The 144,179-nt window shown below is 35.7% G+C and overlaps 10 protein-coding genes across 17 annotated transcripts in view; 4 read left to right on the forward strand and 6 right to left on the reverse strand.

Moving 5' to 3' along the window:
* Positions 1 to 348: 348 nt before the first annotated feature.
* Positions 349 to 10,072, reverse strand: LOC306844090 (E3 ubiquitin-protein ligase rnf8-like). Of its 5 annotated transcripts, none has more exons than XM_079375989.1 (8): positions 9,831 to 10,072; positions 9,251 to 9,379; positions 6,409 to 7,098; positions 4,910 to 4,972; positions 4,738 to 4,827; positions 4,254 to 4,361; positions 3,116 to 3,320; positions 349 to 1,044 (listed from the first exon to the last, which is right to left on the reverse strand). In XM_079375989.1, exons 1-8 carry the CDS (start codon positions 9,957 to 9,959, stop codon positions 863 to 865), a joined length of 1,596 nt encoding a protein of 531 aa, XP_079232115.1. In that variant the 5' UTR covers positions 9,960 to 10,072; the 3' UTR covers positions 349 to 862. The 5 variants fall into 5 exon arrangements, with proteins under 5 accessions (XP_079232115.1, XP_079232116.1, XP_079232117.1 ...); XM_079375990.1 differs by having other exon boundaries at positions 9,716 to 10,065; XM_079375991.1 differs by having other exon boundaries at positions 376 to 1,044; positions 3,109 to 3,320; positions 9,831 to 10,069.
* A 1,036-nt stretch (positions 10,073 to 11,108) lies between these two features.
* Positions 11,109 to 14,742, reverse strand: LOC306844091 (alpha-1,6-mannosyl-glycoprotein 2-beta-N-acetylglucosaminyltransferase-like). The gene has a single exon (XM_079375994.1). It carries the CDS (start codon positions 14,414 to 14,416, stop codon positions 13,175 to 13,177), a length of 1,242 nt encoding a protein of 413 aa, XP_079232120.1. The 5' UTR covers positions 14,417 to 14,742; the 3' UTR covers positions 11,109 to 13,174.
* Positions 14,743 to 32,621: 17,879 nt separating this feature from the next.
* On the forward strand, positions 32,622 to 34,922 carry LOC306843641 (thrombomodulin-like). Its single transcript, XM_079375230.1, has one exon. The coding sequence runs from the start codon at positions 32,790 to 32,792 to the stop codon at positions 34,323 to 34,325; it is 1,536 nt and encodes a 511-aa protein (XP_079231356.1). The 5' UTR covers positions 32,622 to 32,789; the 3' UTR covers positions 34,326 to 34,922.
* Positions 34,923 to 38,951: 4,029 nt separating this feature from the next.
* On the forward strand, positions 38,952 to 42,519 carry LOC306844087 (toll-like receptor 5). Its single transcript, XM_079375979.1, has 2 exons — positions 38,952 to 39,017; positions 39,720 to 42,519. Exon 2 carries the CDS (start codon positions 39,730 to 39,732, stop codon positions 42,367 to 42,369), a length of 2,640 nt encoding a protein of 879 aa, XP_079232105.1. The 5' UTR covers positions 38,952 to 39,017; positions 39,720 to 39,729; the 3' UTR covers positions 42,370 to 42,519.
* A 246-nt stretch (positions 42,520 to 42,765) lies between these two features.
* On the reverse strand, positions 42,766 to 110,469 carry LOC306844086 (protein dispatched homolog 1-like). 2 transcript variants are annotated; one of them, XM_079375977.1, is made up of 8 exons: positions 110,344 to 110,469; positions 63,053 to 63,553; positions 51,265 to 51,294; positions 49,788 to 49,911; positions 49,551 to 49,678; positions 48,508 to 48,605; positions 47,460 to 47,557; positions 42,766 to 47,355 (listed from the first exon to the last, which is right to left on the reverse strand). In XM_079375977.1, exons 2-8 carry the CDS (start codon positions 63,517 to 63,519, stop codon positions 43,789 to 43,791), a joined length of 4,512 nt encoding a protein of 1,503 aa, XP_079232103.1. In that variant the 5' UTR covers positions 63,520 to 63,553; positions 110,344 to 110,469; the 3' UTR covers positions 42,766 to 43,788. The 2 variants fall into 2 exon arrangements, with proteins under 2 accessions (XP_079232103.1, XP_079232104.1); XM_079375978.1 differs by lacking the exon at positions 110,344 to 110,469 and adding an exon at positions 67,047 to 67,475.
* On the forward strand, positions 91,768 to 94,697 carry LOC306843873 (uncharacterized protein). The gene is made up of 5 exons (XM_079375571.1): positions 91,768 to 91,831; positions 92,791 to 92,844; positions 93,094 to 93,173; positions 93,279 to 93,371; positions 93,481 to 94,697. The coding sequence occupies exons 2-5, from the start codon at positions 92,817 to 92,819 to the stop codon at positions 93,796 to 93,798; spliced, it is 519 nt and encodes a 172-aa protein (XP_079231697.1). The 5' UTR covers positions 91,768 to 91,831; positions 92,791 to 92,816; the 3' UTR covers positions 93,799 to 94,697.
* A 4,383-nt stretch (positions 110,470 to 114,852) lies between the features above and the next one.
* Positions 114,853 to 117,295, reverse strand: LOC306844276 (uncharacterized protein). The gene is made up of 2 exons (XM_079376277.1): positions 117,152 to 117,295; positions 114,853 to 115,465 (listed from the first exon to the last, which is right to left on the reverse strand). The coding sequence occupies exons 1-2, from the start codon at positions 117,291 to 117,293 to the stop codon at positions 114,993 to 114,995; spliced, it is 615 nt and encodes a 204-aa protein (XP_079232403.1). The 5' UTR covers positions 117,294 to 117,295; the 3' UTR covers positions 114,853 to 114,992.
* Positions 117,296 to 121,020: 3,725 nt separating this feature from the next.
* LOC306844277 (BRO1 domain-containing protein BROX-like) lies at positions 121,021 to 130,528 on the reverse strand. Of its 2 annotated transcripts, none has more exons than XM_079376278.1 (13): positions 130,441 to 130,528; positions 129,742 to 129,855; positions 128,499 to 128,605; positions 128,285 to 128,381; positions 127,431 to 127,526; positions 126,724 to 126,796; positions 126,401 to 126,506; positions 125,932 to 126,021; positions 125,067 to 125,152; positions 124,758 to 124,839; positions 124,152 to 124,302; positions 122,448 to 122,607; positions 121,021 to 121,227 (listed from the first exon to the last, which is right to left on the reverse strand). In XM_079376278.1, the coding sequence occupies exons 2-13, from the start codon at positions 129,840 to 129,842 to the stop codon at positions 121,141 to 121,143; spliced, it is 1,236 nt and encodes a 411-aa protein (XP_079232404.1). In that variant the 5' UTR covers positions 129,843 to 129,855; positions 130,441 to 130,528; the 3' UTR covers positions 121,021 to 121,140. The 2 variants fall into 2 exon arrangements, with proteins under 2 accessions (XP_079232404.1, XP_079232405.1); XM_079376279.1 differs by having other exon boundaries at positions 127,391 to 127,526; positions 130,441 to 130,525.
* A 1,648-nt stretch (positions 130,529 to 132,176) lies between these two features.
* LOC306843735 (axin interactor, dorsalization-associated protein) lies at positions 132,177 to 138,505 on the forward strand. The gene is made up of 10 exons (XM_079375379.1): positions 132,177 to 132,461; positions 132,958 to 133,024; positions 133,173 to 133,226; positions 133,381 to 133,435; positions 133,634 to 133,697; positions 134,179 to 134,282; positions 135,710 to 135,832; positions 135,918 to 136,040; positions 136,811 to 136,928; positions 137,004 to 138,505. The coding sequence occupies exons 1-10, from the start codon at positions 132,352 to 132,354 to the stop codon at positions 137,098 to 137,100; spliced, it is 915 nt and encodes a 304-aa protein (XP_079231505.1). The 5' UTR covers positions 132,177 to 132,351; the 3' UTR covers positions 137,101 to 138,505.
* A 239-nt stretch (positions 138,506 to 138,744) lies between these two features.
* The window catches only part of LOC306844092 (transport and Golgi organization protein 1 homolog), a 28,155-nt gene continuing 22,720 nt past the window's right edge, over positions 138,745 to 144,179 (reverse strand). For both annotated transcript variants that reach the window (XM_079375996.1, XM_079375995.1), the window contains 2 exons: positions 142,493 to 142,715; positions 138,745 to 140,797 (listed from right to left, as the gene is read on the reverse strand). In XM_079375996.1, coding sequence (XP_079232122.1) covers positions 140,544 to 140,797; positions 142,493 to 142,715 — 477 coding nt within the window. In that variant the 3' untranslated portion in view covers positions 138,745 to 140,543. The remainder of the gene's footprint in view (positions 140,798 to 142,492; positions 142,716 to 144,179) is intronic.

Consider the following 144,179-nt stretch of genomic DNA (forward strand, 5'->3'; position numbering starts at 1 on the left):
GCCTATTCACTTGTGTCTTGCCTTAAAGCAGTGGTTTTTAAACCTGTCCTACAAGCACCCCTGCCCTGCACATTTTGTATGTCTCCCTTATCAGACACACCTGATTCAGGTCTTGCAGTCTCTACTAACGAGCTGATGAGATGAATCAGGTGTGTCTGATAAGGGAGACATACAAAATGTGCAGGGCAGGGGTGCTTGTAGGACAGGTTTGAAAACCACTGCCTTAAAGCATGCAGGAATTATAAAAATGTACAGAAACAATCTGGAGATTAAATGCAACCAGTTATCTTCATACTGTTGCATTTCAAAATAAAAGTAAAGGTAAAAAACAAACAAAAGTCCAGATTATGATTCAAGAGAGATATACAGGCCCATACTGATCAACATTTAATAACACACTGCTGCCCTCTTGTGTCAGATACTGGAAATGACCAATTATTCCTATTACAATCAACAATCAATACAGCATCAGTGATTATAATGGGAGTGACAGTTGTGTCACATTTGCTTTCAGTGTCTGTTTCACATAAGCTTTTTCATATTTTCTGAGCTGATTTTGGGAGAAAATCTGTGGGATTTAAAGGAGATCAAATGTGCTACATTCTTATTGGTAGATGAAAGCATTTTCAAATTGGCTACAAAAACGTCTTTCTGTGCAGTTCTGCATATGCAAATGTGAAGTTCTGTACAAATTTAATTAAAACATCCAAATGGCTGAGTGCAAAATAATTATAAAGTTTATTTTAACAAGAAAAGCCCATACAAGTCATACAGTGAGCTACAAACATAAAAATGGCATGGCTAAACGTAACCAAACAAATGAGCTGTGCTTGTTCTTCATATGTGCATGTCTGAGTGTTTCTCAAAGATAATCGTCCTCATCGGTCCAGGACGAGTCGTCATCGATGGGATAGTGAACCAGAGAGTCGTTAGACTCGGAGGAGTCCAGGAACACAGAACTGTCGCTCTGAAAGAACGTGTCGCTGCTGCTGTCGCTGTCGTCATTTATTACCACGACTGCTGGAGAGACGCTCACTTTCTGACCTGAGAACAGTTTAGATTGTGTTTCAGACAGGACTTTATACTGTTAAAGCACCATTTGTACATTGAGGACTTGTTTTTAACCACACACCTGATCCAGTTTGAGAGGCACAGCTGTTGGTTATATGGTTGATTTAAAGCAAGACACTACAGGCAAAAACTTTTTATGCACTGCTCAATTTTGACAATTTGGCCTATTTGGCATTTCATAGCATGCCGTTTCCTATTAGTGTAAAAAATTGGAGAAATGTAGCATTGCATCAGTGTCTCAGCAATGGATGCTCTGCAGTGAATGGGTGCCGTCAGAATGAGAGTCCGAACAGCTGATAAAAACATCACAGTAATCCACACCACTCCAGTCCATCAGTTAACATCTGGAGAAGACAAAAGCTGCGTGTTTGAAAGAAACAAATCCATCATTAAGGTGCTTTTAACTTCAAACAGTAGCTTCCAGCCAAAATACGAGTCCATAATCCATAATAACACTTCTTCCAGTGGAGTGGTCTGGTCTGAATCAGGAGAGAAACCTGCACAGATCAAGTACCGTTTACAAGCCAAAACAGCTCTCAACAAATATGTGGCTGGATTTTGATGAGAGACAACAGGAGATAGATTTTTTTTTAAACTGGAGGAAGCGTTATTTTGGATTATGGGCTCATATTTTGGCTGGAAGCAATAGTTTGAAGTAAAAAAAAAAATCCTTAATGATGGATTTGTTACTTAGAGATAGCTTTTTACTTGACAAGACATTAACTGATGGACTGGAGTGGTGTGGATTATTGTGGTGTTTTTATCAGCTGTTTGGACTCTCATTCTGACGGCACCCATTCACTGCAGAGCATCCATTGCTGAGACACTGATGCAATGATGCATTTCTCCAAATCTGATGAAGAAACACTCATCTGCATTTTGGACGCCCTGAGGGCGGAGTACATTTTAGGGGTGGCTCGATACCACTTTTCAGAACCGATCCCGATCCGATACCAAAAATTCTAAGTATCTGCTGATACCGATATTGATCCGATACCTGGTCAGTTTTTTTTTTAAATAGTGTTGAATTGACCTAATCATGACTTTTTTTGTTACACACAATGTTACACTAAATATAGACAACTTTATTGTAAAGAAAAGCAACAAATTAATGCATATATAATTATAATCTATGACAAAATCACTATTATAAACTAGGTTAGTGGATAATTCAGTAGCAAAAGTTACTCTAGAAAAGTGGACAATTTTAAAAAATCTAAAATTAGTGGAGAAAAAAACATTATTTAGTGGGGAACAAATAAAAGTGAATAAGTGTAGGACTAAATCTAAAATGATAATGTAAAATGATATACATTGCTCTTTGTATTGTTGTAAAATACATTCATGAAAAACAAGTAATACATTTATATATAAATATATATACTGTAAAATTAGCACTCTGCATAGAAAGGTCCAAAGCACAAAGTGAAGAGATATTAATGCGTAGTGTATTTAGTGATAGTTTGAGCCTTTTCTTTTAACAGTTTTAAATTTCAGTTACTGTGCTTGTGATCTAACAGACACCAACATGATTTTGAAAGCAGCATGAAGATAAAGTCCTTTAATGCAAAACCATTTATCTTCATTTACAGATCAAGTGTAATATTAGGAACATTAGTAACCGAACGCGGCACGCAGTTTGAATGCTGAATTTAGGATGACAGACAGCTGAGAGAAGAGTTTACGTGAACTTGACTTAAATATTCATCTGTACCTCACATTAAACTATATAACGGCTTCAGAACACTTGAAATATAGTGCACGAAAACGCTATGGTGTTTTATAATGTTTTTGTGGAGCTTAACAATAACACAATATCGCACAATATCGGATTTGGATCGGTCTCGTCTGACCGATACCCTGATCCGGCAGAAAATGCCAGTATCGGAGCGATACCGATAGTGAATATCAGATCGGAGAACCCCTAGTAAAATTAGAACAAATATTAATTTTTGGGTGAAGTATTCCTTTAATGCTGAAAAATCCATAACTTTTCAAAGACTCACATCAGACGGTAGACGCGGTGATGTCACGCACCTCTCACCTTTCCGCTCATTGATCAGCACCAGGCGTCTCTCTCTCATGTCGGCGCTCAGGTTCTCCACCATGCGGTCGATGCAGTTGTCCAGGACCAGAGAGCGCGTCTGAGACGTGATGGTCTGCCAGCACATGGGACACTTGTCCTTGCGATTACGCCACTCTCGGATACAGTGCTGACAGAAGCTGTGGGCGCAGTTCAGCGTCACGGCCTGAGGGGTCACAGAGGTCAAAGGTCGAGAGGAATAAGCAGCCGTTTCCTTTGTACAGTCACTTACCATGCACGCAAAACTGGAAAAGGATTGCAAAACTCTAAAATTGAGGGTTTATCTATTTTTGTGGTATAATTTCACACAAATCCATTCTGAAATGGCATATTAAACCAAAACAAACTGTGATTGGTCACTTTACATCACAATAAGTTGCTAAATAAACCAGCAAAATCTGACCATGCAAGATGGCAAAGACTGGCGTAATGATGCTGAAAATTCAGCTTTACAAAACAGAAATTACATTTTACAGTATATTACAACCATAAATGTTTTAAATTGTAATAATATTTCACAATATTACAGTTTTAACTACATTTTTATTCAAATAAATGCAGCCTTGGTGAGCATAAAGGACTTCTTTCCAAAAAATATCTTAAACTTTTGAAAGGTAGTAGTATTTGGACATTTAATACCACAGTTAAAACTGCCACTTGTTTTGATATTTCGTTATATAATGCATTTATTTTAAGGAAACTCTGCATGAGGACATTCTTCCATTCATAAAATGAAGTTTGTTAGGTTTAAAAAAAATGAAACTATTGCTCAAAATAAATAAAAAAACTAAACATTCTTTCTGATGTTCAGTTTGTGAAAAAGTTCATTTGCTAATGTAATTAACTACACTGCAATAGATATAAAACTACATTTGATATCTATTTCAATTAAACGCAAACATATTTCAGTGTACCTTTCGGGGGCCTTTGCATACTTCCATTGGAGTTTTTGCACAAAACACTACGTCAACCTACACTCTGTATTTGAAACTAGCAAACTTTCACAGATAAGAACATTTTGATCTTTTAAAAAGTCAGTGTTCTTTCCCTATCATTCCTACATACGATCACATGACCTTTCACATGTGTGTTTTTTTACCTCAATGAAGAGCTCAGAACAAATGCTGCATTGCAGTTCACTCTCTAGCACTTCAGTCATCTGTGTGACCACTTCTTCTTTCTGAGCTTTGGCCTTTTCTTTCTCTTCCTGTGGGAGAAGGTTACAAATTATCGCACAGAATGGGTTATTTTTTATTATTTTTAGGCATTGTGTTATTACACTTCCACAAAATGAATCTGGTGACCCATGAAGAGTTTGATGCACAACTCATAGTCTATGAAAACATTTATGTTTATGACGGTATAAACGTTTGAAGCCTGACAGACCACGTTTCGCTTTCATTATACAGGAAAGAACAGCTAGGAAATTCAACAGAAATTCACCTCTTGGATTTCACAGAAAAACAATACCTTTTCATGTTTTGGCAAAACCTATAAACTTCTAATCTCTTTCATTTAGTGCTTGTTTATCCACATTTATTTGACTATATATTTGTTTTCATGCTTAACTTTTCCATAACTACCTTTGTAACTTCCAGCTCCTTATCTTTGGCTTGAAGAACTTCCTTGAATCCTTCTCGAGCGTGTTTGAGCTCCTCAATAACTTTCCGCTGCTGGCAAAGCAAAAGAAAACATTATGCAATACTTGTGCATAAGCTCATAAAATATTGAAGACGTGCAGTTTATTTCTCTTACCTCTTTCAACGCCTCCTCAAGTTGTTTTTTCAAGCCTTCCTCATTCAGTTGTGCTTTTTCAGTCTTGGGAAAACAACATTTGTGTAAACACAAAAAATGTTATAGCTTTATATTATGACCCGCAGCCTCTTCTTATGCCAGAAATAAGTTCTAAAATGATGTTCCATTTATTAATAGATCATCCGAAATTAACCAGAAAATGATTGGAGAGAACCAAAATAAATGTATTTAGATGAAGCAGAAGCTTTTGAATCTTTTAGAAAATCAAGCGAAGTTTGCAGCAGATCACACAACTTTGATAAGCAAGGCATTTCAGCTACAGCTTATGCTTTATTAATTCATCTAAATGTGTGATGAGATGACATGAGATGATTGTGCACTCTTAATGGGAAAGAGCAACATGAACTAGATATTCTGAAAAAAATATTAAATATTAATATAGTAAATTCTAGATCTGAAATTCATGTGGTGTATGGGGTTTAGATTTTGTATTGTTTATATACTGTAATATTTATTAATATTTTGAATTAGCTTTTATTTTTATATATTTGGTTTCATTTTCATTTTAGTTTTAATAATTTTGTTGTGCTTATAATTTAGTATTTTATTTTAATTACTATTTAGCTTTAATTTATATTAGCATTTTAATCATTTTAGTACATCAATTTAAACTAATTCCAGCTAAAGGTTTTTCATTTAAATGATCTTTTTTAACTTTTCAAATAATATTTTCAAATTTCAAATAACACAAATATTATTTGATGATCATGGACTCCAAATGGGAAAGAGCAATGTGATCTAGATATATTCTTATAAATAAATTAAAAAAAAAAAGTAAATATCTTCATCCAAATCTCACTGTGTTGAAGCTCTAGATGAAGTTATAATGGCATTTCAATTTAGTATTATTTATAGTAATATATTTACAGCATTATTATTTTATTATTGTTACGGCCCACATACACAAAGCAAAACACATGAAAACAACGATGCCAAGGATCGTAACAATTATTTTCAAATTATTATTTTAATCCTTTTTATTTTTTTATATTTCTATATAAATATAGAATTATATTTTATAGAATTTTTATATGCTTTCATTAATTTTTAGAACTTAACATTTTTATTTTTGATTCAGTTGCCAAGGCAACATTTCTAATTCTCATTATTCTATAATAATCATCTAATATTACATACGTTTTTCCATCTAATATTCATATTTTATTTCATCTTAATTGCAAATAATGAAAATGATTTTGATGATAACACTGGCCATCACTGCACTTTAGAATTGAAATGTGGTATGGAAGTATGCAATTTTGGCTACAGACATAGTATTCATAAAACAACAGCTGAACATCTTCTGGAGAGATTGGAAGTGTGCAAATGATGGATATGGACCGTTTACTACACGATGAAGCCATGGGAGAGGATTTGTGAACAAATGCAGCCGTTCACTACAAACCCACCACAAAAAACATGACTCATTGGCCGCTCACCTCCAGGCGCCGCTCCTCCTCACAGAAGGATTTCTCCAGGGTTTCCATGCGTCTGAGCGCCTGCTCCTGCTGCGACCTCAGCTGACCCCTCAGCAGCTCCAGCTGCGCCTGCAGATCCTGCATCTCCCGCTCTCGCTCCGGCGTCTGGTGCTGCTGCCGCTCCAGCTCCGCCGCGCGCTTCTGTGTGTGGCCCACACGGCCCTTCAGGACCATCAGGGTTCGGTTGTAGCGGTGTACGCTTGCCAGCTGCTGACTTCTGTCACTGCTGCCGCTCGAGCTGCTTCCTGCTTTATCGCCGCTTCTGTCCTCCTCCAGGGGTTTAATGAAGAACTGCTCCGTTTCCCGGCGCTGGCCGGACGGACAGGGCTGCGCACGTGACTTATCCGGGCCGGAGCTGCGGTACAGCTTGGATTTGGAGTGCTGTGTGGGACATGGCTCCGACTCATCTGCATCCAACTTACGCTTTGAGTTTTTCAGTTTTTGGCCTATGGAAGCAGCGTCGGATTCTTTGCTAGGATTCCCAGATAGGAAGGATTTGACTTCACTGAAATTCTTCTGGACGAGGATGTAGTCGAACTCCACGGGATTGCCGTCGAGAGGCACGCCGAGCCGCACAGAGTCACCCTGCTTGAGTAAAAAGGGGTTTCCAGCTGGTATCCGGCTCCCGTTTATCCACACGCCATTCAGACTCTGGGTATAAAGACAGGAAAAACAAGTTAGACACATTTAAATAAAATACAATGTACAAAACACTGTTCTATATTTACATGGCAGTTATTTTAATAGTATTTGTATATTAATATTTTTAATTATTGTGAAGTTTCATTTTTGTTTTCCAATTTAATCTTAGTAATAACGGGTTTGTCAGTTTTGTAATTTTATATATATATATATATATATATATATATATATATATATATATATATATATATATATATATATATATATATATATAGAGAGAGAGAGAGAGAAAATATATATTAGTGCTGTCAAACGATTAATCGCATACAGAATAAAAGTTTTTGTTTGCATAGTATGTATGTGTTCTGTGTATATTATTTATATATATATATATATATATATATAAATAAATAAACACACACACAGTATATGTTTTGAAAATATTTACATGTCAATTTATATTTCTATATTTTATATTATTAAAAAATTTCCAAAGTTGTTAATGAGTTTTGTCATTTTTATTTCTATATTTTTTATATTTCTGTATATTAATCAATATTTTGAATTTGCTATATATTTTTTTTCAGAAAAAAAAAAAAATCTAATTATGGAATTAATTGATTTTGTACGTTTGGCCACTGACAAAGAAATGACCAGTCTGTAATTTTAATGGGAGGTTTATTTGAACAGTGAGAGACAGAATAACAACAGAAATATCCAGAAAACCACATTTCAAAAAAGTTATAAATTGATTTGCATTTTAATGAGTCAAAGAATTATTTGACCCCTTCGCAAAACATGACTTAGTACTTGGTGGCAAATCCCTTGTTGGCAATCACAGAGGTCAGACGTTTCTTGTAGTTGGCCACCAGGTCTGCACACATCTCAGGAGGGGTTTTGTCCCACTCCTCTTAATCCTCTCCAAGTCATTAAGATTTCGAGGCTGACGTTTGGCAACTCAAACCTTCAGCTCCCTCCACAGATCTTCTATGGGATTAAGGTTTGGAGACTGGCTAGGCCACTCCAGGACCTTAATGTGCTTCTTCTTGAGCCACTCCTTTGTTGCCTTGGCCGTGTGTTTTGGGTCATTGTCATGCTGGAATACCCATCCAAGACCCATTTTCAATGCCCTGGCCCTCACGGTACATGGCCTCGTCCATCGTCCCTTTGATGCGGTGCACTTGTCCTGTGCCCTTAGCAGAAAAACACCCCCAAATCATAATGTTTCCACCTCCATGTTTGACGGTGGGGATGGTGTTCTTGGGGTCATAGGCAGCATTCCTCCTCCGAGTTGAGTTGATGCCAAAGAGATGGATTTCTCATTTCTCATCTGACCACAACACTCTCACCCAGTTCTCCTCTGAATCACTGGCAAGCTTCAGACGGGCTGTACATGTGCTTTCTTGAGCAGGGGGACCTTGCGGGCGCTGCAGGATTTCAGTCCTTCACGGCATAGTGTGTTACCAATTGTTTTCTTGGTGACTATGGTCCCAGCTACCTTGAGATCATTGACAAGATCCTCCCGTGTAGTTCTGGGCTGATTCCTCACCGTTCTCATGATCATTGAAACTCCACGAGGTGAGATCTTGCATGGAGCCCCAGTCTGAGGGAGATTGACAGTTACTTTGTGTTTCTTCCATTTGTGAATAATCGCACCAACTCTTGTCACCTTCTCACCAAGCTGCTCGGCGATGGTCTTGTAGTCCATTCCAGCCTTGTGTAGGTCTACAATCTTGTCCCTGACATCCCTGGACAGCTCTTTGGTCTTGGCCATGCTGGAGAGTCTGGAATCTGATTGATTGATTGCTTCTGTGGACAGGTGTGTTTTATACAGGTAACAAACTGAGACCCTCTTTAAGAGAGTGCTCCTAATCTCAGATCCGTACCTGTATAAAACACACCTGGGAGCCAGAAATCTTTATTTGACTCATTAAAATGCAAATCAACTTATGACTTTGTTTGAAATGCCTTTTTCTGGATTTTTGTTGTTATTCTGTCTCTCACTGTTCAAATAAACCTACCATTAAAATTATAAACTGATCATTTCTTTGTCTGTGGGCAAACGTACAAAATCAGCAGGCGATCAAATAATTTTCCCCCCACTGTATATAGATAGAAAGACTGAGGGACAGCTTAATAGACCAACAGACAGATACTACACCTTATTATCCGTCACCATCCACTCTCCATCATCATTTTTCTTGAACAAACAATGAATTCTGGATATCATCAGTGGACAGCTGGTCGACAGAATCTGATGGGTCACATTTAGACCACGACCAACAGAAACCTGAATAAAAAGAGACAGAAGAGCAATAAGCAATCATATATTTAGATCATGAAATCAATCAAATAAAAACATATACATATTTGAAGCCATTAACCAATGGCAAACACCTTTGTTTCTTATATTGTAGTCCCCAAATTAATTCAGTATTAGTTCAAATGCACATAGCTGACACATAGAATCTGGCATATTTACATTTACATTACAATTTTAAAATACTAATAAAAAGAAAAATACAACTCAGAAAAGCAATGATAATAAGAATATAGTGTTGCTTTGACTCCATCATTAATGCAGGCCAATGTTGTTTTGATTTGGAATAAATCCGTCTCAACTTACAGTTAAACAACCCCACATAACACTTAATTCTGCCTCAGAAAGCTGCATGTCAAACTGAGTGTCTGAATATAATAAACACATATAAATAGATGAGGTTTCTTCAGCAAACATGCACCTCTGAGCCCTCGAACAGATGCAGCCAGTCACGGTCCTTCCCCACACGCTGTAAACACCAGATTTTGTCTTTTTCAGAGCCCTCTTCCTCGGTGTTTAAGGAAGGAGGCTCTTCAGTCTTTTCCATCATTCCTGCGCCATTAATTAGTGTGAAGTTATATTATTTTTATTGTGTGTTGTCCGCCATGAAGCCGCGCAAGAACACAGCGCTTCCACTCTACGCTCCTGCGCGCGTCACGTGGCGCCCAGCGGAGTCTCTGATTGGCTGCTGGGGTTTCGGGATTGAAGATAATTGGCTGAGCGCACTATTGAAGGCTGTGATTGACAGTTGGCTTCTCCGCCAGAGGGCAGTTGGAGGCTCAGAGAACCGAATTTTTCGTTGAGCGGCATGCAAAGACGCTTTTTGTCTTCATAAAAACATTTGAAAGCTAAAAACAGCATGTTTTAAAAGTTGTACATTTTACAGGTTAGTATCTGCCTTAGAAGCGTAAACGAGGGCAGCAATTTCAATCAAATTAACTTTAAAAACCCTCATCGAATTAAGCAGAAACGCCTGTGATTGCGTCATCCTGATCAACGCTGAGAAAAGTAACACGTGTCACGTGTCAGCATTCTTTAAAGTAATTAACTTAATAATAACAATAGCTATTTAATTTAAAATATTCAATAAAAACAAACTTTTTAGACCTAACGTTATCTGACGATTCAGCTAAATAATTTTTAATAACTGCTTCATGCTTTTTGTGTTTTGCTGTATTTACTTTGTGTCTTAATTAGCATTTCATACGTACCAAAAAAATATATCACAAGTGGTTTAGTAGCCTATTTTTAGCGACCCCTAGTGACGATATTTTTACTACATTTTCAATATAATCCTTAAAATGTTACTTTTGATCTTCACATCCTACCATCATTTCCTTACGGTTATGATCTTGATGCAAATATAAAGTAAAATTCTTCCTTTCAAAATAAGCGTGGCTCTTTAAACCTCTCTGAAAGTAAACAAAAGAAGGTTATCTTATCTGAACAGAGCTTACAGAGCCTGCTTATTATGAAATAAACTATAAATCTTTCAACTCAAATGAAAAAATCATGGATTTGAATCACTTTAAAGAATAGAAAGACACCAGATGAGTATACGCTACTCACATAAAACTTCTGACAAGTCTGATAAAATTCATATAAATGATTTTTCCTGCACCGCCAGTCTCTAAACACAAGTCAGGCACATAATTGTAGATGTTTATACCTTATTAAAAAGAGACACAAACACAGAATATGATATTATTCACGCAATATATTATATACAAACTGACAGACACTCAGAAATCCATCAAACGCAGTACCCCTTATTCAGAAATTGATGAAATCAGAATTACACAGATGTGATTCAGTATATACACTCCTGAAAATGCCGACATGATCAGCGCATCTTTGGCTGAAAGCTTAAAGAACAAATATGAAAATGGCTTTTAGAGCTAGCATTAATTTTGGAAAACAAACATGTTTCATTCTCTTACCCGTATAAAAGAAAACAATCACTAGAGCAGAGCAATCTCTCACACATACAGTTTTCACACAGAACACAATAAAAGAAAGCATTTCAGATCCATTTCCACAAGAACATTTGGCAACTCTTTTGAGCATGTCAGCTTTTCCTCCCTAAAGCTATAACGGAAATCACTGAAAGGAAACACGCAGAGAAGGTCAGCTGGAAAAAAAAATCTTCTAAATTCTCCAAACCAAGCACAAAGGTGAGTTTCTTTGGCTTCATGTCAAGGCTGTAATGATAACATTTCACAACGTATATAATTCTTCCATCCCAGGAACGTTTATGCTGCTGTGACCCCAAACTCCTAAGTGTCTCAGTTGGGAAAATTGCGTCTGGAGCCGAACCTGTTTAACTGATCAAATTAACAGAGTAAGTTGCATACAAAATACTGTGCAGTCATTCCAGTCTTCCACATGCATTTACGCAAGACATTAAACACAATGTTAGGCAACAAGCTACATGCCAAAAAAAGAAATGATCAAATGATTGTCTGTGAAGAAACCCGGATTGGAAAAGCACAAATGCAAATAGCCATATGCAAATATAAGAATGTTTACAAGGCACATTACACACATCTAAATACACCACCAAAATATGTCCCTATGTTAAAAAACAACAACAACCCAAAAGAAACGTCAGTAACGGAAGACAGAAGGAATGTTACATTCAAACTATTGTCATTTACACCAATTATCTGGATGTTTTTTGCTGGAAGGTTTATGATTTATGAAATTCTTTTACAAAAAAAAAAAGAAAGATAATTGTTAAAATGCATGTTTTTGCACCTTGAACAATTTCCCCATGTTCAAGTGATATTCAAATTATGTAAATCTGCTAACATTCAGGTCACATTTCACCACAAAATCAAATAAGATTTTTTTTTTTACATATATTATTGTGATGTATGCATAAAAATTAAGCCAGTTTTAATCAAGACCATTAACATGTTTAGTGCTGTGACATTTTTAACACAATTAAGCACATTACAAATTCTCAGCATCATAATGCCAAGAGTCAGTGATACTTCATTTAAACTGAAATTAATTAATTTATCATGGTATTATCACTCAAAAAAATTGGTGTAGAAACTATTTTCACTCATAAATTGCTTTTAAATTTCACAATTACAAAGAAACTGCATAGTGAATTAAACGTGAAATTTTGAAGTAGAAAGACTAGTATTTTCTTGTAAAATGTACTCTAATAATATTTGTTTTATTAAAACTTTTTTTTTTTAACAGTGTACTGGCTTTAATGTATGCTCATTTAAACTATATTATAGTCAGTTTTTACTATAAAATGCATTGCAAAAATTTTTTTCTCAAGTTGTAACTGGAGTTAGTTTTACAAGAAAACACTATTTCTGTCTCATCTCAAAATTTCACACTTAATTTTTGATTCTTTGTTATTATTTGTGAAATTTACAAGCAATCTCCAGCGTGAAAACTGTACAGCAAGTTTCCCTCTGAAATTTCTAGTAAATTTCACAAATAATTACTAAGAAATTCCAACTGACACTAAAGTATTTTCTTGCAACAAAAATATTTATATTTTCTATTTTTTGTTTCAATGTTGTAATTATTACAACAAACACAAGGGGAAAATTTCAGAAACATTACACTATAATGAGAATATTTAGTTTTTTTCGTGAGATTCATCCACATTTTGCACAACATACACACCATTATAGCTCACACTTTCCTATTTTTGGTGAAAGCAAAACCTTTAACCTGCATCATTTAACCCTGATATTCTGAATGGCACTTAAACGGTCATAAGTGAAAGCGTCCAGCTCAGAGTCGAGCTGCGTAGTTGATGCACAGCGTGTGGTCGCGAACGTCCCCCCATCCTCCGTTCTTCATGTGAGGCTGATGCTCCACCGGCCCGTGGTCCGTCAAGGTCAAAGTGGGAGGGAAAAGAGCCGTTTGTGCTTCTTTAAGCGCCTCATCCACCCTCTCCAGAGACTTTTCCGGCCGGCAATCCTCCTTCTGATGCAGGCCGCAATCTCCCGTGTGAAGAACCCGACTTCCAAGAGCCACCAAAGCCTTGAGAGGTTTGGAGATGCACGTACCAGACAAGTTCTGCAGGGTCCAGTCCCAGTTATAATCATCATAGGTGCAGAATGCATTATTGCATCCCATCAGTTTGTAGTAGAGCTCTCTGGAGATGCCCATTCCTATGTTATGCTTGGTGGACAGCCATCCTGCCGTCTCGGTTTTGCTGGAAAGGTCGTGGAAGCCTGATAAACTGTTATGGTTGCCTACGACGAGGACGTCGCAATCCCCGCATTTGCTTTTCTTGAGCTCGGTCATGGATTTGAAGTATTCATGGAAATCTGGGAGAAGGTAGTTGTCTTCCTCGATGAAGACGACATATCCGTTGTATCCCCGAAGAACCCTCACTCGCTCGAACACGAAATGCAGCTTCCACCACCAATGGTGTTTGGTTTGGGTGATGGATGCTTCCCTGTAGTGTCCGTACGAATCCGGGTGCTCTGCATTCAAACAGCCCTTTTTTATGGCATCCTCCTTCGATATGTCTCTCGGACAATCTTTAGGATCCTGTCCTGGGAATTCGTTGGGATACAGCTGCATGCTGTAGGGGAAATAGATCTGGAGGACCTTGCAAAAGGCGATTCCTTTGACCATATCGGAAATTTCCTCCGAGAAATAGTCGTGGCTGAATATCACAAGCGTGTTTTGTATTCCAGTGACTTTTTCCAAGGACTGTATGAGCATTTTGAGGTACGCCGGACGATTGTGGACTTGCACGATGACAACCACCTCAGGATCCAATGGAAACTTGTCTCCATTCTGAATGAACTGCCTGTAGTTGCTGTCATAGACAGACTTCCTCATATTCTCAATGGTCCCGTACTCAAATTTAACCATTATAGCAGTCTGTGAGATCTCTTTTTCAGTCACCTCCACGCTTGTTTCATCTTTAGTCCATCGTATGGTGTAAAACAACATTATAAACACAATTAAAATAACGAGGAACGCAATAAAGTTCTTCTTCAACAACCGGAATCTCATTTTCACAGCTAAAGCACATAGAAATCAAAAGCTCTGGATCATATGCTGCTGTTATGCGTCTGTTGTAGACATAATCCGGGCATTTTCCCAGCGAGCGTTCAGGTGAAACACAGACATAGTGTCAAGAGAAGTTCATGAGTGAGTTTTGTCCTCTGAAAGCGTGGAATAAACATGCGACGCGTAAAGCTGCGCGTGAGATGATGATGATGATGAAGATGATGATATTTTGTCGCAAGTGTAGTTGTTTGTAAAGCAACAGCTACTCACCCTGATAAAGTGTCATGTGCAGCAAAGTTGGAAGCAGGAAGAGAAAGTGCTGTAAGAATGAGGAGGTCTTTACTGCTGACGTGTTCTTACAGTCGACAGGAACTCACGAGCACGCTCCTCCTCACTCCGACAACACACTACTACACTTACGACACTAATATCTGCTAAAATATAATGCACTCATAAATAAATATACATTTTTGTCGTTATATTATACTATTTAGGCCCTACTCATAAATAAATATACCATTTTATTATACTAACATTTAGATAAAAAAATAATAATATAATTAAATGCAAAGTGTTTTAGAATTCGATTTTTTATATTATAATTTATATATACTACGCACACGACGTACATTATTTATTTATTAATTATGTCATGTTAATATACATGTAGCTATATGTGTGTGTGTGTGTGTGTATGCATACATATAGCCTACTTATATACACACACACACACACACACTTGTTTCGCTATCCTTGTGGGGACTTCCATAGGCGTAATGGTTTTCTACTGTACAGACCGTATATTCTATCGCCCTACACCAACCCTACACCTAAACGTAGCCCTCACAGGAGACTTTTTGCATTTTTAGATTTTCAAAAAACTTAATTCTGTGTGATTTATAAGCTTGTTTACTATTATTGTTATTTAGGTCCCCACCGTGACACAAGTCCCCATGAGTCTGTGTGTATTCAGGTTTAAGTCCCCACCGGAATATAAAAACACACACACACACATATATATAAATACATAACATATGTTTTAAGTTATTATTTTTAATAAATAATGTCAGTAATATCTGCTCAAATATAATGCACTCATAAATAAATATACATTTTATTATGCTATCATTTAGATTAAATACAATAATATAATTAAATGCAGTGTTTTACAATGTTTATATTATATTTATGTATATTAAATATATATATTTATGAATTATGTTAATATATATATATATGTGTGTGTGTGTGTGTGTGTGTGTGTGTGTGTACTAGGGGTGGCACGGTACACAGATGTCACGGTTCGGTACGTACCTCGGTTCGGGGGTCACGGTTCGATACAATTTCGGTACAACAGGGAAAAAAAGACATCTACTTTGCTCAGTTTCTTTTATTTTGATGTGAAAATGCTAAATATTATTACATGTTATATATATAAAATCTGTTTTGTTTTCATTGTGAGTGTACACAAATAAAAGCAGACCTTTAACTACAAGCAACAGCACAAATAAAAATACAATAGAGTAAAGATACAAATAAAATAATCAGTGATTTTCAGGGTTTTTTTTAGGTACAGAAATTGAAGTATGATTAAAGTAATTAAAGGTAAAACAGCATTGCATATTTGACTGTATAAATTAAAGATTACTCTTTATTAAAGTTACAAAAGCGATTCAATCAAGAGCAGTGAGTGATTTCTTTGTTGTTGCTGTTTATTTAATATTAACTGTCACTTTAAGAGAAAGCACTGATACTGTACGCCCAGCCGGCTATGTCTGCTATAGGATACTTACCAAGACGGGCATTTTGACAGAATTTTGTGTGAATTTATCCATTAAAACACAATACTTCAGAGAGAGCTTCATATTTGCGCGCGTTCTGAGGCGCAGGTTTGTGCGCTTCTGATGAGCGCACGCACAAATCTTCTCACTGCGCGCGCGAGCTCGCGTCCTCTGGCTCTTAAATATTTGAGCTGGCAAAGCTTACATGACTTTAGTCTAAACACCGATATCAACGTGTGCTGTTCAGGTCTCACCTGTGCGCGCGCTATCAGCACCCGGGTGATGACGGAATAAATGCTCATATTCCAGCATACGGCACTCGCATTGAACAAGAGTGAATGATTTGTCCACTTATTTATTTTTTTTTTCTTTCTCATCGCTGTTGTTATAATGTACTGGGAAGCCAGAATGCGCATCCATTAACAGAAACATACATTAGCCGAACCCTATTTGTTTTACGTGTTATTTATAACAAACCACATGCGTTGTCGGAATTCAGTTGAACCGCGGTCCTAGCGCGTGCCGAACCGTGTGTGGAGAACCGTGCGGTTCGGTTTTTTTCCGCGAACCGTGCCACCCCTAGTGTGTACATATACATATATACACATACACACACACACACACATATATATATATATATATATTTATATATAGCCTATATATATATATATATATATATATATATATATATATATATATATATATATATTCAATTAATATATTAATATCATTGAATAGAATATGTGTGTGTGAGTAAAACATTGTGAATTATATATATATATTAATAATCATAGAATTAATTAATATAATGTTTTATTTGTATTCATATATTTTCTATATAATATTACATCATATTATGATATTCATATATATATGACATTATATATATATATATATATATATATATATATTTATTTATATATATATATATAATATTATTTTATAAAAATGTATTAGGAATATTAAACAGTATGAATTATGAATACTATGTATAATTGTTGAATGTATAATTGAAATAACTATAAGTGCCATAAGTGCATATGTACAACATACAAAATTCATAAAAAAGTGTAGAGAAATGTTTAAGTTTACAGTTCAAGACAATTTAATATCACTGAAAAAAATGATTCATTGAATTTACTCAATTTTTTAAGGTAAGTGGTGGCAATCCATTTATTTTAGCTACATTTAAATAAAATGAATTAAATAAAATATTTAGGTTACTAACTTTCAGAAAAATGTGTTTATTTAAATGTAGCTACAATAAATTGATTGCAACCACTTACCTTAAAAAAATGTAGTATCATTTTTTCAGTGTAGTTTAATAAATGGAAATATATAGATATAAATACAAATTTGACTTCAGTATCATAATCTTCAACATCAAAGCTATTCAAGTAGTTTTTGTATGAATTTTATATTAAATGTGTTTTAAAATTCAATTCAAAAACTGAACAGAAATATTCAGAAAAACCTTTCGAACAATAATGTCTGGATAAATGACACATAAATTAGGCCTACTGGACAAATACATGTGATATGTGTGTGTTTATAGGACTCTGTGGGATGTTCTGCCACCTTTACATGACAAAAGAGATAAAAACAGAGACACAAAACAAGGAAAAACCTGTTAAGCATTTACTGAAGTCTCATGTGAAACCAGCTTTGCAGCTCTTTTGTTGATTATTCAGGTGACCTCTAGATGGCAAAAGAAGAGCATCAAATGATATGTTAAACCCACCAGAGCTCCTTGTAACCCTATAGCTTTACTCGACTTAAATGACTCTGGGTGTTACGTGTGAGTTAATCAGAAAAAGGCCAACAGGTCTGATAAACACCAATCAGAAAAATAGCATTCAGTGATAACAGTTAAATACAGGATGCAGTTGAATGATGGGCCAAGCCTGTATATTTTACTTAGAGATTAATTTCACAGCTACTAAGCAAAATGTTTGATTAAAATCTTAAAGACGTCCATTTAAAACTCTGACTGATTCCTCCTATTGACAAAGCACTCAAAAAAAGCACAGTAAAAAAACAAAACTTCATGCTTCAAATCAATAAACAGCTTTGTTGATCCAAAATTCAAACTTTTCTTTTAGTTACTTTTGCCACATTTGTTGGGTGCCACTATTAATGCAGGAATTACACACTTCATCGATTCATGATTACTGCATGCATGTGCTTGACTGTTACAGCGTTTGTTTTGGACGAGAAAAATCAATTCAGATGCATTGCGTAAGGAACTTAATACTTGCAAAGGTCCACTCAAAGTTCAGTGTAACTAATAGGATAATTTATGTGAAATGGTTTCACCCATTAAACCAATAAACTGAGGTCTTATTGAGGTTTTCTTAATTATCATGTGGAACATGTGTTCTTAAAAACACCCATTATCAGTTTAATTTAATAAGCCAGGATTTGCATGGCCTTAAAACAAAGGTCATGCTTTAATGATGTAACAGGCCTCAGTTTAATTTGGTTGTGAGGGTTTAACGCAGATCAACAGGTCATGTGATGATAATGGAGCCGTCTGGGACAGGAACACACATTGTTTTTTCCAACAGCGAAAGCAAATTCTTCTTTCAGCTGTGATTTTATTCATTATAAGGGAACTCTGAGATGCGGTCTTTAGCGATGTCTTCAGTAGTTCTTCTTTTAAGTAGTTTAGAAAAGGTCAGAATGGCATTAAAACCTTTCAGAGTTGTACAAAAGAGGAAATTTTGTTAATTCTGTAGTCATTTTCTGCTTGCTTGCTTTCTGAGGGAACAAGCTGAACTAATCAATTGTAAAGCATGTTGCGCAATAAAGCCACATGCACATTTCATGAGGTTTTTCTTTGCTATTTGTGATTGAATATTGTGCATCTTTCTGCTAAACTATGTCCGCTTGGGTAAGTGGTTGTGCATTTATGTGGGTTTTAATTGAATCCTTAATACTTATTTGATCACTGACGAGTGCTGAAATCCACACTGAGCCACTGTAATTTTAAAAAGATGGATTTATGTTGGTTGGATTGTGTATGAGGCCTAATATCCAAATGCATGTCCTGCCAAAGTTCCTTTTTACTACTGCAGTCTTCCCACGGCATGTTTATGTGAATTAAATAACTCTTAAAAAAACTGCAGTGCAAGTCTTCACCTAAATGATTTGTTTTTCTCAAACTGAGTGCTATCTTATCTTAGTGCTCACCTTTTACTTACATATTGATTAACATTCTGTTTACAGGAATGAGACACAATGGTCTTGACGGCTCCAAAACTGATAATATACAAAAAGTCTTTCCAAAACAGGTCTTTGGAGGGTCTTTTACATGCCATTTCTCTCAGGCACTATAGAGCAATGAAGTTAATATGAGGTAATCTTGATTGGCCCTAAAGGTGAGTAAACTTTAAGCACTTTTAATTTTTTTTTAGTGAACCATATACCTTTAACATTTCATCCCATTGCCGCTGTCTGCATTTTATAAAAGCATGCAAGATTATATGAGATGCACGTCTAAAAAATCATGCAAACAAACTTTTGGCTGGACATTTTCAGAGCATGTCAGACAGACAGGATATTGTTCACAGGTCTGTGGGTGAACTTGATTAAAAACATCACCATACAAATACTATAAAGAATTCATTTGCCTCGTCGCAATCACATTTTTTTCACATTCATTGCTCGTTTAGAGCTTTAAAATGTTTTACAGCCAGCATTTTGAATATACTTTTCTAACTTTTTCCAGTTTCTCATTCAAATGCACAAAAATAAGGGAAAACTATAAAAGATGCCAGCACAAAAAGTGCCAAATATTAGTCATTCAAATAATTTATTGCAATTGTGTCCTCTTTTGAGAAGCCAAGAGCATTTATAGACAACTCTGCCATTAATCTCATGGATTCAGAGTGATGTGTTTAGAGTTTATTGTTACTAATCATCAAAAACAAAAGCAATAATGGAAAAAAAAGCAGTGCAACCTTGACATGTCCAGACTCAAAATTAGATATTCGGCTCATGCCGTGTGACTGGACATGTGCATGCATTTATTAATGTTTAAGGTTTTGCAATAGCAGTGTTTGTGAGGGTTTTCTTGGAGCACAATAATCTCAGTGTCTTGCCACGAGAGGCCAAACATCTGTTCTCAATCACAGCCCAGAAACATCGGTATGCATCCGCGAGGAGAGCTGTGGGATGTGAACACAAAAGGAAGCACGGTTAAATCAGTGTGCATTCCCCAGGGTTGGGACATAACGTGATGAAGCATGAGTGACAGTGGATGACCGATGTCCATTTGATTATGTAACAGGCCTATTACGTATCGGCGTGACATGCTCAAAGCCACAATAACGACAGCAGCGACTAACATCCGAGAGCGTCAGAGTTTGGGTGGAGAATCACACTTGGTTGCCATGTTACTACAAAAACAAAAATAATTAAAAAAAATAATATGAGGATGACGATGTCTCCACAATTTAGGAAATCACCTTACACAAGTGAAATCATTTCGTTACCTCATTTGACATCAAAACAAAAAAGGAAATTAGTTTCCATTACGGGCTAGCTGTTTACTACACTGATCTATTTTAAAGTAGCTATGCCAAAGTCAATTCACTGAAAACAACAAGTATTTTCAGCAATTAAATCATAAAACAATTATGAAACAATTGAAGCAGTTAAAAGTGAGCAAACAAGAAAACCTATCTATAAAATATTAGGCCTACAGTATTCTGAAATATTATAAAATTACAACACAAAATAGCTTTGTCCCAAACCGACATTTATGAAAACATTTACAATAGGTCTCATTTGTTAACATAAGTTTGCAATATCTTTAAAATGCAAAAAATCACATTATTTCTTATTTACGTCATGCAGGGGTTCCTAAACTTGCTTTCACCTTAAATTTGGCCTGTGCGTGGTTCTCTGATCTTGGTTAGCCTAATTTTCACATGAAATGCAGGTAAACAAATACAATATTTGATATTTTTTAATAAGTGATTTATTTATTTTTTAGTTAGGCTATTTTAAAATGATTTATTTTAAATTCACATTTTTATGATTTAATTATTAGCGTTTCATCAAAATCACAACCCCCCAGCACCTTCATTAACCCTAGCGTGGGAAACCTTCAAGTAATGTAATGATTAATGCAGTTCATGTTGTGAAAAACAATAAAAGAATATATTTTCTTTGTAGTTTTTTCTATCAATATGGTACAATATTATCCTATCTAAATCAATGTGATGAGTAAGGTCACAAGTCTAGATACAAAATTATTCAGATTATAAAATATGTAATACATTACTAACTACAAATTTTTCTCATATAATTGTGAAACAGTAACGATTTGAAAGTAATCTATCCAGCATAATGAATAAATGTATAGAATTTACATGCATATATAAATTTGATATTTTTTGCATTAACAATCTAACAAGCAATATCATTCTTGTAGTATTTATTAATCTTTGCCAATATTAGTTATTTATATTAACAGTGAATTAACTAACGTAAACAGATACAATGTTTTTTTTAAATGTATTAGTAAACATTGAAATGATCTTTAACAATGAATAACACTTCTACAGCATTCATTCATCTTAGTTAATGGTAACTAATGTTGTTAACTAATGTCAATAAATTAATCCTTATTGTAAAGTGCTTACAGTTTTCTTGTTCACACATGATTTTTTTTCTTTTTCTAATTCAAGAAAGTTTTGATCTGTGAGAGAAAACAAGACTGTGCAACTAGACTGAGATCAAGCACAACTTCTATTCTAAAGAACTGCATGTGCAAAAAATATTTTCTTCTGTCATTTTATGTTCAAATTAATCAGTAGTCGGGTCTGTCTGGCATCTCCTTGACTCTCTCAGCCCATAAGAACACGCTGTGTTTATATCTGAACACTGAGAACATCATGTGATTGAACTTGGCTTGAGTGAAAAGCGTTGCATGCGGTGGCTGCTGCTCTTCCATCTCGGGTCTGGGTCAGCTGGGAGTGTTCGGTGGTCTTTGACAGATTGAAACCGATGGGAGGAAATGACTAGGGCATGCTCTTCATACCTCGCAGTACATGTCAGTGTGTGGCCGGCCTTCTGGATGAGTTTCTGTAATACATTACAAACATATTAAAGCTATTGAAGAAATACTGACTACCATTTAACTCTTTCATGCAATGTAATTGTCATTTTTAACCTTAAATATTAACATTTAGCACATAACCAGTCCCACATCTCTTGTGAAAACAATTTTTTTTGGGTGTGTGAATATGTAATCTGTAATGGAAGAACCATAAGCCATGAATCACATTGTACATTCCAATAATTTCAGCAACCCGGGGCTTTGGAGGCCCATCAGCCTCTAACTTTACTCGTTTCTGAGGATTCATGTGTAGCTGCTGTAAACTTTCTTCTTTAAAGTAATCAACGGTTTAATGACATTAATACTTTTATTCTGCAAGGACGCATTAAATCGATCAAAAGTCACATTAAAGTCATTTATAACAAAAGATTTCAATTTCAAATAAATGCTGTTCTTTTGAACTTTCTATTCATCAAAAATAACAATTCCACAAAAATATTGGGCAGCACAACTGTTCTCAACATTGATAATCAGAAATGTTTCTTGAGTAAATCAGTATATTAGAATGATTTCTGAAGATCATGTGACGCTGAAGACTGGAGTAATGATGCTGAAAATACAGCTGCAGATCACAGGAATAAATGACATTTTACCCTGGACCACAAAACCAGTTATAAGGGCCAATTTTCATTAATGTATGGTTTGTTAGGATACGACAATATTTGGTTGAGATACAATAATTTGAAAATCTGAGGATGCAAAAAAATTAAAATGCACACTACTAATCAAAAATTAAGTTTTGATACATTTATGGTAGAAAATTTACAAAATATCTTCATGGAGCATGATCTTTACTTAATGGTCTAATTATTTTTGGCATAAAAGAAAAATAAATAATTTTGACCCATACAATGTATTGTATTGGTTTTGTGGTCAAGGTTCACATATATTCACATAGAAAACTATTTGAATTGAATTTCACAATATTACTGTTTTTGTACTGTATTTTTGACCAAAATAATGCAGCTATAGTGAGTCCAAAGTAATTTCAAGGTATACATTTCATAAACTGAATCATGTTCTCCCTAGAATCAAACCCATGTTTTTGCATTGATTTTTCCAGTTGAGCTACAGGAAAAAAGGACAACAAATCCTCATAAATCCTGGACAAACCATCTTCAACTCAAGATAAAGACTAACAGATGGTTTCCTCAAACTATTCATGTTTTCTTTGGAAAAGCCCTCCTGTCTCAAGAGCAGATGGTCCCATTTCAAATCCAGATGAGTGATCATGAGTGTCATCAGACATGACGACATTGAGTTTCTCTGATTTACTGGTGAAGTGTGTGAGTTCATTAGCGTCACTAAACAGAACTGTATAACCAGCCGTTCACACCAAAAACCGGAAATACCGATACCGATAACTGCTGTATATTAGCGTCCACAGCAATGAATGAAAAGGTTCTATATATTAGAAGCGCACACTACATTTTGTTGTCTACCGTTTAACGGCTGGTTAACTCTGATTGGCTGTCAATATTTTTATCGTTCATCGGCAGGATTTTGTAAAGTCTCATTCCTATCAAGGATGGTAATGATATCGGTTAAGATATCGATTTAAAAATCGTTAAAAAGACTAGCAGTGTCCACACCACAGCTTTAAGGTAATATGTTGACTCAATGTAGTTTCTATGCCAATGAACACAGAGACCTCAATACTTGGCACAAAACCAATCCTGCTGATTACAACCATCCTCAACATGCAAGCTCGGGCTTTAGAAATGTGACCCTGGACCACAAAACCAGTCTTAAGTATGAATTTTTAAAAATTGAGATTTATACACCTGAAAGCTGAATAAATAAGCTTTGATGTATGGTTTGTTATGATGGACAATATTTGGCTGAGATGCAACTATTTGAAAATCTGGAATCTGAGGGTGCAGAAAAATCTAAATATTGAGAAAATCACCTTTAAAGTTGTTCAAATGAAGTTCTTAGCAATGCATATTACTAATCAAAAATGAAGTTTTGATATATTTACGGTAAGAAATTTACAAAATATCTTCATGGAACATGATATCTACTTAATTTCCTAATGATTTTTGGCATAAAAGAAAATGTATAATTTTGACCCATACAGTGTATTTTTGGCTATTGCTACAAATATACCCCAGCGACTTAAGACTGCTTTTGTGCTCCAGGGTCACATTTGCATTTGAGCATGTTTTAACAATCTGCTCTGTTTAAACTACATCTGATTCTGAAACATAACATTCATGATGTTGAGGTTTATTACAACAAATAATTATTTAAAAAATCAATTCATGCAGAATTTAAGTTTAAATTACACAATATTTAACTGATGCAATGATAAATAATGTTTGAATGTTTAAAATCAGTAGAACTTTTAACGTTTAAGTTAGGAGTTTGTTCAGTCCTACAGCATAAGCACAATCTCATGAGTGTCTTATTCAACTACAAAAAAAATATTATAGGGTGGAACTTCATTTTATCCATCAGGAATTAATCAGATAATAAAAATGGTTTCTAAATGACATCACTTATTTTAGGAATCAATGAACTGTTCAACTAAGTTGCCAATATTAATACACATTTTATGCCATTGATACTACCTTCAGCACTATTTTGTTATTTGTAAAACTTCAACTATATGTTAAACATTTACTCTGTGCCCTAACTTGTGCATCTCCCATTAGTAAATGTTAAAATCTTTACAGCGTTTTGCATCTCCAAATTACTGGAACTGCACTAAAGTACTTAAGTTTTATTTTTCAACAATGATCAAGTCTTTAAGGGTTGCTTTTATTTTATTAGATGAATTAGTTTCTTAAATGTTCAGCATTTATTTCAGATTGCAGCATTATAAAGAGTCAAACAAAACCTCCATCTGTTTTTCTTTTATTGCGTTCCACTTTCCAGATTGATCTGCAGATGAAGTGAAATACTCCAAACATGCAATAAATGCAATATATATCTCTTACAGAAACATGTTTATACCTAAACCTAAATTATAACTTGGAAATATGTCACTAATGATACATACATATTTAAAAAATGAATTTCAGTGATTTGGTCTTTCTGTGCTACCTGTAAGAAATGTAGGCAAACATTTAAACCAAAATCACTGAGAAGTTCAAAATCCCTTATTAAATGTGAACGCAAAACAAATAATCCCAGAGCATCAGTGCTTTTGTGTTAACATTGTGTTTAACTCCCATCAGCACCCTGTCACCAGCTTCCATGAATACATCCATGTTTTTTACAGCACCGTTGAGAAATGATGTCTAATATGAAAAGATTTTCAGTGCTGTTTCTCAGAGGAGACATCATTATAAACAATGGCTTGGCCAAATGGAGCATGCAAATGCTATACAGCTATTTAAAACCATCAAAACTAGTTCTTAAATCATCATTAGATCAGAAAACATGAACTTCCGTTGGGCAAGAGTCATTTCCTAACCTCAAGTACAACAACTAAAGAGCAAGGAGAGCCATTGTCACTTTTCAAGAGCTTTAAAAGTCTAAGTGCCTCAATTTTCCAATGGCAACAAGAAACAGGAAAACCCTGCTTGAGAACGTATAGTTCTATTGTACATGTTCAGAATAGCGAACACGTCTATAGGGAAAGCATTGTCAGAATGAGAGTCTGATAAAAACATCACCATAATCACCACACCACTCCAGTCCATCAGTTAATGTCTTGAGAAGCAAAAAGAAACAAATCCATCATTAAAACTTGTGGATTATTGTGATGTTTTTATCAGCTGTTTAGACTCTCATTCTGACGGCACCCATTCACTGCAGAGCATCCATTGCTGCATTTGCACCCACATGGAAAGAACCTATATGTTGATATATATATAGGCAAAATTGAGGTGCATATATGTGCATATAAAGGCCATATAGGTCTCCTGTATTGCTTCTTTATATCCACATATAAGCCCTATTTGTACATGTAAATGTAAATTTCAACATTTTGGGCTTTTATTTATGTTGTCTAGCAGCTATGGATTTTAATAATTTTACTAATATATAGGTAAACATATAGGTGCATATATGCACACATATATATATACATGCATATATGTACCTATATTATAGGAAAACGGCCAATTTTATATACGTCACATATATTAAAAACATATATCAAAACCTATATTAAAACATATATGTTTATATAGGTTATTTCCGTGTGGGAAAATGCTACATTTCTCAATTTTTATATTTGGATGAACTTCCTTTAAGCAGGGTTTTTAAATTTAAACATGAAACTATATTTTGCATTTTATTTGGGATTCTTATTGAAAAGTAAGGCGGTGACAGGAAGAATACAGGCAGATGGGATCAGAGATTACCAGAGCTTGATTTGAACTTGGTTGTTTAAACAAAACATCACCATATCAGAGCACATTCACGAGCCATCAGACTGCAAATCCGACTGCTTTTTTTTAATACTTAAAATATATATTTTGTCCCAATCACAATGTCCATTCTTGCACATTTGGCTCTTGCCAAGATAAAATTATGTCATAATTTAATCACTGGCACGTTGTTCAAAACCTGTATGAGTTTCTTTTACTTCTGCAGACAAACAAAATAAATAAATTAAATATATATATATTTTTTTAATTTGTCCATACAATAGTTTGCACATATAAACATAACATAAAAGAAAAACACAAACAAACTGGAAAACAAATCAGATTTGCGTCGCTTGTAGGCTAAAATCACTGACTTTTTTTTTTTTTTTGGTCTTACTTGAAGTTTCATATTGATCTGGAAAGCACCGATCCTGGAATCGTGACCTCTGCTTCCAGAATAAAACTGGATGTTCTCACCATTCAATGAACTACAGGCAGAAATATTTGTTTCAGATTATCATTCGTCCCAAGACTGTTTTCCATCAGTCATATTAAATTATGTCAAGCTGCAAAAGTCAGTGCTGTGAAACAGGAAATGGTAGAAAAGGTTATAAATTCTGACTTGGAATGAGTTATGGGAACTTGACCTATAATTAATAATTTCTCTTTTCATTTTTGAAACTGGTGGATTATACATTTTGTTTTACTGTTTAAGAAGCCCAAAAAATTGTGGATTCGAATTTGCAAATATAAATATGTTTAATGCCATATAGGTATATATCTACAAATGAAATGTGTGTAGGCTGCATGTATTCAAAAAGTAACAACAGTGAAATTTAAATTAATGTTTAATATAACAGTGCATGACCTTTGATCAGTGTTGTTATTGTTGTAACTAAATCTATTTAAAGAACTTCTAATAACAAAAAAAAAGAAAAAAAAAAAGTGTAATCAATTTATAATTAACTAGCTATTAAAAATAGTTTTATAAATATGTTATTAAAATTTGGTTTTAGAAAAAATAATGCTTAAAATAAAATATAAATACTGAATGAAAATCCTAAACATAAAAATGTTATCTTGGTAACTAACTAAAAGTATTAAAACAGGAAATAAAAATAATTTAAAGATATCTAAAAATGTGAAAACGAATAAAAACGACACACAAAATTAAAATGAAAACTGAAAAAATAAAAACTAACTCAAATATGAATAAACAATGTTGCTGGAATTCGTTATAGCAACTTTAAATTTGTTGAGATAACTTAAATATCCAACTTAAACTAAAGTTAACTAAACTACATTTTTTGATCATGTTAAGTTGAAACAATATTATTAGTTATTCTAATGTTGAATTTTAAGTTAAGTAATCGCAGCCATCCTTTTTTACAGTGTATATACTAAAATAACACTGTTTGATTGCCGAGAAATGGTGTGGCTAGATGAGTAACACCCTGCACACAGACACAATTGAACAGACCATCAAAACTATTAAATGTTCATTGTGTTTTATAGTGATTCCAGCTCTCGTGTGGCTGTCAGCGGTGAGGTCAGTGTGTGTTACTCACTGTGCAGCTGCACAACTACAGCAGCGCTGCTGCAAGACAGACAGTTACTCACTGCAGACCAGCTTCACTACACACTCATCCACTACTGTTCACTCCGACGTTATTATAGCAAGACTTTCACCACAGTATGGTTGCGAAACACATCAGAAAGTTCACTGTCTGATGCATTTCTAGTAGTCACTTTATCATATTAGAATGACTAATGAGGCTTATGTCCTTTATGCTTCAAAAAATAGACATGATCTTTCAAAAAGTCTCCTTTTGAATTCCAAGAGAGAAGGAAAGTCATACGGAAAGAACATGACGACATGATCATCTTTGAGTGAACTATCCGTTTAAGAGGGTCAAATGAGGCTGAAATGGAAAAATGCCAATCAATTCTGTTTGATTTACAGTAGTTGTTGAATCGGATTATTAGCATTTGGTCATCAAAAATGACCAAAGAGTTTCAGTAATTTTCCTATTTAAAGCTCGACTCTTCTGTAGTTACATCGTGTACTAAGATCGATGGAAAATTAAAAGTTGTGATTTTCTAGGCCAATATGGCTAGGAACTATACTCTCATTCTGGCGTAATAATCAAGGAACTTTGCTGCCGTACCATGGGTGCAGCAGGCGCAGTGATATTACGCAGCGCCTGAAAGTAGCCCCAGCTATATCATAACTAGCTACCCAGCAGGGGACTACTTTAGTCATTTTTGAGCGAGATGGTAATGACCTAATCTGATTCAATGATCTAAGCTAGAAGTGCTACCGCCAGACCCGGAGATCGGCTGAATGGATTCAAAAACGGTAAAACTCAACTGTTTAACTCTAGGGGAGTTGTAAAATGTGGTAAGAAGTGGAGTGTTCCTTTAAAGGTCCTTCATGGAACCATTGATGCCAATAAATAAAGCCCTTTTTTTAAAAAAATAAAAAAGAGTGCAAGCAACCACTCAAAACACTTACTTTCAAGCTGTCATTGGGACAGTACCTTTGAAAAATTTACACTTTTGCACCTTATTTACCCCTGAAGAGTGCATATTAGTACCATAAAAATACATATAGCACCTAAATATTACATTTTAGTACCTTTTAAAAAAGGTGCCATCCAAGTGACAACTTTTGTACCTTTTATTCTGAAAGTGACAGCATACTGCATACTGTAGGAAAACACACTTTCGTCAGAAAATGTAAAACTATAGAAATTCTTGTATGTTTCTGACCATCTTCTCACTCCCTTCTGCAGGTTTATATCACCTTATAAATTAAATTTAGCAATCACTGCAAGATACAGACTGTAAGAAGAAAGTGACGGCATATTAGTTACCAAACTAATTCAGAGTGCATTCAGAGTGATTTACGCAGCTCTAACTGTCTTCATTGTGTAGGATGCTTGTTTTTACCACATAGTTTTACCTCACAGACCTAATACAGCAGAACAAAAAGTTACAGAGAAATAGTTTGGAGCCAAACAGTCCGTCCAACACATAAAAACCCTGCTTCAACACATTACTGTGACTTTTCACCTCATCATGCCTCTCACATGATTGAATTTTCACGCTTGTGCAATTAATTTACTCACTGTTCATCTTCTCTGCTGTCCACCAATGATGGCACTAACAATAACAAGGATCAGAGTAATTTCTTGTACCAGTTTTGAGCACAAATGTCTTCCTTTAAAGCATTGCAAAGTAAATAAAAGCTAGAAATACAAACAGAAACAGGTTTTAATAAACAGTAACATTTCAAGCATCCATCTCTTCATAACTCTATCATTACACAAATATTGTATAGTCATTAAGTAAATGTAGTTTTTTTTTTTCTTTATAGTAGGAGTTTGATGACAATTAAACATTTTCTTTAATTTGTCCTCCATTCTTTAAAAAAACAAAACAAATCTTCAATTATGATTATATTAGATGGTTTTCTCTCTTTTTATTCTTTTTTACTGTATTTAATTTAGAAAATATTTGAATTTAAAATGTTAAATTCTGCCATGTGATTGGCTGATTGCTAATCAGCCAATCACATGGCAGCAACTCAATGCATTTAGGCATCTAGATGTGGTGAAGACGACTTGCTGAAGTTCAAACCGAGCATCAGAATGGGGAAGAAAGGGGATTTAAGTGACTTTGAACGTGGAATGGTTGTTGGTGCCAGACGGGCTGGTCTGAGTATTTCAAAAAAACTGCTGATCTACTGGGATTTTCATGCACAACCATCTCTAGGGTTTACAGAGAATGGTCCAAAAAAGACAAAATATCCAGTGAGCAGCAGTTGTGTGGACAAAAATGCCTTGTTGATGTCAGAGGAGAATGGTCAGACTGGTTAGAGATGATAGAAAGGCAACAGTAACTCAAATAACCACTTGTTACAACCAAGGTATGCGTTATTGTTTTCATGTTCTTTACGCCATATTTGGCGTAAAGAACATGAAAGTATGGATCCATCCTCCCTTGTCTCAACGGTTCAGGCTGGTGGTGGTGGTGTCATGGTGTAGGGGATATTTTCTTGGCACACTTTGGGCCCCTTAGTACCAATTGAGAATCATCTGGCTACTTCCAGCAGGATAATGCACCATGTCACAAAGCTCAAATCATCTCAGACTGGTTTCTTGAACATGACAATGAGTTCACTTTACTCAAATGGCCTCCACAGTCACCAGATCTCAATCCAATAGAGCAGCTTTGGGATGTGGTGGAATGGGAGATTCGCATCATGGATGTGCAGCCGACAAATCTGCAGCAACTGTGTGATGCTATCATGTCAATATGGACCAAAATGTATATATACAGTATATGTATGTATTGTATGTGTGTGTGTGTGTATATATATATATTATTGTGATTATATGAAAAAACTGAAATGACTGATTTCACAGTTTTTGTCCTATCTTGATAGTGTGACCACTAGACACAAGCCTACAACACTTTTGATAGTAAAGGGATCATTTTTGTGATAATTAAAATATAACCTGTGAAGCTAAAATTAACATTATCAAATAATTGTCATATATTGTTTCATCCGCATGTTGTATAATAGATTCCTGGAGCCCTTCAACTGCTTCTTTCAAGGTGCAAAATGTTTCACTACTGCATGAAAAGAAAAGAAGAATATTCTTCCATTCTTTCTGAGGATATGACTGGAAATAAAGCAACAAAGCAAGCTATGACAATACCTGAGCAGGAAGGATTTGACTGCACCCTACTTGAGGATTAATATTACTTACTAATGCACGTTTGGGAACCATTTCTAAATTAGATGAGATGATTACATTTTGATGATGTGAGTGGTGCATTAATGCGCATAACTCACTGATTAAAAATAGAAAAGACGGAATGACGATCTCTGGCAATTCTCTCCGATTTCCTGCCATGAGAAGGTCGCCAAAATAAGAACAGGAGCATCTCGTGAAAATCACTGAATTGGGAAATCAAATGGTTAACAGTCACACAAAATACAGAAATGTCTTTAATCAAAATCATAGTTATTGCATGGAATTTAATAATGAGGCTCCAGAGCCTCTTTGTTTTGCCATAACGCCCATTTTCTGCCTGATTTACACTGTGTTTTTATTCTTTGTCACTAATAAAACAATCCCAGTCTTCTTAAGATTTCCTTTCATGGACTGCTCTGGAGGGGAAAATGCAGGCTGACATCTATGAAAACTTCCTATGTGCGTGTTTTTTCTTTGACTAATCCAGAGGTTTTTACTCTAAGTCATCATGCACATACCTACAAACCTTCAGCATTATCAAAATCTAAAACGCCTTTTGTTGAGGGCACCCCTATCCACCCATGCTTCACTGAAGTCATGGAAACAGTGATATTGGAGAACAATTAAACAGCCCTGAATTAAGCGGCCGTTTCCACCCTTTGCCCACTTGGAAAAAGGTGAAAAGAGTCTAAATCTATACAGGTGTACTGAATTCATCATGCTGGTGTTTTCCTTATACTGTTACATCCACGCTCAATACAAACCCCAAATTACACAACTGTAATGACGACTCTTATATTACAAAACATGCAAGTAAATCAAATTGTACTTCAAAAAAACACAAACAAAAAACACACTGTTAGCATTATTACAGTTAAATGAAATGGCCCCAAAAAGTATTTGGATGCCAAAGTCAGCCTTTATTAGCCTAATTCCACGTATTACTTGCCATTTCTTTGTATCATTTGTGAAATTTGGCAATTTTGAGTGAAAATTGTTTCACCACCTTTTATTAAATAGGCCTACTTAAAAAAAATAAATGGGGAAAATGTATTTGATCTATCTATCTATCTATCTATTTTAGGTGGTGTATAGCTTTACCAAAACATAGTTACGCGAAAAGGTGACATCTATTCTGGGTAACTAACTTAGAAATTAAATCCTCTAGATGAATATCGTGTGTCCAAACCCATGCGCCCAGCGAGCACAGGAAGAGAGAGAGAGAGAGAGAGGGATCTCTGCCAGATAACACGAACTTCCTTTCATTTTTGGAGACATGGATGTCATTATAAATGCTGCACGGCACACCTCGAACTCATTAACGTTCAGGCTGGTCACTTCTCCATAACTTGAAGACCGTTACATAACGCTCCAGCAGAGATGAGAGACATCATAGGAATGGCGCTGGCGCTCGTTGTTCTGGGGGTTCGAGGGGACAGTGACGGCTATTGTGTGGATGGAAAATGCTTCGTCGTCCACGTAGACAGTGCGAGTTTTGACGCTGCCCAGCTCTTCTGTGAAGCAAAAGGAGGACATCTGATGACCGTACCCACCGAAAAAGCAGCAGATGTTCTCGGTGGGTTGTTAAACGGCGCTTCTGGAGACTTTTGGCTTGGGCTGAAATACGCCGGCGATCAGTGTTCAAACTCAAATTATGGGTTAAAGGGATACAGATGGGTCACTGGAGACAACAAAACCCAATACGTCAACTGGAAAAGCGACTTGAGGGTTTGTTCTCCACTATGTGTTTCGGTATCACAAAAAGTTCTTAAATGGACCGAAAGACCATGCAATGACAGAATCGAGGGTTATTTGTGCGAATACGACAACCACGGTTACTGTCCGCCACTTAGCACCGATGCACCAGTCTCATATCAAACTATTTTCGGATTTACAGCAAAGGAAGAACTCAAAGAAATTCCTCAATACACCAACGGGACATTGCTGCAGCTGAGAACGAGACACATTTGCGTCGAAGGCGAGTGGCTTAAAGCACCTTGGAAATGTGATGATTTTGGTGGTGGATGCGATTATAAGTGCGATCAGAAAGGGCAAAGCTATGCCTGCAGCTGTCAGCCTGGATTCGAACTCGACAACAACGGAGTCACTTGCAACAAACAGGACAATGACTCTTGCGCTAAATGTGAACACGAATGCACGCGAGTCGGCGATGCATTCAAGTGCTCGTGCCGCACGGGATATCAATTAGGTGCAGATGGCAAGTCTTGCAAAGAATGTAAACCCGGCTTTCACATTGAAGATGGTGTTTGCGTTGATGACAATGAATGCGAGTCTGCACCGTGCGAGCACGACTGCATCAACACTGAAGGTGGCTATCGCTGTCAATGCTTTGAGGGGTTTATTCAGTTGATGGAGGACATGGACAAATGTAAAATGCACTGCGAGAAAAACAAATGCCCAGCTGAATGTGACCCCAACAACAACGCCCAGTGCAACTGCCCCGATGGTTTCCTACTTGAAGATCAGTTTTGCCTTGACATAGATGAATGCGACAGCGATTACTGTGACCAAGCATGTGAAAATACACCTGGTGGATATAAATGTTCTTGCGATGAAGGATACGTGCTTAAAGACAGCACCGAATGTATTAGAGAAGACTTTGAGGGTTCAGGCAGCTCGACGCCTTTTGATATTTTTACTCCTACGAGCAGATCTCCAACCGACAAGCCAGTGTCCATCTCAGCTGGCAGTCTTTTGGGAATAATGGTTTGCATTGTTGTTTGTATTCTTTTACTGGTCTGCCTCGCTCACTGCATAATGAGACGGCTTAGTAAAATGCACCATTACGATGTGGATAAAGGCCACGATGAAATCTTCGATTTTCAACAGGTGATCATTGAAAAACACTGTGCACAACAGACATTGCCAAGCAGATATATAAAGAGAGACACTTAGAGTCGGACGCCACACATATATTTGATTTAGTATGTAAACATAAATATATTAGGCATAGACAATGTCAGGAAAAATGATCTTGCACAAGTTTGAAGTCATGAATGTCAGTATTGCTGAATGTTGTTTTTTGAAGAGAATAAATGTTATATTTTAATATAACGTGTAGCAAATTTCATTTACAGTAACCTATCTGGGTTCGTCCTCTCTCTTTCTTTCTACAATCTGTGTCCAAATATGAAGATAGACTGGAAAATAGACAGTGCAACATTAATGAACATGATTTCTAAATGTTTTATTTATGTCATTGCCTTCCTACAGAAGTTTCTGCTGGTCTTCTGAGTAATGTTGGTAAATGACCCCCTCTAGTGGGCAGTAAGGAACTAGTTCAAGTGCCTTTATGTTAGTTGCTTCACACTCATACATTGCTCAAGTTAAATAAATATGTTGTTTTATCTTCAAGAGTGGCAAGAGTGAAGTCATTGCAGTTGGTATATCAGTTAACTAATCCTTCATCATTCCTGTTTTGCACAACTGTATACAATTTCTACGCTGTTTATATCTTTGTAAATAGGCTAAATAAACGATTAAAAGATTCTGAAACTGATCTAAGATTGATAAAATATTGCTACTAAACTTCCGACTTTATTCAATAAACTGAAATGGTTGTAGTTTTCCAGAGTTGCAGCCTTGAACCTGAAGAACTCCTTGCCGGAAAATGAATCGAGTCAGAAAGTTATTTCCTATTTCAGAAATGTTGGGAAACACAAATGAAATGAAGAGAGAGAGGACGGACAGTTGTTTATTTGACGCTGTATTAATATTCCGTTATTGAAACTCTCTCATTATTTCATGGATTAGCCTAGTGAACAAACCAGGTGAGACGCTAAATTATTGCTCTGTTATTATTCATGACTTCCAGTACATCTTTCAGATTGCTGCATGTATCCGATCTTTTCACGTCTCTGTGTTGCAGTAAATGCTTTTTCTTTTAAGTCAGTGAACTTTGAACTAGTTAACCAAACAATGAGTAAGATATAGGCTACTCAGTTCATTAACGTCTCAAAAAACGAAACCATTTTAATACTAAAATGCATGTGTTTTTTCCACAGAGCTCTCAGAATGGAATATATATTTATCGTTTTTGTATTGTGCATCAACACCGAAGTTGTGAAGTGCACGGTGTGTTCAGTTAATGGCTATGCCGTCTTCTGCATAGATAGAGGTCTTCATCATGTGCCAGAGCTGCCCACGCATGTCAATTATGTGGATCTGAGTTTAAACAGCATTGCTGAACTCAACGAAACATCTTTTTCTCATCTCGAAGATTTCCAAGTCCTTAAAGTGGAGCAACAAACCAGGTCTTGAGATCAGAAACAACACATTTAGAAGACTCTCCAAACTAATATTACTTAAACTAGACTACAACCGCTTCCTGCAAATACAAACAGGGGCTTTTAACGGATTATCCAACCTTGAGATTCTCACTCTCACTCAGCGCAGTTTAGATGGTTCTGTTTTGTCTGGTGATGTCCTTAAACCTCTGGTGTCTCTAGAGATGCTTGTCTTACGAGATAACAACATTCACAGAATCCAGCCGGCATCGTTCTTTTTAAGTATGAGGAGATTCCACGTTCTGGATCTCTCTTACAACAAAGTGAAGAGCATCTGTGAAGAAGACCTCCTCAGCTTTCAGGGTAAACATTTCACGCTTCTGACCCTTGCCTCTGTGACACTGCAAGACATGAATCTCTTTAGCACCCTCAGCTACCTCAGCCTGATAAAAAACCAGTTCCGTTGTGATTGCAACCTAAGGGATTTCCAAACATGGCTTAATCAAACCAATGTAATCTTTTCTCACTCCATTGAGGATGTGACATGTGCCAGTCCTGAGGACCAGTACATGGTTTCGGTCGTGAGATCCAGCATACAATGTGAGGATGAAGAGGATGAGAGGAGCGTTGAAAAACTGAGGCTTGTTCTTTTTATTGTCTGTTCTGCACTGATCATATCTCTCACTGCCAGCGCCATCATTTATGTCCATCGACGGGGCTACATCTTCAAGCTTTACAAAAAACTTATTGATAAACTTGTGGATGGAAAGCAACAGGAGCCCGATCCTGATCGATTCTTGTACGACGTGTATCTATGTTTCAGTTATATTAAGTGGGTAGAAAGAGCGCTGTTGAAGAGACTTGACTCTCAGTTCTCAGAGCAGAATACACTCCGCTGCTGCTTTGAGGAGCGAGACTTCATACCCGGGGAGGACCATCTTACCAACATGCAAAATGCTATCCAGAACAGTCAAAAAACCCTTTGTGTGGTGTCTGAACGTTTCCTGAAGGATGGTTGGTGCTTAGAAACCTTCAGTCTGGCACAAAAAAGGATGCAAGGGGAAGTTAAAGACATTCTGTTGGTGCTGGTTGTAGGGAACATACAGGTTACTAAAGTACGAACAACTGAGATCCTACATTGAGAACAGAACATACCTTCTGTGGCCCGACGACAGCCAGGACTTAGATTGGTTTTATGACCAACTTCTGCATAAAATAAAAAAAGACACCAAGGTTAAGCAAACCGAACAAACAATGGATGACGCAACAAACGTCCATACAAGCACAGCTGTATAATTGTGGTATGTGTGTTGATTATATATTTTGTACGATTTTTATTATTATTACATAAGATGCTTGTTATCATTACCAAATAATGCATAATGCAGATATAGATTAGGTACCATTTTCTCATGATTTCTGTTTATTAATATATAATTTATAATATTATAAAATAAAAATATTTGTTTGTGAACCTACTGATAATTTAAGTAAATGCCTGAAAACGTAATCTATAAATGTCACAACCTAAAAATGTTAACTGGGGCAAAAAAAGACTACACTGATATTCAAATTTATTTCTAAATACAAGCAAAAGGGCAAAAACAAGGAAGCCACTATAGTGAAAACACTGATGCAATATGACCTCATGCTTTTGGGTAATAACTGTTTGCACATTGTTAATGAAATTTGCAAAGAATTGTCAGAATTTATTAATTCTGTTTTTTATTTCTTGACCTGCGTGTACTCTGAACAGTTTGGAAATAGTAGCAATCACATGCCTGATTAAGTAAATATTAAATTGAAATCTTACCTTGTCAGTGAACTAATTCCACAGTCTTAATTGAGAAACTGATCATATTATAATCATGGTTGATCTCTCAATGCCATCTGGCATAATTTCCTGTTATGATCCCTTCATTTTAATAAGGCACACTGGAAAAAGAAAAGACAACACTGCAAAGGTAATATTAACATTGTGATTTATGTACAGAAAGCAATCTTTCAGTGACACCTTGAGCAAACATAGCTGACCAAAGTATAGCCTTCAAATTTCCCTTTGAAAGAAATGAGGATTAAACCATTTTGAAGTTGAGAGCTAAGGTCAGAAATGGAGACATTTGCTGTTAAATGCATGACACTTGTCTTAGTACCCAGATGTTCTGCTGGTAATCTTAACAGTATCAGTGTGTGATTTTCATATATATATATATATATATATATATATATATATATATATATATATATATATATATATATATATATATATATATATATAGATCCACCACCATAAAGTGTAGGTTAATTGCCATCTACGACTAATTGTATATTGTATTTATTGCACACAATCTGATGGCCTCATTTAACAGCAGGTTCTTCTTTATAGAAACATGTAGGAAGTTGCTTAAAATATCCTCAGATTGAGAAGTCAGGTTGATTATGCAATCAAAAATACTTTTTTTTTTTTTGTTGTTGGCTTTGATAGTTACTTTCTGGCCTAACTCTCTTCTTACTCCATGCGTTGCATGATTAAATAACAAAACATGGGAAAGAGAGCAGGAAAACAAACACACAATATCTAAAAACTAGGCTAATTTATAGCTTTCAGAGAAGACAAAATATATAGTTCTTTTTGAACGCAGTCTTGCTATAAATTCTTACCCTTGAATGGATTAGCTTTGCAGGCATCTTCTCTCCAGATTCAGTCGGTCATTAAACAAAAAACAATGTTATGTTTCAGGGTCGACAATTCAGGGTTTTTAATATCTAAAAAGTACATACTCGAGCGCTTAAAAATAAATAAATCGTCATGTGAATAGGAGTCCTCAGAGTGACCGTTAATTTTTGAATTATAAGCGCCCGCGCTTTTTTTGTGAGTATGAGCCGACTTAGCAGCCAATCATTGTCGACTTGATTCTTAACCATGTTCATCTAAATTAAATTATTTGCTGAACTTAACTATTTTTCCTCTAGTTATCGTCAGAATACAGGAAGATGGGTTAAGTATGATAAAATATCCAATATGACTGCAATTGATTTTATAGATATAATTGTTCCTTTAATGAATTAAAGTTATATAATAACACGGGCTGCCTCTATAGTATACATACAGCAACTTATACAAGTTGAGCTCGGTGCAGAGAGGAGCAGACTACTGCACTTTAGAACCACAAAGAAAAGGCAGCGGGAGATTGTTCAATACTCACACTTACCGGAAAATGAGTCACTGGGTCAGAAAGTTATTTCCTATTTCAGAAAGGTTGAGAAACGCACATGAAACGAAGAAGGGGGAGAGAACAGAGGAAGAACTCCACATTATCGCCGCTGAACAGGGTAACACTATGGATTAATGACCGAAGAGGTAAGACGCTAAACTATAGATCGGTTATTTTTAGTATTAATGAACTTTGCAGTAGATAGCTTTCACATGTATCAGATCATTGATAGTAAAATCTCGTAAGAATGTAATGAATTTCACATTAAAAACTTATTTTTTCCCCCTAAAGTCACTGGATTTTGAACTATAAGCAAACAATTAAGATAAACGTGTGATATAGAAGTAGCTGTAGGCTACATACATACAGTAGTCAACATGTGAAGTGGATCAAAAAAGTTAATCAAAGTTGTCCTAAGACAAGAACGTATTTTGGTTTTAGGACAACTTTGATGAAAGGACTTGATCCATTTCAAATGTTGACTACTGTATGTATGCATGTAGGCTATGTATGTATGTATATGTGTATATATATATATATATATATATATATATATATATAGTTCTGTGGTTTTAGTCTTAACTATATTATGCTTGGATTGCATTTCATAACTATGACCTACTTTTTTGGTGTCCACAATTGCAAACCTAAATTGCACATTTTAAAGGAATACTTTACCCAAGAAAGAACATTTTGCCATCATATACTCACCCTTGTGTTTCTGACTTTCTTCTACTGCATGGAGTAGGCTAAAAAAGGAACATATTTGAGTAACTGATAACATAATTGTCTTTTATGGGTGAACTATTTTAACATTCGTTTGCATAACATGTTTTTTTTTTCTACAGTGATATCAGAATGGCAGCAAGACAAACATTATCTCTGATCCTCCTTGGATTATGCATGGGCACTCAAATTGTGAAATGCACCTCGGTGTGTTCAATTGATGGCTCTGTTGTCCTTTGCACAGATAAAGGCCTTCAAGAGGTGCCAGAGCTGCCCACGCATGTAAATAACGTGGATCTGAGTAACAACAGCATTGCTGAACTCCATGAAACATCATTTATCCATCTGGAAGGTCTACAAGTCCTCATACTGATGCGCCAAACACCGGGGCTTGTGATCAGAAACAATACATTCAGAAGACTCTCTAATTTAACGTCACTTAAGCTAGACTACAACCACCTGCTGGAAATGGATACTGGAGCGTTTAACGGATTATCCAACCTTAAAAATCTCACTCTCACTCAGTGCAGTTTAGATGATTCTATTTTGACCAGTGACGTCCTCAAACCTCTAGTGTCTCTAGAGATGCTTGTCGTACGTGAAAACAACATTCAAAGAATCCAACCGGCATCGTTCTTTTTAAGTATGAGGAGATTCCATGTGCTGGATCTCTCTTACAACAAAGTGAAGAGCATCTGTGAAGAAGACCTCCTCAGCTTTCAGGGTAAACATTTCACGCTTCTGACCCTTGCCTCTGTGACACTGCAAGACATGAATGAGTACTGGTTAGGATGGGACAAGTGCGGAAACCCATTTAAGAACATGACCATAACTGTATTGGACCTATCTGGAAACGGCTTTAATGTTAACAATGCAAAGCGATTTTTTAATGCAATCACTGGTGCCAAAATCCAAAGTCTAATTTTCAGTAACATTTGCAGCCTGGGCAAATCATCTGGTAATAATTCAAAAGATCCAAACAAATTCACATTCAAGGGTCTTGAGGCGAGTGGTATTAAAACTTTTGATCTGTCCAATTCAAGTATTTTTTCTCTGTCATATTCAGTATTTAGTTATTTGCCAGATCTAGAACAAATGACATTAGCACAAAGTCAGATCAACAAGATTGAAAGCAATGCATTTTTGGGGATGACAAATTTACGGAAGCTAAACCTGTCTGTAAACTTCCTGGGTAATATTAATTCAGAAACTTTTAAAAATCTAGAGAAACTTGAGGTGCTTGATTTGTCATATAATCATATATGGATACTTGGATTTGAGTCATTTCAAGGACTTCCAAATCTACTCATCCTAAATTTAACAGGAAATTCTATCCTTCATGCACACAGATTTGCAACCCTGCCAAGCCTAGAAAAACTCTACTTGGGTGACAACAAAATTATATATGCGTCCAATTTACTCAACATTGCCACGAACCTCAAAACCCTTTACCTGCAGTTTAACAAAATATTTTCCATGTCAGAGCTCTACACGGTACTAGAGAAATTTCCTCAAATCGAGGAAATTATTTTTCGAGGTAACGAACTTGTTGATTGCCCTGAAGACAAACATAAAGTGCTTTCGCAAAAAATACAAATCCTTGATCTTGCAATTGCAGGTTTGGAAGTTGTCTGGCTAGAAGGAAAATGTTTAAATGTATTTAATGACCTTCACCAGTTGGAAGTGCTTTATCTGAGTTACAACAGACTGCAGTCGCTTCCCAAAGATGTTTTCAAAGACCTCACCTCTTTGGTCTTTTTGGATTTGTCCTTCAATTCTTTGAAGTACCTTCCTAATGGTATTTTCCCTAAAAGTCTACAATATCTTAATCTAGAATATAACTCAATTTATTCAGTAGATCCAAATCTCTTTAACACCCTCAGCTACCTCAGCCTGCTGGGCAATGATTTTCATTGTGATTGCAACCTAAGGGATTTCCAAACATGGCTAAATCAAACTAACGTAACCCTTTTTCACCCCATTGAGGATGTGACATGTGCCAGTCCTGAGGATCAGTACATGGTTTCGGTCGTGAGATCCAGCATACAATGTGAGGATGAAGAGGATGAGAGGAGCGTTGAAAAACTGAGGCTTGTGCTTTTCATTTTCTGTTCTGCACTGATCACATTATTCACTACCTGTATCATCATTTACATCTGTCAACGGGGCTACATCTTCAAGCTTTACAAAAAACTTGTTGATAAACTTGTGGATGGAAAGCAACAGGAGCCCGATCCTGATCGATTCTTGTACGACGTGTATCTATGTTTCAGTTCCAGTGATATTAAGTGGGTAGAAAGAGCGCTGTTGAAGAGACTCGACTCTCAGTTCTCAGAGCAGAATACACTCCGCTGCTGCTTTGAGGAGCGAGACTTCATACCCGGGGAGGACCATCTTACCAACATGCAAAATGCTATCCAGAACAGTCAAAAAACCCTTTGTGTGGTGTCTGAACGTTTCCTGAAGGATGGTTGGTGCTTAGAAACCTTCAACCTGGCTCAGTGCAGGATGCTCGTGGAACTTAAAGACATTCTGTTGGTGCTGGTTGTAGGGAACATACCGCAGTACAGGTTACTAAAGTACGAACAACTGAAATCCTACATTGAGAACAGAAGGTACCTTATGTGGCCTGATGACAGCCAGGACTTGGAGTGGTTTTATGACCAACTTCTGCATAAAATAAGAAAAAACACCAAGGTTAAACAAACAAATGACAAGGAGGTCAAAAACAATCCTGAAGCAGCACATGTTCATGCAGACACAGCAGTGTAACTGAAGAACTTCATATGGACATACCTTTCTTTGCTCTTGGCGAGGTTCTCATCCATCCTACTGTGTTTGACCTGCTTTCTTTTGGACAATAATGAAGTGTATTAAGCTTGACACCATACTGAACTGTATAGATATAAAAGTTTATTTTGTATAATCCAAAATGTTCAGTAGCATGAACTTCTTGGTCAGTTGGTGTAAACGTCAGTGGAACTGTGACATTACAGATACATCTATAATTAGATGAATAGATTACACCGTAATTGCTTTAAATAATGTTTTACATATGTAAATAGTACACCTTTCATTTTTATTTTCATATTGTTTCAGGATTTGGCACATTAAGTTGAATAAATCATATTGTGTGTTACAATTCACATGTGTCCAAATATCTGTGGGACAATACTTGGTTTTTAAATAAAATGTGACTTTTAAAGATAATGTACTAAACTTATTGCTGTTTTGCATTGTTATTTGAATAAACCTTGGCATACAGCAGATGGTTACTGCTAAAAAGGACAAATCAGAGGACAAATGTTGGATACAATACATAATTTTTACAACTGGTACCAGTTCTTTGAAATTCACCAAATTTTGTGTTATATATTTAAATTATGATTAATATCATCATCATTATTACACCAGATAGCAGCCTTTATTGGTACACCCAATATTACCAAATAACAGAAAATTTGTAAAAATGTGTGATTATCTTTCTATTAAAAAACAACATAACAGATCCGAATTTCTCAGATGAGAGATTTGCCGTACATGTCAAGGACACGTGACACTTAGAAGACTTAATTCTGCATGTAGTATATTTGACAAAAACAATTTTCTTTTGTGTGAAGTCACATAAACCGACTCAATCTCCCTGAAGTCCTGAGGCTAATGTAAATGTTTGCACACTGCAGGAGGAAGTGGTTTTATCTGAGAAACTGGAAAAAAAGCAGACGACTTTAAAACAAAGCCCAATGAGTCTTTCAATTCACCATCACAGAAACTATTTAAGTTTGCATGTGAAGTATTAAAAACTTTATAAGCAAAACATTACAATCAGCATCAATGAAAAAGTGCATTATTCAAATACATACACAACACATAAAATATACAAATTCATATGAAATGTGCAGGAAAATAATTCTGATTATGTTTTTCTGTTCCCATGAAAAAGTGATGGCCTGTGGCCAGACATTAAAAAATAATCTAAAACAGATGTCACACGAATAATACAAGCCATTGGGTCAAAATAGTGTCCTCTTAAATCAGACAAAAGTTTTCCTTGACGTCATGTCACAATTCCCATGCACATAATGTCAAGAAACTCTTTCCTGTCAGGAAACAACCCAGTTGCTTTTCTGTGCTAAATCTTAATATGGCAATACATTCTGATATCTCGATCTAATGCTCTAATTTTGAATGTTAGCATAAACTCTCAGATGAGGCTTTTGAATGAATGGCAATAGTAGGCACGCTGGTTTTTGGCTTGTGAAACTCTACAGAATTGCACTTCGCTTTTACAGTCTTTTTAAAACAGTTAAATTTTTTGGGAGATACAGGCTCTGCCCTTTCATTATTGTCTTTGTTACTCAGATTGCATTTGACACTTTCTTCCGGTACCACTGGAATTGCTTCGTGAAGCTCACGACTGTCCTGCAGAAAAACACAAGTGCCATTTGCTTTTGTTTTTATATGGTTCCGTGGTATCTTTTGAGGGGTCTGGGAATTTAATGATAGGTCCCCTGTCTTCTGTGTATCGTGATTAACAGTACAGACTCGAGTTGTGTCAGGCAAAGTGCAGTGCTGAACATCTGGAAACTGAATGTGAGCTGAAAAGTTCTGGCTCTCTGGTAGAGGTGAATTGGGGCCACATGCATTTTTGTGAGACTCGTCATGCACTGCAGTATCGGACAACAGTGCCTGATGCAAAAGGTGCACTGCTTGCATGCCGTAGCCCCCGGGGAAACATCTGTGAGGGGTTGGCCTTGATGTTTGGCTCTGTGAGCAGTGTTGGAAGTGGCCACAGTTTATGAAGCAGCCAGTGGGAGTGTGCGTTGTGTCTCGTGAGGACTGAAGGTTCTGACCCACAGGTAAGTGATTGGCCTGTTTAGCAGGGCATCGGTTGCTGCAAGGATGGTAAGGAGTCCTTTGTCGCTCCCTCATATACTGATGCATGGAGTTTTCACAGGTGCACCTCGTACTGTACGCGTATTGATGAAGATGTGAATGTTCAGTTCCTGGTAAGCCATGTTCAATCTCAGGACTGGGTTCTCCTGGGTCGGTGCAGCTTTTCAAGGTTGAATGATGAGAAGTGACGCCATTATGCAACGGCGTGCATGCTCCCTGTTCCTCATCAGAAGCCTTTTCCTCATTCCTGACATTCAATGCCAAGGGCTCAAGCTCATAGTGTTCGTGTCGACCCTCATTTCTTGCGTTATCTGTCTGGTACTTGCTTGTGTAGCAAGCACCAAGTTTACCTTGACTCAGATTAGATTGGTTTTCAGATGTGCTCTCTGAAAAATCATAGCACTGGAGTTTCTTTGGCAAAGGAATCTGTCCACAGGTGCCCTGAGGTCCCAAACAACGACACATGCATTGAAAGAAAAATGTAGCAAATGCCCAACTAATGCACATGATTAGCATTAAAAACGTGCCGAGTTGAGTGTAGGCCAAAACTGTGGATGGCATCATCATCGCACCGGCTACAAAGGTTGTGAGTGCTGCCATCGCTATAGCTGAGCCCATTCTGCTCAAGGAAAATACAACCTTCCCTTCCCTGTCCGGTTCTGGTGCAAGGCGGTACGCCACTCCATAATGGACAGCAAAGTCCACAGAGAGGCCTACAGCAACTGAGATGGTCACTGATTCAAGCACATTTAGTTCCCAACCCAAGAGCACCAGCGACCCAACTGTGACAAATATGGTTCCGGCAATGGATATGATGGCATAGAAGCTGATGATGATATTCCAGGTGGTCAGAAGCATAACACTGAAGGCCACTACCACCGACAGTGCCATAGCGATAAGAGTCCCATCTGATAAGCTGTCTTGCAGGTCGTAGAAATCCAGGTTGCTTACAAACCATCCGTAGCTCAGTCCTTCAGGAGCATCCGTCAGCTCCTCCTGAATCCAAACATCGACTTCTCTATAGAACTGATGCATCTTCTCGTATGCCAGAGTGAAATGGTAGGTACTCTGAAATTCGAGCACAATTGCTCGTATTGTGTCATTGATGTCAAACCTTGGCCCTGGAGTCTTGCTGTCAAGGTGGTAGATGGTGCTTCGGTCAAGCTCCATAATAGCCCGTTTGATGCACAGCTCAAAGACGTCTTGCCGGTAAGGGAATGTGGATTGACTACAACAGGGATAGACGGACGCTTCTTCACAGTCTTGGTTTTCCATCCATTGCTTGAAAGTCTCCATGAAGCAGCTGGTGAAGTCTTGCTCCTCAGACTGGAACACGAAGCTCTGGTTCCTAAGCTTCTGGCAGAAGTTGAGAATCCATACCTGACTTGCAGGACTTGCAATGTTGAAGGTTGTGTCGAGTGTTAGTTTACCTTTGTTTTTGGGGTTCAGCGGATCTCCACTGTCAACTGGAGTAACTCCCCAAATGATGGTTATTGGCATGTGGAGGTCTTCCCCATGGTTCACCCGTTCGAACATGAAGAGTTTTTTGTATTCAGCATCGTAGCGTTCAAAGGGATGGGAAGAGCGGAAAACCTGAAACTCAGACAACTCCAGAGAGGGCAATTTCATTTTGGGATTCACGCAAACAACGTAGGCACCACCCACTGTAATTGCCAGGAACCACAAGAGCCACAAGTAGCGCAACTTGATTACGATGCAAGGCAAAACTTTCTCAAAGAATATCCGAGAGGCCTCTGAGATGCTAAAAAGACACTTGTTGACCATCTGGCACAGGCTTGTCCAGAACGGCGTAGCACCCTGCGTCTGGTGGTGTTGTGACCGAGAACATGTAAAGAGGTTGACCAGGTACCGTTCATGTAGGACCACCACAGCTGGCAACCAGGTGACCATCAGTATGTAGTTAACCAGGATAGCAGTACCAGCATATACACCAAAGCATCGGATGGCAGTGATGTTGCTCACATAGTTGGCATAGAATGCAGCAGCTGTGGTGAAGCTGGTGACAAACATTGAAAGCGCCGCGTGCTGAAGCGTCACGCTTACTATTTCAGAAAGTTCAGAATTGGGTTTGTCAAACTTTGTGTAGTTCCAGACATCGCAGAGCACAAAGGCATCGTCGGCGCCAATTCCAACAAGTATGATGAGCGCGGTGAGGTTCATAAAGGGGAAAAAATCAAAGTTGAAGACCACACGGTAGAGGAAGTACGAGACGATGAGCGAACTGATAATGGCAAACATGGTCATAAGGGTGATGAACATTGATCTCGTGTAGATGCACATGACTACCAGCACGATCACAATTGCTATTGCGGGATACATGGTATCGGTTAGAAGGTAGTCCTGAAATAAGTTGTGTTTTATTCCAAATTCTATTCCTGTGATGGTCGTGATCCCATCGGAGGAGTTCCAGTTCTCAAAGTTGTCCAAGTAAATGTTCATCATTGTTTCACCTTTCTCCGTCGGGGAGAAGAGCATGCTGTATTTGAGGTTAGGTGGAAGGTAGTCCATGTTCTTCGGATTCAGAAAGTCTTTGTCCACCAAAAAGTGAAAAATCTGATATACGGCGTTGTATTTTGTACATTTCCGTGGCACATTACCACACTTGAGGTCCTTCTTACGGGTCGTCATATCCCAACACTCAGGACCAAGAGTGCCATTGTGGTAATACTTTGCACAGGAGCGCAGGATTTTTAGGGTGTGGGAAACATCTTGCTCCGTGATCTTTTGGCAGGAGGACTTGTTAGTAAGGACGGCTATGTAGTTCCCAAGTGTCCAGCTGGGACAGCATGAAGCAGCAGTGGTGCGCTGACACAGATCCAAGTACTGGGGATGGGAGCGAACCTAAAGGACCAGACATGAAAAACAGCAGTAAAACACCCATTTCCAACATCCCATTATGCATCTGCAAATGGTATAATCAATATTTGCATTGCAATTATACATACCCGTGTATTGTCAAAATTGCACATGGATTTTATTGCCTGTATATTCCACAAGTTCTTTCCCTCTGCAGATGCAAATACGATTCGGGAATAGCTGTCACCTGTGGAAAGACAACGTTTGGTGGTTAAACACTCACAGAAAAAAAAGGAACAAAATCTGTCACTTGGGCGGTAACTTTTCAAAAGGAAAAAATATGATACTTTAAGTTACTAATATGTACACTTTAGTTACTAAAATATGTACCTTTATAACGTACTTGTATGCACCCTTTAGGGGTAAATAAGGTACAAATGTATATCCCTTCTGAAAGGGTACTGCTCCACTCCAGTCAAAGCTTTTGTACCTTTTTTTCCCTGAGAGTGAACCAAAATCCAGCAGCCTTTCTCCATGAGCCACTAGGTGGCAGATTTGATTCATGTCAACTCGTCTCACTCGAGAGGATGTAGTACTAGGTATTTAACATTTGTGCTTAATTTTGTCAGCATACTATTGACTCCAGAAGTAATACATTTGTTACAGTACACAAAATAAATTTTTAGCAGTTAATTAGGTTAATGTTAAATATAAACAAACAGATAGAAATAGTCAAATAGTCCTAGAAATTAAGTGCATAACATGCATAAAACACAGTAAACTATATATATATATATATATATATATATATATATATATATATATATATATATATATATATATATATATATATATATATATATAGAGAGAGAGAGCGAGAGAGAGAGAGAGAGAGAGAGCGAGAGAGAGAGCGAGAGGTAAATCTTGGTTCATATTCATTTACATATACAGTTTTTACCATTAAAAGTTGTATAGATTAAGATTAACATTATAAACAACCAGCAATAGTTTATAAATCTGCATAAACCAAGCTTAATAAATACTCTAAAAAAAAAAATTTTTTTGTTTTTTTTTTTTGTTTGGACACACCAAATTCAGCTTTGCCATCACAGGAATAAATTACATAATAAAATAAAATAGAAAACAATTCTTTTAAACTGACTGTTTTTACAGTATTTTTCAGAATACAGAACTCACCTGGTACATCACAGAAGAAACTGTCTTTACTAAAATCCCACTCAGCTTGTCTTTTCTTTCGATCATTACGATCCTTGGACCACCTGTCATCTTGGTGACTGAAACACAGGAGAGTATTTACAAACTAAATCAATGTATTTAACCGCTCTGCATGAAAAAAAATAGTTAAAACAAATATATATATGTATAAAATAAAATATGCTATCTGATCTGACTGTGGTCTATATACAATTGCTCTTTATGTTGAAAGTTTTTCAGATAAAGCCTCAAATCCATGTCACCCAAAACCACATCTGATTCTTGTCGGATTTAGACAGCTTTAATGAAACAAAAAACCTCACTAATTATTCATTCCAGAGCACACTGCGTTATACAATTTCAGCCTCCTCACATTGTTGCCATTAGAGATCCGCGATTGAAATGACCGTTATCATTATCACTGACAGAGGGCAGTACTACTGCTGACAGCACATCCTGTTCCACAGACAGGAAGTCTCTTTAATCAGAGGGAAGACGCCTATGCACATGCTAAGACGAAGTCGTGCCTTACAGATGCTCATTCTCTCTCGGACTGATTCTGTCATGATCCGTAATCCAGTTCACAATGATCCGGATCAGAGTCATGATACAGCCAACACAGATCGCATTACCAAGCACTGCTGTTCAGGAGCAAAAGAAATGCATATAAAGTGGCCCCAAAAAGAATCTGATTGTCATTGCATTCAATAACCAACATTTTAAGACAGTATATTGACTTTATAATGCACATATAAAAGCAAAAAGCTAAAAATGCAATGTAATAAAAGCCTAGTTTCTCATGAGCTGTCCATTTAGCAATGTGCATTTAAAGATGCATATTTGCAAATAAAATATAAATAGGTCATGTTCCCTACTGCAAAACCAAAATCCCACAGACGCACCAATTTGGACCAATCCTGGCCTGACTCCTAATCCTCGCTTGGCTCACGTCACTCATCTAGTGTTGTTCTGGATGAATACGAACAGGAAAATATGGTTATCAGATAAGAAGTGGACTCTGTTACCTTTTGGCCTGCTCATCTGCGTATTTGAAGGGGTAGTTGGCCAGCGTTGCCTTGTAGCCTGTGTTTTTCACCATGTTGTTCCATGTTACAAGGCGCTGGCCTATTGCAGTGCCTCTCGGTTCAAATCCCTAATAAGAGAAATTACAACAAATCTTCACTCAAATTGCACATAAAATCAACATGAAAGTCTGAAAATGTCAATATCCTATAAAGACCAAAAAAGATCCTTGTGCGCACCTGCAGTGGATTTGAGAAGTTAGGCAGGTCAGGCACGAGGATACCGACCAGCGCACAAACCACGATGAGAACGGTACACACCCCCAACACCACCACCGGCCAATCAGCAATGAGCTCCGCATAACTGCAATTGAGGGAGATTCATAGATCATATGCATATAATATATATATATATATATATATATATATATATATATATATATATATATATATATATATATATATATATATATATATATATATATATATATATATATATATATATATATATATATATATATATATATATATATAAATAAAATAAAACTGTATCCTACATACTGTCCAGCCTCTGTTATACAAGCGCAAATCATGAAAACAACATTGTACATACATTATATTTATAATTTTGTTTTTACATTTTAATTTATTTAAAAAATCTTAATTTAAAATTGACATTTTTTTTTAAACAAATTATAATTTAAAACATTTTTATTAGTTAAACCTCTTCCATTAATTGAAATTGTAATGTAATATATTGTAATACTGCAATATAATCAAAAAGATTTACTGATATTGTAAGTATTTCTTTAGAATAATAAAAAAATAGAATTTTATATTTGTATTGTATAATGCTTACATTTGAACAAGAAAAATTAACATTTTTGAAAAATATTTTACTCTCGATTTATATATATATATATATATATATATATATATATATATATATATATATATATATATATATATATATATATAGATAGATAGATAGATAGAGAGAGTAAAATATTTTTCAAAAATGTTAATTTTTCTTGTTCAAATGTAAGCATTATAAATCAAATCAATTATAAAAAGTAAATCAATTATATTGCAGTATTACAATATATTACATTACAATTTCTATTAATGGAAAAGGATTAACTAAAAATTAAGACTAAAATATCTTTTTTTAAATGTGAAATTGTTGTGAGCATTATATACAATAAAAAATATAAAATTCTATTTTTATATATTTTTTTAATTTGATTTACATTTTTACTTTATGCAATTATTACTTTTAAAAAAATTATATTGCAATATTACAGTATATTATATTACAATTTCAATTAATGGAAGAGGTTTAACTAATAAAAATTGTAAAAAAAAAATTGAATTTGTTTAAAAAAAAAAGTCATTTTTAAATAAATTAAAATGTAAAAAAAAATTATAAATATAATGTATGTACAATGCTGTTTTCATGATTTGCGCTTGTATAACAGAGACTGGACAGTATGTAGTATACAGTTTTATTTTATATATATATATATATAAATAAATAAATAAAGAGAGAGAGATTACAAGTTTAATGAAAAACAAAATCAACACTAAAAATTTGTTTTTTTATTTACATTATTTTAAATGACAGAAAGATAAAAATAAAAAAAATAACTAACTAAAATGTAATTAAAAATATTATATTATAATAATAAAAAATAAAATAAAATAAAATAAACCCTACCTTTTAGGAAACCGGAAAGGCCTTGGAGGGCTGAAAGATAAAAGTACCATAAATCAGGATTAGATTTAAGTGCCAAACAGTGGATTAAAACTACCTGTGTGGAGAGACGTTTTTTCATGAAAGTGTATTTTTAACCACACGCCGTAAGTAGTCTAGAGCTCTCCGTTCAAACACACATTCCTGTGGGGAAATCACAGCTGTCTCCACGTTTCTTCTTGCTGCTTTTCCAAATCAAAACCATCATGGATATTCATATTAGAGGCTCTGCTTTAACACATCAAAACAGCATCACCATGCGCCCAATGCTCAGCTGTTCACAATCAGCCGCCTTCATGCATTTGTGTAATATAAAGACGCATTAATGGCCTGTGCATGCAGGTGCATTGAGAGAATAGCACAAACGGTGCAAGATGCTAAATACTCTAAAAATAAGCAACAGTAATAATGATGCCACCACTAATAACAAAGCAGCAGTCCTTGAAGAACCACAACGACAACAACCAATATTGCTCTCTTCGAGGATGAGAGCAGTAGGGTCACAGGGCCAAGAGGTGGCTGTAATTTTCTTCCTCGTTGTCTTAAAAGGGAATCCATGGAATGCTATAATTAGTGGTTGCTATGGCACTGAGAGGCACAGATGAACAAAAGCCACTGGCAAGAATTTTTCACCACAGGGCGACTTCTAGAGAGGCTATAAATCCCTTTGAAAGTTCAACGGACACGTTAATACAACAACCAGATGTTGCAAGCACACAGGCTTTAAGCATCTGCATATTCGGCTCAAGGTGAGTCCCATTAGGCTTTAAAAACAGAGAGGTGCACGTCCTTCTCCGTGCAATCAGAGAAAAGTACATGCAGACAGCCGATAATCAAATAACCAAACCCAAAAGTAAATAACGAGGAGCAGATTTCCTCCGCTTCCTGTGCAAACGCAGCAAGGACAGGGGGGAAAAAACCAATGCAATGATTTATAAAGTGTGCTATCAGCGAACGCTCCATGTTTGGGCCACAGACTGTGGAATTCAGGGGCGTGAATGAGAGATGGTCCAAAATGGAATAACATTTATGAGATATCACGATGGATTATTCCACTGGAGTGCAACAGTTCTTCAACACTATTTGGGAGTTTCCCCCTGTGTGATTTGGAGATTATTATTTCATATTTGGATGTGTGCAACGTTTGTTCTCTGGTTAGCCTGAAAAGAAAGAAATTAGTTCAGTATTTTAGTGTACACTCTTACAAATCAAGGTTTCTTGTTGGCATTGATGGCTCTATGAAGAACCTTTAGCATCCATGGAATCTTTACATTCCACAAAATGTTATTTATAATGGAAAAAAAGATCTTTAGATTATTAAAATGTTCTTCGCAGTAAGAGAAAATGTTTCTGAAAGGTTTTCTGGGGAACCAAAAGAAGTTTTTTTCTCTTGCATCACTGCAAAAACTATGGAAGCCTGTTTCCACTACAGAATTAAGAAATAATAAAGGTAATTGCCACTTTTTCCTCACAATTCAGACTATTTTTTTCCCTCAGAACGGAGTTTATTTCTCGTGAGATAAGAAGTTGCAATTACCTTTATTTTATGTAAACGGAACTGAGAGATGTGAACTTTAGAAGATGATTGTGAGATATAAGTTCTTTCAATTCAAGAAAAAAAGTCATAATTGTAAGCTGAAATCGTGATAAAATAAACTTGCAACTGTGAGAAAAAAGTCAGAAATGTGAGATTTAAAGTCGCAATTAAAAACAATTGTGAGATGTAAACACTGAATTCTCAGGAAAAAAATGTCAGAATTGTGAGATATAAACTCAAAATTGCGAAAAAGTAATAATTTGAAGTTCTGACTTTTTTACCTTTTTTATTTAATATAAATGGAATTTATATTTATATCTCTCAGAACTCTCAATTCTGTGAAAAAAGGCAGAATTGTGATATATAAACTCTCAATTACCTTTTTATTTTATATAAACAGAACAGAGATGTAAATCCAAAGTCAGAATTGCAAGACAAACTTACAATACTGTGATGTATAAACTAATAGAAAGAATTGTTTGATTACTTTATATAAACGATTGTGAGATATAAACTCAGAATTCTAAGAGCATATTTGGTTCAGTCCCTTTACTGTTAAATTGTTTTTGGTATGCTTCAATCTTCTCAAGTCATGTTTTTAGAATAGTGCATCCAAAATAACAGCAATTCTAAAACACCAGTCATGTCAATGCCATATTCTGCATGGCTCATTTTGTAGAAAAATGTTATTGTTGTTAGAACAAACAAATGTTTATGGATGAAGAGGTTAATTAATAAAGACAATACAAGGAAGAGAGGTCAAACAACAGTGTGGTGACGGGGTGAAACGGTAGTTGAAGGGCAGAGGTCAAAGAGGGAGCAGCAAAAAAAGCATGGCTTAAAATAGAAAACAACAAAAAACATCAGTCTAATACATTCACAACTGATTAAACTGTGTGTGATAATCAACTGCCTGACTTTCTCAGCTGTTTCAGAGAAAGCCAAGAAAAAAATTACTGTGAAATATTTAGATACGTACTGAATATAAATCAAAGATTAAATGCAATTGATCAAAAGTGACAGTAAAGACATTTATAATGCTACAAAAGATTTCAGTTTCAATTAAATGCTGCTCTTTTGAACTTTCAATTAATCAAAGTATTAATCAAAGTAAAATAAAATGCATCAGTTTCCACAAAAATACGAAGCAGCACACTTTTCAACATTGATAATAATCAGAAATGATTACAAATCAGCATATTAGAATGATTTCTGAAGATCATACACATATATATATATATATATATATATATAAATTCAGATAAGACAGAAATTACTTATTGGACCAAAAAAAAAAAAACAGTACACAGAATCTCTTGGATTACAATTTGCAACTAGATGGATGTACTGTTACGTCCTCTAAAGTCAAAAATCATGTTTCCCATGTTACAAAAACAGCATTCTTCCATCTTAGAAACATTGCCAAGCTTCGAAACACGCTACCTGTCTCTGATGCAGAAAAGCTAGTTCATGCATTCATGACCTCTAGACTGGACTATTGTAATGCACTGCTAGCTGGTTGTCCTGCATCTTCAATAAACAAGCTACAGATAGTCCAAAATGCAGCGGCTAGAGTTATTACCAGGTCAAGAAAATATGATCATATTACCCCAATCTTGCAGTCTCTGCACTGGCTACCTATTCAGTTCCGTATCATTTACAAAATATTATTACTTGCCTATAAGGCCCTAAATGGTTTAGCTCCTGCGTACCTAACTTGTCTTCTACCACGCTATAATCCAACCCGCTCCCTAAGGTCGCAAAACTCTGGACTTTTGGTAGTACCTAGGATAGCAAAGTCCACTAAAGGAGGTAGAGCTTTTTCACATTTGGCTCCCAAACTCTGGAATAGCCTTCCTGATAACATTCGGGAAGCCAAGCTCTTTAGCCAAGCATTCACATAATGCATCTTATAATCTTGTACTGCAGTTATATCTGATCAAATGTACATTATTATTATTCTTTAGCTTGGGTTGAACAAATCATTTTTGCTAAAATGGAACAGCAGCTACGCTAATTATGTCTCTATTTGCTTCTCTGTTTCTGTCACAGGATTAACATCCCGTGGTAACTAGGAATTACAGAAGCTTCAGTCTGGATCCAACCCTTAAATGATCTGAGATGACCGAACACCTGAGAAAAGATAATGCCAACCCCTCAGAGGACCTCAGAGGATGCCAATGCTCAGACAACATACAGAATTACCAAATTTTGCCATAAGTTAAATATATTAAGGTTCTGCAATATATAAATATATTGTGGAAACTTAATTTCCTGTAGAGCTGCTTTGCAACGATTTGTATCGTAAAAATCGCTATACAAATAAACTTGAACTTGAACTTGCGAATGACGTGTACACGTGCATCTGCTCAGAAACGGAGAATGCTGAATCTGCGAATGCTGCGAGGTCTAGAGGTCGACTCCTCATATCTCCGCATTCTTTCCTTTGACATACGTGGATATATGGACTCCAGACAGGGAGGCTGGATTTCAACACTGTGGCCAACAGTTACAAGCTGTCCAAGAAACATCTTCATTATATATTGGCCTCCTACTGCAAGTATTCGACAGCTTAAACTACAAACTATAGAATGCAGAACTCAACACGCTTTGATTAATGTGATGCATTGTGATTCCAGTGAGAGGTCGGAGGCCTTTCACCTGATCTCTCAGCACTTATATTTAACTTAAAGTGGCCAAAACATACGTGCTATGGCATAAATGACCAAATTAAGCACCAAAATCAAGTGCAAAGTGCTAATGCAAAAGGATATTTTGTGAAGCTTGTTAAGGCAAGAATCCCTCTTACTATTCCTCAAACGTTCTGATACACAACTGCACTCACAATTCTCATTGCCGGAGATCAGTACTTATTGTACATTCAAATATGAATATATAAATATGAATCATAACAAATGTATTAATTGTGATGCCAGTTTTGAATCCTATTAATGGGTTTTGAGGAAGAAAATTGGAAAAAAGAAATGGCCAAGATCATGGGTTAGATTCCTTGGGAATGTACTCTATGAACCAATTAAAAAATAAATGTACACTCTAAATGCAATGCAAGTCATTTTGGATAAAAGTGTCTGTCACGTGATGTGCTCATGAATCTAGTCGCACTTGACTAGAGCTCCGTATGAGTTCGCTTCTCACATGTCAGTTGTTCAGTCGCTATGCTCTAAACTGGATTTTCTTACAGGGGAGATGAGAGAACAAAAGAAAGTTGTTGCCGATCACGATAGGCGAGTAGCCGTGCTCGAGCAACAGGTTGTGGACTTACAGGATCACAATAGGCGCAGCGATCTGTGTCTGGTCGGATTGCCTGAAGGTTCTGAAAAGGACGATCCTCTGGGCTTTTTGAAAAGATCTCTACCGATGTGGCTCCTGTCTCTGGCGGGCAAAGAGTTTGAAGTGGATCGAGCGCATCGCATGTACACAAGGCTCTCCTCAGATCGTGCTAAACCACAGGTTTTCATCTTTAAGCTGCTGCGGTACACGGACAGGGAGCTCATTCTGCAGGCCGCCAGACTTCATGCCCTAGTGAAAACTTCAGACAGAGCAACGCTGTCTTTCTTTCCAGATTTTTCTCCGGTCACCGCAAAAAGAAAAAGTGCATTTGCGCCAATTAGGAAGGAAATGAGAGGCATCCAGAATTTTCTCCTTTATCCTGTAACGCTGAAGGTCATTCTCAATCAAGGTGAACCTAAAATGCTACACTCCCCAGAAGAAGCAAGAGTTTTTCTCAGATTCCTTTCATCCACCAACTCTCAGTGAGCTTCAGCTGGACATTTGCGGTCTAATCGGAGAAGAGATGCTCTAAATGGTTAGGTGACTGTGTCTTTCACTGTTCACTTTAATGCTCACTTCTTAATTCATAGTTACTAGAAGCTTTCATTGTGCACAGTATTTGTTTTACTGATTATGATGTTATTTTATGTTTCTAGTTGTATTCCTTCTCTCTCCCTCTTTTTATTTATTTATATATTTGTTTATTAATTTGTTATTAATTTATTTTTTATTTTTAAATAGACATTCTACCTAGTCAGTATGTGACTATGGGCCAATGTTGGTGCTACAGTAATGTGCAGGTTTTTGTTGACGCCACAGACCATATTAAGGGGTGCTGGCAGATCAAGGTTTGTTCTTGGTTTGATCTGCCATAGTTCATGGGAATGTATTTATATATTTTTTGAATAGTGATGGGAAGGGTGGGGGGTGGTTTAATGGTAGACTCAACTGGTTTTATTTTCAAACTTGTATTTTGTCTTATTATGCAGTAATTATGTTCGATACCTATATGACTGACCTTAATATTCTGAGTTGTAATAATAATGGCCTAAATGGCCCTCACAAACATACAGGTTTTCTGGATTTTTTGCAAAGAAGAAAGATTGATATAGTGTTAGTTCAAGAATCCCATTTGAAAGAGGAGGATATACACAGGTGTAATTAATAAGTTTTATGAAGTGGTATCTCACTCATCTTCAGATACTAAAACCAAGGGTGTCCTAATATTGGTGCGGAAGACTTTAAATATGACTATTTTAGACAAAGGTTGTGATACAGACGGTAGAATAACACATAAAAACAATAGTGTTTGACTCCACAACATTTTTTCATGAATGACTTTTGGGACTTCACCTTGTCCATCCAACAAAGATGTTTACTGTTAGCTGCTCTCATAGCAGCAAAAAACTGCTAGTCAACCGTTGGAGTCCTCCTCACACAATGGACGGACGAACCTGGACTGTGTTTGTTGGACATTGTCTCGATGGAACTCTCAACTTCTCGTGTGCATGGATCTAGTGTGGAAACTATAAGTTTCTGTCATTCAGCGTTTGATGACATCATCTTTTCTGGAATCCATGTGAAAATTATCTTACTGTGGGTTGGGGGGGGGGGGGTCTGAATTTGCGCACACTTTTTTGTTTGTTAGTGTTGTTTCAAGAAGAATATTTAATAAAAAGTTAACAAAACAGATTTGTTTGGATTACACAAGTCACTGTATGTTTCGATTCACTAAAAATAATCTTTCTAAAAAATAAGATTCATTATAAAAGTTCATATGACTTAAAGACTCCCCCAAATTAACAGGGTAAAAAATTTTATATATTTAAAAATTTAATTTTGCATTTCTCTTTACATATAATATTTAAAAACATCTGCAAATTATATGAACAAAACCTTCAGAGAAAAGAAGGGATAAAACTGTAAAAAAAAAAAATATTTTTTTTTTTAATGAGAAAACAGCTTTTAAAAATACATTAAAATCTAGAGGTGCAAATAGATAAAGTGCAATAAAATAATGTATTTTGGAAGTTCATTCCACTAGTCTGAAACACTTTGAGAAATGCCAAATAGCCCATAATTCTCAAGAAAAAACAACATTTCTGCCTGTAGTGTCTTAGATTACCAAACCAACTTAGCCAGAAATGGATAATACAAAGAGCAAGTGAAAACATTTTGCTCAGTAATAAATACTACTACATTACAGTTAAAACCCCATTCATTCATCTGTCTCGACTAAAAGAGGATCACATGAACGAAACCATGCACGAGTCAAATTACCAGCAGAAATCCCTGGCACATTACCACTGAAGTCTCAAGAATCATTTCATTCAACTCAAGAGTGTGTGAACAGCAACAGAGCTCGGCTTTGATATCAAGCATGTCTAGACATGGGCCAAACTCATTTAGCGAGCAGCACACCGCAGGCACAGCTCTTTGTTTGTGTACAACATCCAGATGCAGCCTTTTACAATCCTGTGAAATATCTCTTTTACCAAAGCTTGACCGAGAATTCAAAGCTTGGGATTGATTCTCTCACTAAACTGAGGATCTGTTTTAAACTAGAAGTTCATGACCCCAGACAGTATTTCCCATGAGTCTCAGCAACACAATGCTGAAAAAACAACAAGCTCTACCTTCAGAGGAGGGTGTGCGATTCGAGAGGTGGAGGTAGAAAGAAGGTTTTGAGTGTGAATGAGACTGGAAAACAGAACCAGGAAGAGAGGAAATGAAAGGAGAAGTCATGAAATGAGCAGAGACAGGTAAGAGCCGAGACTCTGAGAGATGCCAAGACAGATAGACATCACTGGAGCTAAGAGCTGCATGTTTAATCAACATAAAACTGAAATCATCGTATGGTTTAGAACAATTATCAACTGGCAAAGGCTGCGATTTAATTAGAGAAAAAGATGCTCTGTGTGTCACCGAGTGAAGCGCTGCACTGTGTTTATTTACACGCGAGCAGCTCATGCTTCAGCTCTACACAAACTCTTCTGCTCAGAGTTTGGATCATACATGTATTTGAAAATGCAATGCGCACCAACCATCTTCCCAAACTTGTAATGAGGAGAGCGCAGAAATCTGTTGTCAATAAGAGACGTTTTAAGGGCTCCCTGTGGTTTTCTGCCAAAATAGAGGCTTGATGTTTTAACGTTTGAAACTTAAGACAGCCATAAATATTAGTATTGCAATTTTACATTTTGTACTGTAAAATAAAATATTATATGAAATATTACAATAGTAAAATGTCTTATGTTGTTTATATTTGTATTTAGTAGTAGAAGTAATATAATATCAATCATTATAATAAATAGTAATAATATACTATATTTTTCTTTCAAATATTTATTTTGCAGCAAAATATTAAGTAATATTTCTTATGTCGTTTAATATTTATATTTAGTAGTAATAAAAATACACTACTAACAATAAATTGTTGTTCTAATATTTTCTCAAAAATGTTTATTTTCAGTAAAAAAATTGCAATAGTATTATTTCTTATGTTGTTCAATACTTACATTTAATAGCAGTAAAAATGTATATTTCTAATTATTATATTTTACTTAAAAATTTTCCTTTTACAGTGAAAAATTACAACAGTATTTTCTTATGCTGTTTAATATTTGTATTCATATTTAGTAGTTATAAACTACAAATAATAAGTTATTAAATTTCTCTTGTTTATTTTACAGTGAAAACATACACTAGTATTATTTAATATTTGCATTTACAATTAACAATAACATTTATATTATTAATTATTTCATTTAAACATTTTAACAAATATCAAGTCAAGTCAAATTCCTTGTGTGTAAACATACTTGTAATAAACCTCTTTCTGACTTCTGAAAACAGTGTTTTAAAGAGGAGCTTCCAGTGCAGAAGACAGTCCAGACATACTGCAAACATACAGAGGTGTGATATGACAAGTCGACAAAAAACAAATGCTTTCTTTTCCACTAATGATTCTGTAAATGTCACATACATGATACTGATATGAGGACCCTGCTGTGATGGTCCCTGATAAAACATTTTTGAATAAAGCCACAATTTATTAGAAGCCGACTAAAAACCTTCAAGTGCAATCGCTGCAAGGACCGTCTCTTTGATGGGGATCATAATAAGTGCACCTGTAGCGCTCGCATCAAAAACAAGACGGTCCCAGATCGACTTAATACATTCCAGCTGTTCCCTCACCCTTCTACAGGCTTCAATCTGTTTAGTAAACGAGAATAAGCGAGCTAGACATCGGCCTAATTTGAGGTTATGACTGGGTCCTGCTTGCTCGGCGTCTTTGATCGTGGTTTATGGGATCAGGTGGGCTTTGATCGTCACTGGGCATCCAGGGTATACAGGAAGAGACTCGGGATGCGTCAACATGCAAACCTCTTATTCATGCTATTCTGACCTCGCATTACATGCAAAACAACATCCCAAAAATTCAAATGTGCTGTTAATTTACTCCAAATTTTATCCAAAATATAGGCAACTTTTTTCCTGAGTAGAACAGTAAAGAAGAGTTTTAGCTGAAACTGTGGTCTTTGGAGATTCATAACATGCATGTCAATGGCTACCAGTTTTTGAGAATAAATGAAAGCATATCACGCAAAACAAAATGAATGGCTCCTGACGATATATTGAGGTCTTGTGAAGCGAAACGATCCACCTGTGCAAGAAACTGAACATTATTTACAACATTATTAACTGGTTCTTTCGGACAGTTCGTTTCAACAAACTGGTTCGGTTTACTAGTTCATTTACATAATCATGCAATGATGTCACTATTCGTAATTATATTATTAAAGCACCCAATAATGATGTGAAAGATGTATGTTTTACTTGTCTAATGCATATAAAGTGAATAAACTAGCCGTCCTCAGCTAATTTGTTTTTACATAAACACTGTAAGGCATAACCTTTTATTTTGTCCTTCATTCGCCACAAACGGTTTCAGTCAGTTTAGTGATTTGGTGAACTTGTTCATATAGTTCACCAAAAAGAATCGGTTCAAAAGAACGATTCATTTGTGAACCAGACACTGCTCCGTTTGCCTGAGGCTCTGGATTACAGGTGATGTAAATGATGTTCAGTTTCTTTCACAGACGGATCGTTTCACTTCATAAGATCTCAATATATATACATTTTATTATATAAAAGATGCTGATTTGCAGAGCAGAAGAACTCATATGGTTCCTCTTCATCTCTGACTTTATCTAAAGTAACCTGCCTCATCAGTAGAAGTCCAGATCAATACAGCTGTCTGACACATCAACAAGTTTCTTAAAATATTTCTATTTATGAAAACAATTTTTTATTGTTTTAGTTAACAATAATAACATACAAGACCTAAAACCTGTCAAATTAAATTGTTTAATATAATTGTTCTATTTAGCTTTGATTTATTTTCATTTCAGTTTTAGGTATTTTAGTATTTATTTTTTAGTTGGCAAGGTAATATTTGAAGTTCATTTGCAAAAACAGATAACTTTGTTTTTAAAAATCATGTTTTTTCATTGTGCATTCAATTAATCTCAATCAAACTGCCGTTGGGTTATTTATAAAAAAATACAGTAACTAACAATAAAATACAATAAAAACATGATAACAGAGACATAAGAGTTATCCGTTTTTGCAAATAAACTTTGATTTCTAATTGCAATTTTTAAATTAGAAAATAATAATTGTAAACATTTAGCAAGGCTGCATTAAATAGATCAAAAGTGACAGTAATGACATTTATAATGCTACAAAAGATTTCGATTGCAAATAAATGCTGTTCTTTTGAACTTTCTATTCAAAGAATCCTGGAAAAAAAGGTTTCCACACACATTCAGCAGTACAACGGATTACAGCATTGATCATCAGAAATGTTTGTTGAGCAGTAAATCAGTATATTAAAATGATTTCTGAAGATCATGTGACACTGAAGACTGCAGTAATGATGCTGAAAATACAGCTTTGATCACAGAAATAAATTACAGTTTAATATATATTCACATAGAAAACAGCTATTTTAAATCGTAATAATATTTCTCAAATTTTACCATAGTTTTGATCAAATAAATACAGCCTTGATGAGCATATGAGACTTGTAAACCAAATCTTGCCAACCCCAAATTTTGCACAGTAGTATTCACGTAATAACAAAAAAAAAATATATTTGAGTAAATGTTTACATCGTTTTTTTATATCAAATGTTGCCTGGAGTGCTTTCTTCGTTCTTCACTATTTTGCAAAGGAATATAGAGATGAATTATGCTTGAACTGTAGCAATGACATATTTTGTCCGTGGATACATTGTGACGTTATGAGTGTTGCCGTAGAAACAAATAATTGTCTGAGAGTATGAACACCAACAAACAATACTTAGAACCAAAAATAATTCAGACACCAGATATAATTTTTTTTACTAGTGGATGCAGGACACTATAATTCATTTATGTAAGTGAGGAAAAATAAAGTGAACCGTGACACATTATACCCAAAAATTCTTCATACAGTGGACTACCAGTAAAACTGATAAAAATTTGGGAGCAAAAATTATTCAGACACTTTGACCTGATCATGTTTTTTCTTTAATTGCTAATGCAACCTTTTTACTCCACAGACTGAACAAAATGAAGCATTGCTTGGTAATTGGTGGACCTAAAGTGGTATTATCTAATTGTGTACTCAAATTTAACAGCTGACAGCTATTCAGCTGAATTCATTACATCCCTTTCTATCAAAGTTATCTGACACAGAATTCCGAATTTGTTCTGACACATTTTAACACGGAGTTCTTATTATACTTTATTAACATTTTCTAAACTATAGCAAATAAACTGTGATGACGTGAGAAATGTTGAAGGTGTCTGAATAAATTTTGGTTTGACTGTAATCTAGTTTTTATGCAACAACACGCAGTGGAGAACAGACTCTCACCTCAGTGTGGCCATGTTGGGCTGGTTCTGGAGATGCTCAGGCCAGTGATGCTGCATGCAGGAACGGTGCACGCCTTGAACGCAGCACGAGCCCATGTGAAGCGCTGCGGTCGACATGGCGCTCTGGAAGAGAGCACAATCCTGCTGGTTCCCGTTGCAGCAGACGGGCTGCCGGGGAGAGCAGTAAACGCAGCAGGCTGGCGGCAGAGCGTTGGGCAGAAGCACAGCCAGCCTCTGAGAGTCTGTGACATGTGACGAGGAAGAGGACAAGGAAGAGGAGCCTGGTGAAGATGGACACACAGTTCCGTTGGGTTTGAGTCTGCCATTCTGACCAGAGCGCATCGGCTGGGTCTGTTCGTTGGGCTGCGTGAACGCAGACGCTCTCTGCTCGTCCTCCGGCTCTTGCATGGCGTTTGCGGAAGTTGAGGATCCGCCACTGCTGGTGGTGATGCCCTCGCTCAGGGCCATGATCCTTCCTGGATCAGCTGATCAGGACCTTAATCTGCAAATAAACACACAGTCATGGTCACTCATGCACAGAGACCAACTCAAGCTATTTCCGATCACAGTTCCGATGATAAGCCATATTTGAGGTCAATGAATGATAGGCGAGTGTTTGGATGTCCAACGGTTAGTCGACTATCAGGGGGCAGCCCTAGTGGAAACCTGTGTTATTTTGTTAATATTAGACATTATTAGGGGCCATTCACACAGAATGCATTTTTGCATCTAAAAACATGAGACGCAGAATGCCTTCAGTTGCCATGCCAACTTGCTACTGTAAACAAAAGCATGCAATGATTGCCCCGCCTCCGTGGTCTTCTGATTGGTCCACTGTTTTGGAGCCGACAGAGTGCGAAACACACACACAGTGTGTAAACGATTTTATTAGATTTATAGATTTTAACAACATTTAAATTTTAGTGACAGTTTTAGTAATTTTGCTGTGCTTTTCCCATTTTTATTAATTTTTTAGTGATTTTATTACGGTTACTTATTTTAATATCAAGTTTAAGTAAATGAAAAAGAAAAAAAAATTGACAATTAGCTGAAATAAAATAATATTTTCAATGAACAAGTTTATTTTATTCAAGTAACAGAATTTCTGGTTTTAGATTTAGTTGATGAAAATAGAAGAAATGTGACAATTCAGGTTTTGATTCCAATTTAAAAAAAGATTCCGTCATTAACTCATCAACATTTCGTTTTAATTAAAATTCTAAATTAATTCAAACCAATGACTCATGAGTTGAAGACTGATTCATTAAAAAGAACTGACTTGATGATAAGAGTCATTTGTTCACAAATCTTTTTTAACAGCCTTGATTCGGAAAGCATTTTTCTCATTTATTTTCTCCATTGATTTTTTTTTTTTAAACCATGAACTCAAAGAAGAACCACAACTTGACAAAATTTGATTTAAAGCAAAAAAAGTAATAGGAAATCAGAAATTACACTAAATAATTATAGTATTGTTATTTTAAACTTTTTTTTAAAGGGCAAAAAACATTTCCCACATTAGATGTGGCTCCTCCAGGAGCATTTATTAAATGTTTGTATGCTACTGCTACAAATAATTTTCTCTATGGAGAAAATAAATGGGATTCTTAGTTTCAGGACAAGTTCAAGAACTGCTATCGTACCTGAACCTCAGGGAAATCATTTGGTTGCAGTATTTAAAAAAAAAAAAAAACACTTCAGACTGAGGACCGGTTCTCGATTACTAAGCCTACAGCATAATTTCAGGAAGAATGGCTTTGTGAACAAAGCAAATTTCAAAGGCGCTGTCTGATTGAAAAGAACAGGTTCAAACACATTGGACAGACAGCAGAGGAGTCGACGTTTCATGGTATGCTTGAATTTCAGCCCCTATGGCCAGGAAATTATTGCAGAGGAATGACATGGGCCGCCTCTGCGATATTAAATGTTTCATTGCATGTTTTAAAGAGCATGCCATGCATATCACAGTAAAATAAGATCCAACCGTATTACTCAGGTAAATGCATGCTTGTAATACTGGAAGTTTGCCCAGAAACACACAGACTGACACCATGGTCAGCTCTTTCTGTCGAGTAAATCACCCATGTTCTTACGTGACAGGTGGAGACCTGCACGGGTCACATGGAAAACGAAGATAGTCTCCAACCCCAGACGAGCATCCAAAATAAGTGCCCGGGATCATGAAAGATCTCATTTGATACAGAGGTGAGCAGGTTTCCCCTCTGACTGTCCTGTAAACACAGCGTCCAAAATACCTTCTTGCACCAACAAATCCGGTTGTGTTCGCAGTTGAACCGCATCCATTTAAAAAGCAGGCAGATAGAGAGAGCTTTCTGAAAGGAGAAACCCAAGGGAGGGAAAACATGTGCAGCGCTATGAATGCTCAGTGTAATGTTGGACGTCTCGTGCATCCGTTCTGAACGCTGTGCACTGGAGGAAGATCATGACAAGAACTGTAAACAATTAGAAATAGCCTTCAAGAAATAAATACACATTCTGTTGGGGAGATGAATAAATTAATGCATTGGTCTTTGAAAAGCGCTGATTATTTCTCAAAACGTTCTCTAAATAAATACAGTGTCCTCTAAGTATTTGGACACTTCAGTCACTTATGCATGACTGTGCATTAGATAATAACATATCAAATGAAGTGTCTGTCTCTGCGTGTTTTAATTGACTTCAGCATGTTTGAAGTCACTGCCTGGTGTTTTAGTGGATGTATGAAGTCGGTTCTCCTCAAGTTCACCTAGCAGAGGAACCACAGGTGCAATTCATCATTTTAACTATCAACATTTTCACACTCATGTTTCACAGTACGGTTTAGCTTCTTTTTCAACCCTAGATGTGTTATTTTATCATTTCAAACCATATAAAATTGTCAAATATTTTGCTTAAAGTGTGCTTGTGCTATTATTCCTCAAAATATTTTTTTGTTAATATTTTGTAATCTAATGCAAAAAAAAATAATACATTTAAATAAAATAAAATAAATAAATTCATTCTTTAACTAAAACTAAATGACTGTGATTCATGGAACATCCCAATAGAAATTAAAAGAAAAAATACAGTAATGCAGATAGATAGATAGATAGATAGATAGATAGATAGATAGATAGATAGATAGATAGATAGATAGATAGATAGATAGATAGATAGAACGACGGACAGACAGACGGACAGATAGATAGATAGACAGATAGACAGATAGATAGACGGATAGATGGACAGACAGATGGACGGACAGATGGACGGACAGATGGACGGACAGATGGACGGACGGACAGACAGATAGATGGATAGATGGATAGATGCATAAATGGACGGATAGATGGACGGACGGATGGACGGACAGATGGAAAGACGGATGGACGGATAGATGGAAAGACGGATGGACGGACGGAAGGAAAGACGGATGGACAGACAGATGGAAAGACAGATGGACGGACAGATGGACAGACAGACAGACAGAAGGACAGACAGCCAGACAGACAGACAGACAGACAGACAGACAGACAGACAGACAGACAGATAGATAGATAGATAGATAGATAGATAGATAGATAGACAGACAGACAGATAGATAGACAGACAGACAGACAGACAGATAGAAGGACAGACAGACAGAAAGATAGACAGACAGATAGATAGACGGACAGACAGACAGACAGGCAGATAGACGGACAGAAGGACAGACAGACAGACAGACAGATAGAAGGACAGACAGACAGAAAGATAGACAGACAGATAGATAGACGGACAGACAGACAGACAGGCAGATAGACGGACAGAAGGACAGACAGACAGACAGATAGATAGACGGACAGACAGACAGACAGACAGACAGATAGACAGACAGAAGGACAGACAGACAGATAGAAGGACAGACAGACAGAAAGATAGACAGACAGATAGATAGACGGACAGACAGACAGACAGGCAGATAGACGGACAGACAGACAGACAGACAGAAAATCATAAACAAAAGACAAACTTACAGAGTTTAGGACAGATCCCAGGTTGCCATTACATGATCCCAAGACACAAAACTGATTTAAACGAGTCTTTTGGTGAGTCAGGTTCAGATGTAAAGTTAATCATATATTATGTTCAGATGTCTTCATCAGTCGCATTATTATTTCAGTCTAACCTGACAGTCTCTACAAACCGCGTTATTTACTTCTCCTGGACTCGACCAGCTTTTGCTCCACAAACATCCAAACAAACTCCAGAAACAAACTCAAAGTCTGCTATAAAAGTGCAGTTCCGTATCCGGAGACAGAATAATATTCCTCGATCACAATAAAACTCTGTAATCCTTTCGAAAGGAGCGAGTTATGTCGCGCATTTGTTGAGAACAACGGAGCGCGTTCAAACAGTCCATCAACAAACACTACAGCGCTTCACCGCAAGCGACGTCAGCGGTCCGTCGACCAATCAGAGCGCTCTCATTATAATACCCGGAGCTGCATTGATTTACAGTTTTTCTCGATTGGTTTGGCTCATTTCTTGAAACCGAGATGACATTCTCAAAACCATAAGGTCATTTGGCCAAACAGTCTTACAGTTCTGCTCAACATTATAGCTCACTAGCAAAATCAAATATCTTTCCCCAAACTCTTCTTCCATGCTTCAAAAGCAGATTCCTTTCCCATATAAAAGGTCAGTACAGTCAAAATAGCACAGATCCTTCTCAATTGCCTTGGCACATGTGCATTCATTTAGTGCTTTTGTCAAAATAACCTGGATGGTTTAGCACAACACCATGGATCCCCTGCAAAAGCTCATCTCTCTCCCAAAACAGTTTATCCATGTGTCAAAACTAAATATCATTCTCATATAAATAGTCAATGCCCCCAAAATGCATTATACCTTTGGCATTGTTTAAGCACTGCAAGTCAAAATGCTTAGACGTTTTGTCACTGAGGCACAGGTCTAGCAACAGAATACCACTATGAATAAAACTAAAAGATTTTACAGTAAAATCAGCCTCCAATAAACCACTCATACTCAAGGAAACTGTAAACATTTTTATTCGTACAAAGAAATGTTAACATTAGAGAACATACTGTGAAAAGAAAACATATACAGGATTCTGTAAATGTGAACAGTTATAAACACAAACAAAAAACAAAAAAAAACTCTAGCCTTCCATACTGTAAATAAAGTTTCAGAACTATAGTACAGTAATATTTTCAGTGGTCGCCATTGTCACCCTCTCTTTCCTGGCCACCATCCTCATCCTCCTGGCCATCGACGCGCTGCTCTCTGTTAGGCCATAAATTCTCATCCACATCGCAACGGATATTTTCTCTTGCGATGCAGCGAGGGAAGAAACGGCGTGAATGTCTCAACCATCCCCTACATTGATCCCCTGTGATGTCCTCACATGCAGCATCCATTGCATGCAGCAGGGCCCTCTGGTCTTGAGCCTGATGCTCATACACCCTCCACCTCCAAGCTGAAAAAAACTCCTCAATTGGATTTAGGAAAGGAGAGTAAGGTGGGAGAAACTCCATTAGCATCCGGGGATGGGTGGTGAACCAGGTTCTGATGCGTGGGCCACGGTGGAAGTTCACATTATCCCACACAATGACATAATGTGGTAGCTGAGGTCCTTCTTCACCTCTCTCATTTTCCGGGATCAGATCAGTATAAAGGTGGTCCAAAAAATTTAGGAGCTTTTGTGTATTGTAGGGCCCTAAACTGGGAATGTGTGTGGCCACACCTCTTTCTGATATAGCGGCACACATTGTTATATTTGCTCCTCGCTGGCCTGGGACATCCACAGTGGCTCGGTGGCCAATGATGTTACGGCCACGCCTTCGACCTTTGGCCAGGTTGAAGCCAGCTTCATCAACGAACACTAGGATGTGAGGGGTTTCGTTGCCTTCTAATGCCATTATTCTCTACAATAGAATAAAAATAAATCTAATCAGTCAAGTAGAGACAGATACTGCAGGGAGGATCTAAAGTACTGTAAAAAGAGGGAGTGAAAAACTGAAGACAATTTCTAGGCAAAATGCTCTAGTCACACAAAGCTGGATTCTGAAGGTAAAAAGGATAAAGCAAAACAAAAAAAAGTGGTAACCATGTCTTACTGTAATAGTGTTACAATGATAGACAACCAGTAGTTGACTTACATGCACATACTGGTACCGCAGCTCTTTCACTCTGTCAGAGTTTCTCTCAAATGGTACCCTGTAAATCTGTTTCATGGTCATCTGATGTTTCTTCAATACCCGGTCTATTGTGGAGATGCTGATAGAGTTTATATTTTGGAACATTACATTGTCTAGAAGGATTGCATTACGAATCTGTCTCAGTGTGATGGCATTATTTGCAATGACCATGTTGCATATTTCTCGTTCTTGTTGTTCATTTAGAAGTTTTCTTCTGCCACCCACTTGAGGCTGTCGTCCAATCCTAGACATACAAGTCAAAGGTCAACACTGTAAATTTGTTACAAAATGAGTTACCAATGTAATTGTACTGCTGTTTTATGGTACTAAAAGTGTGATGCACTGCACAGTGACTGGAATACTATTCACAGTATTTTCTCCATTTTTTTTTCTTTGTCATTTTTATAGTATCATATAACATCACATGAAGATATTACAGTACTCTAGGCCTACACACACACCAACACTGAATAGTTCAATAGAATAGTTCTGTACCTGTTTTCCCTGCGAAAGGTTTGGATGATGGAGGAGACTGTAGACCGAGGCACATTAGGCTGCACTCGGCGACCTGCCTCTGCCATTGTGAGGCGATGGTTTATAACGTGGTCAATAAGGGTGGCCCGGATTTCATCTGGGACATCATGGTGCCTCCGTGCTCCTCGGCCTCTTCCCCCTATTCCTCCACGCATTCTCACTCCTCCTCTTCCTCTTCTTCTTCCTCGAGCAGGAAGTTGCTGTTGTACTTGGCGAGGTGCTTCCATGTTCACACTGCAAATGAAACTGGCCCCGGGCCAAGCTCTGTCTATATACTTTTGGCAGCAGTCATAATCATAGACAACACCTGTCAGGTAACTAAACAAACTGTTTGATTAGTCATCTGAGATGTGGGAAACTGCTCCTTCGTTAGTTCTAATTTGACCTGATTGATTGTCAAGTACTGTCATAAATTTATCAAATGTTCCAAGAAATTCTTTCATGGTATTATATCTTTGACTAATTTTGACAGTTGAACAGACAATTGTGCATATGATGACTTACACAATGAAACCATGCTGATATGTTTTGGAGAGAGTAACCATTTCACTGAAAAATCAACTAATCAGTTTAGATCAGCAAGATCTATTTATTTGGAAAATGTGCTAAATGTGGGCTCATTGTGCTAACTGTAGCTACTTGTACATAATCATTTGAAAAAAAGCACAGAGTCACTTGAGACATGTACTAAAGCATTTGCAATTTGATAAAACCAATGAAAAATGACATTCTGTTGTGAACAATTGCAAGGTGGTTTGGAGATTTGTCCATGTTATTTTGAGAATGTCATCTCGGTTTCAAGAAATGAGCCAAACCAATCGAGAAAAACTGTAATGTAGCGTCTGCGCACGCAGCAGAGATGAAGCCTTAAATGTAAACATATGAAGCAAAATCTAGCGGATCTGCTATATGCATCAATTTCAACCATTGCGTTTGGTTTTAACTCAGGTTTCACCAGTGTATGAGATTATACTGATAGCAAGTCATAATGCTGCTTACAAATGATTTCACATTATGATAAATCATTTGGATTTGTTCCAGACATAACTTGAGAAAAAGCAAGATGTTCTTCTTGTACAAATTTATTATATGGAGTTTGTGATTAGACTAGAAGTGTGATTTCTAGAGTAGTTTTACATTTAAAAAAAAATTACGTAATTGAGTAGTTAAAACTGATGTTTCCAACACAAGAGTTAATGTTCACAAAAGATGAATAGCCTATGATTTCATATTTTACATTTAAATTTTTACTTTTACATTAAATAATGTTAATATCAATTATTCAATATCATACATTTTATGATGGGTGAAAGGATGGATGGAACAGAAGACGGACGGATGGATGGATGGACGAATGGACGGATGGATGGATGGACGTAACAGAAGACGGATGGATGGAAGTAACAGAAAACGGATGGATGTAAGTAACAGAAGACGGATGGATGGATGGAAGTAACAGAAGACGGATGGATGGATGGATGGAAGTAACAGAAGACGGATGGATGGATGGAAGTAACAGAAGATGGACGGACGGACAGACGGATGGATGGTGGAACAAAAGAATGGATGGATGGACCAAAAAAATGGATGGATGGATGGATGGAAGTAACAGAAGACAGATGGATGGTTGGATGGAAGTAACAGAAGACGGATGGATGGATGGATGGAAGTAACAGAAGATGGACGGACGGACAGACGGATGGATGGTGGAACAAAAGAATGGATGGATGGACCAAAAAAATGGATGGATGGATGGATGGATGGAGGAACAAAATAATGGATGGATGGATGGCATGAAAGACGGATGGATGGATGTAACAGAACATGGATAGATGGGTGGAAGGATGGAACGAAAAACAGACACATGGATGGATGATGGATGGATGGAACAAAAAAATGGATAAATGGATGGATGGATGGATGGATGGATGGATGGATGGATGGATGGATGGATGATGGAATGAAAGACGGATGGATGGACGGTGGAACAAAAAAATGGATGGATGGATGGAACGAAGGACAGATGGATGGATGGATGGAGGAACAAAATGGATGGATGGAATGAAAGACGGATGGATGGCTGGATGTAACAGAGCATGGATAAATGGGTGGATGGATGGATGGATGGATGGATGGATGGATGGATGGATGGATGGAACGAAAGACAGACTGACAGATGGATGGATGGATGCATGGATGGATGATTGGATGGGTGGATGGATGTAACAGAACATGGATGGATGGGTGGAAGGATGGAACGAAAAACAGACACATGGATGGATGATGGATGGATGGAACAAAAAAATGGATAAATGGATGGATGGATGGATGATGGAATGAAAGACGGATGGATGGACGGTGGAACAAAAAAATGGATGGATGGATGGAACGAAGGACAGATGGATGGATGGATGGAGGAACAAAATGGATGGATGGAATGAAAGACGGATGGATGGCTGGATGTAACAGAGCATGGATAAATGGGTGGATGGATGGATGGATGGATGGAACGAAAGACAGACTGACAGATGGATGGATGGATGCATGGATGGATGATTGGATGGGTGGATGGATGGATGATGGATGGAACGAAGGACAGATGGATGGATGGATGGAGGAACAAAATAATGGATGGATGGAATGAAAGACGGATGGATGGCTGGATGTAACAGAACATGGATAGATGGGAGGATGGATGATGGATGGAACGAAAGACAGACTGACAGATGGATGATTGGATGGGTGGATGGAACGAAGGACGGACGGACGGACAGACGGAGGAACAAAATAATGGATGGATAGATGGATGGATGGAATGAAAGACAGATGGATGGATGGATGGAACGAAGGATGGACGGACAGACGAACAAAATAATGGATGGATAGATGGATGGATGGATGGATGGATGGAATGAAAGACAGATGGATGGATGGAACAAAAGACGGATGGATGGATGGAACAAAAAATGGATGGATGGATGGAAGGAATGAAAGACAAATGAATGGATGGAATGAAGGACGGACGGATAGAATGAAAGACTAATATATAGACTGATATATAGGTATACAGAACGATGGATGGATGGAATGAAAGACAAATGGATGGATGGGAAGACTGATATGCAGACAGACAGACCCTTCCTAACGCCACATGTTCATGTTCAGCTGCAGGACTATGAGGGTCTGAGTAAAGATGCCCGTCTGAAATAACAACAGGCAGCTGAACTTCAAAGAGAAGAGGCTTCAGAGAGACAGAGAGAGAGAGGGGGGGGGCACTGGAACTGGATGAAGCCGTAATCAAAACGCTCCGAGCGAACTCTGTATCGATCGCCAGCACTTCATCAAAGCTGACAAGGTCAGCCAACAACACAGCGGGAGAGAAGAAAAAAAAGAAGGGAAGAGAAAAGAAAAAGAACATCACAGAAGGATGAGGGTCACAGAGGAAGGGTGGGTTATGATGTTGTCTGAGCCCTGGATAGTACCTTTCTACTCCAAAATGCCATAAGGTAACAGTTTCTAATCAATTTATATTGCCAGTTAGCTAATGCCACCTATTAAGTGAACATGCAAATGTGTTGTTAAATTATCAACTAATTAACTTTAAATCCCAGCAGGCATTTCAAGTAAATATTTTGTCTAAGTGGTTCGACTGACAAAGAAAGTTTGTGAATCTCTGCTCTCCCTATAATATACAACCCTCAACAAGAACTTGAGCCCAGAATCGTCCGGGTTTCTTCTGTGTCTTTTTTTCTGAAACTCTAGGGGACCAAATCTCTCCGACGCCTCTCTGAAATGAGGACGAACAACTCCTGGCTGCTTCCTCGGGCCCTCTTGAGTCCCACATGTGTTTTACTGCGCTGGAGACAGATCAATACAAGCTAAACAAATTATGGAGCGGATCAAAGAGAAACAATTGGGAACTCTTAAGAACTCAAGTAAATGTTTAGACATCTAATAAGAAAAGTATATTGACAGTAGCGTTTAATTTAGTCAAAGCATTCGGATTAATCGTTGTTGTTGTTTAAACATTAGTGCATTAGTACATTCATATGCAGCTTTTTATTCTATGCTACAAAAATGTTGATCCATAAAAGTAGGGAGGGATGGGACGTTTGGCTGGAAATGAAATATGGGAGTGTGTTCCTAATTTACATTCCTCATTCAAGTGTTGCTTAACAGCTCTCAGGTCTGAGCGAGAGCACAAACCCTGTTCTGACAAACGATCATTTAGTAGGATTGTTATATATGACTGGCTTGTCGTTTGATCTAAAACCTGATTGGTTGGGAACAAATGGCAGGAAACGTTGGATGTAGTTGAGTTTATTTCTTCATCAGATTTGTAGAAATGTGTCTCTGCATCAGTGTCTCAGCAATGGATGCTCTGCAGTGAATGGGTGCCGTCAGAATGAGAGTCCAAACAGCTGATAAAAACACCACAATAATCCACACCACTCCAGTCCATCAGTTAATGTCTTGTTAGGCAAATAGCTGCATTTTTTGAGGAAAAAATCCATGAAGTCATTTTAAAATAAAATGTCCAATGAAAAAGTCATCTGGTCTGAATCAGGAGAGAAATCTGTACAGATCAAGCACAAACAGTCCAAAACAGCTCAAAACAAATATGTGGCTGGATTTTGATGTGAGAGAACAACAGGAGATGGACTTTTTCACTGGAGGAAGCGTTATTATGGATTACGGAGTTGTATTTTAGCCGGAAACAACAGTTAACTTAAAACAGTTAAAAACGTCTTGATGCATTTGTTTCTTACAAACACGCAGCTTTTGTCTTCTCAAGATGTTAACTGATGGACTGGAGTGGTGTGGATTATTTGAGAAAATTCTCAATTTTGGGTGAACTATTCCTTTAACGTCAATGAAACATTTCCATTGTAAGTTCTTTATAGTGAAAAAGGATCTACAGACTTTTGGAATCTTCTCTTCCATCCTTCCAATACATCCTGTAGCCTACAAAAGTTTATGTATAGACAGAAAGAGCTGATAGAAAGACAAGAGATCAGAGTGACTGTGTATTTTAGCGTTGTTCGGCTCATCCTTTGAGGAACGGCCCAAAACTCTGCGCCAGCCATCCAGAGTCAATCTGAGATCTGGCCGCGGCTCAGCAAACAGCAAGCGGCTCTGGAATTCCTCCGGCGGACGAGGGGGTGGAGAGGGACAGAGCGGCTGGAGAAGGGAGGACGTCTGTCAGACACAGTCTTCTGGACTTCCACGCACTTTTTGGAGTGTGGATGTAAAATTTCTCTAGGGGCCTCAGATTCCAAAGCGAGGGAGGTTCAGGGGCCAGAGGAATTCTGACATGATGTCTCAAGGCCAACATGAAAAGAAACAGCAGTCTGACGGTATTATAGCAGGAATAAGCCCAAAAAGTTTAAACATTTATTTTTGGGGGGTTAAATAGCCTTTGAGTTTGCTAAAACTACATGCACCTCAATATCTAATTCAGACAAAATTAAATAGTTTACTCTCTAAAGCATGATATGAGTTCATAAGTGCAGTTTCCTTCAATACAAATGATGGATTTTGTATGTTTAAGTCTCTTCTGCTCACCAAGGCTGCATTAATTTGACCAAAAATACAGTACAATTGCAAAATATTATTACAATTTACAATAACTGTTTTCTATGTGAATATATATGTAAATTTTGTAAATTTTCAGCATCATTCCTCCAGTCTTCAGTGTCACATGATCCTTCAGAAATCATTCTAATATACTGATTTACTGCTCAACAAACATTTCTGATTATTATCAATGTTGAACACAGTTTTGCTGCCCAATATTTTTGTGGAAACTGTGATACATTTTATTCTTCAGGATTCTTTGATTAGCAGAAAGTTCAAAAGAACAGAATTTATTTGAAAAATAAATCTTAAATGTTTTTGCAGTCACTTTTGATCAATTAAATGTGTCCTTGTTAAATAAAAGTATGAATTTCTTTCAAAAAAGAAAAGAAAAATCTTACTGACTCCAAGTTGCTAACTATGTAAAAAATACAAGAGAGGAACTTTTTGCATGAAAAAAAATCTATAATTTCTCATCTAGAAAAGTAGTTCCTAAAAGGACAAACTAGACCAAGAAGCTAAACAACAAACCTTATCAAACCTTCCTGTACAACTTAAAGTCTTGCATTGTAAGAGCATTACTGTGTAATGCATCTAGAAACTCACAATCTGGCATTAACACCAATATCAGACAGTTTGATTAAAGTTGATTCCACACAGCAGAATTAAATCATAAATCCTTAACTGTTGAAAATTTAACACAAACATTTGCGCAAGCCAACCACAAAAAAATTACGAGTACATTTGTGATAAATGACCATAAAAACCATCATAAGTCCATAATAAATTTCAGCTGTTGCCACGCGGTTACACCAGCAACGCGGCAGCCTGGTCTGCGTCTCGTTTCGCTTTCATGCCAACACAAACCAAATCACCTCACCCTGCATGATTTCACTCAACGGCCCCGGGAAAGATGGACATGTGTGTGTTGGGTCTGATTTTAATGAACAGGCCCATACTAACAGCGCTCTGCTGGGGAAGACTGCTGGCATCCTGCCTGTGTCATGTTTCCAGTGAGCGCTGTGAACCAACAGCTGCTGGCTACATTAAAAATGTGAAAATAACACAACAGCATTAAACAATCTGTTCATATTGCATTAGAAATGTGTGCGTTTATGCATTATGTATTGGGAGTTTCATGCATTATATATTTATTCACCTCCAGATTAGCTAGTTGTACTGAAGCTTATTCCATTTTAACCTATATTTGTGTGTCGGATCTCCTGCTTTATGCACAAACACACACATATGCGGTGCATTCAGAGCTGCACTAGGACTCTGGATGCAAACCACAAGTGCTTTTCAACTTTTTATAAAACACAAGCGGTATAGAGTAATACCAGTAAATTTCCCCCCAAAGGGCCGTTTTCTGGCTTTTTCACTGCATCTGGCCACGTTTTGTGCCAAATATGACACTATAGGATTATGTTATCAATTATCTAAAGCCTACTGTATCATACTTGATATGCAAAGCCCTCTAAATGTTCAACATGATCAAAACTTTGAATATAAAGTATTATAATTATAAAGTAAACATAAGAATGAAATCAAATAAAATGATTCAACTTAGGGTTACTTGATTATCCGGACTTCTTTTTTTAGAAAAATCATCTTCAAATGCGAGTATTAAATAGGATCATTTAGGAACGTTTATTTGTTCATCTCTCAATCATCATTGAATTGCATTAGGCTACGTTTTGATCATTTAAATATCATCTAACTAACACATATGATTGGAGATATAGAGCGACGACAGATATTTATATCATTATATGTGAACATCTGCTATACTGTTATAAATATCTAATTGGTTTGTATTGCAAGCATCATCATTTTTGACCAAATAAATATCAGCAACTGCACAAAATTGCATATTTTTGCTCAGTTCGAGTCTCTGAATAAAATTAAGCTGTTTTTCCTCCATATTCTCACTATACCAGAATATATGAGCCATAAAAGCCTGACAAAAACACGTGCAAACTTTTTTAATATTTTGTCTAAAGGCTCAATAAAATGTTCCATTTCAAAACAAATTCTGACTATTACTTCATATGTCAGGCTTTATAGGGTTAAATAACAGTGTAATTGTTACAGTGGTTATAGTGTTTTGTAATCCCCTCCTTGTTGCTTCAAGACACCTCATAAAACCTCATAAACTAAAGAAAACTGGGAGCATGAAAACTAAAGACAAACATGCAATTTTTACATATTTGTTATCTTACAAATGCTTCCAAGCATGCCGACAATGCAAAAAACAAGTACCAGTGGGCGGCTGGTTATTTATCTCCAGCTGGGCAGAAAATATAAACAGTACCTCAGCATACTGTCCATGTCTGGTTTAAACACATTAAAAGTCTGTACAATGTCAACATGAGGTCAGAATCAACTCTATTAACATTCCTGATCTTATTTTGCACAATGAATCAGTGCACATTATGGAAGTAAAATTAATTACACACGTTGACTTTATAGGAACAGCTCATCTACAAATTTAAATTTGCTGAAAATGTGCTCTCCCTCAGGCCACCCAAGTTTGTTTCTTCATCAGATTTGAAGAAATTTAGCATTGCATCAGTGTCTCAGCAATGGATGCTCTGCAGTGAATGGGTGCCGTCAGAATGAGAGTCCAAACAGCTGATAAAAACATCACAGTAATCCACACCACTCCAGTCCATCAGCTTGTGAAGAGAAAAAATGCGTGTTTGTAAAAAAACAAAGACAAATCCATCATTAAGGCATTTTTGATTTCAGACCGTCACGTCTAGACAAAACAGGAGTCCAGAATCAATAATAACGCTTCCTCAGTGAAAAAAATAAATAAATCAATCTCCTGTTGTTCTCTCAAATCAAAATTCACCCACATATTTGTTTAGAGCTGTTTTAGAGCTGGAGTGGTGTGGATTATTGTGATGTTTTTATCAGCTGTTTGGACTCTCATTCTGACGGCACCCATTCACTGCAGAGCATCCATTGCTGAGCAAGTGATGCAATGCTACATTTCTCCAAATCTGATGAAGAAACAAACTCATCAACATCTCGGAATGGCTGAGAGTGAGCACACTTTCAGGAAATTTGAACTATCCTTAAAATTCCAAGTAATTAACAGTGCATTACAGTGGTGGTAAACTAAAATGCAATCTTGACAATTGTCAAGTGTGCAAAACAGTCACTTTTTTTTTTTTTTGAAAAGTGCATCTGAAACATTAGTGTCAGGGTACCAGCAGACGGACCGAATGATGAATGTGTGCTTTGACAAATGTGTCCTATAAATACAAACATGTGTGCGCTCTCGTCCACCACACTAACAAATGTTTCTAGCATTGTTAGGCAGAATGTGTGTCATTTTTTTAATATTTAAAATGACACAAGTCTGTTTTTCTGATGTGATTTGGAGGGGCTTGTGTGTAAAACTTGATGCTCGGGTGTTATGGGTAATTCTAGGCGGATGAACCCGCTTCCTCTATTTAACGACAAATAATGTAAGAAAAGTGATACTGTGGCAGGAAAATGACAGCGATAGTGGCTCGGAAAGGAGAAATCCGGGCACTTTTGTATGTTTAACCCTGAGTATTTTAAAAGAACAGATCGGGTGTCAGGATGGTGGTGCTTTTATGCATGACAAAAATACAGCATATCACACAAAAAGAAAGAAAGAATATTTGTTATCGATATACAATCTACACTGGTGTAGAAACTATTTCCACACACACATTGCTAGTAAATTTCACAAAAACGGCAAGCAACACATTGAATCAGATGTGAAGTATTGAAGCACAAAGACTGAAATTATATTTTCTTGTAATTAAAACATATGTTTTATTTACAGTTTTAAAAATGCATATTTACAGTGTGCTTTTCTCAGAAATCTATATTTGTTATATTAAGATTGTTTATGTTTTTTAAAAAAGTTTCTTCTGCTCATTAAGGCTGATTTATTTAATAAAAAAACAGTACAATTGTGAAATATTATTGCAATTTAAAATAAGTTTTCTATTTTAATATACTTTAAAATATAATTTATTTCTGTGATGTAAAGCTGTATTTTCAGCTCATTCCTCCAGTCTTCAGTGTCACATGATCCTTCAGAAATCATAATAATATGCTGATTTATTATTAATGTTGGAAACAGCTGTGCGACTTCATATTTTTTTGGACCCCTTCATTGTTTGAAAAGTTAAAAAGAACAACAAAGAAAGAAAGACTTTTATTCAGCACGGATATGTTAAATTGATAAAAAGCGATAGTAGGGACTTATTTTGTTATAAAAGATTTCTATTTTGAATAAATGCTATTATTTTATTCAAAATAGAAATGGCAGTGTATATAATATATGTTGAGATATGCATAACATTCACGTAAAATACTCGTACTTTCTTTCTCTCGTTTATACGAACAGACGTGGGTCGTTCCAAAACACTCACGAATCCAAGAGCACAAATTTCCACAATAAATGGGGTGTTCGTAGCACTTTTGGCAGTCAAATATTGATATCTAAGACCCTAAAACCGAGAAACACATAAGCTCTTGCCATGCTTGGATTTATTAGATGATTATACGAGTGTGTGCGAGAAGATTTCTTAACTAAACTCGCTGTAAAATGACTAGCTGACTACAACACGTTCTCCACCCGAAACCTGCTGGGGCCTGCGATTAATCCTTCATCCGCTAAATGAGGTCAAAACATATTCACATCAATGACATCAGGAGCGGCTCTGACAGGAGCAGATCTCAGTGGACGTTACACTGCGAATTTCCCAGGACCGAGTGAAGGGACGAGAAATGGGGAAAAATACAGAGCACTTCTAAAACGCCCTGCACCAACTCATTTTCCAGAAGTCAGCAGCTAAACTTATATCATCGGGCAAATGCTCTGTTTTCTCAGTGTGGTGTCATAAAAATATGCAAAAACTCTTAGGACACTGCAGCTCTGTTCCAAACGCCAGCGATCTGCCGACGGAAACAGTATTTCAAGGCATCTTATAAATGTGCTCCAGTGGTATTTCAGTATCACTGATATACTATTCAAGTTTTTGTTATTATTTTGAATTAGATTTCATTTTTATATTTTTGGCTTTCACTTACATTTTTGTTAATTTCAGAAAGTTTTTTATTTTTATTTTTTTTTTGCCAATTTTGTTAGTTTTTAGTTTTTTTATATTATTTATTTTAAAGTTTTCATTTATTTAGTTTTAGTTATTTTAATAATTCAATTTAAACTAAATGCAACTAGCTGAAATAAAATAAGTTAAAGGTTTTTTTTATATATATTTTGCTTCAGTTTCTTTTATTTCAAGTAATTTTTTTTATGGTTTTAGTTTCAGATTCAGGTTTATTCGTGAAATGCATTGCAACAAGTTCATTTAATAAAACCACAAAAGGTCAGACCTTTTATTAATCAAGCACGCATTTATTGTCAAATTAAGACATTTATAATTTTTTTAAAGATTTCTATTTCAAATAAATGCTGTTGTTTTCAACTTTATAAAAATAAAAGGTATCACAGTTTCCACAAAAATATTTATTTGATCACAGAAATAAATTACAGTTTACAATATATTACAATAGAGAACAGTTATTTTCAATTGTAAAAATATTTAACAATTTTTACTGTATTTTTTATCGAATACTGCGGGTAAAATAAGTATTGAACATGTCACCATTTTTCCCAGTAAATATATTTCTAAAGATGCTGTTGACATGAAATTATCGCCAGATGTTAGTAACAACCCAAGTAATTCATACATACAAAGAAAACAAAACAAATAAGTTCAGAAATTAAGTTGTGTAATAAAATGGAATGACACAGGGGAAAAGTATTTAATACTTTGTACAGAAGCCTTTGTTGGTAATGAGAGCTTCAAGATGCCTCCTGTAGGAGAAACTAGTGGCATGCATTGCTCAGGTGTGATTTTGGCCCCTTCATCTCTCAGCCTCTTCTATGAACTCTGATCTTTAGTTCTTATTTTCTATTGGATTCAAGTCAGGTGATTAGCTGGGCCATTCTAGCAGCTTTATTTTCCTTTTTTGAAACCAATCGAGAGTTTCCTTGGCTGTGTTTGGGATCATTGTCACCCTCGTTTCATCTTCATCATCCTGGTACTGTAGGTGTTGGGACTGAAGCAGCTAACATTCATTTCCACTGACGAGGAGCTTTTTTTGTGTGTATGAATTAATTGGGTTGTTACCGACATCTGGTGAAAATTTCAAGTCAACAGCACCTTTAGAAATACATTTACTGAGAAAAATGGTCGCATGTTCAATACTTATGCAGCCTCGGTGAGCAGAGGAGTCTTTTATATACACAAAAACATTTTACCAACCCCAAACTTTTGAACAATTATGCTTATAAAAAATCTAAATAAACCTTGAAGAGTATTTGCATCCAGAGCCTGACTACTGTATTATCAAACAAACATTTGGTTCATCACAAACCATCCATGGATATTTGTATATTATTCTTTTATTATCTGTGTCCTGCTGCTGTCTTTCTGTTGCACTGTGGAGCTTCTGTCACTACAACAAATTCCTTGTATGTGTAAACATACCTGGCCAATAAAGCTCATTCTGATTCTGATTCTGATCCTGTTGCACCTGTTCAGTAACTTTCAAGATTTACAAGTTTCAATAAATCACTTCCTGTTGTTGTAAATTGACCATTATTTTGATGCACAATTGTATATTTGTATAGAATGGGCAATTAATGTGGCATAAGAGTGGTGGACGACGTGAAAAGAGACGTTTCATAGCAGAACCAGAGCCATAAAAATGGTAACATGTCAGACAATCAAGTCAGTGTTAACGTCCGAGACAGAGGGGGGGACAGTGAATATATTGTGCCTTAATGGCCTTTAAGTAGTTTTCCAAACATCACTGAGCGAATATCCACCTCAAAGATTTAGAGGAGGAACCCTAACACACTTTTATACTATAGAAAAAAATCCAGCACTATAATGCCACCGGCTATTAGAGCAAATCCAGCCCAGAGGAAACCTCCATAATTACTCTTAGTACTTGTTTTTTGTATTTTTTCAGCCCATTCTGAAGAGATTAGAGGTCTTGAAGAACGAAACACACTTAGCGATCCATTTTTCCAGTCCATCATTGTTGTGAGGCTGCTAAATATTTGCTCTTCCCAGCTTAGGATGTAAGGATGAGAAGAGCCTCTTTGTAGCGAGAGGTCAGAGGCCTCCGATCTTCTTCCTGAGACCCAACCGGAGATCTCGGCATCTTCAGCCATCACTTACACTCTTTCAATTAGTGGAAAGCTTCGACTGCTTTCAGTAAGAAACTCTGAAAGCGGCTTGCGCAGAAACCGCCACCGTCACATCTGGCAGAGTTACGAGGGATTCGCTGGATAGAAACGAAACAGAACGGCCTTCACTGACAAAAAACACTCAAAGTCTCCATGTTGCATTAATGTTTTCATAAAAATATGCACTACTGTTCAAATTTCTTCAGCAAAGACATGAAATTGATCAAAAGCAACGGTAAAGACATTTATAAGGTTATAAAAGACTTCTATTTTTTAAAAAAGCTCTTCTTTTGAACTCTATATATGATTTATGAACTTTCCAGCTGCACAAGTGTTTTCAACATTAAAAATGATCAATGGATGATGTTACTGAATAAAATAAAATGTTTTTAATGGGAAAAAGTCAGAATTCTGACTTTTTTTCTGACTTTGTTTTCAACATTGAAAATGAAAAATGAATAATGTTTATTGAGAAAAATAAATAAATATTTTCAGAGGAAAAAAGTCAGAATACTAACTTTGTTTCTCAGGATTCAGAATCCACATTGTGAGATTACAAGTCACAATTACCATTATATTTTTTCATTCCTTGGCAGAAATGGGCTTCCATCATTTTCAACATTGATAATAATCAGAAATGTTTCTTGAGCAGCATATTAGAATGATTTCTGAAGGATCATGTGACACTGAAGACTGGAGTAATGATGCTGAAAATTCAGCTTTGATCACAAGAATAAATTACATTTTACAATATATTCACATAGAAAACAGCTATATATGTCATAATTTGTATTGTATTTTTGTTCAAATAAATGCAGCCTTGGTGAGCAGAAAGAGACTTATTTCAAAAACATTTTAAAAAATCTTACCAACCCCAAACTTGTAATATTAGTGCATATAAATTTAAATAATTATCATTCTTCTTCATGTTCATGTTGTAAAAAGTGGTGTCGAAAAATATGCAACGATGGCTGTGTGATCAAAATGATGTTTTCTTGGATTGAAACACTCATGCAACACATCTCAACTAAATCATTTATACTAGCAGCAAACTTTAAGCCACTCGAGTTATTAATATTGGCATAAACAACATACAGTCTGAAAGCCGAACATCATGGGATCAGTACCGCACTTCAACCCTGTCATTAAGACAATAATAGTAGGATTTCTTTGTTTTTTTTATTAAATCAGCAATATGTAATAAATTGGGGGCTCGCCCGGGATCAAAACAAATTCTAAAAAACAAATATAAACAAAATAAATAAAATGCAACAAATTCTACCATGATGTAGAAGTAACTTGCAATTTAAATAAAATAGCTTCACATTATTACTATAATGTGAATGAAATGTTTCTGCATTGTGGTAAAATAGGGTTAATTTTCTAATTTCTTACTGTAAATTTGTCCTTTTTTCCAGAATAAGATATGACCTGGACATTTTCTCTATTTAAAAATCCTAAACTAAACACTGCTGGAGTTACTAACTATAAATCACTGGAAAAGTATGTCTACAGTGTACAGAATTTAATTCTACTGAATCACTTCTGGTTAGCTTTCCATTCGAATTACTGACCCCAAGTATGAGTCTTTTATGCTCACAAAGACTGCATTTATTTGGATCAAAAACACAGTAAAATTGTAAAATATTTTTATAATTTAAATTGGCTGTTTTTTATTGGAATACAATTTAAAATGTAATTTATTTCTGTGATGCGCAGCTGTATTTTCAGCATCATTCCTCCAGTCTTCAGTGTCACATGATCTTCAGAAATCATTCTAATATACTGATATACTGCTCAAGAAACATTTCTGATTATTATATATGTTGAAAACAGTTGTTCTGCCCAATATTATGTGGAGACTGCGATCCATTTTATTTTTCAGGATTCTTTGATGAATAGAAAGTTAAAAACAATAGCATTTAGCTATTTGAAATAGAAATGTTGTGTAGCATTATAAATGTCTTTACTGTCACTTTGATCTATTTAATGCATCTTTACTGAATAAAAGTATATATAAAAAATTAAAAAACACCTTAATGACCCGGCTGAAACTTTTGAACTTTTATATTTTTTGAAGCATTTGTTTAGAACTAGAGTTCTTTACTGGCTATAATTCACAGTGGCAAGTTTCAGTTAACACCACTTTTCTGAAAAAACAACTGTGCAAATAAAGTCTTAACTAATACAGGTCTCTTGTGGGGACCAGAAATGAGTTTAATTGGGAGAAAAAGGGGGGAAGAAAGTGTTACACACCTCCCGGGGTTTTCAAATGCCACTTCAAGACTCTTGCAGCATAATGGCGGCTCCCGCATGGGCCGCACAGCCCCAGAGAACCTCTGCCCATGCCTGAGCCGTTAATAAGGCTTCAAAGGGCCAAAGTGAAGATTACAGGCACTTAAAGGTCTTCTCAAAAACACAGTGACATGAAAATTCCCACAAACCAACTGATAAACACACAACCGTGTGAATCTGAGAAGTTTCTCCACATGCGTTATAAATAAAGAGAGAATAATTTAGAAGTTTATAGACAAATATGTTCAAGAGGGGAAATATAAAGATGAAAAATTGTTGCAAGTTTGATGTTTAAAGGAATAGTTCAATCAAAAATGAAAATCTTAATTGGAACAGATGTATTTCATCACTTGCTCAGCAATGGATGCTCTGCAGTGAATGGGTGCCGTCAGAATGAGAGTCTAAACAGCTGATAAAAACAAAGATGTTTTTAACTCATATACGAGTCCATAATCCATAATAACGCTTCCTCCAGTGAAAAAGTGTTCTGGTCTGAATCAGGAGAGAAATCTGCACAAATCGGCTCTAAACAAATATGTGGCTGGATTTTGATATGAGAGACAACAGGAGATGCACTTTTTCACTGGAGCAAACGTTATTAAGGACTCATATTTTGACCAGAAGCGACTGTTTGAAGTTAAAAATGCCTTAATGGATTTGTTTCAGCTTTTGTCTTCTCAAGATGTTAACTGATGGACTGGAGTGGTGTGGATTATTGTGATGTTTTTATCAGCTGTTTGGACTCTCATTCTGACGGCACCCATTCACTGCAGAGGATCCGTTGCTGAGACACTGATGCAATGCTGCATTTCTCCAAATCTGATACTGATGGTTGTTCTTAAACGATTTGTTAATTTTGAACGAATCTTTAATGTGACTCGTTAATCACGTGACAGCCCCATAACCTTAAACAAATCAAGTCTGAGCTGGAAAGAGAATTGATTAGTTCACCCTTCGAGTCATTTGTTCTTTTGTCACGTGACCACTTCCCTGATCAGCACCTGTATTTGTTGTATGTTGGATCATATGTAGGAATAATATCAAAAGATGTATAATAACCATTTTCCTAGAGATAAAAAAGGTATATCCATTTCTCCATTTCTTGAGGATCTGTGGTGTGTTATTTTATAAATAAATAAAACCCTGTTATAAAGAAAGTTGATTAAGTTGTCCTTTCACTAGCTGTCTTTGTCTATCAGCTTATGGGGCTGTGACGTGATGAACGAACGACTCAAACCCGAAGACTTGTCAGATAAGAGGAGACGAGAGCTAATCATAGACTAAAGACCCAGGTAAACAATGAATTAATCTCTTCTCTTTCTTATAGTTTTGTCTTGTTTGTAGTGTGATCAACGTTTGCATAAGTAGTAGATGTATTAGGGAAGTAACGTAACTTTTTAATTATATTTTGCTGAAATGACTCGAAAAAAGATTTGTTAATTTGGCTGAACGAGACTCAAAGGTCCTGGACATCCCATCACTAAAATCTGATGAAGAAACAAACTAATCCTAATCATGGATGGGCTAATTTTCATTTTTGGGTGAAATATTCCTTTACGTAAAGTAATGCAATACATGTGATACTCAACAAGCAGCACAAACACAGTGATGCCTGACTTAACACTAACTGCATTCATGTCACATTTGGTCATCCAGTCTAAACTATAAGACTACATTAATGCATTTTTTCCTACATAGGTACCTACTTCCTTCTTTGCAACTGCATCCAAGACTCAGTTGCAGATGTTTACGGCATGAAGCATGTGGTCCACATTATAGAGCCAAGTCACATCATTAGCATTTTACAGGAAAAAAAAACAATGTTTTCCATAATAATCATGACCAATAAGAGTTTAGGCCACATTTCTAATGTTTTTGGTCATAGATATTAAACACCAGCTGTCAAATCTGCAGAGAAGTGGATCTCTGCTAACAAGCTTAACAAAAACAAAGCACAGAAACTATTTAACTTGCTTCTTTTGACGTTAAATAAGATCTGGCAGTCTACATCGCATATATCCCGCTAAGAAAATATTTCAAACTCGCATCCCCCGCAGTCACAGCGCATAGCCGGCCAATTACTGCAATGAAGTCTGACGCGCTGATAGTCAGCAGACGCTTCTAGAGGAGCCACATGGTTATAGAGGAGGAAAACGCATGAAAATCACATATCTGATGCGGTTTTGAGTATAGACTAACGCTGTTAATATATTGCAAAATATGTTCAGTAGATGTCCAAGCAGTAGGGCAGAACAATATTCCTAAAAACACTTCATATACTATTTGCCAAAAAATTTGCAGTCTGTAAGATTTTTTAATGGTTTTAAAAAAAAAATCTCTTCTGCTCACCAAGACGGCATTTATTTGATCAGAAATACAGTAAAATTGTGAAATATTATTACTATTTAAATCAGCTGTTTCTTTGTGAATATATATTAAAATGTAATTAATTTATTTTCAGCATCATTCCTCCAGTCTTCAGTGTCACATGATCTTCAGAAATCATTCTAATATACTGATTTACTGATCAAGAAACATTTCTGATTATTATCAATGTTGAACACAGTTGTGCTGCACAATATTTTGTGGAAATTGTGATGCTTTTTATTTTTCAGGATTCACAGATGAATAGAAGGTTTAAAAGAACAGGATTTATTTGAAATAGAAATCTTTTATAAATGTCTTTACTGCCACTATTTATTAATTTAATGCACCCTTGCTGAACACATATATATATACACACATATATATATACATATAAAACTGTATACTACATACTGTCCAGCCTCTTTGTTATACAAGCACAAATCATGAAAACAACATTGTACATACATTATATTTATACATTTTACACTTCTTTTTTTTACATTTTAATTTATTAAACAAATCTTGATTTAAAATTTACTTTTTTTTAACAAATTAATTTTTTAAAAACATTTTTATTAGTTAAACGTCTTCCATTACTTGTATTACTTCCATTACGTCCAACCATAATTGTAATGTAATATACTGTAATATTGCAATATAATAAAAAAAAGAATAAAAGTAAAATAAAACTATTTAAAATAAATATTTGTAAATTATTTTAGTCTTAATTGTAATGTAATATTGCAATATAATTTTTAAAAATGTAATATAATTACATAAAGTAAAAAAAAAAAATTTAATTTAATATTTTTTATTGTATATAATGCTCACAACGTCATTTCACATTTTGAAAAAATATTTTAGTCTTAATTTTATTAGTTAATCAGTTTCCATTAATTGAAATTGTAATGTAATATATTGTAATATTGCAATATAATAAAAAAAAAATACTGATATTGTAAGAATTTTTATAGAATAATAAAAAATAGAATTTAATATTTGTATTGTATAATGCTTACATTTGAACAATGCCAAATATACTTTCAAAATGTTTAATGCAAAAATACAATACATGAAATTACCAAGACATGTTTTCCAAGAAAAAAAGAGATTATATTTGATCATTTTCTCTGATATGATCCAATATAACAAAACAGCAATATTTATCTTCATATATATTTCCTAAACATTTTTGTGATCATTTAAATGAATCAAAGATTCAGAGTTTGATTCATGAAAAGAATCACGGACTGACAGCATTTGTGCTGCTGCTGCTGCAGTCTGAATGAGTGACGCTGTTGAAACAAGTCAGTCTCAACTCTCTCACACTAGGAAACTTAATGGGCAAATAAAAAAAACACAGTAAATAATTATGGTTTTCACAATGTAGCTTAATATTATTTAGCCCAGCCGGGCCAGTGATTGATGTCTGCATTGCTCCCATTCCTGAGAGAATCCGTCTCTCTGGATTGACAGGAACGTTTGCCTAGTAAACAGAGACATTCCACTGACACAGAGCTCTGAGAAACACACACACACACACACACACACACAATGCCAGGGTGTTTTGAGTCGTTGCCTGGGCGTTATTATGTGGTTGCTAAGGTGTTTAACATGTTGCTATGTGGTTTCTACACAGATTCAACACTGCATTTTTAGTACATTCACGCTCAAATAAACCTGTGACCAAAAGCCATGATATAAGTTCATCAAGTCATTATAAGAATAAAGTACTTTAAGAAAAAAAAACATGACGTGTACCGAAAAAACATGAGACAGATGCTACTAAAAGACCTTATATTTTGAGGAAATATTTAGCGTTTCTGCAAAAGCTCATCCATCACATGAACACTGTACAGCTGCAAACTCCAGATGACAACATGAATAAAAGAGGGAGAAAATGGACATGGAAAACCTAGATGTGAATGAACAAGGCTTTTTCCCCCACATCGGAGCGGATTCACTTCATAAATTCCCTTCATTAGGAACAGCCGCTTGGCTAATTAGATTTTTAGAGGAAGTGAAAGAGGAAGTGGTTTGGAGCTTCAAAAAAATGTTGAAAACAAAGCTGAATCTCTTTCTAGAATTCAAGAATTCAAAGTCAAAATGAGGTTGACTAAACAGAAATGCACAGAGGTTTTCAGCATTAAAAGGAATTGTTCACCTAAAATTTAAAATTTACTGAAAATTTCTTCACTCTCAGGCCATCCGAGATGTAGATGAGTTTGTTTCTTCAACAGATTTGGAGAAATGTAGCATCACATCACTTGCTCAGCAATGGATCCTCTGCAGTGAATGGGTGCCGTCAGAATCCAAAGAGTCCAAAGCGTTGATAAATCATTAAGATGTTTTAACTTCAAACTGTTGCTTTCTGCTAAAATATGAGTCCATAATCCATAATAGCACTTCCTCCAGTGAAAAAGTCCATCTACTGTTGTCTCGCATCAAAATCCAGCCACATATTTAGCTTAGAGCTGTTTTAGGCTTGTAAACAGTGCTTGATCTGTGCAGATTTCTCTCCTGATTCAGACAAGAGCACTTTTTCACTGGAGGAAGTGTTATTATCAGGGGTGCACATACGTTTTTCAGCCTGGTTCTCATAGGAACACCTGGTGATTTGGTTTGGTCCTCACACCGCACATAGTGTTGACCCATTAAATATAACTACACAAAAATTATTAATAATAGTAATTATAATATTATTGTACTTTAGTTAGTTTTTTTTAATAAAAGAATAAACAAGCATGATAATATTGAATTTAATACTTTAATGTTTTACAATGAAAAGGCAGTATTAAATTATTTTAATCTAAAAATCCTTTTTTAAATATGAATTTATGATTTTCAAACTTAAAATCAGCAAGCTTTTATTTTGGTGGGTTGCCGGCAAGTAAGTATATGAGCTGCTGATAGAAGAGCGTCAGTGAATTAAATGTTACGTTTTGCATTGTGCTTTGAAAACGGCAGGTGATAGCCTAGATTGATTTATGCTTTCAATTGGAATACAATATTATACAGTAGTACAGTTTGTCGATATAAAATGGTCATTTTTCATTTGCAGCTGTCAACAGCCTGTTTTTTAGTTTGGTCAAATATGCGCACCATTTATGTGCACTCCTGGTTATTATGGATTATGGACTCATAGTTTAAAAAACAAAACAAACAAAAAAACATCTTGATGGATTTGTGTTCTCCAGATGTTAACTGATGGACTGGAGTGGTGTGGATTATTGTGATGTTTTTATCAGACTCTCATTCTGACGGCACCCATTCACTGCAGAGCATCCATTGCTGAGACACTGATGCAGACACATTTCTACAAACCTGATGAACAAACACACTCATCTACATCTTGGATGCCCTGAGGGAGGTGGAGCACATTTTCATTTTTGGGTCAACTTTAACTAACAAAGACCAGACTGTGTATCACTCATCTAAAAGCTACTAACCGCCGTGTCAGATTGATATCACAGAAGCAGCTCTGCATTAAAAGACTCATATACCGTTTCACTTACAGTCCAGGAAAATGTATTTTGTGGATGCAACAAAAGATGTTTTTCTTTCCCACATCCCACACTTGGATCGATCCTGATCTTTGCCCTGTAATCGTTCAGTCTGGCTTGAATTTCATAAAGCCGGGATCTGTTAGTAAGCAGCAGAAGAGTGATTCAGCATTCGCTCTGGTATCACGGGACGATCGACAAGTGTCAAGAGAAACTGAGCTCAGTCCCGTCTCTGCTGCCAAACATGAGCACATCTGAGTGTTTGCTGAATACATAAAGAGCTCGCTGGATTCAAAGGCGGCTTTTGAAGCCTTTAAAGACACTCAAGGAACAGTTGTGTTGCGTCTTTGGGGAAAATAAACAGGCACTGTCACCATTTAATGCATTTGGCCCACTGTAGGTATGGGTTGCATTTGACAGAAAGTAAGTAAATGCACGAATTGTAAATTATTATTTTTATTCTTATAAAAAAAACCTATGTTAGGGCCAGTAAAATAAAATAGTTCTACAGAAAATGAAGCCTATATTAGGACCATTAAAACTTTAAATTAACAAACATTTCTTAGACAATAAGCCTATTTAAGGGTTTTTATTAATAAAAATAAACAAATATGCAAACAATTTCTTTCTTATAGAAAATTGTGCCTATTTCAGGATCATTAATCATTTAAACTAATATACTTCTTATAGAAAATGAAACCTATTTTATGAATAATTTTAATTAAATACATAAATTAATATTTCTTATAAAAAGCATGTTTTAGGACCATTAGGACCATCTAAATAAATACATTTCATACACTCAAAAAAATGAAATCTGTGTGTTGTTTGATTAAAATAAATAGAGTATATTGTGACAAATAAAATGAATCAGTTTAAGGGATATACACAGTTATTTCAAATCAATCTAAACTAAATCCAGGGGAAATTAAATGAGCTCAACTAATTTTTGCTGAAACTACAAAAAGGAATTGAGTCGAGTCAACTACTTCTTCTGCGCATGCTCAGAAGACAGGAACTTCCGGTGACCGCTTCAGCCGACGCCATTAATGTGGTGGAGTTGTTTGAAATCGGTAAGTCCAAAAATCTTTTACCATCTTTGTCTATATTGTGCTGATAGTTATTAAAAACTGTTCAAAACAGTCCTAGTATTGTATTCAAGCAGATATTTGACTCTTTATTTTTTATATTTAAAACGGACTCGGATCACCCTGTATACGCAATGAAGAAATAGCAAATTCGTTTAAATGCCTGTATTCATGTGCATATTTACACATTAACGTGGTATTTGCTTAGATCTGACACTAGTTGTAAGGGGTAACGTATTTCACTAGATCGTTTGAGTTATATTACAAAAATGAACCATTAACCAATTAACCATTGAATTTTGTTGAGCTTGCTGTTAGCAAGGTGATATTTCCGTACGGGTAGAGACGAGAACACAGCAAATTCAAGTAAAAACGATTTACAGTTATTTCACTTAAAATACAAGTTTATGTTTGATGTAACATGTTGTACCCAACGCGTGATTTTTGTATTCGGAAATGCATGGAAAACGAAAAACGCGTTCTATGGAGTCACTAAAGGGACATGGTTTGCTAGCGGTATTCTGTTACAGTACATTATAGTTAGGGTCGCATCATTGTACGATGTATAACGCGCATCTCGTCAGTAAAGCCGGTTCTGTAATCAGCGGTAAATTCCATCAGGTGCACAGCTCGTCAGTGAACAACGGCTCTGCGTTGTAAATGCAGCTCAGTGTGACATATGCACGATGATTATCCTGCAGCCCTAATTTACAGTAACATTTCACTTTACAATCAGAGTATGGAGAGAAGAGTGATAGAACGTATGATCACAAATTTTTAAAGTGAAAGTTTCATTTATAATTTACAGTGACATGAAGTGGTTTCAGTAGCAGAACTAAACCATCCGAATCTATTTATCGTTTCATTCTGATACATTAAAAAAATTAAATAACTATCAAGTTAAGTAAATATCATGCTAATTCATTTTTGTTTTCATTTCACAGGTTTTACAAGAGCAACATAACAAATCATGTTTGGCTTTGTTTTTTCCCCATTGGGTAAGTAGTATTAGGCTAATTAATGTTATTTAATTTTAATTAATTCATGGATATTTTTAAAACACCTTTTATTACTGTCATGGAATAGAGGAACGTGTTTTATTAATCGGTGCTTGGACATACATGTTTTGGAATCCAGTATGTAAATGTATAATAGTAAAATCTAAATCAGATTTTACATACTGATACATTTTGATACCTGTGATTTTACAATTTCCTAATTGATTGTTGTGCTTGACCAATATTCAGACAGCTTGATGAAGATTTTTCACACTAAAGGTGGAGTCAATGGCCGAACAATAAAAAACATCATGCAACCCATTTCACAGGTTGGTACACAAAGTTATACACACCTCTTGGTTATCAATATTCAAATTTTTTTTTTTTTTATCTGTGTTTTGCATTTTTATTTTTTTTGTTTGGTTTTTTTTCAGAATAACAGCATAGCTGTGCGAAGAGAATGTATCCTCAAAGCATTGTGTGCATACTTGAATGAAGACCATGTACAGCTGTTCAAGGAGTATGCTGTAAGCAAATGCTTCTCTTCCGTCTACTTCACTTTCATATATTACCTGTACTGTGTTCTTAAAGATTAGTTGTCATACAAATGCTGCATATTTTGTTTATTTTGCACAGGATTGCGATTGGTTGAGTGCCAAAGAAGCGATGAAGCAGACAGTAATGGGGATCTATATTGTTCGACATGAAGGACATGACCCAGTGGATCAGCCTGTAGATGTTGGTGTCGTGATTGAAGGGACTGAGGTTCTCAGCTCCTTGAGGAATGCAGCTGTAGCAGTGGCCATGTTATTCGGACTCATTTACGCCTTGAACCTTAGCTACCCACAAGAACTCAAATCTACATTTGAGGTAATCCAGAAAGTGTTCTTCAACCTGGATGGACACAGACTTTCACCAAAAGTGCAAACCCTGAAGAACAAGATGTTGGAGTAAGTTGACCTTGTTTTATTTTGTTGTAGCTCAACACTGAGCAGAAATTCTTAATTTTTTTATTATTTTTTTATTATTGTATAGTCATTTTATTTGGTTACATGCAATATATCAGTATTGTTAATCCTCTTTTTATGTTTTCGGACGGTGGTTGGTTTCTAAGTTTTATTTCTTGATTTGGCTGAAACTTTACAACTACTGCTGTAGTTGCTTTAATGTGATTCTTAAAATATCTTGTTTTAAGATACTAGTTTTGAGATTGTATCTCTACACTAAGCACAAGTTGGTGTTTTTTCCCTTGAGTGCAGTAATTGCCAAATCTGCATTAAAAGTGGTTGATTTTCATTTTATTTAATTGCATGCAATAGCAATATTGTTTCTCCTCTATTTCTGTTGTGTAGTTTTTCTTTATTCGACAAAATATTTGTCAACCTGCCTGAAACCTTAAAACTACCTCTGTAGTTTGCTGTCTTGTTCTAAAATGGAGTAGTTTTGAAATTGTAGGTCAGCACTGATCGGTAATTGCTGTTTTTTGTTTCACTTTGGACACTGAATAAAGAAAGATTTGAGACATTCACATTGAGTATTTGATTTGTAAGTAAATTTTGGCAGAAATATCAGTAATTAAAAGCTGGTTTAAAAGACAATTACGTCGTTCAGTTAACATATTTCTGGTTGTTTAAATTTAAGTGGTTTCAATTAATTGGCTCAACAAGACAAAATTGTGTAAAGTTAAATTCACAAGACAATTAAAACAAAAATAATTTGACCTCATTGGCTGAAGATGATTTTTGCTTATGGGTTCTATTTGCCTAGATTAAGCAGAGATAACATAATTCAAATGCGTGGAAATGTGTGTCATAATTATATTAAGTTACACCAACGATCTATTTTTTTGAGTGTACAGAACCTGAAGACTATTTTAGGACCATTAATCTTTTTAATTAAATAAATATATTTCTAAAAGAAAATGAAGTGTATTTTAGGATCATTAAACATTTTTAATAAAGAAATAAATATTTTTAATAGACCATTAAGCTTATTTAGGATAATTTTAATATAAAATTAAGCATACAGAATGAAAGTTAAAAATAAACAAAAACAAATAAACATACAAGTAAATAATTAAATATTTTTATTATAGAAAATTAAACCTCTTTTAGAACTCAAAAAGCTATTTTGGATAAATAAATAAATAAATATTTCTTACATAAAAACCATGTTTTAGGACCAATAGCAATCTAAACTAATAAATTTCATACAGAACATGAAGCCTATTGTAGGACCATTAATAATTTTTTAAACAAATAAATACATACATTTCTAAATGAAAATGAAGCGCATTTTAGGATCATTTTTAATAAATAGGCTAAATAATTATTTCTTATAGACAATTAGGCTTATTTAGGATCAGTAATATTTTTCAAGAAAATTAAGTACATATTAGGATTAGGATTGAATAATAAAAATAAACAATAACAAATAAACATACAAACAAACAAATAAATAATTAAATATTTTTTCTTACAGAAAATCAACCATTCATTTTAAATAAAAAAATACTGAAAGGGGCCATTTTGGGGCAATGACATTTTAAAATAAAAATAAAATATAGCTGCGAGCAGCGATGACGGGCCCAAGCCGTCAGCATACGCCACCCCGGTGGCATCGATAAAACGGTGCCCAGCGAGCACAAGCATCACAGTAACCCTCTGGCAGTTTGGTTTTAAGGGATACGGCAATTAAAGGGTTAATCCAAACCATCAACTCAGTGAAACACACACACACAGAACAACATATAAAACTTTAAATTCTGTGAAAATATATTTTTCATTGGTAGTTGATGTTAGTTAATGCATTTACTAATGCTAACAAATGAGAAATTATTATAGTTACCAAAGGTTTTAATGATTTATAAGCTTTTTTTAATGATTTATTTTTCCATTAACTAACATGAATAATTTTTTCTAACACAAATTAATAAAGTAAAAAATATATTGTTAATATTTAATGTTATTTGTGAATTAACCAATGTTAAAAAACAACATTATTTAACTGTTGTTAATTTACATCATTAATAAATATATACCATTTAATGTTTATCAAAATCAATTCCAAAATGTGTTAATATATTATTACATTTTAAAGTTTTATTTTTTGAACATGACTATTTTTCTAATATTAAAAATATTTTGTTCATTGTTAGTTCATTGTAAGTTCATACTATCAATGAAGAATTAACATGCTGTAAAAAATACATTTTTCATTGTTAGTTCATGTTAATTAATGCATTCCCTACTGTTAACAAATGAGACTTAATTATAAAGTGTTATCAAAACCTTTAATGCTTTATAAGCATTTTTTAAGGATTTTATTGAGAAGTTTAAACAGACCCTCTCTCTCTCTCTCTCTCTCTCTCTCTCCCTCCACACTCACTGAACTCACACAGTCAGTCACCCACCCAGTCACCTACCGCACACATTAGAAGCACAGAGACAGGAGAACTCTGATAAGTTTGAAAATGTTCTCCTCTGTATAGTGTATTGTAAATTCATGGAATTAATAACATATCCTCAGACTGTATTGTTCTGTGTATGTAATTTTTTATGAAGTGTTTTGAAGCTGCTCTTAAAAGATAAAAAAAAAGAAAAGTGTTATTTTTTACTGTGACTTTAATAAATTGCCATTAAATCACCGTTCAAGATATCCTAAATCCGTCCGCAATGTAGTATCTTCAGTATCTTGGAAGCATGTGAAAAAATGTTTGGTGTGAATTGTTGGTTTCTGCTTGGGAGGAGTATGAATTTGTTTACAGCCCGTTTAAAAAAAAAAAAAAAACACATAAAAAAAAAAATAGCCGATTTCCTGTTGGTCGTAGCTAATGACTGTAAATTAGAAAGTTGTCCGGATTAATAAGAACAATTTATGTACCGAGTTTGGTGTCTGTAGCTATCATTATATATATATAATCATTAATAATTATATACCATTTAATGTTGATGAATATTAATTCCAAAATGTGTTTATATATTATTACATTTTAAAGTTAATCTTTTGAACATGATTATTTTTCTAACATTAAAAAGATTAATAAATGCTTTAAAAAAAAAGTTCTTTGTTAGTTCATACTATCATGGAAGAATTAACATGCTGTAAAAATATATTTTTCATTGTTAGTTCACGTTAATTAATGCATTTCCTAATGTTAAGAATTGAGACCTTATTATAAAGTGTTATCAAAATCTTTAATGATTTATAAGCATTTTTTAAAGATTTTAAAAAACAGACCCTCTCTCTCTCTTTCTCTCTCTCACCCACTGGCTCAATCCACACAGTCACTCACACAGTCACTCACACCCCACCCCCACCCCCACCCCTCACTCAGCTGCAGGCTGACAGGGATCTCTCACTCAGAAGCAGTCTAAGTCTAACTCTCTGATAGTTTTCAAATTTTCTCCTCTGCATAGTGTATTGTAAATTCATGAAATTAATCACATATCCTCAGACTGTATTGTTCTGTGTATGTAATTTTTTATGAAGTGTTTGGAAGCTGCTCTTAAAAGATAAAAAAAAAAAAAAAATGATCTTTTTTACTGTAACTTTAATAAATTGCCATTAAATCATCGTTCAAGATATCCTAAATCCGTCCGCAATTTAGCATCTTCAGTATTTTGGCATCATGATAAAAAATGTTTGGTGTGATTTCCGTGTTTCTGCTTGGAGGAGTATTAATTTGTTTACAGCCCGTTTTTAAAAAAAACCCACATTAAAATAAATATAGCCGACTTCCTGTTGGTCGTAGCTAATGACTGTAAATTAGAAAGTTGTCCGGATTAATTAGAACAATTTATGTACCGAGTTTGGGGTCTGTAGCTAAAACTAACCCCCTCATTTTTGACAAAAGGTGGCGCTATAGAGTGCCTCTTCCACGCCCGTTTATGAGCTTTTTCCAGTGTCTAACTATCATTAATACTCATATGTGTGTTGAGTTTCATGACATTCTAAACATGTTATCTGCCTCAAAATCACCAGAAACGAATTTTCAACTTTGACACGTTGCCATGGCAACATAATTTTAGATATCAATATTCCCTTCACAGTTTTACATCGGCCGTGTTTTGACATTATTCTGGTGAAGTTTGAAGCAAATCGAGTAAAAATAAAATGCTGAATTCAAAGCATTTTGAAAACGACACTTCCTGCAGCCAGTTGGTGGCGCTATAACTTTCAGTCATAATAGTCACATCTATCCGATCGGCATCATACAACGAACAAATCACTGAAGTTTGATCTACATCATACAATGTGTGTGGACGTTATTAGGCATTTCCTGGGTCTCATTTTTCGCCATAACTTCATCGCCTCGCCACGGGCAAACCGTTCGACATATCAAAAATATCTTCGCAATTTAGCGTCCCCAATGTCCTGAGATCATGTTCACCGAGTTTGGTGGCAATCGTATGGAAATCCTCAGAGGAGTATATCAAATTCCAGAGCATGCGCTTTTTAAACAGCCCTGAATAGCCGACTTCCTGTTGGGCGGAGCCTAAGACATGCTGCGTGAAAGTTGTTCAGCTCAATGAGTTCTATATGTGTACCGAGTTTCATATGAATACGTGCAAGTATGTGTGAGCTATACATCAAGTTTTCTGACAATTTTCCAGGGGGCGCCGTAGAGCCCCTGTGCCACGCCCGGGTCCCAGCCTCAGCGGCGTCCTAATGGCCGCAGGTTCCAACGTGCGTGCCAATTTTCGAGAGTTTTCGGGCACGTTAAGGCCCCCAAAAGTGCCCGGATGATTGAAATAAAAAAAAAAAAAAAAAAAAAAAAAAAAAAAAAATAATAATCCTTAGAAGAACAATAGGGCCCTGCGCCTTACTGGCTTGGGCCCTAAAAAGGCACATAAACTGCAAGCTGTGAAGTATTAATACTACATTATCATGGAAGTATTTCTTGTACTTCAGCACAGTTGCATTGAAGTGTGTCAAACTGCAGTTAATATGCCACCAGATGCACTAAAGTGAACGTCAGTGCAAACTCTCTTCTTCTAGTGTTTTCTCTCTCAGCTCTACTGATATAAGCGTTAGCAATGCACTGAGTGGGCATTCACATCTGCTGTATATATTACCATAAAGTATATTTCTAGCCTAAGAAATGAGTGCTAAGAAAAGTACTCACTAAGGTCTGGAATATCAGGTCATGAAGGAGCGCCCAAGAACACAAAGCTTCAGAAATGAAACAAACCACACTGGTTAATTGAAATGGTTGAATAATGCATTAGTGTAAAACTAAAACACTCCTACAGGTGAAGCTCCACAACGGCTCTGCTCAATCTCAACTACTTGCGAGCTTTCACAGATCCTTTACTTTTTCCACGATCAAAAGCCAGACTACCTAATGGATATTTCTGTAGTTAAACTAAACAACTGAAGCAGAGAGAACTTCCCAGAAACTACTGAACAGATTCACTTTGACAGAAAATACAAGCCTCTGCTAACATGCTCTTTAATTATTTTCCAACTCGCCCCAGATTTGCTGGATGGGGTTGAGGTCTGGACTTTGGGGGGCCAGTCCATCATTTTCAATGTTCCAGCAGATTCCTTCCGTGGCAGGTAGTTTTATGGGTATTGTAATGGCCAATTCAACCAAAACAACTGAAACCTCTTAACCTTTTAAGACCCAGAAGAAAATAAAAAAATAGGAAAAATGTAGTATTTTTTTCATGTCACTACATCATTTAGAGCATTAGAAAAAAATGATATTTAATTCATATGATATGCTATGTCCTCGGTAAAGGACACCGGGACTCAATTTAAAAAATAAATAAAAAGACATGAATGACCACGCATAGGCAAAAACAATAGATTTTTTTTATCACTAATACGTTTTTAAGTTTCAGAATTTTTTGATACCAAACGTTGTATAAAGATGATCCTCAACTATGTCATAACAGAATGATTTGATATACCATTTTTCTTTTTGCGAAATGCGTGTAAAATGGCCATAAACGGGTTTTCTCATTATATACAATGTATCTATAAACTGTATCTAATTTGCATATTAATGTGTTTTTCGGGCAACATGTAATGAAAAAAGAAGTGTAATAATGGGAGTAATAATTGACAAGATTTTCATAATAATATATAATATTTCATAGGAATATTGAAATTTATTTTCTTTCCCAATTCATTTATTGTGTCTCCCAAAATGTGTAATAAACATGCTTTAAGTCCTGGTGTCCGCTACAGTGGACATGTATTTAAATCAAAGTCCTGTTTCGTAACAGAAAGTCAAATTTTGATTTGAAACCCTATAACATTTTCCTGAGATGTTGATTTATGACAAACAGTTTAAAAATTAGTCAGATTTAAATGATAATTACAAAATATTATCTTATTTCCATAAGGGTGTTACACTTGATCACTAAATTAATGTCATGTGTTTTGAAGGCCAAGGAGAGGGAGTGGTCATGGTGAAACATCCTTTAGTACACTGTAAAAAAAAATCCGTAAACTTTACAGTACAAAAACGGCAGCTGTGGTTGCCAGAATTCTACCGTAAAAAAATACGGTAAAAACATTTTCGGTTTTACAGTTTTAACATACAACCCTAATAAACATAACTGATAATAAAAAACTAAGAAAAAATATTAAATTCAACGGAGGGAATTCTGGGAATGTCTATTTACGTTTTTCCCTGTAATTTTTACAGGAACTTACCGTTAACCATTGAACAGTTTTTTACCGTTAAAATCATGGCCATTTTTTACTCTGAAAAGCCCTGAATGTGCTCTGTACAGGACATCCAGACATGTAGGCTATAATCTCAGAGAAATTCACTAAAATATAAATGTCCTCATATGAGGACGCAGGGTCTCAGGAGGTTAAATATGCCAAGTGTTCTAACAATTTTGGCCACCACTGTATATACACACACACATATATATTACACACACACAAACAAATAAGACAAACACTTTTAATTGAAAAGTGCCTATTTTAGGACTGTTAATAGTTTTCCATAAATAAATAATATATTTTCTTTTAAGAACATGAAGAGCCTATTTTAGGATGAATAATATCTTTAAATAAATAAATACAATTTTTCTTATATGACATGAATCCTATTTTAGGACTGTTATGTTTAAATTACTAAATTATATATTTTCTTATAGAACAGTAAGCCTATTTTAGGATGAATGATATATTTCAATGATTAAATTAAAATTATCTTATAGAAAATGAAGCCTAGTCCAGCTAGTAATTTTAGATGTATAACTAAATATTTACTTATATGGCATAAATCCTATTTTAGGACCAATAATATTTTAAAATAAATAAATAAATACAATTTTTATATAGAAAAAGAAGCCTATTTTAAGATGTTTAAATTACTAAAACAATAATCACAGGACAATTCATTTGCATATTTTAGGGGAATTTTTTTAATTCTCATTTCCTCTTCCATAAATTGCTTTGGATTGAAGCATCTGCTAAATGCATAAAAGGTAAATGTGAAAGAACCATTGAGGTTTGAGCAGGAAGATTTACTGAAAAGTTAAACTAGTCCAGTTTATGAAGCTATTAACATGTATCAGCTTTGCATACATGCATATAAGAGTATATTTCTGAAGACTCATTTCAGTACTTTTTCATGACAGACTGAGAAACCCGGGCTCTGGAGCAGGACGTTTGGTCTGTGTCCAGCGTCTTTCCAGATCTTTCCTCTGCTTAGTGTCAGGCTAATGATCTCTCCAAGCCCGTCTGCAGCCCAGCGCACCAAACTCTGGCAAGATTTAGTGGATCCCGACACTGGTTAGCAAATATGACTTGCATTTGCACATTTTTCCAATTAATCTCATTGAATTAAGGGCGCAGACTTTTGGACGCTGCAGTGAGACCTTGAGTAGAGCCATCCGTCTTCAAGGCATCATCTGAAAACATGATAAATGCGAACAGGTTGTGCAAGGAAGCGGAGTTTTGAGGCCACAGGTCACAGGGGTCGCTCTCTTTCCAAAGGATCAGAGAGTCCTGAAGAGATCCTGAGCTGAATTCAATCCGGAGAACGGCTCGGAAATAATCTTTTTGCATTTTCATCTCATGCAAAATTTAGTTTGCTGACCGATAAAATGCACTTCAAAAGGCCTTTGAATTGATCAAATAATAATTAACAAAAGCAGAATATTTATTTATAATTTCTCTGTTTTGAAAAATATTTTTGGAACAGGGTTATTATTGTTAACTAAAAATAAAACCATTTAAAACATTTTTGGTAATTGAAATGTGTTTTTTGGGGTTATTACAGTAAACAAATAATGTACAAATAAATGTTAACTGAAATAAAACAAAACATAAAAGTTTTAACTTATTTTATCTTTATTTAACCTGATGTACCAAAATGACTAAAACTGAAATTAAAATTAATAAAAACTATAGTCATTTAAAAAAATAAGTTTAATACAGTTTAATACAAAGCACGGAAAACCAATCACAAAGAGTAACGTTACTTTTTTCATTTAAAAACATGAGATGCAGTGGAATGGGGAGAGACCCGTACATGTTCCTCTAGAAAATGTGATAAATATGCGTTGTGTGTGAACGGCTTGGTTTCAGTTTTAACGTAAACAACATCATCTCCGCATTGATGTTCTCTTTTTCCGCAGTATTTTGAATGAACATCGCAGCAGCGCTGCATCCAGTGGGTTCAACTGGATGGGTAAAAAAAAAAGCATTAAAATGCAGTGACACCTACATCTTCATCGCATCTCGTGGGCCACTGATAAGGCTGCCTGATGCACACCTGAAATTCGAATGCAACGTGAATGAACTAGGGCTGTAAAAAAAAAAAAAAAATTTAATTTTGAATATTCGTCGAATTTAAAAACGCAAATGCAAAAACTCATCACCAAACACCAATGACTTATAGACACTATAAGGGCAAAAGTGTTGGGACCCCCTTCTTTAGAACAGAAGAAGGCACTAACAAAACTGTGACAACAAAGATAGAAACATAATTCATGTATTTAAAAATTGTATTTCCATCTCTGTTGCAACAGTTTTGGACGCGTCTAAAATGACAGCACCCTTATGTACAAGTCATTGGTGTTTGATGAGTTTTTGGCTCAAGGTCTGCATATAAAGTCACACCAGAGGAGTTCAGCTGGGATCAGGACTTGTCTTTCTGCAGATCAGTCAAGTTCTTCCACACTGACTCAATCAATCATGTCTTTTTGAACCGTGTCTTAGACACAGAGACACTGTCATGTTAGAATAGAAAAGGGTTCTGTCCAAACTGTTGCTATAAAATTAGAAGCACACAATTCCCTAGAATATCATTATATGCTTATATACTAAAGTAGTCAAACATGTTCATTAGAAGGGGGTGCCAATACTTTTGGCAATATAGTGTATTTTAGTACTAAATAACGTTTAGTGTGTTAATATCTTTATTAACATAATACCAAAAAAACATTTTCAAAAAAAAGTGTTTTGAAAGAAATTCAATGGTATTGGACCCATTACACTTCAATAACGTGGGAAGCACTGACCAACCAGCTAAACCTGAGCTAAACAAGTTTAACAAATTAAAAACCAGCAGGAATCTTTCACCAATTCAAAGCCTTTGTCTCGCTCAGCTTTCATTTCTGAGGTCAGTCCACCTGGATGACATTTTTCCCATTTTTCTTCCCTCAGGGAAAGAAAATGTTTTGTAGCAATAGTCAAACAAAAACCTCCAGCCGTATTTCACAATAATGCCCTCTGACAACTCAATCCAGCCCGGTGACATTTTGAGGGGGGGAATAAAAAAAGTGGAACTAATACACAACACCTGTTTCTGCTCAACGCCTCCATTCTATCAAACCCAGCAGCAGTGACAGCTGTGCGAGTGACGGACGGAGACAGCGAGAGGACTGCGCTCCGTCTCTAATATTTCACATATGACTTCTGAACGCCGTCACACACTATCCATTTCTCCCGTTCGGATCAAGCACTGGTTCCAATTACCTCGAGAGTAAAGTCTGTGACACTGACCACGTGATATATATCCATACGATGATATGATGATAAGTCAAAGGAAATCAGAGCCGGATAAAACCTACAAAAACCCCAATAGCTGATTGCCTACCTGTATAGATTAGGGCTCATTATACACTATATTTCCAAAAGTATTGGCACCCCCTCCTAATGAACATGTTTGACTACTTTAGTCATTTCCATGAGTACAAATCTTAATGTTTAAGCATATAATGATATTCTAGGGAATTGTGTGCTTCTAATTTTATAGCAACAGTTTGGACAGAACCCTTTTCTATTCTAACATGACAGTGTCTCTGTGTGTAAGACACGGTTCAAAAAGACATGATTGATTGAGTCAGTGTGGAAGAACTTGACTGGTCTGCAGAAAGACAAGTCCTGATCCCAGCTGAACACATCTGGTGTGACTTTATATGCAGAACTTGAGCCACAAACTCATCAAACACCAATGACTTTTACATTTTGAATAAACACTTATTTTTAACATTTTATCAAAGAATCCTGAAAAAAGTATCACGACCCAAAAATATTAAGCAGCACAAACGTTTCCAACATTGATTATAAATCAGCATGTTAGAATGATTTCTGAAGGATCATGTGACACTGAAGACTGGAGGAATGATGCTGAAAATTCAGATTTGATCACAGAAATAAATTATATTTTAAAGTATACTAAAATAGAAAACTCTTATTTTAAATAATTCAACAATTCCAGTAAATCGGAGTGAATTTCTGCAGGGTCGTTAATCGGGATATCATATCTAACCCTGGAATCGAGCCCTCACTCATGGTCTCCAAAAGCAAACTGTGAGTAATGACTAATTTCCTCTCGTTCTTTTGCCATTTAATTGCCAGTGTTTGGGTTGCATTTGTAACTCAATCTGGTGCTACGAGCAGCTACTACAAGCAAAGGTCAAAGCGACATCAGCCGGGGGCCATATTTTGTGGCTGATTCAATCAATTCAGTCATTCATTATCCAAACATGTATGTAAAGTGACCCACATTTGGTTATTGACCACAGAAAATCTGTACAATTTAATTATTCACTCTTGGAGCCAAATTGAGATCCCAATATCTCAACAAAAAAAAAAACTGAACCGTATAGGGCCTTAAAAATGGAGATATCAAATGAGAAGTTTGTTAAGAACCAGAATCTAAAAAGGAATTAGATGGCTTCAATGCATCTTGAGTGATAGGCATGCAAATTTTGTAAAAATGATATTTTTGTCACTCAGGTATGTTCTATGCAATGGTTTCGATAGAGGGAAACAAGATACATTTGTTTTTTTTTTGTTTTTTTAACATTATTTGTTCTTCAGACATTCATCTTTAAAAGAAAAAAGTATTACCGGTAGCTATATGCAAAGTGACCCACATTTGTTTTTTCACCAAATTTACTCATGGAGCCAGACTGAGATCCCCATTTCTCTGGAGAAATGGAGATACCAAAAGAAAAGTTTCTCATGAAGCAACATCTAAAAAGGTATTATGATAACTTCAAAACTTCTTGAGTTACAGGCATGCAAACTTTGGAAAACACATGGTTTTGTCAATCAGTCGGGTATGTTCTACACAGTTGTTGTGGTAGAAAGAAACAAGACACATTTCATGTTAAAAATCCATTGTTCTTCAGAAATTCCTCTTTTAAACAAAAAGTATCCGCTCTATGCATAGGGGCCGACATTCGATTTCTGACCACTGAAAGAGTGTAAAATGTACTCATGGAGACACATTAAGATCCCCATATCTCTGGAGCTGAATCATACAGAGCCTTAAAAATTGGTATACCAAAAGAAATGTTTGTTAAGAATAAGAATCTAAAAGAAAATTAAGATGTCTTTAATGCATCTTGAGTTACAGGCATGCAAACCTTGGAGAAAGAAAAAAAAAAAGTGTTTTTTTCCCCCAATTTTTGAAACTGCCACTATTGTATAATGAAACAAAGAATACTAAAGTCAACAGATTTTGAGCTACCAATCTCTGAGTAAAACCAACACAATGATGCTGCCATCTTTCTAAAGTCATTTTCCGACTCCTGGAATTTGGCTCCAAATCTCATGTGACATTCTACAAAACAGTGGATTATTCAGTAACCTAAATATTCATCCATGACATTTAATAATTTGGGTTTCATCACTATTTATGTTTGTTGTTCTTCAGAAAAAATTAACAAAATAAAAAAATTGAGCCGAGGAACACTCACAAATAAAGCTGCTTCAAAAGGTTCTTCACAGCAATGCCACAGAAGAACCATTTTTGCTTCCACAAAGAACCATTCAGTCAAAGGTTCTTTAAAGAACCATCTCTTCCTTACCTTTTTAGCATCTGAAGAACCTTCTTTCACCACAAAGAACCTTTTGTGAAACAGAAAGGTGCTTCATATGTTAAAGGATCTTTATGGAACCATTTAGACAAAAAGGTTCTTCTATGGCATCTTTATTTTTAAGAGTGAAGTTTCCGAAATCTGGTTGATTTGACACAGTTACCCAGAAGCCGGGAACTGATGACACGACACAAAATGAGTGCTGATGGCTCCTGACAACACAACACTAATGCGATTTCACACACGTTCAGGTCCAAGCTGTAAAACAGCTGGCCGTCCTTACGACCAGCAGTCAAGTGCACTTGCAGAAGTGTCTCAAAATGGACGTGATGAGACAACAAAAGTCCTTGGCTCTGCTAATCACTATGCTATCATCCTTAAAGCGAATGAGGGAAAAAAAATAAAATGAGACACTTGCAAAGTGTTAAATTAAACTGTTTGTGTGTAGGTTCTTAACTATAGCATTTGAAGGAAATGCCCAACAAAAACTGCAGCAGAAGAGAAGAATGTACGTTTGGACTTATTTCTGTCCCCGATCGCTTTTACAGCCTCTTATCTTGAAAGCCCGGAGTTAACAGGACAACATCTGTTTTCCTTACTGATTTTTATTCCTTTTGGAACACATACTGTGCAAGCGGAAAGAGAAATCCAGCCAACGAGAAGGGACACGAGTGACAAATCACCAGGGCTGAATCTGGATATTGCATTACAAGGTCTCTGTGTTGGTTGCCAGTGTTCACGGTCATCTAGGGTAAAGAGCAAATAAAAGCAAAAACACATTTGAGGCTCATATAATCGACTGGCAATATTTCACATTCAGACTCAGTGGTGACCAACTTTACACTTCACTTCAGTTCAGCTCCATCGACTCCTAATGGACGTGATAGCACCCTCTTGTGGATGAGCTCATGTGTGAATCTGACCCAAAACATGTCCAGGTCACAATACACAAAGATACAAATACTTTTTCAAAGAAGCCTTTTGTAGAACCATTAGGAGCTATTTCATTACTATACTGCCAAGTTAATTAAGAACATTTTCCCCCAAACTGTAATGCTTACATACGTTTTCTGTCAATTGTACATGTATATATTATGGTGTTTATATATAAAATGTTAATATTTATGTTAATATTGCAATTTATGCTTATAAATTAATAAATTCTAATATCTAATATTGGTGTTTGTTGATGAGTTTGTGGCTCAAGGTCTGCATATAAAGTCACACCAGAGGAGTTCAGCTGGGATCAGGACTTGTCTTTCTGCAGACCAGTCAAGTTCTTCCACACTGACTCAATCAATCATGTCTTTCTGAACCATGTCTTATACACAGAGACACTGTCATGTTAGAATAGAAAAGGGTTCTGTCCAAACTGTTGCTATAAAATTAGAAGCACACAATTCCCTAGAATATCATTATATGCTTAAACATATGCTTAGAAATTACTAAAGTAGTCAAACATGTTCATTAGAAGGGGTGCCAATACTTTTGGCAATATAGTGTATATATCTATATATACACATACATACACACACATATATACATAGCTGCTCATAAGTTTGGGGTCAGTAAGATTTTTAATGTTTTTTAAAGAAGTTTCTTCTGCTCATCAAGGCTGTATCTATTTGATCAAGAATACAGAAAAAAAATATTTTTTGTGAAATATTCAGTTTTATATTTTAATATACTTTAATATATTAATATATTGTGATTTTTTTTTTAGGATTCTCTGATTAGTAAAGTTTAAAAGAACAGCATTTATTTAAAAATTACATAGGTCAGTACATTTTTTTTCTTTCTTTTTTTTAAAGAAATTAATACTTTTATTCAGGAGGGATGTGTTAAATGAATAAAGTCATAGTAAAGATATATATATATATATATATATATATATATATATATATATATATATATGTGTGTGTGTGTGTGTGCTGTAATACTCAATATTAATATTAAATATTATAGAAAATATTAAAGAAAAAAGAAAAGAAAAGAAAAATCAATGCTCTGTACCTTACTGTATTACAGTCCATGATTTATTCTTAACTGGGCTTGTACGGTGACCAAAAAGTGTTTTCTATATAAAAAGGCTACAGTGTTTTGTGAAAAAGGAAAGTTTCTCTCTCTTTCTGTCACTCTTGCTTTCGGTTTTGGCTGCTTTTAGGCTTGAGGGAAAAAATCATTTTGTCAACTTCAATTAAATTTCCATTTCATTGCATTTTTCATTGCGAGCGCCTGGCAGTCTATGGCCAACTCTATAACGGCATGTACAGGGAGATAAACATTTCCATGTTTTGAGTGGAAAAGCCCTGGGAAACGACCCTCTCGGACACAAATTCTCATTTTTCTATGTCCTGGAACGGCTGATGAAGTATTACAGCAAACAATGGGGGGAAATTAATCAGTGAGCCAGGTGCACGGATCCAGCCGGCAGAGATGAACTGAACTGAAGTCATTCCCAGACACAATATATCAGCCGGAGAGGACGCTTCAACATCAAGGGAGGAGACAAGGGCATTGCAGTGAAACATTTACAATCTGGGTCAGCAGCTAGTCAAACAGCAACATATCAGAGGACAGATGAGGAGACGACCTGCAGCGCTGCAGCAGCACTCTGAGACTCTTAAAAACAATCCTCGTTTAATTTCAGAGTGTAAAATATCGTTTCTAATTTATTTCTTTTGAGCTTGGGATAAAATATGTTCTACACATTTTTTTCACTCTTTGACGACCTAAATTCATCAAAATATTTAGCATAAAGAAAAATAAAAAGTCCAAAAAAAGGACAATGATTTTAAAATATTTTGTTTTTATTTTGCTTTTTTGAACATAGTAAAACAGTCCAAACTTAATTTAAGCAAATGACATTAACAAAACTAGCTTAATATAACACTTAACAGTAACAGTCAGAAATATGACATTATAACATGAAAATGACATCTAACAATTGAACCCACCCCCCACCCCCAATAAAGAAGAAAAAAAAATAAAAAAAAAAATACATAATTAAATAGAATATATACATATTTAGGGTTTAGACACACCACGGCCTCTTAGACTTTACATATATTTCTGCCATATATTAACATTATACTTATATCGTTATGCCATTTTCTCAATCAAAGCAAGAAAAGAGCCCCAAATTTTCATATACAAATCCAGGCGTCCTGAAACTCTAAATATCACACGTTCATAGCTAGCAATACTGGACATGATTTCTAGCCATTCATCAAACGAAGAGGGCGTAACAGATTTCCAATGTCTCAGAATGACTCTACATCCAGACACCATTGCCTTTGTTGATTTTAAAATATTTTGTAATTTACACATTTTATGATTTAGATTGTATTACTAATATATAAATATATATATATATATATACACACACACACACGCAGACACACACATTACAGTAATATGAATTTGGTTTGTCGTGACAATAATGTCTCAATGCAAAATATTACTGGCTTTTACTTAATTTTAGATAATGATAATTCAAAATATACTCTTCAGTTTGGGTAAAATATGAAATTATTGAACAATTACAACATATTTTAGAACTGAGCAATAACTATAAAACAATACTATCATTGTACAAATGTCCATGACGTTTTGCAAAAGATAGTTTCTCGTTTCTTCCTTTTGGATTTGAATTTGAATATCATGAATATGGATATAATATGCACGTTTTTCACTCTTTGATAAACTTCATGATGATAATAATAAAGCTACCTGAATGTTGGGACACATGTTTGTTAAAGCATGGGGGGGGGGGGGGGCACTGCAACAGTTTTCTCTCGTGGAAAGAGTACACACACACACACACAGTCCTGCATAACAATCCCTCCTCTACAATACAACTCAACATAAGCATCTCCATCCATTCACACCACTAACACACACACACACCAGTACACATCCAGCTGCAGTCACACAACACACAACCTCAGAGTTCCGCGTCAAAACCAGCGAGAAACGCAGCAAAACGTGCCGACGACACTGGAAAGTTGTGCCTTAAACAGTCGCACCAACATTTTCCGCCACAACAAGCTAGACACAACACCGGACAGACAGAGAGAAACGCGGCGTTCGCACTGATTTCCAGACGCGCCTGCGTCATAATGGACAGACAGCACGTCATATTGGATCAAAGATACAAAGTAACAGCGGCGGCGCGCCAAAAGCATCTTACCTCAATGCGAGCTCGAGCGCGTCTGGCAGCCGTTTGGCGTCTAAACTCGCGGATAATGTGAGACGGTGCAGGTTGGTTGGTTGGCTGGCTGCTTGGGTGGGAAGGTGGGAAGGAACTACAGGAAGTGAGGGGCAGATCCAGAGAACATTCACTCAGGACCTGCGCAGATCAGCCGGACACAACACAGCACTCGGGCCGTGTCTCACTCGCAAATAACACACTACCGTACTACACGTGCCATTTTGGAAGTATGGTATATAAAATGCACAGTATGCATAGTATTTTGAATGCATTTTCTATACTATAATTTATAAAGGCCTTGTTTGATGTATTAGTTGACGGAATAGTGTACAGTATATATTGTATACTGTTTACCATTTAAGAAATTAGTATGTAGTAAGTTAAACAACAGAATGCTACACATTGCATTTAAAAATTTGTTATGAACTATTTTTTATTTTAGAAGGCAGCACAACCAATATTACCATAAATACAAAAATTTTAACATATTTAAGTATCAGTAATTTAGACAGATTCATGTTTTTTTTGATAATTTATTTTGTATGAAATTTAATGCGTATCATAAGTTTAAAAATGAATGAACTTATCAAATATATTTTTAGGAAAGTTGTATATATGAAGGGTTTGTGTGATATAAATTAAATGTAAAAAGATTTGATTATGCTATGAAGTTGTTAATAGATGATTAAAAAATATATATTTAATGTTTGAAAGCTTAGCCCATTATATATTAAATATGAAAAATTATAGTATTCAATAGCTATAATTAATAAATTTATCCTCAGATCACAAAAAATGTATATTTAAGGTATCGATGTGCATAATAAGTCTAAGCATGTCTATGCATTACTTTACATTTAGTCATTTAGCAGACGCTTTTATCCAAAGCGATTTACAAATAAGGACAATGGAAGCAATCAAAATCAACAAAAGAGCAATGATATGCAAGTGCTGTGACAAGTCTCAGTTAGCCTAACGCTGTACACATAGCAAGGTTTGTTTTATATTAAATAAAAAGAAAACAAATAGAATACAAAAAGATTAGAAAAACTAGTGTTAGGTTTATTTATAACAGAGAGTAAGTCCCGTTCACACTAGCAGCAACTTTTGTCTGGCGATGAGGTCACTAGAGGGCATTACCACTACTGGTTGCCTTGAGAGTGAATCAGGTTTCTTGCAGCTAAGTACAAACATTTTGGAGGCAAAAGACTAAATATAATCTAAATTAAATCCGTACATACAAACAAAAATGAATGATAAACAGAGCCTACTTTCTTCCAATGCGTATGTTTATCTACGGCTGAGAGGAGAACAATCACACGAGCTCTACCGTCTTCTTTCCTATTGGCTGTCACTCCCGATAGTCGCTCTTCATTTGCATAAAGTTGAAGGATTCTGAACTTTGTTGCATCGCTGTACATGACCCATCACCAACGGTCACTGTCGCTCATGTCGCTGGAAATCGACAGCTCTCCATTGAAATGAACGGGATCGCGTCGCTTTGCAGTGTGAACGGGACTTAAGAGGGTCAAGTAAAGATGGAAGAGATGTGTTTTAGCCAATTCTTGAAGATGGCTAAGGACTCAGCTGCTCGGATTGAGTTGGGCAAGTCATTCCACCAGGAGGGAACATTTAATTTAAAAGTCTGTGAAAGTGATTTTGTGCCTCTGTGGGATGGCACATAAGTCTGAAGTAATAAGTTTAGGTAAAGGGGTGTAGAGCCAGTGGTGGTTTTGTAGGCAAACATTAATGCCTTGAATTTTATGCAAGCAGCTATTGGTAGCCAGTGCAAATTGATAAACAGAGGTGTGACATGCATTCTTTTCGGCTCATTAAAAATTAATCTTGCTGCACCATTCTGGATTAATTTTAAAGGTTTGATAGAACTGTCTGGAAGACCTGCCAAGAGAGCATTTCAATAGTCCAGCCTGGACAGAACAAGAGCTTGAACAAGGAGTTGTGAAGCATGTTCCAAAAGAAAGGGCCTGATCTTTTTAATGTTGAATAAAGCAAATTGAGAAAGTCAGCTGATCATCAATCATAACTCCAAGGTTTCTGGCTGTTTTTGAAGGAGTTATGGTTGATGTGCCTAAATGGATGGTGAAATTGTGATGAAACGATGGGTTTGATGGAACCACAAGCATTTCTGTCTTGGCAAGGTTGAGTTGAAGGTGATGGTCTTTCATCCAGCAAGAAATGTCTGTTAGACAAGCTGAGATGCGAGCAGCTATTGTCGGATCATCAGGATGGAATGAGAGGTAGAGCTGAGAGTCATCAGCATAGCAGTGATATGAAAAGCCATGTTTTTGAATAACAGAACCCGGTGATGCCATGTAGACAGAGAAGAGAAGCGGTCCAAGAACTGAGCCCTGAGGCACCCCAGTAGTTAGATGTTGCGACTTCGACACTTCACCTCTCCAAGATACCTTGAAGGACCTATCTGAGAGGTAAGACTCAAACCACTGGAGTGCGGTTCCTGAGATGCCCTTTGCCAATAGGGTTGACAGGAGGATCTGGTGGTTAACCATAACAAAAGCAGCGGACAAATCCAGCAAGAGGAGTAATGAAGATTTGGAATCCGCTCTTGCCAGTCTTATGGTTTCATCAACTGAGAGCAAGGCAGTTTCAGTTGAATGTCCACTTCTGAAACCAGACTGGTTGTTCTGTGTGAGAAAGGCAGAGACTTCGTTGAACACAGCTCGTTCAAATGTTTTTGCAACGAAAGGAATAAGGGACACCGGTCTGTAGTTCTCTAAAAGAGATGAGTTCAGGGTGGGTTTCTGAAGTAGTGGGGTTATACGAGCATGTAGGAGAAATGGCTTGAAGGAGATGAGATGGAATAGGATCAAGCGGACAAGTAGTAGGAAGATTAGAACGGATGAGTTTGGAGACTTCTGCCTCAGAGAGTGAAGAGAAGGATGGGAACAAGGGTATGCTTGCTGGTAAGATGTGCTTGACAGATTGTGGTGTGGAAAATTGTGCACTGATGGTTTTAATTTTATTCATGAAGAACGTGGCAAAGTCATCAGCTGTTAGAGTTGATGAAGGAGGGGGAGGAGGAGGACAAAGGAGGGAGGGAAAAGTTTTAAAGAGCATGTGAGTGTTAGACGAACTGTTAATTTTGTCATGATAGTATGTCCTTTTAGTAGTGGAGACATTAGCAGAGAAGGAAGAGAGCAGTGACTGATACACATTAAGGTCAGTAGGATTTTTTTATTTGCACCACACCCTTTCAGCAGCCCTGAGCTTAGAAAGATGTTCGCGGAGAACATCAGACAGCCAAGGGGCAGAAGGGGTGGTACGGGCTGGCCTGGAAGACAAGGGGCAGATAGTGTCTAAACAAGATGTAAGAGTGGAGCAGAAAGTATCAGTAGCACTGTTAGCATCAAGAGATGATAACAGATTAGGGGGAGGAAGTGAAGATGAAACCATAGCACATAGTCGGGAGGGTGAGAGTGAGCGTAGGTTACGTCGAAAGATGGCATGTGGAGGGGTGTGTGATGTGTCAGGAACCATGTTGAGGTTAAGAGTGAGGAGGAAGTGATCTGAGATGTGCAGTGGAGTAACCTGCATATGATCAGTGGAGCAGTGCCGTGTGTAAATAAGGTCCAGTAGGTTGCCTGATTTGGGAGTAGCCGTAGTTAGCACTCTCTTGAGATCAAAAGAGGCAAGCAGAGCGTGGAATCTGCAGCCTGACGTTCATCTAGGTGGATGTTGAAGTCTCCAAGTATAATTAAGGGAGTACCATCCTCAGGAAAGTTTGAGAGCAGCACATCTAATTCATCCAAGAAGTTACCTTGTGGTACTGAAGGTCGATAAACAACTACAAAATGGATTTTAAAAGGGTGGGTAATAGTGACTGAATGTGATTCAAAGGAGCTGTTCATACCCAGAGAAGGTAGAGGAATACATTTCCAATCATTAGAGATAAGCAGACCAGTACCTCCACCTTTTCCAGACAGACGGGGAGTGGAGTGTGGGAAAAGGAGAAATTATTGGAGAGTGCTACAGGAGTAGCAGTGTCCTCTGGTTTGATCCACGTCTCTGTCAGGGCCATGAGGTTTAGTCTTGAATGACTAGTAAAAGATGTAATGAAATGGCTCACTATGGTTATTACAGTTAATTAAAATAATAAAATAATTAATTGAAATAAATGTTAATTGAAAATAAAATATAAAAAAGATTTTTTTCTATTTAAACATTTATTTAAAAATTAGTTGATGTACTGAAATAACTAAAACTGAAAAAAAGTAGACATTAAAAAAACTACTAAAAATGTCAAAAACAAAAATGCTAAAATTAAAACGTTAAATCTAAAAACTAATTGAAAATATTAATAAAAACTAAAAAAGTATCTTAATTATATATTAAAATAACACTACCTAGTGAAATAATACACCCAAACTGAATGCCTTAGCACTCATCGTTTTGAGACGCAGCTGCATAGGAGAGTAATTAGGATATTTCCAGACACAAACATCACTCTCGTAGTGCACATGTCTGTTTAATCATTGTTCTCCGATGAAACAAACATCTACCAGCATCGATACAATATGTTATGAATGTTAAAAAACGCAGTGGATAGAATTTCAATAAAATATAGAAAAATATTAAGAAACTATAGAACATCACTTAAACTCTGCCTCATACAACAGCTGGTGAATTTTTAATTTGACGGCGCTCTTCTTGGCGTAAGGCAGCCGTCTGAGATACGGCAGTAAACTAAACAAGAACATCTCGTCCTCCAAGTCCTCGTTGGCCTCCATCTGCCACTTCCTCTTGCGTCCCGAACCCTGTGATCCCGACGCAGAGTAGTGCGAGGATCCATCCAGCATCCCGTGATCGCCCTCAAAGTCCTGCACTGCATACGCCGAATTCCCGTCCGCAGTCCTCTCCTCCTCCTTGTCCTCTTCGTCTCGGTCCTCCTCGGGCTCGTCGGCGGCCAGCGATCGGGACTGGATGAACGGCGTCAGGAATGACATCTGCCAGCTGTACTTCCAGCTGCGGTGGGACGTTCCTGAGGCTCGCCGGCGCTGCTCCGCACGCTTGTCTTTGATGAACATGTCCCGCAAGCTCTTCCATCTCCTGCGACAGTCCTCTTCTGCACACAGACACAACAAGCACCGCTGAAGACATGCATACGATGCACACTCAACTCGTGCAGAAAAATGACATGACATTTTGCAATTTACTGTTTTTAAGCATATGCATACTTAATGCACTTAACAATAATCGATAAACAGTGTTTTTAGCATGTGCACACTTAATATTAATAACCTAAGGGCATTTTACTATAGCCAGTAAATAATCATTAAAAATAAAAATAATATAATTAATGCATTGTACAATAAATCAATAGATAGAGATTTAAGGATGTGTGTTTTAATAATAATAAAATAATTTTATGAAACGCAGGATTTAAGTATATGTATACTTCATCAAATATTGCAATCAATCAATAGTGATTTAAGCATATATATATATATGTGTGTGTGTGTGTGTGTGTGTGTGTGTTTAATAAAAATAATAAATAAGCAAAACATTATGATTTAACCATGCATGTATACGTATTAGTGCTGTCAAATGATTAATTGCATCCAAAATAAGTTTGTTTACATTATATATGTATATATATAAATACACACACATACAGTAAATATTTACGTTTATACATTTATATATATATATATATATACACACACACACACACATACATATTTTTCTTAAATGTATACATGCATGAGTTTGTATTTATAAATACATGATAAATATATATAGTATACACACAATGTAAACAAAAACTTATTTTGGATGCGATTAATCGTTTCACAGCACTAGTGTGTGTGTGTGTGCATATATATAATTATTAATATAAAGAATACATTGTATAAGAAAAAAACAATAGTGATTTAAGCATATGTATATTTAACTGATAATATAATTAAACTAATTTTACAATAATCAATAAAGTGATTTAAACAATAATCTACATCTATTTTGAATATATATATATATATATATATATATATATATATATACACACACACACACACACACACACAGACATTTATATTTTAATTACTATATTAAACATACATGCATTATACAATTATAAATTGTGAATTAAGCATATTTAATTAATAACATAATTAATAATAAATCTTACGGTCATCAATAAGTAGCAATTTAAACACGAGTATATTTCATTTTAATTCCATAAAAATGACATATTGAACAATAATACTAATTTCTTGCATGGAAACAATATGTATAAGGCCAGTTTAGATAATAACTTACAACATGTAACAGTGAATATGTCAAATTTTCCCAGCAGCATATTAAAAACATATTCAGTAATGTATATTGCAAATGATGTCTAAATTGGCCCAAGGCATGCATTCATTCATGCATACAGCATTAAAAAAAAAAATATGCATGCGTGAACATCATACTTTGCATAAAAAATGACTATCGCTTTGTGCATCAAAATCAAATTCAGCAGTAAACTCAATAAACTTTCAATGAAATCAGATCCCACTTACTGTGCAGATCACCAAACTCAAAACAACTCATGCTAGCGTTCAGTAAAGTGTCACATCTAGCCGATTAACCATCCAATGCCTTTTCAACTCAAACACACGTTCTGCTAGTTCTATGATGAAACAGCATTCATTAGATATGAATTAAACCTTCAAATCTGGATTCCTGCTAGCCTACTCTGTAACAAGCTAACAGCACACAGCTAGCACTTTAGTGAGCAACAAACTTGAGAAAGCGCAACTCTTACCAGGAATTTCAACTTGCAGACTCACGGCTCTCCATGCTTTGGCTTTTCTAGCAGCGTCTTTATATGAATTTATTGTAGAATTGTATAACTCTGGATAGTCGGACACCGCTGCTATTAACCTCTCCTCCATTGTTGTTAGCATTGGGCGGCAAGTGTTTCTAGCTAATAGCGCTGAATGAAGAGACATGAGCGTGGCTTCCGGTAGGGGGCGCTCGGGGGCGCAGAAATCCTCATTCTCATTGGCTTCTATTCAAATTTCAGCATGATTTTTGTCTTATTGAGGGGGTTGTTTTAAAACAACGTATAATCTTTTAAATTTATTATTAATGCGAATTAATATGGGCTTGACTATTAGAAATCTACCATAGCGGATTCGCTATATTTTGATGTTAGAAATTACTCTCTACTAATCAAACACCGCTGTGATTGGTTCATTTTGAAAAGCGATGAGAAAGGTTACACCACGTGACAAATCCGCACGCCGCTAGTGGTCACGAGGGTAAATTACACTTTAAATAACGGCATCCAGACAGTTTAATATCTATTGAATTTAAAAATTGTAGAAATACGATTTAGAACCATGGTACCTGACCAGTCAGAAACAACAGACCCCGCCCGCTTTAAATAAATACTTCATAATGCCACTGTAGCCGCTTGATCTATTTTAAAAAATAGATATCTGCGCATGCGCACCCTTCAGTCACATGTTGCATTACCGAGGTGCAAGCCGGGAAATGTAGTATGGGTAAGTGGCCTAAAATTTAATAAGTGCTGCTCAACTTTAAATCTAAAAGAATAATGATGATGATGATTTTGGACATGGAGGAACCAATTTTTTTTTATTTGTGTATCATTAATACCTTCAATGCTATAACGTAAACAAGGGGGGGGGGGTCACAATTCACATTTTTTTCATTCTAAAAAGTGAAATATAAACCAACCTTTGGTTGTTTTCACACCAGACAGAGATTAAATGAATATGATTCTATTATTGAGTGCATCATCGATACGGACCGGGTCAGAGGCACTGGGCGCTTGATGAAGCTGATGTTGTGCCTCCTCTTCCTCGCTGTCATCCTCTGTCAGAGTCTCTCCACTAGAGAAATGAATCACCTTCACTTGTCGAGGATTGACGTCTTGCAGCGGCTCCTGTACATCAGTCATTATGATCAAAACTAGACTTTTCTTGTAACAAACTGAAGCTACATTTTCTCTTTCTCTTTTATTTTTCAATATGTTATAAGACACAGCACAAGAGCATTTAAGCATCGTTTTGTTCTCTCCATTATGCCCCAAAAATATATAGAATTGCATATAAAATTCCATCTAACATAAACTAAGAAACTATGCGTATTGTTGTCAGTCATACATAAATGAAAAAGCTAAGATTTCAAAAAAATATATTTGCATTTATTTGGTTTTAAATAATCACATTTTCAAAATGCATTTATATAAATAGCTTCGAATCAGCATAAACCTTTTCACCGCCAAAACAATTTAATTTATAAAGTTAAAAATATGAATATAGGATTCAGTACTAGGATTCAGTTTATTAGAACTATTACAGAAATCTGAGCCGTTTCATTGATATGCATGACTACCAAATATGCATCACATTAAGTTGATTAGTTTACTATAAAACTGCAATCAGACTGGATATTATATGCAATTCAAATACATAAATCTTGAATTTAGGCCTGAATATTTAGTGAGGAAGTGTGAAGGTGTATTTACCAAGGGCAGGTGCTGCAATAAGTCAATGTACAGAACATTAAATAAATGCTTGGTTAAAAAAGCTAAAAGCTGAATAACAATAGAAATCAATACTAACCTGCTGCTGTTGAGATACAGACAGCTGATCTAACGCATATAAAACACACTTACGTCTGTGTGCATGCTGTGCCTTTTCCAGCAGAATCCCGTGTTCTGCTCCTTTGGTCCGAATATCTTCAAAGAACTCCTCAAATAGTGATTTTTCTCACCATTGGCAGAAAGTTTCCTTCACCATCACAGGAGGAAGTAAGTCTCATGCAAACGGATGTTGTGTGTCTTACGTCGTTCCAGGACAGATATTTGCTGACGTAGACGTCAGTCTTGAGCATATAATCTTGATATACTTGTATTGCAAAAAGATCACGCCAGTATGAACCACATGATTTGAACATTCTGGAGAACAAATGCTGCGCAAAACAAATAGTTGACACACATTTTAATGGGAAAAACCATTAAATGCATGACTGTGAGTTACAGGTTGACATTGTAATCTGTAAGTACATATGATGATGAATACATATCCATATAACTGCATAGATAACGAATAATTACAAAAACTAAAAGTGATCATGGAGTGTCATCTTACAATGCCAGAGAAAGTCTTGTTCTCTGCAGAATTGTGTTCAATAAATATACAGCAAAATATTTGACAATCATTTACCCTTAAGTATACAAACTCTTCGTTTACAGTATGCTGTTGCGTATGAATTAAAGCAGGGGCCAAAATAACATTTAGTGATCATTTCTGTACCTGTAGCCGAAGTGAAAGTGCATATAGTTTTGAAGTTTTTACAACCCATAAAATAAAGCACCAGTGTCACATTTACCAACTCAAACATGGTTGAACATATTCAGATAAATGTCAGTGTCGAGTTTACAGAAGAAAAAAAAGATCTATCAAATCAAACCAGCAAAAACAACTGGGAGATTGAGTTTCCTACGTCATGTACAGCACAGCAATCCATGTTTGGATTATTTGGACAGGTTTCAAATCAGAAGCAAATAATTTTTTCAAAAGTGACTGTAAATATATACACGCATGAAAAATAAGTCCAGTAAAAGTTGATATTTGAAGTTATAATCAGGTCGAAGCTCATGGCACTTCACATCTTCACCCTGTTTAATTCTGTTACCCAACTGACGAGGATGGTTTTAATTAACTACTCTGAGATAGTCAAATATAACTGGGTATCATTCTGTTCTTTTCATACCAAAGCCCAACTAAAAAATGTGCTTCCTGCTAACAAATACTAATCATACAGCTGATATTTCAAGTGCAATAAGTGAGTGATAAGTAATAATATTTTATCTTAAACTAATGTACTCTGTTGTTGTATTTCAATAACAACTGCTTTTAGTGATATTTAGTAAATCACAACAGTCCAGAAATTATATTTTGCATGTAGCCAATTTTTCAGACAACTATTTATTGCATTATGACATTGTATTCATGACAATATATCATTATATAATATACATTGTATTCATGACAATATATCATTATATAATATACATTGTATTCATGGCAATTAAGCACATTTAAACAGCAGATTCTCATTAATGCAATGCCAAAGAAAATTCTATTACAATTCTATATATGTGTGTGTTTGTGTGTGTGTGTGTGTGTGTGTGTGTGTGTGCTTAGAAAATGTGCTTAATTGTCATGAAAATAATGTTATAATGCAATAAATCTTAATGGTTATATAATGTTTTTTTCTCTTCTTTTTTCTTTAGATGATGGGGTGAAATCTGATTTTTTTTTTTTATTCACTGAAATTTTTCTGAAATTCACAGAGTTTAAATTTGTGAATTTCAGTGAATTTGAGTTAAAATGTTTAAAATGGATAATTTTAATAGAGTTAATTTCTAAATATTATTTTATTATTATTATTTAATTATTTATATTTAGAGACCTATAGAAGTTATTCTCCTATCAATGGACCCAATAAACCTTAAAACTCTCACTGAGATCATCTATATTCTGCTACAGAGAGATAATCAAATGGTTCAGTCTGGGTTATTAGTATTAACTGTTCGTCAGATCCTTCATTAGAACATCTGTCGTTTGTAGACGAAACACCTTAAACAGAATCCGAGCACGAGACAGACGCCACTGTTATATCACTATGTTATATTGGTATATATTTGAGCAGGGAGAGAATTAGACTTCTCCTGGACATCATGCTTCACCTGTCTGCCGCTGCTTCAGAAGCAGTTTAAGAGACGGCGCAGCCCGTGTCCTTCTGCGGCTTCAGATCCGGCTCCTTCACCGGCTTTATCTCCTCATCGTGCTTCGCTTTTGCCTGGAGGAGGGAAAATCATCATTTAAAAATGTTAATACTTTAATTGCTAAAGTCAATATATAGTTTGTTGTAAAACTGGTTTCTTTTGCTGATGAGACATCATGATAGTCAGTAAATAGGTGTCCACTAACAGCAGATACAGCATGCTAATGTAAAAATAGTATTTAGAACCAAACTCACATTTATTTGCATATAAATGTCTAGTATTTATATTTACTTTACTTACTTACTTTTGTCATTTAGCAGACGCTTTTGTCCAAAGCGACTTACAAATAAGAAAAAGTAACTAAAACTAAAATTTGCAACTCTATAAATACTATATACCCACATATTTAAGAAAATAAAGAAATTAAATAAAATTGACACATGCATATAACAACATTTCAATAATAAACATATAAATGAAAAAATTAAATAAAAAGCGATATTTAATATACTATTAACTATAAATATACGTGGGTCAAAGACAAAAAGGTTTTCAAGCATTAGAATGGGTCGTGTTTAATTTTACTTTGTGAGCAAAAAATAATAAACCTACTAAAATGTCATTCAGTGTAACAATAGTTCAAATACCCAAAAGTCTCGTCAGGAATATTTACAAGCAGAATCATTAGATGACATCATAAGACTCATTATAAATCATTTCAAACACTAGGTTTGACCCATTTGCAAGAGCTTTTTAACTAATTAAAATAATAAACTTTGTATTATCTTTTTTTTTTCATTTATATATAGTACAGGACAGAATTATGTTGTTTAATTTTTACATAAATATATCTGTTATGCTGAATGACAATTGACCTTTATTTCACCTTTTTAAAAACACAATGCATTAAGAGCAATTTACCCTGACCTTCAAATTCATAAAGTTATCGCCCCCAGCACTTAATGCATCATGTTTCCTTCTGGAGCATCAGCCAATGGTTGAACCTTTTGTAACAGTTGCATATGAGTCCCTCAGAAGCTGAAAAATCAACTATATATATATATATATATTCTTTTAAAAAAATGTCCCTTTTAGGCTTGCTCTCTATTCATTTTCTAACTACTTATTTTCTTTAAAAAAAATAAAATAACACTAGCTTCTCTATTCTTTTTGTATTCTATTGGTTTTCTTTTTATTTATTATATAATAAAAAATTAAAATTATATACACACACACATATATACATAGACATATATATATAAAATGTGTGGGAAAGGAAAGTTGTCCTCATCACCTTGTCTTCTTTGGGTCCTTTGGTCAGGTCAAAGCTGGCGTAGACTTCAGGTGTGCACTGAGCGCTGAGAGGCGGGAGCTCGAATGCAGTCGGTTCAGCCAAACCGTAACTGGCCTTCAGTTCCAGCGCTGGAGCTTCAGCAGGAACCTTATGAAAGTAACTGACACAGAAATCCAGCCATCAACACAGAGTTCTCCAGGAATCGTTTGCTCAATAAACTAGGGCTGCAGTTATTTTTCAATTAATCTATTTATTATTTTCTTATCAGTTGATGAATTCTTTAGTTAAACTATCAATAAATAATAACAGTAAGTTCTGCTACACTGTAAAAAATGAATCATGGGTCTTGTAAATGTCATTAAAAAAATTAAGGTGATAATTAAAAATAGTGAGTATTTCATTAAAGATATTGTGATTCAGTGTTGTATAGAAAATATTGAGGACTTTTTACTAAAACTAAAATAAAACCAAGAGATGCGTTTTCCTCATTTTTTTAAAGGAAACTTCAGCAGTTTTGAGGCTTGAATAGATGAACTGATTAAAAAAAATTAAGGAAAGAAGGCTACTTATTTATTTTAAGGGAATTAGCTCAATTTTGCAGTTTTATTTTAGAGATGATTGTTAGTTCCCAGCATGCTTTGCATATGGCTGGATATGGAGAGTAAATTTTGAAATTAAATGCTATGTGTTTTTGAGTGAAGGGAAACATCTATTAATGTTCAGTTATGTTTGACATTTGAAAGAGTTTCTGTTACATTGAAGTTTCCATCGTGCAGAAGAGTAGCGCTTATGGCTCTGGATACTACTCCTATAAGGCTTCCAGCCTTGTCCTAATGAGCAGCAGCTTTGCTCGTGCTAGTGCAGTACTCTCCAGTGTTTCTCAAGTATTTTCCTATTTGAGCTGTATACAGTCTTTTAAATGTACAAAATAACTCAGTCAAATACAAACAGGCCTCACTTAAAATCACAGACTTTTGAGAATCAACTTAAAATAAATGAGCACATTTCACTAATTATATTAAATTCATTGTGTCGTAGATTAATTAATTTAGGAGATTTTACATGATTTATTCAGGTAGTGTAATATTGTTACCTTAAATAGCCCGTTCCATTTTTTACAGTGTATTAATCTTTTATTTTATTCAAACGTTTTCTCATAATTAATACTTTACAAAAAATAAATAATAACAACAAGAAAGAAAGAAAATAATAACAATAAATAAAAAATAAGAAAAGAGAGAAAAAGAAAAATAATAATAAATAATTAATAAAAAAGAAAAGGAAAGAAATAATGAATGAATTACAGGGCAGTGATACAATCAATAGAAACGCACATTATGGCTGCATTCACACTTACTGTTTGGGACTGACAGCAGAGAGACTTGAAATGCTTTATTTATTCAGCAGATTAAAACATCTGCTTGAATACATACCGTCTAAAGGCGTCTATATGTGCGGTTCTGACGGCCGTATAATAATAGAATGCTCTATGAAGAGATACTAGCCTTTACCTTCTGCTCTAGAGTCTTGTTTGTGTTAAACATGGCAGAAAAACAGTCTTAAGTAGGGATAACGGCAGGCTAAAGGTGCGACGAGTCGATGCACTCCATGCTAATCACCGTATTTTTATAATCGACGTAATCGATGACGTCGACGAATCGCTGCAGCCCTAAAATAAAGGTCTATATCTGGTGTTTGACTCACATGAAGCTGTTCTCTCTCTGGCATTTCTCCAGGGTGTTTTTGATGAACGTGCCCAGCTTCTTAAAGAAGAGCTGTTCCGAGGGTTTGGCTGTGCTGCCGGGACCCTTTATCTGACGGTACTCTTTACACAAGGCTTCAGCGCGGGAATAAACTGAGACACACAGATTCAATACAAGCATTAACAGAAAGGATTTCACCCAGAAAACATGTGAGAATCACAGACTAAAAACCATTACAGCATCATTCCACTAGAAAATACTGTATTTTTATTTTTCTACTTCAAAATTTCATGTTTGTGTAACTTGCTTTTTCTTTGTAATTGTGAGATTTACTAGTGGAAAGTGTATAAAGAGCTCATTAGGATAAATTGCATATTTGAACCATTACACTTTTCTTTCTTTAATATCAGTGCTAAATAACAAAATATGTCTTTATTTTATTTGTTTGTTTATTTAACAGGGACAATACACCAGGCATTGTTACACAAAGACAAAGCCAGTTTGCAGCCCTTCCTCAGAATATAAAATATGTCCACCAAAATACCCAATAGCACATCATATATGGCTGAAATGTGCTCATTTGTTGAGGGATTCATCATTTGCTTACATTTCTCAGCCTCCTGCAGGGATCTTATGGCCTCTCCGCATTTATCACCTGCGAGAATAGTCTGTCCATGATAGCAGTGTGCCTGGAAATAACATAAATATATCATTCAGTAAGATATTTATTGCATTAGTGTGACCAAATATCAAAATTAGTGATTGTATCCAAACACTCGTCTGCCATTTTTCAAAGGAACAGAAAGTCCTGCCCCAGACTGAGTCAATATTGCATGTTAAATTATTTCATTTAAACTGATCTAGTAACATCAGTCATTTAATCCCAAATCTACAGCTTCAGTTCAGACAGACTCACATAAGCCATGTAGAAGTGCTGCTTCAGCTGCAGGTATTTCTTCCATTTACTGCTGCATTCTGGATCCAAAGTGTTCAGAGTGTGATCTGAGCAAATATAAGAAACATAGATTTCTAAATAATATATGTTTTTATTATACAGCACTCAAATACTTAATGAATCCTTGAATATTTCGGTATAATGACTAAACTGCATATTACGTCTGACGTGTCTCTTCGCATTCTGGGTCTCAACATGATACAATTCAAATCAATATCATTTATTATTTCATGATTTATATTGAGGTCTATTCAGGCCCTTTACATATGCATGTTACATAAATGTAACATATTATATAAATGCATTTTATATATATTCTTGTTAGATTAAGACATCACAAGATCCCATTTGTTAACATTAATTAAGGCATTAGCTAACATGAACTTAAAATAAATCATTCTAATATGCTGATTTGAAACATTTCTGATTATTATCACTGTTGAAAACATTTGTGCTGGTTCATATTTTTGTGAAAACTGTGATACATTGTATTTTTCAGGATTCACAGATGAACAGTAGCTTCAAAAGAACAGCATTTATTTGAAATAGAAATCTTTTGTTACATTATAAGTGACTTTACTGTCACTTTAGATCAATTTAATGCAGGAATAAAAGTATTAATTTCTTTAAAAATATATATATAATCTTATGAGCCCCTAACTTTTGAATGGTAGTGTGTAACATGTAGTAATATATACACACATAAACATATACAAATGTGTGTAAAGTATTAAACTCATTATTTCAATTACTCAGGAATCTTTAAGCGATAGTTCACCCCAAAACGTTTAATGCACAATATCAGAGCATGTGTCTCTAAACTTACCGGCCTTCTGGTAGAAGTTTGCGGTCTCAAACGACAGCGCTGCGATGAGGGAGGCGTTGTGCTTCAGCTCGATGGCTCTGGCAATGGTGACTAAAAGCAGAGACACATGAACCATCACTCTCTCACTCACACACACACACACACACACACACGTTTGTTTTTGTGAGAAGTGGGGACATCCCATAGGCGTAATGTTTTTATACTGTACAAACTGTACACCTAAACTTAGCCCTCACAGGAGACTTTGTGCATTTCTACTTTACCCCAAAAAATCTCACACTGTATGATTTATAAGCGTTTTGAAAAGTGGGGACATGGGTCAATGTCCTGAAAAGTCACCTTCACCTTGTAATACCTGTGTCATACCAGTGTCATTATACAAATTCAGTCCTCATTTGTCACAAAAACGCACACACACACACACACACAGAGCAGTTCTCCAGCGATCATGACTGTCGGTGTGTTTTACCCTCCTGAGCCTCGGCCTGACTCTGCACAATGTAGGTGTCAATGACTCGCGGCTCCAGGTCTCGACCCTTCTCTGCTGGAGTGATGAGCCGAGGAATATGAGTCTCCTGACAGGAAACACACCACAGGAGCACATTCAGAAAGAAAAACATGTAACCGAGTCAAATATCAACCATGGATCAAGCAGGAAGACAATGAGGACCATGCATTACAGTGATTTACAGCGTTTAAGAGGTTTTAGCCACTCTATGTGCTAAAATCAGTGTAATGCATGCACTCTAATGTCTTTTTGCTTTAATTTTCCACAAAATAAGCACGTTTTACCTTAAGGGTTTTAAAAACTCCAGCCGCGATTTTCAAACTCTTGTGAACATCTTTGGCCTCATCTTCTGTGATGCTACAGTTTAAAACAAAAGCAACCTGTCTTTAATCAAATACTAAAAATATCTAGCCTAAAATTCAACTTCTTGAAATAATTATACATATAATACATTACACACTGGCATAATGTACAGTCAGTCAGTTTAATTTGAGATTATGACCAGCTGACAGTAAATAATATACATTAACTCATTTATTACATGCCTACTTACCAAATAAATAAATAAACATTTTATTATGTGAGAAGAAGGGGCAGAGTGATATGAAAGACTATTATTTTAATATTATTTAAATACTGTTACAGAATTTATTAATTAAAATTGCTTATGTTTCTTCAGTTTCTTTTTTTATTATTGTTTTACTTTTAGTTGAAACGTGACATAGATGTGACGAAACTAGCACAACTATGTGCAACTATTGGTTGCCTGGTTTTAAAAGTGGAACTATTTTGAACTTCTCACAACATCAAACGCATCTGTCTGCATGTGTACGGCTCTAGCAGCCGAAGATGCAACTTCTCTGAGAGGCACGCTAAAGCACATCATAGAATATTTCCCATTTTCCATTTTTTATCATAGAATATTTTAAATCACAGAATCCTGTCACTGACCAACCAATCATTCCAGAGAGAAGTGACACATGTAACGTACTTCTCCTTTCCGGCCAGTCGTGAGGCAAACTTTGTGTACCAGATGGCAACATTAAAGGCCATAGACACCAGTTCAAAAACCGCATCCTGCTGGGCACTGAAAAACACAAATCATAATTAATTCCCATCAAACCTTGTTATTCCAGTTCACATTCAACTGTCACTTTCATAAAAGCTCATCAAATTAGATCAATGTCAACATGGATGCATTTACCTTGAAAAAACAAATGAACTAAATTACACAAGATTTACAGAAAATACACGTGCATTTGAAGTGAGGATGAATGTAGTTTGTTCAGAGCACAATGTGTTTTGTGCAATTAATTATTAGCTTGATAAATATAATAAACAATGCATTTCAGTGTTTTCTTCTAAAAACGTTAGCTAACACTTATATGTAATCTTTATGCATAATGCATTATAAAGTAATTCAGAATGTACATTGTGAAGACTACAGACTCCTCCAGATTATAATTATAATTTTTCATAGTGTAACCAAAATTAAAATGCATGAAATTATTTGCAGATTATATTTGAAATTAGTTGGCATGTTTTGATGCCTTATAGTTTCTAAAGTGTAACAATAAATAAATAATTATTATAATGTACTGTAACTGTGGTTACAATTTTTATGAGGTCATGCAATGCATTATGAGGTGCATTACAAGGCATAATTAATGCATTAAAATACTTTTATAATCTATTTATAAAGGCTTCACGTATTACTCAGTTTTGTTTACTTTTGCACAATTTTTTCCACCAGTCCATGAAATGTAAAATGTGGGTCCCAAAAAAGGAAAGCAGTTGAAACCACAAAAGAACATTGTGTATTATTTCCGGCTCTTTCTGAGTTACCTTGCAATATTCCCCAGTAAAGTGTCAGTCCATTTGAAGTTCTGGATGAACCGGAGCTTGCTCTCTTGTGTGGTTCCATCCAGCGGCAAAATGAATCCTATAACAACAACAAAAAACAACATGCCTCTGAGCAGAATAAATGCAAATTAATAAAAAAACAGCCTGAGCAACACGGACATGTCTATTCAGAGAGGAAAAATAATAGTGCACAAACCTTGTAAAAGAGCAAAATATTCATCACTGGATTTCTTCATGATCTCTGGGGTACATGTGGTATCTGTGAACATGTCCAGCAGTCGGGCGCGCGCCGTTCTCAAATCACTGAGACACAGATTTAACATTTATATCAGAAAAATGATCATGCACATACAGTAAGGTGTCCATACGTCCTCTTTTTCCACTCGGGATTTCCAAATTACCTAAAATATCTGTGTTTTGGCTTTGTTTTCCTACAGTCCTCATATACAGAGATTACATGTAATCTGGATTATGTAATCAGATTCCAAAAATTAAGTACTTGTCATTTTTTATTGATTACATGTATTCACACAACAGCAATAAATTATTCATAATTTATTGATTTGTTTCTTTTAAATGCCTACATGACATGCAGGTAAACTAAATATTTCATGTTTTAGTAAGTGTTTTATTTTGATATTTTAACATACTTTAATTTTACATTTTTATGACTTAATTATTAGCTTTTCAATAAATTCACAAACCGCCTGGAGTTCCTTCCCAGTTTGGGAAACCATGATATAACGCTGCAATATAATGCTTAAATCACTTTATTTTGTTAACAACAACAAATGGAATATATTTTCTATGCATTTTAATATCAGTATGGTACAATATTTAAATCAGTGTGATAAACGTTACGTTAAAGTTATGTTAAAAAGTAATCAAACAGTACTCTGATTATATTACCAAGACTTAAGATAGTCCCAGACTAAAATGCATGTTTGAGCTGTCTCATATCTGGCATATCTTAAAATAAGTCAGTGTCAAGATGCACACCTTAATGTTGTCTTCGAAGGCATTTTTGTAAAAGTTGCTTAAATATCTTAATTTAACTAAGTCCTGGCTTAAGATAAGACCGTTTGTGAAACCGGGCCAAAATGTGTAACGTAATGGAATTATGTTATGCCATGTAATTTGGAATCAGTATCAGACTACAATTTGTAAGTAATCTACCCAGCTCTGATTATATGCACGTATCTGCATCGTTCCCTGTAGATCCCGCCTTCTCGCATCCCATAATTGGTCGATTATGCACAATGCCTGCATGCTATTGGTCAAACTACTTTTCAGTCATTAAAATCAGCAAGTATGAGAACAACAGAAAAACAAAGCCAAAACTTAGACATTTTAGACCATTTAGAAATCCCAGGCAGGAAAGAGGACGCAGGGGCATCCTAAAATACAATGAATATATAATAGCAGCATGAAATCCTCACTTGCAGATCTTATTGGCAGCGGGACTGGATGCCACGCCGTACAGGTTAAAGGACACAGGTGCTGTAGCTTTCAGAGGGTTTCGATGGAACCAGTGAGTCATGATGAGAGGATACCTGAACGAGAAGAAAGATGGGATTATCAGCTTCAGTTCATTTCAATATTTGATCTATTTGCTGTTGTATGATCACCACATATATCCAGTGTTAAATCTGGATCCTGACCATCTGAGAAACACACCCAGTTTACTAAAACAACTTGACAAGCCATTATATGATTATCACAGATGTTATTAACACTGATATTTTCAATGCTTGTGAGAGATATACACAAGTTATGACTGAGCACATTACACATCTATTAATACGCAGTGAATTTTCCTATTAAGAAGAAATATTATTTACAAAAGAGCACTTTAGAGATCAGATGATTATCGGTTCTGTGTCATTTCTAACATCTCGGCCTTGTTTATCAACAGATCTACATGAGTAAAAACAGATATATAGATACAATAAACTGGCTAAAACATGCTTTATCGTCTACAAATGAAAACACACTGATCTTAATGTTGCTCACAATATGATTAAAACCTGAGAGAAATCAACTGAGTCAGAGACTCGCTATTCAACAGCAGTAACACCCTCAAATCTCACAACAGACGCTTAACGCTTGTCTTAAATAAAATAGATACGTCTTTATACCAGAAATGCGTCGACTGTCAGAAGTTTGTTGTTTTAATCGAAGAGACTCCAGGAAACGCCAAAACAATGAACGCACTTCCTGTATGACGTAGGTCGGGCGGTGACGTCATCTACACGCCCATTGGTTTAAACCCCCCCCCCCCCCCCCCCCCCGCTGACGTCATTATTTTGATGCGTGTTTTGGTAGCGTTTTATCACTGGTTGTGCTTGTACATTATAATTTTTGTTTCTTTACGTAAAAAAATAAAATAAATAATAATAATAGTTTCTAATTTGAATATGCAATTAAATACAGACCAGGTACAGACAGTCTAAAGAACATGGATACAACTGACTGAGAGAAAAAAACACCAAAGTCCCTTTTAATAATTTCTATAGTCTTTGGAAAAACAGCCATATTAAAAAAAAAAAACTCACTTATATAGTTTAATTTTTTAATGTTTTTATCGTTTTTCTTTTTAAATACGTCCATGTTTCAGTTTAATTCGTTTCAGTCATTTTATTACTTCTACTTCAAACTAAAAAACAATGAGACTGTAGCTGAAATGAAATATTTTACTTCATTTAATATATATTTAAGATACTAAAAAGCTTCACATTACATTACAAGATTTATTTTCTGTAATAAAAGTCAACATTTAGGTTTTATTAAAGCATTGGATGTGCTATAATGATTAATATGATACAAGTATCAATGTGTCCTTGGATGTGAAATTAATCACACATTACTAAGACAAGAAAATGTTATTTATCAAGGGCGTAGAATCTAGTATGGACGCTATAGAGACATCCTACCAATATCCAGCGATTACTAATTGTCCCTGTCAATGGTTTTTAATCACACAATTAAATATATGTAGGCCATGTACCCACTGTTGTTGTAATTTTGTCCGCATCTGAAATTGGTCAGACCATTGATATTACCTGAGAAGTTAAAGTAAATATGCTAGAAAAGTACTTTTCCAAACTCCAAATCAGTTAAACCATTGTGTCGTAAAATTATTAAATTAAATCTCATTTGAGAAGTGCATATCACAAATTATTTGATTCGGATTGGGAGCATGTATTGCAAATCTTTACCATTTAACTACAAATACCATGTTTAATGGTTAGTGTAGCAAAACCATAATTAATTAGTGATTACTATGGTGTTTTTTTTTATAGTAAAACCATGGTTAATTTTTGAAAGCAATGTGTTGCCAGGTTGAATTTTTATTTTTTTGCTTTATTTAACAGAGCTTTGGATAGTTTCCATATACTTGTTAATATCTGTTTTATTTCCTATTTGGGTTCATGTGTATGCTTTATTTATTTTTTAAGAGTAATTGTTTTTCCAAGCCAGAGTTTCCTAGTCATAACTATACAAATATTTGATTTCAAAGCTACTAAACTATTTCTTGTTATGATTTTAAATCTGTATTTAACCTCAGAATGATCTCAAAGTAAGTCTGATTTTGTGGTGGTTGTGGTTTAAAATTAAATTATTATATTTCATAAATGAAAGTATGACAGTAATCATTGAGTGATACTGTGGTTTACATGTTTGAAAATCATTAACAGTTGAAAATTCATTAATCAAATGTAATCGGTTGCATTACTTTATTAAAGTAGTTGAAATAGTTACTTTACTTAACTTGTAATATGTAAGCTATTACATTTCCAAAGCAACCTTCCCAAGCGTTCGTATCTCTCTCACGTGTTTTTTTCTGGAACTTTTAATTTGAAAGACTTCCGGCGCAGTCGCAGGTAGTTCGGTTGCACTCGCATCAGGCTTGTGTCGGTGTGTGGCGATGCCACCGGAGCATCCGGAGCCCAGTGCGTTTCCCCGGCGGTGCGCAACAATGCGGCGCTGGAGATAAAACTTCACCAGCGATGTCAGAGCCCCGAGCTTTCGCCCAACTTTAACCCGAGATGTCGTCAGATGTCACCAAAACCGTGCAGAAATGGCACGCGAGTTTTAAAAAGGGCACGGACTTTGATTCGTGGGGGCAGCTGGTGGAAGCCATCGATGAATATCAAATGTAAGTTGCGCATTTTTGATCAAAATAAATAAATGTGTATTTGGCGATCTCTGGATCAGAGTTGGTTACGTGACAAGTGATGCATTTATAATTGCACAAAATTGCCATTTATTTCCCGTCACAGAGTCATTTGTACTTTATTTGGCGTGTTCTTGCATTGCTCGATTTGATGCATGTGCATGAGTAAATAAATAAGTGTTGCGTGCATTATGTCGCGCGCCACACCCTCCAGCACTGGGTGGAGTTTCACCGTCTCAGTCTGAACTCATGCCATTTAGCTCAATGACAACAGACTCACTGTTCCTGTGCTTCGCGCGCTACTTGTGCATTTTATTCATGGATTTAATGTGCATTTCTTGTCAATAACTGCATTACTGTCTGTAAAGAAAAGGACTTTTATTATGTATTCTCTTAGCTGGACTGCGACTGTGTCTATAAACAAAGTTATCATATTAGACATTCAGTCATTTGTAACCAGTTATTGTGATGTTTTCAGACTCGCAAGGCAACTTCAGAAAGAAGTGCAGGCGTCAAACTCGCATGATTTCACAGAGGAACAGAAGGTGAGTATGATGATTGACAGCTGTCAATCACTTTTTAATGCTTAACATGGCAGCAAATGCAATTCCAAATATTTTCAATTATATTTATTATTAAGATATTTGTTTGTCGACGGTCCGGTTCTGTTATCTCCATTTATTTATTTTCCAGAAAACCCTGGGAAAGTTTGCAACATGCCTTGAAATGAGAAGTGCAGCCTTACAGGTTAGTGCTGTTATGAAAGGAGTCTTAATGATCATCGGACAAGAGTTAAGTCCAGTTAAAGATATTGTTGAAAGCAACGTATTTATCGTCTCACATTGTCAATATAATGATTATCAGTGCTCTTTAAACTGATTCTGGTGTCTATCCTTGTCAGTGCACACAATCTCAAGAGGAGTTCAAGTTAGAAGACCTGAAAAAACTGGAGCCCAGTATGTATATCATCATACCTTCTGATTTTTAGTAAAAGCTCTTTTAGTGTAATTGTACAAACATCCATTTTTAGCTCGTGCTGTCAAATCTTTACTGACTTTATTATTACCTAAACATAAGAATAACTTTTATATTTCAAGATGAACACTTCCTGGACTGAGTTTATTTATCACTGCTATTCTTCTGTTTCTCCGCAGTTATTAAGAACATTCTGACTTACAACAAAGATTTCCCTTTTGATGTCCAACCAGTGCCTTTGAGGTACTTATGTTTTCAACATAGACATTATACAGCATTATTCAAACTTCAATTTTTATAATTCATGAACGAAAACATTTTGTAACGTGATTTTTATGTACCATTTCCATGGTAATGCAATGTCTGATTTCAAAGGATGAATTTTGAGATTTGAAGTTTTCTAAATTCTATGATTTCTAAAGCATGATAGGGAAAAAGGCAACTAAGAAGACTGTCTGTGACTAAGAACTCCTGTTATGATGTAGATTTTTGGTATCGTTTTGGTCCTGGATGCTGATTGGTCGGTCCAGTATTCCAATTAGAACACTGGGCTATAAAGAGTGTTGTTAGGCATGATTATATGTACAATATTACATCTCATGTTTTTGAAGATACTTACTATACTAATATACTGTTTCTATAGAATCCCTTGTTGTTTCACAGATTTGATCAAATGTGTTTTTTTCTGCTGCAGTCACTGATGGTTGATTCTGGCTGTTTTTAGGAAGATTCTTGCCCCAGGTGAGGAGGAGAACCTGGAGCTTGAGGAGGAGCTGGACGCTGGGACTGGAGCAGGTTTAACACCATCATTCCCTTCCAGGGTTCCAGGTGATTCACTTCATAGTGCACGACGTTCAGTATTTATGCACTTCTTATAATCATTATCCTAAGGCCTTAAATTAGATTTTTCAACCTTAAAAAAAAAAATCAGGCAGATAACACTCAGAAATTGGTCTAGCTTTGTTCAGTGTCATTTTAGTATCATCGATATATCGTTTTTGTTAATATTTTGAAGTGACATTTTAGTTATAGTTTTCATTTTGTTGTGTTTTGTCATTTTTATTCATTTACTTTTTTAATATGTCCATGTAGTTTTATGTTATTTCGTTTAAGTTATTGCATTACTTTGCAATCAAACTAAATAAAAATGAGAAATATTGCCTTGGCAGTTAGCTGAATTGAAATGTTATTTATTTTTAAATATTTATTGGACAATTTTATTTCAGTTAGTATTTTTGTCTTGTTTTATACCTAAACATTCTTAAATCAACAAACATTTACATGAGAAGCAAAATGAATCATTAAGATATTAAGTTTTGTTTTCTGAAAATTGTATCAGACTTCTTGTTTTTTAATGAGAATATTTGTTGTAATGAAAATATCTGCCAATGGGGCAAGAAAAATAGTTGTTTTCCCTTTAAATTCGTTTGTTTCTTACCTCATTGGCAGATAATATTTTTCTTGTTTTAATATGTTTATTATTGAAATGTTGTTGTTATATGCATGTTAATTTTATTTAATTTCTTTATTTTCTTAAATATGTGGGTATATAGTATTTATAGAGTTGTAACTTTTTAGTTTTAGTTACTTTTTCTTATTTGTAAGTCGCTTTGGACAAAAGCGTCTGCTAAATGACAAAAGTAAAAAAGTAAAGAGTGTAAAGACCATCGACTCTACCGTGCGACTCCACCGGGCAGGGACACCGGCAAGGGATAGTAGTAGCTTTTTATTTAATTTTTTCATTGATATGTTTATTATTGAAATGTTGTTGTTATATGCATGTGTTAATTTTATTTAATTTCTTTATTTTCTTAAATATGTGGGTAGATAGTATTTATAGAGTTGTAACTTTTTAGTTTTAGTTACTTTTTCTTATTTGTAAGTCGCTTTGGACAAAAGCGTCTGCTAAATGACAAAAGTAAGTAAGTAAAGTAATCAAAAACTAACAAAATTGATAGATTTGTTTCAGAAAACAAGGCTTAATATCTTCAGAAGTTTTAAGTAAATATATCTTGACTCGAGAATGTTTAGATATTTAGACGAGACAAAAATACTGAGCAAGAAAATCTTTTTTTTTGCACTGATTTTTTTAATGGTTTTAGTTTAACAGTAATAGCCCAAGATCTGTAATATTATATTTAATATAAGTAAACAGCAAATTAACTTTTTAAGAAGTGCCTGTTGATCTATTTTCTTTATCAACAAGGAAACAAATTTTGATTTGTGCCAGTTTTATAGTTTGAGGTGTTTGACAGGTACGCTGTTGCCACGGTTACCCTCCGAGCCTGGAATGACTTTGCTCACGCTGGCGATAGAGAAGATCGGTCTGAAAGACGCAGGACAATGCATTGACCCGTACATTACAGTCAGTGTTAAAGGTAGAGCTCAGCAGCGCTTGTTAACCGCATATCAGATATCTTTAACATTCTTCTTACATATTTATCTTTCCTTTTCACTATCCAGATCTGAACGGTATAGACTTGAACCCGGTTCAGGAAACGCCAGTGGCCACGCGGAAGGAGGACACATATATTCATTTTAGCGTGGATGTAGAAATCCAGAAACATCTAGAAAAACTACCAAAAGGTCTCACTTTGCTCTTATAGGAATAGTTCACCCAAAAATGACAATTTGCTCCATCAAAGATGTTGAGTTTGTTTCTTCATCAGGTTTGTATAAATGTGTCACTGCATCAGTGTCTCAGCAATGGATGCTCTGCAGTGAATGGGTGCCGTCAGAATGAGAGCTGATAAAAACATCACAATAATCCACACCACTCCAGTCCATCAGTTAACATCTGGAGAAGACAAAAGCTACAAATCCATCATTAAGACGTTTTAACTTCAAACTGTTGCTTCCAGCTAATATAGGAGTCCTCCATACATAATATTTCTTTCTCCATTGAAAAAGTCCATCTCCTGTTGTCCTCGCACATCAAAATCCACCCACATATTTGTTTAGAGCCGTTTTGGCACTTGATCTGTGCAGATTTCTCTCCTGATTCAGACAAGTCAACTTTTTCACTGGACTCATATTTTGACCAAAAGCAGGAGTTTGAAATGGTTTAAAAAGTTAAAACGTCTTAATGCTGGATTTGTTTGTCAGCTTTTGTCTTCTCCAGATGTTAACTGATGGACTGGAGTGGTGTGGATTATTGAGATGTTTTTATCAGACTCTCATTCTGACGGCACCCATTCACTGCAGAGCATCCATTGCTGAGACACTGATGCAATGCTACATTTCTCCAAATCTGATGAAGAAACAAACTCATCTGTATCTTGCATTAAGACTCAAGAGACACAGTATGAAATATTTCAGTATATTTCTGTTCTTGATCATTATTGCCTCTTTTGTAGGTGCAGCTATTTTCTTCGAATTCAAACACTACAAACCCAAGAAAAGATTCACTAGCACCAAGTGTTTCGCTTTCATGGAAATGGATGAAATCAAGCCAGGTCCCATTGTGATAGAACTGTGAGTATCAGGCGAGTTGGTTGCATCCTATGTTACATCATTAATATGCAATACATAAATACAATCTGATATTAGGTACAAGAAACCGACTGACTTCAAGAGGAAGAAACTCAACCTCCTGACGAAGAAACCACTTTACCTGCACCTTAACCAGACTTTGCACAAGGACTAAACCAAGATCCGACAGCCAAACACTTGACGGACAGTGAAGGTTATATTTGGTGCATCACCTCTCACATTCCTTGCAATATCAGACACTTTTCTTCATATCTCCAGTCTGAAGGTTGGGATTTCTCCACGGTGCTTCATCTGTTAGAAATGGAAATGATTTCAAAAACTGAATTGTGTACAAATGATGTTGATTTCTGATGGAAACAGATGGATATAACACAACTTCCCATTGGTTTTTATATTTTTATTGCATTAAAGAAACAGCTCGCCCTCATCTTCCAAACCTGTATGCTGTTATTATTTGCAAGTCTCTTTTTTTTATGAAATGTAAACATAGAAAAAAAGACAAAGCACCATTAAACATCATAAAAATGATATGTTTTACATTTTCTGAACCCATAGTAGACTTAATATTAAACTGTTATTCAGTGAAAATCTCCAATATTTTCTAATGGGCATGACGATTGAATCTGAACTTACAAATTTGGTTTGGTTTTTGTGTATGCATATGTACTGTGAGGAAAAAACAGCGTACAAATTGGGAATTATATGAGGGTGAGTAAACAACGACAGAAAATGCACTTTTGAATGAACTATTCCTTTATAAATGTTGTTTAACAGAAGTTTATTGCTTTTGAGAATGCTGCTAATATATGGAGTACATGAAAACCCTAAAAATAAACACCAAACATGTCAAATATATAAATATACTTTTTTTCTGAACAGTTTTATATTTGGTAACTGCTTATTAACTAGCTAACATTAATTTAGCATTACTTTAAAATAATGTGTTTGGCTCAGTAACATCATTGAAAATCTATCACAATGACCTTGTAGTTCTCTTTAATAGATATTTCAGAAGTTTAATCGAGTATGAATCAGAAAAGGCATTAAATATGAACTTGTGAAAGGAGAAACTGGAGCAGTAAGCGTTAGCATGCTAGCTTTGTAATTAGCTGCACACTTTGCTCTTTGATGAATAGTTCAGTCTGGTTAGTTTGAGGAAATTACTCCAGGATAAGTTTCTCAATCCGTTTTAACCAAGTTTACTTTCAGAATAGACTAGCTTTTAATCACAGGAATTTTCCAGATTATTTTTGTTTAACAAGGAAAAAACTCATGGAGGTGCTTTTCCCACGCGTTTAATTTTATGTCAGTCTCGGAATCAACTAAATGGTTAAAAAAAGTATTGCATCTCTGTGAAGACTTTATTCATCATGTTGTTTAATGGCGTGTGTATCATTACACAGCTTTTTCGAATGTCTCATTTCTAATAAATGATAATGCTGCTTGATTTATGAATATTTTATAAATGTATTTCAGCCTGAAATATCAGACTTGCCTCGAGGAAACACGATAACTGTATGGTGAATTAATAAAGTACAGTTCTCAGCAATAGTGTCATGAAAGGATCGGCTTTCTGTACTGTTTTATATATACGAGTAAAATCCCATGTGGTTCAGTTTGCTATATAAAAATGTCCTAAAAGTATGGTAGCTGGTGCTTTAATGATTTTAGTAGATGACAACAGACCTCCACACACAGGTGTAGAGAATCAAATCAAATTAACTATTATTTTAACATTTTAAACCATGCAAACTTCATTTTAAATTGTGCATCTTTATTAAGATAGGATTTTATAAATGCTTTATTTTCTGCTGACTTGGCTCACACAGTGTATCACAAGCTACCAACAACAAAAAAACCCTGATAATTTCTGCACCTTTATGGAGACCCTCTTAAAAATTGATTAGAAATTATTTTATGCTATATTAGTATCAAATACTGGATTTAATCATTTTATTACCTTTTTTCTTTCAATTAGCACAAGTGTTGTATTTTTCTTTTTATGGTAAGCCTCATTGAGCTGAGCTTATGCACCTTTTTATGGTGCCATTCTGCCAAACACCAATGCTTTTTCATTCAAAAACTGTGCATAAGTTCAGATCCATGAAGCCTATGATCAATCAGTTCCAAAAAGCAATACGAAACCTGTGCTAATCGAAACAAAACAAGTTGACAAAAAGACTAAATCCAAGATTTGGTGATAATACAGCATGAGGCGTTTACAAGCAATCTTTAAAAGGCCGGTCATTTTTGATGGGGAAAACCAAATTAGGAAAGGATTTTCAGCACAGCACGTGTGTCTAAATGCTCTTTGAGGCAAATGCTGGCATGATTAATTACTTCATGCAAATTAATTAGTCCAAAGCAAAATGGCTGACTCCTCAGAGATTTGTGTTGAAAGATGTTGAGTCGCCAGTTAACACATTAAATCAAAACTACAGGAAAAAAGCAGCTTTATTCAACCCATTCATTCCTGTGAAATCAATGTCACATTTTTTAGAATGGTTTCTTTTCCAGGATTAACACATGATGCACACAAGATACATACTCAACACACTTCCTAAAATAATTTACTCTAATATCAAACAAAACAATATACGCCAAGAAAATGTGACAAAAAAGGTCGATGGATTTTGAGTATTTTTCTATTTTGATTCCAAAAGCATTGCATCAGAAACCCAGAGAACATCATTCATGGCCTCGTTCATGAAACACAAGCAGATTTTCTGTGGGCAAAACCATTCTGGGAAAGAATAGTTCTTTATATATATAAATTATTGCAATTCAATGAATCATCATGTGCGGCACTTGCTCGTAAATCCATTCCTGTGTGAATCGAATGAGACTAATTCGTTTACATGAATGTTTTTACAGTACGTAGCTGTCACAATCAATTCAAACTTTGTCACATTCATTCTGCTCGTGTTTCATCATCATGCAACATCCAATAATACATTTAAATCACCTGTTGACTATGAATGCACAAACATCATCTGTTTCTATTGTGCATGATTTGTGAGAATATTTTATTTTATATGTATGCAGCTGAAAGAAATGTACAAATACTTTGTCAATATGACATCATATGTGCCTTTCCGCTAGGAAAAGAAATCATAAGAGCAGACACACGTCGAATCAAACGTTAAAACATACACAGGCGAGCTGGCAAATAATCACGTGGGCTGGCGAATCAGAGTAAAAGCAGTAATATAGGCGTTCAAAAATGGTGAAAAGGCATAAAAATATGTAGTCTCTTCAGAGTCCTCTCACATTAAAGGCATGAGGAAATGGCTTCACGACTTACCTAAATATCAGTTTGACATCCCAGAATGCATCAGCACTGGCTTGAGTGGTAGAGATTATAATTAAACCACATGACAACCACCGGAAAAACTATTGTAATGCATATTAAATCAAACTATTTCCATAGGAAAGGTTTGCTAATGTATAAAATCAAAACCCTCATTATTTCAGTCACAAACGTGTTATCCAAACAAAATTAAGTGTTTTTTCCACCCAAACCAGATTTTGATGGTTAAATATTGAGAAGAATCAGGACCCAACAAAGTCAAGCTGGCGAATCGGCACGTTCTCATGTCAAGGCTCGCTGTGCTGATGGGATGCATCCATTGGCGGGTTGTTGGCTGGTGTGGCGCTCCCCTCGCCGTCTCTGGAGCTCTGAGGGATTAGCGGAGGGGGTCCTGGGAAACCGCGGCCGCCGTACGGAGGTGGGATCATGGCTCGGGGAGGGAAGGGGCGAGGAGGGAGTCCGCGAGGGCCGAAGAATTCGGGTGGGACGTCCCGCGGTCCGAAAGGCAGAGGAGGAAGCGGTCCCAACGCCGGGCCTCGTCCTGATCAAACAAAACGCAACACAAGGTTTAGTGATGAACTGAAAATGAACATAAAAAAAAAAAAAAAGACGTTTGATTAACTTTCAAATTATCAATTTAAGAGAAACAAACAATTAAATGCAGTTTTGCCGCTCTTTAAAGGGACAGTTCACCCAAAAATGAAAATTCTGTCATTTACTCACCCTCAAGTAGATCCAAACCTGTATGAATTTCTTTATTTTGTTCTGAAAGTTTGTAATCAGGCTGTTTTGGGGCACCATTGACTTTCATAGTAGGAAAATAAAAATACTATGGAAGTCAATGGTGCCCCAGAACTGCTCTGTTTCCCACATTCTTCAGAATATCTTCCTTTGTGTTCAGCAGAACAAACACATTCATACAGGTTTGGATCTACTTGAGGGTGAGTAGATGACAGAATTGTCATTTTTGGGTGAATTATCCCTTTCACGTGGCGTGACAGATTGCTGTAACCGCGTAAAGACTAGTGATGCACCAATTTCAGCAACCAAAATATTTAAGCCGAAACAGCAAATTTTCTGTTTTGTCATCAACATGCGAGAAAGAAATACATTAGCAACATGTTAATCATGTAAACAACAATATTAACATGCTAACTATGTTAGAAATATGTTACCAACATGCTAATCATGTTAAAAACAAGCTAGCAGCATACTAACAACATGTTAAAACATGCTAAGAACACATTAATCATACTAACAATGTGTTAAAACATGTTAGCAACATCATGCTAAAACATGTAATGCTAAATCATGCTAGCAACATCTATCTATCCATCTATTCAAAATTTCAGGCTAGGCTTTCTCAAGCCAACAGTTTTAAGTTGTCAATTTTATAATGAAATAAAAACAATAAATGTAGTTTTGACTATTTAAAGTTGCATGACAGATCGCTGTAACCTCAGACTAGTGATGCAACCAAAATGTTTTAGAAGAGACAGCAATATTAAGTTTCAAAATAGTTGCAGGCAATGACTTCAGCCCTCTGAAACTGACTTTTAATCAGCTTTTATGTATAATTATGACGTACAATTCCATTTTTGAATGTCGATTATTAAATAAATTTGATTAATTAATTATAAAATAACATTTTATTTTTGGTTTCTTAAAAATAAATATGGTGCAATAATATTTATACAATTATTAAAAAAAAAAACTTTTAAAATAAGCTTTAAAAAAAGTCTTTGTTTTTACAAAAACAAAAATGAGTAAAGACATCAATAAAACCGCAAGTAAACAATGTCATGAAACGTCACGTTTACCTCAGAAAAGCCCATGTCCACAAACTTAAGACCGCTAGAAAATCAGAACTCTAAAGAGGAGCATTTTGCTAAATATGCACTATATTACAGTTTTTTTTGTATATTTATATAATATTACATATTAAAGTACATTTAATAATGTTGTCTTCATTATTCAATGCATGTTCGATTAATCTGTCATGAAAACAAGTTTTTAAATGTTCATATTTTAACAATGAAACAATTATTAAACAGTTTTGTGCAGTTTAAATGTTTTATACACAACTGTTTTATTTGAGTGCTCATTAGTAAGTAAATCTGATTAACAATCAACTTTTGTCTAATTAAAATCTTTGATTTTGGCATTTTAATAAAAAGTTCATGTTGGTGCATCACTAGTTTCAGCATGTGAAGCAAAAAAGAGCAGTGTTGAATACCAAACGGTGGCGGTACAGGTCCAAACGGGCCGATCGGAGGAGGAGGGCCGTATGAGTCCATGGGTGGCGGTCTGAAGCGCGGCTCTGGCGGCATCATGGGCGGGTGGCCATTGGGCGGTCGGATCATCATAGGCAGCGGCGGTCCGTAAGATTTCGGCGGTGGAACCGGAGAATCCCGGATGGGAGACGGCAGGAAGGATCCTTGACTCTGAGACTTGGAGAGCTGGAGGAGAAGATGCAGAACTACAGGTTACGGAAAAATACTCTCTAGAGCTCTGAGGAGGTTAAACACCGGATTCCTGTTAACCAACCCAAGCAGACATCAGTGAACCAATGCAAGGCCAGAAACACACTTTATACAAGAATAACAGCAGACACAAGAACAGAGATTCACTAACCCTTTTGTTACCCTAACATCTTAAACAAAATAATTTAAAGGAGTCATATGATGTGATTTCAAGTTTTCCTTGTCTTTGGAGTGTTACAAGCTGTTTGTGAATAGATAAGATCCCTGAAGCTGCAAAGACTAAAGTCTCAAAACCAAAGAGATATTCTTTATCAAAAGTTAAGACTCGTCCACGCTCCCCTAAAACGGCTCATTTAAACACGCCCCACATCTACGTCACTGTGTGGGGAGGTTTGCAAAACACCGCCCAAATGTATACGCAATGAAAGGCGGCGGGACTTTTATTCTGGCTGTAGTGCTGTTGCTGCCGCCGGCGCCATGTTCTGGAGACGCTGTGTTTCGTTGTGAAAGAGAAACTACTTTGTTTGGGCTTCCAGAAGAGGACACAACTAGAAATCAGTGGTTAAGTTGTATTTACAACACTGTTCCAGAACAGTTCAACCCAAATATTAGAGTGTGTGCAGCGCATTTTACGGAGGACTGTTTCCTGAACCCGGGAGAGTAATGTTAGCCTACAATGCTGGCTGCATAAAGGCTGTTTCTATAAAGTGGGGCAATTCCAACTTTGAAAGGACAGTCTGACGCTTCTGACTCACAGCCTGTTAAGTACGTTTCTGCCACTGATGATTCAAACGTGAGTTGAGCAGTGTAGAGTAGTGCTTGTTTGTCGTTTCTCTGATCACAAATGCGGACACTGTAATGTTTACCATGTAAAAAGACAGTATAAGTCATTATTATCAGTAATTATGTCCCCACTGGATGCAACAAATGCCTCGTTTATAATGGGGTTTACATCACAATACGGTGAGGGGCGTAACATTTCCGTCTCACGCTTGAGGTATTCGGCCAATCACAACACACTGGATAGCTGGCCAATCAGAGCATGCCTCACTTCTCAGAACAATGAGCTTTGAAAAAAAAAAACCGAAGCGTTTCAGAAAGGCGGGGCTTAGAGGAGCAACAATAATGTACAGTATGTGGAAAATTATGTGTTACTTTAAACCACAAACACATTGGCTGCATCCGAAATCGCATACTTCCCTACTATATAGTATGCGAAAAACAGTATACGAGGCGAGTAGTATGTCCGAATTCATAGTATTCGAAAAACAGTAGGCGAGAATTACCCGGATGACCTACTACTTCCGCCCGAATTCTGTAGTAGGCATACGATGGACACTTTACTATCCCATGATGCCACGGGAGAGGAGGCGTCATATTCTAAAAATGGCAGAAAGCGGCGACGCGGCTGTTTTCAAGTGCAAGTACCTCAAGGGAAAA

This window comes from Barbus barbus (genome assembly GCF_936440315.1).
Source record: "Barbus barbus genome assembly, chromosome: 24".
Lineage (NCBI taxonomy): Eukaryota > Metazoa > Chordata > Actinopteri > Cypriniformes > Cyprinidae > Barbus > Barbus barbus.

Excerpts from the sequence above, each read along its gene's own strand:
- LOC306844090 (XM_079375989.1), bottom strand. The coding sequence starts at position 9,959 with ATGATGGAAAAGACTGAAGAGCCTCCTTCCTTAAACACCGAGGAAGAG. Across the intron at positions 4,828-4,909 it reads TTGAGGAGGCGTTGAAAGAG|CAGCGGAAAGTTATTGAGGA; the intron begins GTAAGAGAAATA and ends TTGCTTTGCCAG. Across the intron at positions 4,362-4,737 it reads AGGAGCTGGAAGTTACAAAG|GAAGAGAAAGAAAAGGCCAA; the intron begins GTAGTTATGGAA and ends CTTCTCCCACAG.
- LOC306844091 (XM_079375994.1), bottom strand. The coding sequence starts at position 14,416 with ATGAGATTCCGGTTGTTGAAGAAGAACTTTATTGCGTTCCTCGTTATT.
- LOC306843641 (XM_079375230.1), top strand. The coding sequence starts at position 32,790 with ATGAGAGACATCATAGGAATGGCGCTGGCGCTCGTTGTTCTGGGGGTT.
- LOC306844087 (XM_079375979.1), top strand. The coding sequence starts at position 39,730 with ATGGCAGCAAGACAAACATTATCTCTGATCCTCCTTGGATTATGCATG.
- LOC306844086 (XM_079375977.1), bottom strand. The coding sequence starts at position 63,519 with ATGGCCCTGAGCGAGGGCATCACCACCAGCAGTGGCGGATCCTCAACT. Across the intron at positions 51,295-63,052 it reads CCCAACATGGCCACACTGAG|CCCTCCAAGGCCTTTCCGGT; the intron begins GTGAGAGTCTGT and ends TTTATCTTTCAG. Across the intron at positions 47,356-47,459 it reads GCAATTTTGACAATACACGG|GTTCGCTCCCATCCCCAGTA; the intron begins GTATGTATAATT and ends CTGGTCCTTTAG.
- LOC306843873 (XM_079375571.1), top strand. The coding sequence starts at position 92,817 with ATGTTTGGCTTTGTTTTTTCCCCATTGG. Across the intron at positions 92,845-93,093 it reads CTTTGTTTTTTCCCCATTGG|ACAGCTTGATGAAGATTTTT; the intron begins GTAAGTAGTATT and ends ACCAATATTCAG. Across the intron at positions 93,372-93,480 it reads AGCTGTTCAAGGAGTATGCT|GATTGCGATTGGTTGAGTGC; the intron begins GTAAGCAAATGC and ends TATTTTGCACAG.
- LOC306844276 (XM_079376277.1), bottom strand. The coding sequence starts at position 117,293 with ATGCTAACAACAATGGAGGAGAGGTTAATAGCAGCGGTGTCCGACTAT. Across the intron at positions 115,466-117,151 it reads TCTGCAAGTTGAAATTCCTG|AAGAGGACTGTCGCAGGAGA; the intron begins GTAAGAGTTGCG and ends GTCTGTGTGCAG.
- LOC306844277 (XM_079376278.1), bottom strand. The coding sequence starts at position 129,842 with ATGACTCACTGGTTCCATCGAAACCCTCTGAAAGCTACAGCACCTGTG. Across the intron at positions 128,606-129,741 it reads GCTGCCAATAAGATCTGCAA|TGATTTGAGAACGGCGCGCG; the intron begins GTGAGGATTTCA and ends TCTGTGTCTCAG. Across the intron at positions 124,303-124,757 it reads CCTGCAGGAGGCTGAGAAAT|TTTATTCCCGCGCTGAAGCC; the intron begins GTAAGCAAATGA and ends TGTGTGTCTCAG.
- LOC306843735 (XM_079375379.1), top strand. The coding sequence starts at position 132,352 with ATGTCGTCAGATGTCACCAAAACCGTGCAGAAATGGCACGCGAGTTTT. Across the intron at positions 133,698-134,178 it reads GTCCAACCAGTGCCTTTGAG|GAAGATTCTTGCCCCAGGTG; the intron begins GTACTTATGTTT and ends GGCTGTTTTTAG. Across the intron at positions 136,929-137,003 it reads GGTCCCATTGTGATAGAACT|GTACAAGAAACCGACTGACT; the intron begins GTGAGTATCAGG and ends ATCTGATATTAG.